The sequence below is a fragment of the Metopolophium dirhodum genome, chromosome 1 (assembly GCF_019925205.1).
Source record: "Metopolophium dirhodum isolate CAU chromosome 1, ASM1992520v1, whole genome shotgun sequence".
In the NCBI taxonomy this organism is placed as follows: Eukaryota; Metazoa; Arthropoda; class Insecta; order Hemiptera; family Aphididae; genus Metopolophium; species Metopolophium dirhodum.
Genome location: NC_083560.1, coordinates 112,415,096 through 112,531,819, shown reverse-complemented (window position 1 = coordinate 112,531,819; position 116,724 = coordinate 112,415,096). Strand labels below are relative to the sequence as shown.

The window sequence follows — 116,724 nt, the reverse complement described above, 5'->3', positions numbered from 1 at the left end:
AAGATTTTCTTGATAATTTGTTATAACTGATGTGTTATCAATTATGGTTTCTCTAAGTGTATGTTTGATGTTGTTCCAATTATATTCTATTACCCAATTATATTTAAATTTTAGAACAATACAGGCAGCTTCTTGACACATCTTTGAATCCATATGTTATGAATTAATTAAAAATATGTTCATGATATTATTTGAGTTTAATTAGATGTAAAACAAATTAAAATAATTATAATATTAACACACCCTGTACGTTTTATTTATTACATTTCATTCTGTATCATATTATTATCTTAACCTAGGTACTATCCTATTGGTACACTAAGTGTAGTCAAAATTACACTACTAAATCATTGCTCGTAATATTTACCTCTGTAAAGTCGTTTTTTCTAGTTCTAAACAACTCTTTTATTCCTATTGCAACAAATTCTCCCTACTCGGGTATGTTTTTTGGACAAACGACTTAACTGGGCCCACCATATTAAAGTAAAAAGACTACTATTCAATCAAAAAACACAGAAACCTCTACTTTTTATTAAATATAAAAATAAAATATCAAACTTAAAAACAAATTAATTTTTTACAAAACATTATTAATGGTCATTTGGTATTACAGTATTCAATTGTAATGAGCGAGCGAGCAGCTAAACCATCAAATTTACAAAATAACCAGGAATTTCAAACAACTTCACTCTGCTAATAATAGGTTCGCCCTAATACATCTCCAATCACTTTTCACTAAGAGACCAACAGAACAAAAATATTTTGTCACCATCGACCCTTAATGTCTAACAGTTTTTGTTGAAAATGTTATGATATAGTAGTATAATTTATATTGTAATAATATGTTATGTACCAATTAAATAGGTACCTAAGTGTTAATAAATGAAAACATATTAAAGTCCATGTAATCATTCATGTAATTCATGTTTTACAAATTAAATTTTCTTCTATCTAAATATTATCAATTAAATCAGAAATATTACCTTTTATTTAATCCTCTTTTGAGATCAATCAATAATGATTTGAAAAAAACTATATTCTTCATGTCCTTTAACGATAGTAGAGAGAAAATATTCCAAGGATACACATATTGTAGGTACCTATTATTGTAAGAATGAGACTTCCGAAGGCCCTGAAATGGTAGGCAGTTGTAAACCATTATACACATTTTCAATATTTTCAACAATGCAATTTATAGGATCATAATATGAATTCCATCTGAATATATAATATATAACATTTTTAATAATTAATTTTTCTTTTAATGAATAATATTATTTAAAATAATTAGGAAATACCTACCTTGTGACATTATACGTGATGAGATAACGACCAAGATGATTGTTTATGATATCTACACTTAAAGTAGAATGATTTTGTTTGTTAAAAATTGCTTGGCACTTTTTGAATACATTTTTATTGATGGTACTATACACAAAGTCTTTTTTACCATATTTAATATTAACTGAAGCAATTAAATTAACTGGGTGTGCAGCGCACACTGTAAGTAGGTGTGGAAGTAACAATATACTCAAGAACTTATCAACATTAAATGGTTCTCCTTCAAGAGTACCTACCGATATAAGGAGCCTTCTATTCAATTTTCAAGCATTTTTACCCAACAAATAAAATTTTATTGATATTTATAGAATAAAAAACTTAAAAAATTGGAAACTTAAAATGTCCCTAAACAGCTCAAAAGAAGTCAAAATATATTGAAAATAGCATGGTGTATAGAAAATGCCCATATAAACATTCAGTCCAGTTCAACCTCTTGGTCATTCGTTTTTAAGTTTCACCAAAAACCAAAATCGATTTTGCGTGAAAATTCCCGTTTTTCCCTGCAGCTTTAAATACTATTGGGAATTTTGGACCTGGCCAGTGGCTGAAATATCAATGAGAAAAGCTATGAGAAAAGTTATGTCAGTTTTACCATAATTGAGCGAGTTGGCAAACTTCCTAGATTTCCATGTTCAACATTCTATATGTTCTCAACAGCGCTTCTTTTAAAATAAGATATTGTAAACATTTTTTTTTTTTTAAATTTAATAATTTATTATTATCAAAACAACGAAATCACATACAGTGTAACAATGTAACAATAAATTATTAATTAATCGACCTCATTAAGCAATGCTTGTGGCGAGGTAGATGAGTTGATAGTGTATAATATAACACCAAAAAGGTATAATAGAACACACTTTTCTTTTAGATTCTGAGCGAACCGATGAATGTATTGATTTTACAATGATGTGTTTTTTTTTATTTTTTTATTTTTTTAAACAGTTACTTTTCTGATAGGAAAGTGAATCTAGTTGGTACTTTGGGGGGTCAAAAATTGCCAGTAGTTTTCAAACGCGACGTGAAAAACAAAAGAAAAGTTAAGGAAAAACGGGAATTTTTACGCAAAATCTGTTTTTGAGAAAATCAATTTTGGTTTTTGGTGCAACTCTAAAACAAATGACCGTAGGTACATGAAATTTTGACTAGGTTATTGTTTCAAAAGCAGATGAAAAATATTAAAAATCCTTAGTCACAGTTTTTATTTATAAGCATTTAAAGTTCAAATCTTGACATAATACGGAAAAATCACGAAAATTAGCAAATTATTTTGAGTTGAGAATTCATAAAAATTTTTCTTTTTAAATCCAAGATTTGAAAATGTAATATAAGATTATCCATAAGTTTATCTACCTTTATCAAAAAAAAAAAAATGTCTACAAGAAAGTCAAATTAAATTTTAACGAGCGTTTGAAATTCATATTTTTACAACATTTGATATTCACTCAATATTTCATGTAACGATTTTCTTATATTGTTGTAATTACAAAACGGTAACTGTAGATACTTTCAACACTAGAAAATTTCACTGAATGTTTATATTAACATTTTCTATACACCATACAATTTTGAAAATAATTTGACTCTTTTTGATCTGTTTACGGACATTGTCAGTTTTCAAATTTTTTAGTTTTTTTTTTCTATTAATATCCAATAAAATTTTATTTATTGGGTAAAAAAGCGTGAACATTTAATGCAAGGCTCCTGATATAATGTTACAATAGCAGTTGAAAAATATTAAATACACATACGCGCAATTTTTTTTATAAGCATTTCAAGTTCGAATTTTGACAAAATTTATCAAATTTAAAAATAACTATTTTCAAGTTTGTAGTTAAAAGTTTAGGTTATAAAATAGGTTATATATAAATTACATTATTCACAATAATATCATCAAATATACTTGGTAATATCATAGGCTGACTGACTGTTTTCGCTCAGAATCGTTATTCTTATACAATGATATTATATCATTGAATTCAAATTTAACACCATCCATTACAGTGACCCACTTACTGTACAGCAGAGCGACATCCACTTACCCACCTTTTTATCATTTGTTTTTACGATGCTCCCTAAATTGATGTATGCTTTTGAGCACTTGTCCCCTTTGCCCCCTCCCTTAGGAAAGCTATGATTATATTGTAAATAAAAAATTTAGTATTAAGCCAATTAAGGTGTACAACCTTTGTATCTAAATTAAATATTATGTTTACAATTTTCACATAATTGCACATCAATAGAACTCTATTTAGTATTTTGTGTCATAAAGTTACCAGCAATGTCCCAAAATGAATCACATCTAATAGTTGGAACACTGAATTTCCAAACTGATTATGTGTTCTTTGAAATTTAAATATGTTCCGTGCTAATAAAATTGGATACTGATTCTGAAATATATTACCTACAAATTAAAAGTTTGTTAAAAGTATGTCAGTGCGCTATTTGTTTTCTCTCTGACCTATGAGCAACATAGCAAATTTGTTTAGAACAGATCCAATTTTGTAATGTTAGCTTTAATAAACATAGAGTAAAAATATTTTCTAAAGAACCTTACAGGTATATTTATTTATATTTTATTTTTAAAGCAAGTTATGTGTATTTTAAGTTTGTACCTAATATAATTTGTTTAACATAGTTATTTATTAATTATTATGACTTAACTGGCTGAGCCGTTTGGACCAAATATAATTCTACACACACAGTTAGATATATTATAATATAACTTATAGCATACTGATATCAGACAATATAATGTACCTAGTCATAATGTCATACAGATAACTCACTTTTAAATTAATAAATCAATAAAATCTCATGAGGTTCCCACAATAACATTCTTACCTTTAAGTTTTAGTATTCACTTTAATATAAATGTTTTTATAACTTCAATTGCAATATTTATAATGTATACTTGGTCTGTAGAATTGCCTTAAAGAAAATCAACTTCTCAAACATTTTCAATACATTGGCTCGACTTCATAGTTCCTCGTATGTTCCTACATCATAGGTATTATTATATTTCAGTTTTGAAAACCATGATATAATACATTGTGTATTTGTATGAACTAAAAACAGTAACAGTAAATAGTAAATTATTAAGTAACTTTCAGCAAATGTTTAAAATTTTAGAGACCTCAGACAACTATTTACTTACGTGTGTCGTGTTTGAACCATTCAACTATGAGACGCGAGTTGGACAATAGAGTATAGACATTACTAAATAACTAGTCACTAATCAGTTATAATTATTATTGACCTAGCCAGACATCGATAAGAATATGTACGATGTGTTGCCTATACAAGTCCCAAACATAATACGGTAATCTGAAAAAAAGTCCCGAAAAAAAGTTTAGTGAAAAATATACCGACAATCTTATTTTTGTACAGTTCTACAGCTGTGCTTTGTATTTTAGTGTGTTCATGTAATGCAGCGGTTCTCAACCTGTGGTACGCGTACCACTAGTGGTACGCGGAGAGCTCATAGGTGGTACGCGAAGAAAATCTTCCTCTATAAAAAAAATTGGTACGAATTATTATTAACATTAAATATTATTTGGTTTTGTAAAACTATACATTGCATGATTCACCGGCAAGCATTAGCATCTAAAAACATGCCTAAGAGTTTAAAATTAGTTCTTGATAGTGCTGTAAAAATCGTAAATCTAATCAAAGCCAGACCTCTCAATTCAAGACTATTCACAGTATTATGTAATGAAATGGGCAGTACTCATAAATCCCTTCTTCTCCACACAGAGGTAAGGTGGCTTTCACGAGGAAAAGTCCTCAACAGGCTATTCGAGCTAAGGTCAGAAATTGTATTACTTCTGACTGATATTGATGAAGAAAAGTCCAAATTGTTTTGTGATGACGAATGGCTGTCAAGACTAGCTTACATGGCTGACATATTTGATCGTTTAAATATTTTAAATTTAAGTCTGCAAGGATCAAACACAAACGTGTTTTATGCTAGTTATAAAGTTAATGCATTTATGAGAAAGTTGGATTTATTTATTTCTCAAGTATCTAAGAACGATCTTTCAGCATTCGAGACACTAAACACATTTTGGGAAAATAACGAAATTCAGCCAAATTCAAATATAATTACAGACATTTCAGAACACCTGCAATTACTAAAATCCAATATTTTCCAGAGGATAACTCAGAAATGAAATGGATCATAAACCCTTTCGAAGATGATTATATTAAAAACATTCCAGAAGGTATTTTGGCAAAAGAATTATTTATTGACTTAACCAGTGACTCTACCCTAAAAACCGCTTTCAAAATCAAAAATATCACTAATTTTTGGATGGACGTGAAACAAGAATACTCGGTATTGTCCACGCAAGCTTTACAGTTTCTAATCCCTTTTGTATCAAAAAATGTATAAAAAAGCTTGATTTTAATAGAAGGCTCCTAGTATATTGTTTCAAAGGCAGATGAAAAATATGAAAATCCTTAGTCACAGTTTTTTTTTCTAAGCATTCAAAGTTCATAAATTGACAAAATATGGAAAAATCATGAAAATTAGCAAATTATTTTGAGTTAAAAATTCGTAAAAATTTTTCTTTTTAAATCTAAGGTTTTAAAATGTAATACAAGATTCCTCATAAGTTTGTCTACCTTTATCAAAAAAAAAAATGTCAATAAGAAAGTCAAATTAAATTTTTATGAGCGTTTGAAATTTAAATTTTTACAACATTGGATATTCACTCGATTTCTCGTGTAGCGATTTCCTTATTTTGTTGTAATTCAAAAACGAATGAATTTAGATACTTGAAAATTTCACTGAATGTTTATATTAGCATTTTCAATACACCATACAATTTTGAAAATATTTTGAATCTTTTTGAGCTGTTTACAGACATTTTCAGTTTTCAATTTTTTTTAGTTTTTTTTTCAATAAATATCAATAAAGTTTTATCTGTTGGGCCAAAAAGCGTAAAAATTTAATACAAGGATCCTGATATATTAATACAATATCAGTTGAAAAATATTAAAAATACATAGGCACAATTTTTTTTTATAAGTATTTAAAGATCGAATTTTGACAACATTTATCAAATTTATAATTTAATAATTATTTTGTAGTTAAAAATTTATAAAATGTTCAACTTTTATAGCTAAAGATTGTAAATTGAACACAAGGCACTTAAGCTCCACGTAAATAGGTTATATATAAATTACTTTATTCACAATAATATCATCAAATATACTTGGTAATATCATAGGCTGACTGACGGTCTTCGCTCAGAATCGTTTTTCTCATACAATGATATTATATCATTGAATTCAAATTTAACACCATCCATTACAGTAATCCACTTGTAACCTACTGTACAGCAGAGCGACATCCACTTACCCACCTTTTTTATTATATATTTATATATTTTATATTATCTCATTTTGTAATTCCTAATGAAATAAAATTCTATACATACATATAACATAAACGTTTACATTATTAATAAGCAAAAAAAAATGGTCAGGTGGTACGTAAAAATTTTCAAATTGTGTAAGTGGTACGCGACGGCTATCTTCCTGTATGCGCTCTACCCCAGATTGCGGTCTACCTGCGATTATCGGACGATTGTTGTATGCGCTCTACTATAAAATTTATATCTTTATTGTTGAATGGTAATAAAGATTAGAACTCTCTTTTTCTACATCATATCATATTTTTTGATCGTATAATATTAGTTGTTGGGTGACAATACTTGAGTTCATACACGGTTTTATACTTTCATCACGTTACGTTCAAAATGTTAGCAATAGAATTTTACAAAATTATACAAAATGAAGAAACAGTTACTAATTTTTTAATTGCGAAAAATCTATTAGTAAATCTAGAAAATATATTATGCAATAAATGTGATAGTGAAATGAAATATTACATAAAAAAAGAGCGCGGCAATGAAAGAAAATTGTTGAGGTGTAAAAGGAAAGGGTGTCAAACCACTCAAAGCATAAGGTAAGAAACATAGGTGTTATTTAATATTTCAGGTATAATATTGTTCATTAATTACCTATATATTACATAGAAAAAATAATAGTTTTTGGACGTACATTGACAAAAATGGCCGAAACAATAGTGGATTGAGCATCGGTGCACAACTTGAACTGGTCTATTATTGGTGTCAAAATATTAAACAGACTACAATTACAAGTTTAACCGGTAGATCACATAATACAGTGTGTGACTGGATGAACTTGTGCCGTAATGTACCTGTCAGAATGTTCGAAAATCGTTCTAAGTTGGGAGGACTCGGAATAGTGATCCAAGTTGACGAATGCTTATTAAGAGGATCGAGGAAAAATAATAAAGGTCGACTTCGACTTGCAGATTTACCAGCCGAAAATCTTAACGTCGACTCGGAAAATGTTAATCCTTTAGAACACGGAGCAAGAAACTACGGAAAACGGCTTGATCGACCATGGGTATTCGGCTTGTGGGACAATAAAGAAGGAAGGTATTTTGTTGTCCAAAAAAGGGACAAAACGACTTTACACGAAATCATACAAAGAGAGGTTATTGCTGGGTCTATAATACATTCCGATGGCTGGTCAGGGTATAATGGACTCTCGGACCACGGGTACAACCGCTATGTTGTAAATCATAGCGAAAATTTCGTAGATCCAATATCCAAGGCACATACCCAGAGAATCGAAAGTTTATGGCGGCCTCTAAGACTGAAAATCGTGAAAAATATGTGTGGTACAACTCCAGATTTGCTTCCAAGGTATAATATATTATAATATAATAATAAAAATACGAAGGTAAATATAAATATAATAATAATTACAGGTATCTCATTGAAACGTGGTGGAGAGGAATTAATAAAAGTGACACATTTAACGCTTTTCTGAGGGACATGGCACAAGTATTTTAATATTTATTTAAAATATTATTTAATTTTTTTTATTTCATTTTATATTTATTATTTATAATTATTATTGAAACAAATAACGAGACGGCGACAAAACAATGACGTGCGTTGATATTATAATATAATCATTTTCATTACTTTATTCATAACAATTTTTGTTCGTTATTAAAATTACTTTACATCATCCCACTTATACTTGAATATATTGTCTATAAATGAAACATAGTTGTAGGGTGGAAAAACACGGTAGCTAGAGCGCATACTGCAGTCGCAATGCTGCCGGTAGAGCGCATACAGGAAGATAGCCGTACGCGACTATGAAAAGGTTGAGAACCGCTGATGTAATGTATAAAATGTTCGTACATATTATTATATATTTGTCATCTTAAATAACTTAAATAAGTAATAAATAATAGCAAAAAAATATAAGTGGAAAATTTACCAAAATTCTTGTTCTTATACTGCAGTTGTACAGTTGTACTTTATACTTATTTTAGTGTGTAATGTATAGGTAGGTATAAAATAATTTATGGATCATATTATGGCGTATAGTATCTATAATATTCTCGACTCAATTCCACTTGATACTTGATGCATGACCTATGTGAATTATTAAACGGTTTTCGATCAAAATTTGGTCGAAAGCGGTTATATTTACAACCAATTCAAAAATCCGTATTCTCATACAGTTTTCGATCGGCGTTTCGACCGTAGTATTCGATTTCTCGTTTCGACTACTATTTACCAATCGTAAACTTGTTTTCGACTGATAGTTCACCAGTTTACGTCATGATACTATAATGTTAAGAATAATTTTATAATTTTGTTTGCAGTGTGGTATTTTTACAGTAGCTACCTAAAGTGTGTAAAAACGATTTACTTGTACTATTTACAACGGTATTCACCTATTTGTCATTTGTTGTCTGTTTTTTTCGAAGTACTTAGGTACCTACCGTACTTAGTGTGTAAAATTAAATATTATATACCTATTAGCTATTGATGCAGTGTTATTAATTTGTATAATATTACCTATATTTTCAATAATTGTGCTCACTAAAATTTTAAATAAAACTACTTAGGTAGGGACCTATTATATAACTAATTAGGTAGGGATCTATTATAAAATAATAGGTAGGTAACGAGTATTGTTTTACTTTTTTCTACTTTTATGGTTCTTTTGTCGCACTAGCTATAGAATTTAGCCTATTAATATTGCCTATTTGCAGGGCCACATTTAGAGGGAGGGGGGACATTGTCCACAACTACCCCGGGTGCCAGTATTTTTGTAGTCGGCATTTTGTTTCTTTGTGAATTATTAAAAATTTAAAAATTTAAATTATTTCAATAACAGAGATAATATAATATAATATTATATTATATAATACTAATGAATTATGTTGTTAGAAATTAAAACAACTAATGTATTTGTGCGAAAGGCGGCTGCACAATGAAGCCGGGCGACGCGTGTAGGTACGTGTGTGTGTGTGCACAGGCGGCAGCTACACGTAAAACCGACGCGCTTGTTGTCTTCGACGTTATATCTTCCTCAAGCGGGTTCACTAATCCCATTATAATTCATCCCAGATGGCTATCCATAGCAGATGGAAAACCGACAGTGGGTCTTACTATCGACTCAGAACGTATAAAGGTGGGTATCGACTACTCGCGGCTGCCGCGCGCGCCATGTTCGACCGCGGCAAACCAGACATTTGCCGCGAGAGCCATATTTAGGTATCAACTTTTATTAGAGCGCGGCAGCCTCGCGCGGCAGGTGATCCAGCTGTTCGCCCGAGCGATCCCGTTCAGTTGTGGTCCAATATCAACCATGGACGTTTCACGTGCCCGTGCTGCTGCTGCTTTCATCGTGATACATCAAATTATTAAAAAAAAGCCTAAACGAAAACCACGTTGGTGGATGAAGAAATTGTATTTAAGTCGAATGCAGTATGGGGTGAAATTTATGGAAGACATGAGACATGAAGCCATTGAAGATACAATAAAAAATTTTACAAGAATGACAACTATAGAGTTTGAGCACCTGAAATCATTAATTGAGGCACAGGTGAAGAAAATTGACACTCAATTCCGAGAGGCAATTCAGTAACGGAAAGATTGGCTATAACTCTAAGATTTTTAGCAACTGGAGACTCGTATACAAGCCTGCAATATCTTTTTCGAGTATCAAAACAATCAATTTCACGAATAGTTCCAGAAGTTTGTGACGCACTATGTGTAGCTCTGAAAGATTGGGTAAAGGTAAGTAAATCATTCACAGTTTTAATTAAAATTTTTATTGTATACATATAGCAATCGCTTGAACTTAAAAAAATTTTGAAATATTTAATCGTATAAAAATTGTATATTATAAAATATAATATAATACCTATGTATTAATCAAATAAAACGTAAAAAAAACGTAATCTTAAATATTTTTTATAAAACTTAAAAAAATTAAATCCTTTTTATAACATTTAAAAAAATATTAAATCTTTTTATAACTTTCGTCTTAGGAAAACATATTTTCTTCATCAGTGATAGACCATGTAAAAGAATGGTCAACCGGATTTTCAGAAGATGATTGTAGAAAAAATTCAACTGGAGGCTGAGGATATGAAACTGTCGAAGTTTGAGTAGACGGGACTGGAGACTTATAATATGGAACTGCAGAAGTTTGAGGAGACGGAACTGACAGCTGCGGAGAATTGACTGGAAGAGACTGAGGAGACGGAACTGGAGACTGAGAAGGAACTGACAGCTGCGGAGAATTGACTGGAAGAGACTGAGGAGATGGAACTAGAGTCTGAGGATATGAAACTGTCGAAGTTTGAGGAGACGGGACTGGAGACTTATAATATGGAACTGCAGAAGTTTTAGGAGACGGAACTGGAGGCTGAGGAGACGATGTCAAATTTTGAGCAGTGTTGTCTTGTGTATGTCCATAGGTGTAGTATCCCAAATCAGCTTCAAAAATCACATTGTTGATTGCATTTTTCACGTAAATTAAAGTTCGTTGATCATATTTACGGAGCTCGTTTGCAATGTGCTGACTGTAAGTAAAATATGAGTCAGTTGCCGATGACGTTTCATTTAGAATTTGAAATGCTTTTTTCAGCATATGTGACTCTTCATCAGTATTTTGTTTTCTTTTTGTTTTTTTGACTGTAGGAGTATTCGGAGCTTTGTAAATATCTGTCGGTTCTTCTATATGTTTATCTGTACTGTCCATGGCTGATAATTGTATAGGTTCTATATTATCATTGTTTTCAAGTGTTGTAACACTATTTTGAGTTGTTGATATCTATAAAACAACGAATAACGTTAAGAAAAAACTAGGAACTCACTCTACTGTATAGTAGATGTCGAATAGACCTCAGTGGGTAGTTCACTATATGTGTTAAATTTGAATGCAATGATATATATACTTGTGTACGAAAAATGATTCTGAACGAAGACGATTGTCAGCCTAGGATAATTTATATTATTACATATTTTATACAAATTGTGGAACCTCATTTTAAATTTTCAATTCTCAGCTATAAGAGTGTTTTTTATATTTTTTAACTACAAAATAATTTTAAATTTTAAATTTGATAAATGCAGTCAAAATTTGAACTTTAAATGCTTATAAAAAAAATTTGTGACTACGGACTTTAAATATTTTTTATCCACATTTGAAACAATATATAAGAAGCCTTGTATTAAATTGTCAAGCTTTTTTACCCAACAAATAAAATTTTATAGATATTTATAAAAAAAAACTAATAAAATTGGAAACTAAAAATGTCCGTAAACACCTCGAAATAATTTATTTGAAAATATTATAGTGTAAAGAAAATGCCAATATAAATATTCAGTCAAAATCTTAAAAGGTGGTGACAGACAAAAAAAAAAAATTAAATAATTGTAAAACCAATACATCCATATCTCCGTTCAGAATCTAAAAATTAATAATATTATGCTTATTAAATTGTTTCAGGCACCCGACTCAGAAGCAGAATGGTTAGAGTTAGCACACGGTTTTGAAACAAAATGGAATTTTCCTCATGCAATAGGTGCGTTAGATGGCAAGCATGTAATGTTACAAGCCCCTTTTAACAGTGGTACCGATTTTTATAACTATAAACATTTTTTTAGTATAGTACTCATGGCTTTAGTCGACGCAGACTATTGCTTTAGGTACGTAGATGTTGGTTGTCAGGGTAGAATTTCTGATGGGGGTGTTTTCAAGAATACTAAGTTGTACAAGAAACTCGAAGAAAAATCTATGAAAGTCCCCCCACCATCAATACTTCAGGTCCCCTATAGTTTCAAAGTACCTTATGTCATTCTGGCTGACAAAGCTTTTGCACTCAATGAATACACAATGAAACCATTCCACGGAGAACCGGCCAGAGGTTCTCAGGAAAGAATCTTTAATTATAGGCTGTCTCGAGCGCGTAGAGTCGTTGTAAACGCTTTCGGAATTCTCAGCTCAGTATTTAGAGTACTACGGAAGCCTATGTTACTAGAACCAAAAACAGCTACTAAAATTGTCCTAGCCACTATTCATTTGCATAATTATTTGAGGAAAAAACCAAATACACGATCACTGTATACACCACCTGGATCTCTAGACAGTGAGACAAATGGGGAACTTAGACCTGGAACTTGGAGAAATGAATCTGCCCCTACATCACTACTGCCTATTCCTTCAATTCCACGAAGAGCGGGAAACCACGCACAAGAAATACGTACACATCTAGCTAATCATTTTGTTACCAATGGTGAAATACCGTGGCAAAACAGATATTAAAACAGATATTACATTATATCATGTTATTAAATTATTATTTTTATTACATTATTATATTTAAACAGATATTAAAATTTTAACTTACATTTTCCAGCTCCGACATTGTGTCGGATGTTTCATTAGGTATGTCTTTATCTTTCATAAAATTAAATTCGTCAAAAGCAAACCACTTTGATACGTAAACTTGATGTGTACCTAAAATATAATTCATAATTCATAAGTGTAAAAAGTTATAATAAGTTGTTTAATTAATTGTGTTCGAATTAAAAATACTATTAATATACTGACTGTTACAAACATTTCTTAAAATAAATGACTTATTCATTTGGTATTAACTATTTAAATTAAATTGTATTTGGGCATGGGTACATTCATTTTATTATCGTAGTATTTTATTTACCATTTCTATTTTTAGATATCAATATCGGTGAAAACAATTTACATAAACACAGTAATATGGCCATATGGGTAACTTATCTTTATCTGACTCCCGAAAATAATGTATTTATTACGAGTAAACTATATAGGATTATATCACTTAAATAGTTGAATAGTTATATTTGCCGATTGTTATTTTTAAAGGATACTAGATTTTTTAAAATTGCCGACTAATACAGAATACTTACACATATCATATTATCACTTGGTATTTTGTAAACACTTGTAAATTGGGATATATGTATACATTAGTACCTATATTGTATAGAGTACCTATAGTAGCTACTATAACTATTTTTATATTATTAATAATGACATTAATTATTATATATTATAACATAATATGGCATATTTTAATCTAGGTTTTGCGGTCCTAGCCTGGACCAGTCTCACCAATTTAGGGCCCCACCTACGGTTCTGAATGTATGCTAGTAAAAATGTTTAAAGTTTATTGTTTTCTAAAATAAATGAAAGTATATTATGCAATACCTACTTACCAGAACCAGTAATGAGGCTTTTTGCTACTCTGGATTTTTCTCTTCTGTAAGATGCTTGAAGGGTGGTCATTTTTTTCTTTAGTTCAGCAACAGGTAAGTTCATTAGTGAACTTATTTCATTCCGCGCATCTTCCCTTACAGTCTTATTGTGGTAAAGTGGAGATTTACTGTTCCACAAAAAATCTTTAGCGCCATACAATCGAATTAAAACTAGACACTTTTCATTATCCATGATGAACTATAATCCGCGTACGAATTTTAACGACAAAACCGTCCCAACTGCTCGCGAGCAATTAACTGAAATTCCTTTGCCGCGTGCCTAAATACCGACGCAATTTGGCTCGTCACGCAGCGTGTTCGAGCGCGGCAACTTTTGAGTTGGCTCGCGCGGCAACGCGGTATCCATTTGTCGCGGCTGCCGCGCGAGCCAATGTTCGAGGGTTTGCCGCGCATAGTCGATACCCACCTTAAGAATCGGATATAAATCAGCTCCAAGTAGCATGTCGATCTGAGACGGAGTGTCGAACTGGGGATCGGCTAATACTAGATGTTGATATTGTGTGCGTACATCTGGCGGTAGCGGCGAAGACGGAAGAATAGACGTTAATTTGGGAAGTATTATTAAGTCGTGGCAATTGAATTTCGGACTCGACGTATGGTGTGGTATAAACGAACAAGACGTGTTACCTCTAACTTGGGTAACCGGACTTTTGAGATAAGCCAACTATCTCACTTCCACATTTACGTCGTGACAATCCAATGTGAGCTACGCACTCCGTAGTAATTGCCGATATTTGGGATCCACTATCCAATAATACGCGCACGAAATGATAGTTACCACGCGCATCTAGAATTCGAACAATGGCTTGTTGCGGTCCTGTGGGGAGCCGCGAGAATGGGATGGTGAGGGGTCAACTGACCAAGTGAACAAAAAAAGATTGGAAGCGACACAAACGAATTATTGTTCTAGGAACCGGTGCGTTTATTCAGGTGCGTAAACACAAAAAAAAACAATAGAAAAACAAAAAGTAAGCACACTATAGTATATTCGTCAGTGGATGGGTGATGCGACTCGAGGGGACGCAGCTAGACCGTGTCGTCCGGGTCGTCGAAAAACTAGTGACATTGCAATCCGGTTCACCCAACGGCCGGCCGACGGTTCACGGCGCGGGTGTCGCGCGCCGGCGTCGTCCGTCGTCGATTGGCGGTTTATTTGAGAAGCGTTGCGCGGCTTTCCGCGCAAAAGGCTATTTGAATTCAAACAGCTATTACGCGGGACCGCGTCATACTCCCCCCCCCCCCCCCAAACTGCCAATGGCGGTGGTTTTCCGGCCGTTGCCGGTGTTGTCAAGGGGTGTGTGTGGAGGGTGGTTGTGGTAGACACCTGTCCGTGGGTACGCTTTTCCAGCTGTGTTCAGCGGACGTGACCCTGATTTCCATATCCACGGTTTGGGGGTTCGCGGCTGTTAATTGTTCCATGGTTCCGGTTGCTCCGGAAGTGTTTGTCACTTCCGGCACCGTGGCCACGGTGAGGTCTGGTGTCGCAGGCTCTGGCTGTGACGGGGCGGGGGTTGTTGTTGACGCCGGTTTTTCCAGGCGGTGTTGCTGGGACGTCTGCTTGGCTTTGTAGTACCGCAACCGCTGCTTGTTTCGGCGCTGGCGGGCGTTAAGCGTGGCCGGTGGTGTTGTGTCGGTGGTGGTGTTTTGTGTTGGCAGCGGGTTGACGGGCGTTCCTGGAGGCGGGATGGTCGATGTCCTCGGCGCTGGTACCGGTCTCTTCATCAGTGGGTGGGGTGGCAGTCTCGCGGGTGCCCGACTTGTTGACGTTGGTGGGGCCGGTCGCGTTCTGGCCGCCGGTCGTCCTGTGGCTGCCGGTCGTGCCGTGGCCGTCGGTCCTGTCACCCGTCTGGGGCTGCGCGACCTATTGAGCCGCATTGCGGTTGCGGGTTCGCCGCTCGTCGCCCTTTGGAACACGACGGTCCGGTCTTCCCGCCCACGTGTGTAGGCGGCCCACAGTACCGGGTCCCGCTGCAGCTGCGCCGTGGTCATCTGGCGTACCCGTGCCGCTGTGGTGGCGTACCCTCCTCCAAGCTGGCTGACCTCAGCAGCTGTTGGCTGCGTTCCAGCAGTTCCGCCGCTTGTTGGAGGGTGCTGGGTGTCGTCGGGGGTTGACGCTCCATTTGGTGGTGTGGTGCTGTTCCGACTGAAATTATGTACACCAAATGCTATTGTGGATTTATGGTAGGGGTGGGGGTTGGGTGGGGGGTGTTTGGGGCGCTGCGGTGTTCGCGCGTTTTAGGCAGGACACGTGAATTTTGCGTGCTGGCTGTTGGTCTGTGGTGAACACACCTTTGCCTACGCGTTTGTGTAATAAAATCGACCTTACCGTTTACCGTCAGTGCAATAATATATATTTTCTTTTTCCGCCACTACTTTTATTCCGGCGGACTTTTTTTCACCGGACTTTAAGTACAATACAGATTATAGATACTTTCGATTAGTCTAATACCAAAGTTCGCAAGTAGAGAGAGGGCTTTAGGAGCTCTTATTTTTATTTAGTCCGTCACTCATTTTCAAAATATGAAACTTTTTTAGTCATACCTGCAGTATGCCACTATACCTACCAAGTACCAGGCCTTTTAAAAGCAACCGCTGAAACGGTATAGCCATAATATAGGTGTAGGAAATGTTTGGATTTTGTAGGAGGGTTATTGATATTTTTAAGGGAGCTTATAGCCCCTAAGCCACCGTTATTTGCCCTTATGCTACTCACGCTATCAATGTTGTATATAATGTAAAGTTAGTAGTTACTAATTATTTTAAGTTAAAATTTTAAAATGATTTCACTATATTAGTAACCATACTCCATACCAGAGATCTCCAACCTTTTTTTACACGTCTGTTTCGCCAGCCCCCCCTCCCCCAATATTGAAATCTCGGATTTTTTTTCACTAAAAATTAGCATGAATTGGCAAGACTATTATCATAATTTGCATGACACTATTTAATGAGAAATAATCAATAAACTTTGGAGGGGCTGTTGAAACGTTTCGCCAGCCCCCCCATCCATGAAAAAAAAAGATTTTCTCGATTTTTTTTTAACCAATAATTAGCACACGATTAGCATGAATTGGCACGCCTACGCACGGAATTCGCACGCCAATATTTACCGAGCAATCCCTCTTTCTTTATTTTGACTGTTTCGCCAGCCCTCCCCCCCCCCCCCCATCCTTGAAAAAAAAAGATTTTCCCGAATTTTTTTTAACCAATAAGTACCAAGTCTGCTTATTTTGGCTACTAATATGAATACAATTATTTTATATAATGATAAGATTAAGGTGTAAAAAATAAATTAAAATTATTAATACAAATCAATAATACCTACTTATTATATGGCTGAATCTATTAGGAATCACTTAGGTATACATTTACTACTTGCCTGTTATACTGGACCCTTTTCGTTTACAACAAAAAATAGGATACGACGGGATGAGCCAACTTGTATACAATCGGGAGGCAGTTGAATAAAAATTATTGAACTTTTTGACTTACAGTTGGGAGGCAACTAGTAGGTACCAGTAGTAGCACCGTACCTAGTCTAGCTTTCGATTACTTTCGTTTGCCTTAATCATAATAGGGTAAAGTGTACAGTTATTGGCACTGGTATAGTTATTGGCACTACGAAAGTATTTTATTTTTAATTAATGAGCATTTTGACTTTTAAATGATTTTTTTTTTTATATATCTGGCTAAACTGATTATGTCGTGTAATCAAGTGTTCCCGTCGATAATAATATATCGTTAATTTAGTTATTATCAAAGTTTTCAATCGTCTCAGAGATCTCAAATATTTGGTAAGAATTTACTGTTTTTATTAGTAGACTATACTTAGGAAATAAGCTCTAAATTTAGTTATAACTACTCTAAGTATTAGCATGATGTATATTTCAGTTCCTAAGAACATTTTTCATCAATCAATACAATATTCAATAATTTATTTTTATTATTTTTGAGAAAAATTGGTATGCCAATAACTGATATGTATATATTGGAATTTTTTGTTATTGGCATAGGGTGCCAATTATTGAAATGGACATAAAATGTATTAATTTATTTATTGGCACTTACTTTAAAAAGTATAGAACCTGAGTAAAATTTAACTTGACTGGTCATTAAATATTGCTTATTCTTAAACAATAATGTGTTATTGTTATTTATAGAAATGCCAAAAAAAAGAGAACATTTTTCTCAGTCAAATTTGACTGCTGCTGTTGAAGCAGTAGTTAATGAAGGTATGTCGAAAAAGTCTGCAGCAAAAAAGTTTTCTGTATCAAGATCTACATTACAACACAGACTTAAAAATCCTGATCAAAAAGTGTCATGTGGACCAGCTCTAGTATTATCCGAGGAAGAAGAAAAAACATTAGAAAAATGGATACTGGAAAGTAGTCGAAAAGGATTTCCTCAAAGAAAAGATGATCTTTTAGTTAGTGTAAAACAATATCTGGACAAAAATGAGCGAACTACTATTTTTAAAAATAATTATCCTGGTAATTTTGTGATTTTAAATAAATTTTTATATTATTATCACCATATTCTTTTTATAGGTATTGGATGGTACAAATCTTTCATGAAGCGTCATCCAAATATATCTGTCAGGACAAGCGAACATGTGACAGCTGCAAGTGCCTGTATTAGTGAACAGGATATAAAAAAATGGTTTGAAGGTATTAAACAGTATTTAAAAGAAGAAGGTTTATTTGATATATTGAGTGATCCAACAAGAATTTTTAATAGCGATGAAACAGGATTTTCCTTGTGTCCCAAAACAAAAGCAGTTTTAGCTCCCAAGGGCTGTAAAGATGTATATGAAGTCTCAGTAGGGAATTCAAAAGAAAATTTAACCGTTATGTTTGTATTTAGTGCAGCTGGAGTGATGTGTTACCCGATGGTTGTATATAATTACAAGAGAATTCCTCAAAATATTTTGAACTCAGTACCGTCTAACTGGGGAATTGGTCTGTCTGACAGTGGTTGGATGAAATCAGAAACATTTTATGAGTTTATTGCTAATATTTTTCATCCTTTTTTACTACAAAATAACATAAAACTACCTGTAATTTTATTTGTTGATGGCCATAAAAGTCATCTCACATATCAACTCAGTACACTTTGTTCTGACTTACAAATTATTTTAGTTGCACTATACCCTAATTCTACTAGGATATTACAGCCAGCCGACGTAGCTGCTTTTCGCCCACTCAAAGAAGGTTGGAAAAAAGGAGTATTTGAGTGGAGGAAACAAAATTGTTCAATGGCGGCTGTAACTAAAGTAGATTTTGCTCCAATTTTACAAAATGTTATTAAAGAAACCATTACACCAGACATTCTAAAAAATGGATTTAGAGCTTGTGGACTATACCCATGGAATCCAAAAAATATAAATTTTGATAAATGTCTTGGCAAAAATCTAGTAGCTGCAGTTGATGAGCCTTGTTTGACTGAAAATAATTTGAACTTTGATAAATTGTGTGATATTATTGGTCCAGAAATTTTAACAAAATGTAATACTATTAATGACTCTATAGAAATTACACCTATATCTAAAGAATTGCAAGCACTAATTAATGTGTACAATTTTTAAAAGAGAAGTCAAATAACGAAGGTGAAATTAGTATTCAACATCAAGATGATATTATAATTGATAATCTACATCAAGATCGTATTATAATTGAAAATCTACATCACGATGATATTATAATTGATAATCTACATCAAGATCGTATTATAATTGAAAATCTACATGACAATGATATTATAATTGATAGTCTATTTCTAGATGACAGCAATCACGATAGTAATATATTTTGTGTAGATCAAAATGATATTTATGTTGAACAGAGTACAAGTGCAGTTATTTTACCTGAAAATAATAATATTGATATTTCAATTACAACTGATAAAAATGTATTGCAAGAAGACAAAATTATCACACCACGTGCTAACATAAAAAAACTTCAGGTGTCTCCAATTGACACTTGTCTAATATGGCCAATAACTCCAGAACGTAAGGGTAAGAGAAATACTGAGCGGGTTCCATTTGTTATTTCTTCTGATAAGTGGCAAAGACTGTATGAAAAAAAAGAACAATCAAAAAGAAGCATTATTGAACAAAAAGAAAACAGGAAAAAACAAAGACTGGAGAATAAATTAACTAAAACTAAAATTGTGCCTGTAACTAAAACTAAAATTGTGCCTGTAACTAAAAACATTTCAAGAAAAAATGTTGTCAGAAATATTTTTAAACCATTGGCTTCAAATAAAAAACCAGCTGAAACTATCACTAGTGGACTTTTTGAAAATTCTAAGACAAAACAATTTTCTGATGTTTTGACGTTAAACACAGATGAATGTAGTAATAAGTCAAGTTCTTCTAGTGTTTATAAAAATACTGGACTGTGTTTTGCATGTGGGCATAGTTTAAATGATGTTGAAAATGGTTTGACTTGTGAGTTTTGTTCATACATTTATCATCTAAAATGTTTAGATAGAAACGAAATCTGTAATGAAGGATTAGAGGAATCAATTTTATTTATATGTAACTCCTGCCAAAAAAATTTAACCATCACACCAATGTGATTTATATATTTTTAGTTTAATATATTAAGATTTTTTATTCAGTTCTATACTGTCAATATTTTTAAATTTTGTTGAGTAGGTATGAAACTTAAATAATTTAATTGTGTTTTATTTAATTATTGACTATTAAATTTAAGAAAATGTTAAGACTTAAATGAGTGATAATAAAACATAAGACTGTTTTAATTATAACTAGGTAGGTAAATAAATATTTTAAACTTTGTACCTAATGTATTTTATTATTTTTTCTTATTATAATCAAAAACTTTGTTTTTTTTTACTTTATTAAGTTCTAAACTGTTAATATTTTTATATTTTGTTATACAAATTAAATCATGTAATTGTTTTTAGTTTATTAAGTCCTATATTGTTAATATTTTTAAATTTTGTTAAGTATGAAACTTAAATAATTTAATTGTGTTTTATTTAATTGTGAACTATAAAAGAAAATGATAATACTTAAATGAGTGATAATAAAACATAAGACTGTTTTAATTATAACTAGGTAAATAAATATTTTAAACTTTGTACCTAATGTATTTTATTATTTCTTCTTATTATAATCAAAAACTTTGTTTTTTTTACTTTATTAAGTTCTAAACTGTTAATATTTTTATATTTTGTTATACAAATTAAATCATGTAATTGTTTTTAGTTTATTAAGTTCTATATTGTTAATATTTTTAAATTTTGTTAAGTATGAAACTTAAATAATTTAATTGTGTTTTATTTAATTGTGAACTATAGAAGTCAAAAGAAAATGATAATACTTAAATGAGTGATAATAAAACATAAGACTGTTTTAATTATAACCAAATAAATATTTTAAACTTTAAAATGTATTTTTTTTTTCCTCTTATTATAATCAAATATTTCAACTAAATTATTAGGTACCTGCTTATTAAAGTTGTTTAGCATAATTATTATTGCTGCTAGATGTACTAATTTTAGTTTTTTATAATAGGCATCTGTTTGATTCCTAACCACAATAGAGTACTACATATTGTGATTAAATAAAATGTTATGAATTTTAGAATGAGTTACCTAATTGAAGCAAATAGGTAGTTAAATAATGAATTATAAAATATCTTTACAACACAATTAATTAGTTCATTAGTTGTTTTATTAAGAATTATAAACTAAATATGTATATTTTTCTACAGTTAGGTGTAGTTTAAACTTTGTTTGGTGCTTATACCTATATATGTTTTCTAATTATTATTTGTTATACCTAAGTAGTAGTAACTATCTATCTAAAATATAGTATAAGTAGGTAGTTTTATTTATTAATTTAACCAAATGAATCGGTAAAACTATTAAATTACATAGGTACATAATTTAAGAGGATGCCAATAACAGAAATTATAAAACCAATAACACAATTTTAGGTGCCAATAACTATAATTTTCAGTTTTTTTATACTTGATGGTAAATAAAAAAAAAAGTATTTATATATAATAATCATAAGGTAAAATTGATAACAATTTGCTAAATCATTGAAAATGATAATACAAGTTTTAACTATGTTTAAGTCTGAAATATCATGGAATCAAATATACACTTTTCTAAAGAGTGCCAATAACTGTATACTTTACCCTATTATAGTTTTAACGTATCTTAGATATACGTACAAGGTACAATTCTATATTATATTATTATTTTATACATCATTTACAATTCATAACTGATGTATATGACGTAGGTACATTGTCACGTATACCTAAAATATTGTTCATAAAATAAACTTGTTGGTACCTAACATATAGTCTGTCCCCATATTTCTGTAATATGACAGAGTGGCGGTTCTGGCATTAAATTTTTGAGGTGGCTAACATATTTTACCCCTTCAGACCTTTTAGCGTGAATCCCCTAGTTCTCAAAACTCAATAATTTTGTTAAAACAATTATTTTTCTTTAAGAATCTGTGAGAGGATTGTTTCATTTTCACTATTTCTCATAATTAAACTAGTAAGTTACGATTAAGCATTACTATTTATTGGTATATAATATATAATGATATACAATATAGTATAATGTTATATCTATAATTTAAGCACAACTGAGACTCGGGAACCTATGAAGTATCATTACTGTTTCTAGTTTTGAGTTACAAATAGTATGGTATCTTTTATTATTTAAAATAATAAACACAGTATATTAGTATCTGTTATTATACAATTGCAATTGATAATAACTGATTTAGTGTGACGTGCAATAAAATAGGGATTAACTATAAACCACGAACTAAGATATATCTTAGTCCGTGCTATAAACAATACCTACTATCTAAAGATTAATTATTTGTACATTCTGAATGCCTAAACTGGCACTGCCTCAGGCCTCTCTTGCCTCCCTAGGAAACACGCCACTGAATTGTATACCTATTCGGCCAAACTTAATATTATTTGGTATTATAATTGAATATTACAACTGTGTACACAATATTTTAAGTGGTATAACTACTATCGTATTACCTATTTTTGACACACACAACGTCATATGTAGTATTGAGTCCAAACTTCAAATAATAATTAAGAAAAATTTTATGTATACGAATTTAAAAATTGAACAAGCGGCGCTGCGTTGTGGGGAAAGAGACGGGACAGAAACCGAGAATCATCGCGAACAGACGCGCTCACATACACGATTCGCGCCGAGGAACACCGATCACACAGCGTGTGTATAGTACCGCGCATTACTCCACGCCACCGTGGAATCCCCCATTAAAACGCAAACGAATATTATTCCAGACAATTCTATTTTTATAATTATTCCTATTTTTGTATTGAATTATTTTGGTATATACTACAACTGTATGGTAGATACTAGATCTTCGTCATTTCTCATTTTAAATTTGATTTGATGGGACTGTTGTTGTAGTATTTGAATGTGTTTTATTAATTATTTCAATATTATAAAGCAAAACATTTATTAAGAGTATCTTAAATGGCTGGACGAAAATGTGTTATTGAACCGTCATTGGTTATCGATGCTGTAATTTTCTATAAAGAATCAGTAATTATTACCAACGAAAATAATGAAAAAAGTAAGTTAAGAAAGATTATTACATTTTTAATTAGAATTATCGCAATATTGTTATATCGTAACAAATATTTAAATATGTAGGTACTACAGTGGTTTTCCATTGTGGTTTCAAAAACATGAAATATTATCATATTCGCCCACTAAAACAATTGTATTGTTGTGTGAGGCATTAAGTGTTTTTAAGGATTTATATTTTTAATTTAGAAGTTGCTGTTGCTACTGACAGAGTATGGTCTGATATCAGCTCAAAGCTTGATAATCGAATGTCAGCTAGTGCTATCCATACATTTGTGTATAAAGGTAGAAATGGGATTAAGGAACGACTAGGATTTCTACCACTGAAAACATTTCCTGTTTCTACAAATATTATTGATGAAAATCAATTGTCAAACGGATCGGGTACGTAATTTTTATTTATGGTATTTAGAATTCGAAATATTGAGGCTGACTATATATTATTATGAGTGTGTACCAGTTGTATAATGTATGTGTGTATTATAATTTATACTATACAAATTATATGTTTTATAATTATTAGCATACTTAGGTATTAAGTAGGTACATTTATGAAATAATTGTTTTGTTATCATTTATGATATTATTAATTATAAAGCCATAGAGGTGACTTATGAAATCCAAACACCGTAATCGATATAAGACGCAAGGCTGGGCTTAACGAGTTAAAAATTAAAATTAAGTTAAAACGTTAAGTGAATTTTAATTAAGTTAATTAACTCGTTACTTTTTTTTTCAAATTAACTATTAACTTAATAAGTTACTTTTTTTCAAGATTAACGTGTTAACTTCAAGTTAATTTTATTTCAAAAGTATCTAAATTAAGTTAATTTTTGTCTGAAGAATAATGCAAATTTTTGAATGGGTTTTTGCTTTGATGTATCATTTTAGACTTCCCCAGTTATTTTCTTGAGCGTAAAGAAAAACTATCTAATAATCCATATTATGTGTCTGGAATTTTTTATTTTTGTAAATTAGCAACTTTTAACTTTAAACTAAGTTAAGTTAGTTTTTTTTTCAAAGTTAACTCTTAACTTAACGAGTTAACGAAAAAAAATACGAGTAACTTTTAACTTAACTTAACTATATTATTTTAAAATAACTTAACTTAACGAGTTAAAAAAAATCGTTAACTTGCCCAGCCTTGATAAGACGTAGGTACATTGACAAGGTATTGATTTTATTTTGGTTTTTCTACGGGACGTGCGTCTAATTAGGTAGGTATATAATTATAATATAAAAACAACAACTATGAAGTACGTCATAGACGAGTGTATATGAATACAGATCATACATACAAGACACTATAGACTATAGTCTACAATAGCCTAATAGGTATGGAAATTTTTATTTTTATAATACTATTTTATCATAATGGAAAATAATATCGTCTCAATTTTTTGTGAACCATCAACAACTGCATACGAAATACGATTCACTGCTTGTAAGCATATTAAGACGTAAGTATATTTAAAATTATTTAGAGGTCGTTCTTAGAGCGCATTACACACTAGGCGATTCGAACGCACGTGTCGACGTTTTTTAAACTTTGCGATTAATCGCTCAAAATAATATTGCCGGAATGTATTCATATTGACAAAATACACGACTGTTCTGTCGCGTTCGTTTAATTTTGAGCAATTGATCGTGCGAACGCTCTAAAATTAAACCATGTATTTCCAATATTATTATTATATTATTCAACACTTGGCGTTTAAAACGTCACATTTATTTTATAATAGTTTTAAGATCATGACGTCTTTAAAAACGTCGACTCGTGCGTTCGAATCACCTATTGAGTAGTGTGTATGCACTCCAATAAAAAATAATTTGGCTGTGTACCTACTAATTTATACTTCAGTGTCTTGTTCAATAAGAAAGTGAATCTAGTTGGTGAATTGGTGTAACTTGGAAACAACTGGCCGTAGATATATTATATTTTCACTGAATGTTTCCTTTTTAACTTAACTTTAACTTTTTAACTCGTTAATAACCAGCCTTGTACCTAAGTGACACTGAATTTATGGATGCCTTTTTTAAACACTGTTCTACATTTATTGGTATAAATAGTTAATTTTTAATTAACAAACAAAAATAAATATACCTATATAGGTTACATATATATTTTTTTAAATTAAATTTTTTCATTTTTAATTTATTTATTTATTTACCAAACCAAAAAAATAATTTTTGCAGGACATTGATAGTCGACTCCTCTTGGTGTCCTCTAGGTAATATGGTCATGAAGTTAGCCCCCCACTTGGTCGGATTCACTTCAAACCAGCGCCAATATTTAGCAAATTAATTGCAAATTGGTTATAAAATTTCTCAAACAAAAATTTGAAATTTGGCGAATTTTTTAAAAAATTGATAAATGTTCATTTTTTATAAAGTACGATTTTTTTATCAAAAATCGATTTTTTTATTTTTTTCCTTGATATACAGATTTTTATTCATTTTTATCGAACAGATACATTTTTTTAAACTAGATTTATTATTTCAATAGATACTTCGAGTGAATGTAGCAGTAGTCATGAATTTTTGCCCAAAAAAAAATTGTTTTCACATTTTCTCCGGATGAATGGAAACAAATCCAGCCTCATCAAGTATTTTACAAATTAAATGATAAATTGCGGAATTTACAAGACTCAAGATCATATAACGCTTTACCTAAAAACATTTGGACACCCATACTTGCAGAACATTTTTGGATCCATACACATTTGCCATGCGGTTTATCTTTTCGTAGGGCCAAAGTTTATCCTACTGGATCAACTTACATTGTCGTAATTGGACGATGCACAATTTGTAATTCGCAGTTTAAAGGAATAGTTGAAGATAAACCACCTGCAGGAAACACTAGGTATAGTTAATTTAAAATAGATTTAAAAGTCTAAAATATTTTTGATAAATTAGTATTTTATCTAGTAATTAGAAGGGTTAGGTTCTAGTATCTTTGGTACAGGAATGCCGGTCGGGACAGCTAATAGTTAATATTTTTTTTACATTTTAATTAATAAATCTCCTTTTTTCTTTTTGTTTACAGATTTGGTGGTGTTTTTTTATAATTTATAATTCCTTAAAATCTGAACCCTAGTAATTATTAATATTTTATTACTAGTAGAGTGCTTATGAATTGCACATATATTGGGAATTTCTATGAAGAACATACATCTATTAAAAAACGTCGCATAATAGGACCAGCGAAAACAGCAGCCTTGACATAAATTTTAAATGAAGGATTGTCGTGCGAAACATTTAGAGAAAGAGAAGCTGGACGGTTAATGAAAATAGGTATGTAGCAATTTTAATATAAATCAAAACCTATGCAGATACACGACGTGTGTGAAGTTGCCCCCCCCCCCCCCCTTGTCCAATTTTCTCTGAACCTCCACCATTATTTTGAAAACATTTGAAAACCAGTTTTCAGAATTTGTAAACTATTATTCACCGTAAAAAGCTTTTTTGAGTGAGCAGGGCTAAATTCACGCAGCCCCCCCCCCCCCCATGTTGAGCGACCAACCTTCAGCCATATTTTGAAAATAATTTGGAAACATTTCAAAACTAGTTTTCAGAATTTGAAAAATATTATTTTCACGGCAAGCTTTTTGGAGTATGGGAGGGGAAAATTCATGAAGCCTACCTCGCCTATATTTTCCGATCAACTCTAAACCCTTCAACAATATTTAAATAAAAAAATCTGTATTTAATAAAAATATTTATTTTCATTTAGATTTGTTATTTTAAATTTTTTTTTTTTTTTTTATTAAAATTAGAGATTTCTATAATAAATATAGATTTTTTATCAAATTTTGCTTTTTAATCAAAAATAGATTTTTCAACAAATATAGATTTTTATCAAATATTGATTTTTTTACAAATATATATTTTATTTTATTTAGATTATTAATCAAATAAAGATTATTTATAAAATATAGATTTTTGAATGAATACAATTTTTTTTATCAAATAAGGATTTTTTTTCATTCACTAGATTTTTTTTATGAAATATAGATTTTAAATTAGTTATACATTTTTTTATTTACAGAATTTTAGTAAAAAACCCAAATTGAATAAAAAATCTATATTTAATAAAAAAAACTGTTAGGTTTAGAGTTGATCGTACAAGATAGGGCTGGGCTCATGGATTTGCCCCCTCCCCTTACTCAAAAAAGTTTCTTGTGGTGAAAATAATAGTTTTAAAATTCTGAAAACTGGTTTTCAAATTTTTAAAATTATTTTCAAAATAATGGCGGAGGTTTGGATAAAATTGGACCATGTGGGAGGGCCAACTTCACAAACGTGGATATACGTATTAGAACTTTCGTACAGAAATGTGTGAATCATAGAATGGAACCACAGGCTGCTTAGAAATATATGTTATGTTATTTATTATATTATATAATTCATACAAATTCCTTTCAACCCTACAATGCATGATTTTTTTTTTTTTTATAATCATTCACTTTAAGGGAACATTTTTATAAAAATGATTTTGGTATTTTAAGTATCTAAAAAACGGGTTTTTGAATTTATAAATAAACAATTTGTAATGATCCACATAAAAATGTCTAAAATGCAATTCATTATATTAATTGAAATCAAAAATATTAGATAATGCAATAATCATAAGTCATAAATACACGTTATTAATTTAATTGTGTTTATTAAAAAAAAAAAAAAAATAAATTAGGAAACCCAGAACCTTCAATTATTCCAACTGGAGGAGCATTGAGAATTATCAAACATCGCCAGCGCCAAAAAAATAAAAGGCATCCAGAAACATTAACGGCATTAGCAATTATGAAAACCGAGGAAGATTTTAAAGATGTATTGAATGATATGGGTAATCCGTTTTTTTTTTAATTATCACTGTGGTGAACAAATACATTTATACCGAGGGTATTGTCGTCAGAATAAATATCCTAAACTAATTGTTGATGCAACTGGGAGTGTTGTGAAAAACTTTAAAAAATTTGGTACTGTCAAAACAAAAAATATCTTTTTATATGAAGGCTTGGTCTATGATCCCGAAAAAATGCATAGTTTTACTGTTACCAACATGCTGAGTGAGCGGCACAGTAACATTGCAATTTTCAATTGGCTGGCCAATTGGGTGAGTAGTGATGTTCCACGTCCGAAAGAAACCATCTGTGATCAGTCATTGGCATTATTATCGGCAATTGTACAATGCTTCACACAATATTTCTCTTTACAAGAATATATAAATATATGTTCTGATTTAGTGTTGGGAGATCTCTCTAGTAACTCACACTGGCTCCCTAAATGCTTCGTAAGGACAGATGTTGCGCATTTTATAAAGGTAGCCAGTAAGTGGATACCTCTTAAAACCGTTCCCAGAAGAGTCAGAGAAGTTATCTTGCGAACAATCGGGCTACTCGTCAAGTGTCAATCCATTAATAATATGTATGCATTACTGTTATCTTTATTTGTTGTTCTAATTAATGAGACTGATGGAAATGATGTACACGGTGGAGATACAACAGAATGTGAAAAACACAAGCAGCATCTTATAAGAACAACTTCCTCAGGGTTTTTCGATTTTGAAGAACAATTTAATGCAATTATAGCCACTGTAGAAACAGAAAATGAGGCTCGTCAATTAATTGAAGAAGAATTTGATCTCCAATTTTCTGGACTAGATGATTACAATAATCCTTTTCAATCATGGGCGCAAGATATATATGAAAAGAGTAAACTAACTATAAAAGAAGGAACTGGTATTAATCCAATGTATTTGCCAATGTATAATGTGTTTTCTAGTTCCATTAATTATTAAATGTGTTAAGCTGTTGCCCCTTTGGTCTGGATTAATGATACCAGTATTTGGTTACGGAAGTGAAACTGCCAGTTCTGCAGCGGTCAAATCCAGCTTTAACAAGATTAAAAAGATCAAGGGGTGAAATATGATGTAGGGGAGGTCGTTGTGATGATGCGACAACCACGGCCCGATCAAAACTCCAAGTTGCTAGCAAAATATCAAGAACGGCCCCTGCAGGTCATGGAAGTGTTGCCGGGCGACACGTACAGAGTGGGGAATTGGCCACCGATGGTCGTGAGGTGTATACGACGACGGCCCACGTATCACAGCTAAAGTCCTGGAAAATCCTTCGTGAGGTTGACCAGACAATGTCCGACAGGAGGTCGAGGAAACACGCTCCACCGTAGCCGTCGCGGGGATTGCCAGGCCCAGGAGGCGTTCATACTTAATTATTAGCAAAAAAACTTATGTCATGATTATTTAACCAACTCAAGAGGACGTGAAACCCGCATGTGTTGTCTCCGTCTTACAAGTGCTTAACATAGCAAATTTTACGTAAAGCAGAACACGTGTAGCTCCGTTAGTTTAAAACTTAAAGTTAATTGACCTCTTATAAAATCTAAAGGTAAGATTATTATCTAGACAACCTCATGGGCTTTTTATTATATTTTAATTTTTAAGCGAGTTATAAGTACTTTAAAATGTACAAACAATTTACAATTTTAAAATACTCATAGTTTGCTTTAAAATTAAAATATAATAAAAAGCTCATGAGGTTGTCTAGATAATAATCTTACCTTTAGATTTTATAAGAAAGTATTATAGCAAATGTTTTATAATAACTATTAATAAAAAATTTCTAATGAGTATACAAACTTGTAGGAATGGGATATTTTTTCAATAATGATTCCCCTATTATAACTGTTATGTTTAATATCCATTAACAATAATATATATTATATTATATTTTGTGAATAAGCAAGAAGCAATGTCAATACCTATTGTAAGTAATGAATGGTTGGTTATATAAGTTAGGTGTAACTTATAAATTACACATACAGTAAAATTGAATGTACCCATTACAGTATTACCTATCATAAAATTTGGTAGGTACCTAAGTAACTAGGTCATATCTTTAAAAATGGGGATTAACTATGTAGTTAAAATGATTAAATTAAAACAAAAGTTAATTGTTTTAAAATAAACTTAAATTCAGAATATAACCAGTTAAATTTATTATTTATTAACCATCAAGTTTTGACTTAGAACAATCTTGTGTTCGCTTAACTTGGCTTATCTTGAGTTTATTGATTAACATGCTCATTGCTCACATTTGCAAATCTTAGTGTTAACTCCCTCATTGACGGTCCTCAGTCAGTATGAAAAAGGAGGAAGGGCGCTTTAAAGACTTTTTCTTTTGTAATTGAAAATTAATGATCCTTCTCTTGGTTTTAAAGTAATGTATTATTCTTTTAATAGTTTTTCAATCTATATTGTGTTTTTTTTTTATTTTGTAGGCTATACCATACTACCATTGTCCAATTGTCCAATTGTGAAGAAGTAGGTAACCAATTTTAATATTGTAGATGTGAATTTGAAAGTGACAACATATACCTAGTTTAGACTCCAGACATTTAGTTATAGATGAGTTATGGAAATTGGATTTGTTAATTTTTGGACATTGAAAATAGCTTAATATAAATATTAGTAAAATCCTAATAAATGTATTTTCTATCTAATAATTTTACTAAATATAAATAAAAAAGATTTTATATTTAACTTATGATTAATATACTATGAATATATCAATGAGTTGTGTCTCTCCTATACATTAATCAGGTGACAAATCCGACCTTAAGAACTATAGACCAATCTCTATATTATCCCATATAGCTTAACTGTTCGACTCACTTGTCCTCCAGAGTATTCAACCACCTTTGACCGTGTAGACCAATCAGCCCTTGTCCAAATTATTTACAAGACAGGCTTTGGCGATCCTCTCTTGTCCTGGGTCAGGTCTTATTTATCCGACAGATTACAATGGATCAAGACCAATGGGCATAAATCATTGGTTACTTTCGTACTATCCGGTGTTCTTTAAGGCGGCCACTTATCACCACTACTATTTGCCTATTCTTAAATCGCCTAAAACAAATCATACCTAGTGTACCTAACTGCAAATTCCTTGTTTTTTCGGACGACCTTAAGCTATTCTGAAAATTAAATCTATAGATGATTGTCACTTACTTCAATCTAATTTAGACAATGTGGCTTCCTACTTGTGTTCACTAGGACTGAGTTTTAATGTGAAGAAGTATCTAACTATGTCGTTCACTAGATGTTGATCTGTTATCCACTTGCAATACATGATTTATGATTCTTCCCTTGTATCAGTCATGAGCGTGAAACACCTAAGTATACTTTACACTACTATTCTCAATTTTCACTCCCATGTCAAATCTTCATGTTGCAGGGCACTACAAGTACTAGGATTTGTGAAGCGAATAGCTTCTGAATTCAAGCTCGAATATTCAATAAAAGTACTTTTAAAAGTGACTAATATTTATGTAAACTGTTTTGTGCTATATGTGCATTGTTTAATATATTATAAAATTTAAAACCTTATATAAATACTGTTTTATTTTACGGCTGTGTTAATCAAAAATTTTATAAAATATTAATTGTTCAGACATTTAAAAAAGGTTAAGAACTGGACTATATTATACATAAAATGTTATATACATTATTATTTATTATGTACTAAAATATTGTTATTTTTTGAGATGTTGATCATGAATGTGTAAAAACATAAATTACACTTAAGTAAACGGGGTCTGTGAAGAAAATTGTTATTGAATTAACCAATAGTGTTACACAGTTTATTATTCAAATAACGAATCGTTATATGTAAGATTGTTTATTTAAGTTCAATAAGTTGACATGTAGACTGTAGAGTCTAAGAGAATAATAATGAATAATAAATTAACAATCTTATTATGCTGACCTGCAACTATTTAAACACATAAGCAATACATGAGTATATAGTTTAATGTTATTACTTTTTGTCTAACTAGTTACTATTTTAAGACTCATAATCTAAGGTAAGTCTTGCCAAAGAGACGGATATGGTTGTGGTTTGAGAAGGAGTTAGATAGTTAGTTAGGTAAATTTTTTTATTTTGGATTGGGATTTTATGGAGTTGTGTACGAATTTAAAATATACAGAAATGAGGAGTTTTTGACGATGGTGGGCCGATTAGATCTAAAATAATAGTATAATAATAATAGTATTAGAATAAATAAAATAGATGAACATTAAAATTTTTTTGGTAAAATATAATATCCAATAAAATAATTTAAAATTAAACTAATATTTTTAGATTTTGGTTAAGTTTGGTTACTTTTTAACGTATTATAGATTTAAATAGTTTGACTTTGAATATTTTACTATGACTATACTGTAGTTATACATATTGTTTACTTACTTAAGTTTAATTATATAAACATAAGATATTAATATAGTTTGTTGTATAATTTCATAATGACAAAATGATAAATAATAATATAATAATATTTATTGTCACCAAATTATAACAATTACAAACAATTTATGAGTAACAAAACAAAACAAAAAATTACATTAAAATACATTGGTTCTCTTTTCAAAAGCTGAGCTTGTGCTGAAAAGAGGGAGTTGTGATACAGATTTAGATATTATTGATTATGATCGTTATTGACAGTTAATAAAGCAAAAAATAGAACAAAATAAATAGGTAGAGTATGCACAAGAAAGACAATAAAAGAAAGGATGAAGAACAATTAGTAATTGCATTATAAACGCTATAGCCTATATGATATATATATATAATCGTAAGTAAATAAAATGTTAAGATAGCATATTCTGTGGATTATAATATACTGGTATAATTAGAAGATTAAATAGAATTATTTGATAATAGTAATTAATTTTAACACAAATTTAACTATTAACAGTGAAAAATAATATTAATTAATTTCTAAATTAAGTAGTTATTACAAAAAAATAGATTAATACATTTTAAAAACAACTTATTAGGTATTAAAAAACATATTTAACAAGTCTATCAAAATTGTAAAAAGTCTTAGTGTATAAAAGCTCTAATAATTAAAGTGGTATAAATTTACAAGTCTGAGTATAAAAATATTAATAAATAAATAATATTATATAAAAATAGTATAAGTTATATTATTTACAAATCATATATAGTATATATTGTATAAAAATAAAATAAAAAATAAAAGTAATGTAAATAAATTATTTACAAGTCAACTAACTAACTAACTAAGTAACTTGCAATTGTCAAACATTCATTACTGATCCTAATAAAAATATAAAGATTATTATAAAAATGATTACATATAAACACGGGCACTCAAATAAAATACAAATAATAGGTATACAAATGGTTGAGGTCGAACTTGTTTTCTATAATAACCATCCATCAGATGCACTGACGTCCTTAAAAAAGTTAATAAATCTCCATTCGCACTTAACGGATTTATGTAGCCTTGTATTTTGCTGGTGACTTCTTATCTATCTACTCGAGATAGATGACATCTGATCAGTAAATTATATTTAAAATATATCTTATAACTTATATATGTATATATGTATATATATTTGTATATATTTTGTTTAGAGAATCACCTGGAGATGCCTGCGAGCTTGGTCTATTTCCAAATAATATTGGTTTTCAATTATCAATAGTTTCTCTAGAATAACAGTAAGTCTTCAATTAATACAAAGAATCTAAATACATTGTTGCTATAGTTGATTAATAACTGTGCAACAAATAACACCATCACCCAACCAGACATAGTATAAATCTAAGAGTGCCCAATAACAAAGTCTGCCAAGCATATGTCTGAATTAGGCCTTCCAGCCTACTCCTGGACACTAAGCATCGTATGAAAAAAAAATTGTATTTTATTATGTTGTATAACATGTAAGACATTAATTTAAGAAAATTTATATCAAGCTATAAACATATCAGTGCACCACTTCATTCACAAGTCTTCATAGGTATCCCTTTCTACTTGTTGATTTGGTATGTATAATATACAATAGGTCCTACCTGATATACCTACCTTTACCTTATATTATATTCTATTGATACCCATTCACATATAGAATCACAAATACATAATATGTATTAATAAAACAATATTCACAAACATGAATATATAATGAAATTAGTATATGCATGAAATCCCAGATATTGGGGTGTTTTCCAATTTGTGTCAGCAGTGTAGCGTGAAATGATTCAACATAATTGTTGGTACGAATTTCTGACCTAAAACGAATTACAACAAATGACACTAATCTGTTATGTTATGTTTTAATAATTCTAACCCAAAGACACTTATGTTTATAGCGCCTATTTCTGTAAGCCAAAAGTTCTGCATGTAGCCAAATAAAAATGGTTGTAAGCGCTCTCGAGTTATTGGCTGTTGTCCGTTGACATATTCTACAATTAATTGAAACCCATCAAACATGGTAAAATGGCAATTTATTTGGGCTTCAGCAGGAAGGTGGGGTAGAGCTAACACCTAAAACCAAAGACAAAATGTTAAACTAATATTAGTCAAATTAAATAATAACAAGTTACAAGGAACTACAGGACAAAAAGCCAACGGGAAAAAGACTGACGGTGGCCCAAAAAAAGATAGTTGGATGTAGTGGAGAAGAAACAAAAACAAGAATAATTCATCATAATATTACCATGCGTAAAACTGTAGCAGCCTCGACAGTAATTTGGAATACTAGTACTGGATAACAGACTACATAATTTAATTTAAGTTCAATACATTAATAATAATAACAAAACAATTCATTAAAAATTACAGAGCATAAGTTTATTTTAACTCACTTGATAATAATGAAACCAACACCCCTGAAGCTTGGTATGCGGAAATATTATCCTCACAGCGTTCATTAAACCTCGTTCTTAATCAGTTATTATAGTAAGTCGGTTGTAGTTTAGTGGCAAAATTTGTTGTACAATTCTGAGGAAAGACTCATATGTGGACAGGGTCATCCTTGCGGCCAATGCGTACACCATTAGAAAATACTGAATAGAACAATCATATACAATTTTTAAATGTATACACATGAATGGCGGTGAACTCTTAGAGAATATTAAGAGTCAGGTGGAGAAGAAGTGCATACAAAATTAATGTCTATTTACAAAAAACCTAACTTACCACATTTCTGAACACTATATGGAAAGTAAGTAGGAAGCCCTTTCTCAAATCAGTTGGATTTTTTGGAACAGTCTTAAAAGTTCCATCTACTCCTGCCATGGTAATTGACTGAAGTAGTTCTCCACTATATTTTTCAATTGCATCAGTATTTGCAAATATAACTCCTAGTCGTTCGAAAATTATGTTGAAAAAATCTAAATAATAGAATAGTATAATATGATTATAATGAAAAGATAACATACATTTGAAGTTGTAACATAAAATATACAAACGGACCTTGAGGATGGGTGCTGCAGGGATGAAACATAAGGTTCATTGAGGATATGCGCAAATTGATCAACCGTTTTCGGATTTACCAAGCATCGACAACGTCTCATTTTATTGAGGCTCGACAGGGACTGTAAATGAGTATAATCATGTGCACCTTCAGGATTCCTATGACATTTATAGTATTAAATTAAAACTACAATATAGTATTAATAAATCAGTATTTGATAATAATAATACATTAATTGAAAATAAAAAAAATATTTGTGATGTATTTAATACATTTGTTGTAAATGTTGGTGCTGACATAGAAAATAATATAAAACCAAATGGATTTGTAGACAAACCTTGGGATATATTAAATAAAAACTGTAGAATTACAGACTCTATATTTATTACCCCAGTTAACGAAACCAAAATAGTGCAACATATAAAAAAAAATTAAAGATAAAACATCATTTTTTGAACACGATCTTTCAAATTATATATAAAAAAAAACAGCAAATACTATAGCTTATCCTTTATTCTATATTTATAATTTATCAATAACTTTAGGAATATTTCCCTCTAGTTTTAAAAAATGTATAATAATACCCTTGTAATGAACAGATGGTTATTAACTCAGATCATAAACTGTGTCTTCACTCAAGATACTGCAATGGTAATTGTAAGAATTGTATAATTTTAGAACAAGTGCGCAAATGTTTAATATTAATCCAAAAAGTACTTACAACACAACTTCTTGGTTATATATCTGCCTAATGGAGGTAGCTAAATTGCCAGTACTCGTTCCAGCCAAACCAATAGACCGCCCTAAATGAACCATTGGAATGTCCACATTATAATATGGTCATTATTATACCATTACCTTTTATAACATCTTCAGACCTAACCCAAGCTATTGATGGACAAAATTCAGCGACATTCTTCTGATTTTCACAGACTAAATATCTACATAGGTAATAGTTATATGATAACTAATATTATATCAAATAAGTAAATAATGAAACATTTTTATTAAGATCTGTGTAGATTAGTACATTGGTTTGTGCTAAATATCATAAGTATCAGTTGTACTTACGTTTTATTGTTCCTAGCACCATTTTTATAATATCTGTATTTTAGATTGTCCATAAATACTTTGGAGTTTAACCTTACACCAGGTAAAACTGTGAAGGTTTCTGCTCACTGGCGTTGTATATCTAAAGATTCACATTGTCATATTAATTTAATTACCAATTGTATTATAGCATTATTATAGATATTGTTGCATATAGAACTTATATAATTAGACTTGATGAAAAACATGATTTTTTTAAATGATTTTTTCAACTTTTTTAAAGATTTTTAAAACATGATTTAATTGAATTTAAAACAAAATATGTAATTTATTAAAAAAAAATTTATTTATTTAATATCTTAATTTTTTTAATATTATACAATTTATACATTTTAATATTTTAATATTTTATAATTATGTTGTATAAGTTTGTGTTGTAATTTGTAAATGAAATAGGCATTAAACACTTGTAACAAATAAATAAGACAATTGTGATATTTAAATATTATGTTACCTATCAAGTTTATATTAATTTATTAATTTTTATTTTTATTTATGTTGGAGTACAACTAATTACTAATTGTTATGTTATTTATTGGTATGTAATTTTAATAATTCTATTTTGACATTATGACTTGTTAAACAAATGTACTGTTAGTAATTTGAATAAGTAAAATTATTATTATAAATGTTATAAATTTCAAATTTGTTTATGAAACAAAAAATAATAATAAATAGGAGTTGTCAGTATGAACTTATATTATAAGGTTTATGCACATAAATTATGTTTTTTTGTTTTAAACAACTGTTTTTTTATGTTGTTTAAATCACTTGTTTTAAAAGTTTTAAACAAAACCACGTTTGATTAATTTAGATGTTTAAAACATGTTTTAAACGAGTGTTTTAATGTTTTAAACAACTCGACTCATTATAATATGTAAACTACCGTTGTTTTCATCTTCAATATCATCTAAATCATCTTTCCTCCTCTTCAACAATAACATCTAAATCTTCATCCTCCTCATCTATTACCATCTCCAAATCTATATATTCTTCATTATTTAAACCAATAAAAAACATGTGGATTTAATTTGAGTTATAAAATAATGTTGAGTCAATAAAAATGTAATATATAAATAAATAATACTTACTACTAAGTAAGTAATCGTGGTCAAGTAATGCATTAAAAGCCATTTTTTTGTAATTTCGTGGTTGAATTTGAATTTGAATACTAATTACTCATTAAACACTTAATCAATAGGTGATAGAGAAAATAAAAAAGTACATTTAACACAGGCTGGCACTAAAACTGATATTAAATTATTATTTTTGACATTGATATTTTTATTGGTTGGTCATGTTGGTATGAGATTATTTTATTTTTTTCTTATCATTTGTAAGAGAACGGCTTTTGGCACAATTGGATCATCGCAGGAAAAATTTTTGTCAAAAATGTCCACTGGAGTGAGTCACGTCTAATCTCTATCATCTTATCAGTTACCGTTGATAAAAAAAAACCAAAAATAACCATGAAAATAAAAACCAAATTTTTAAATTTTGCTATATTATGTATTTATGTCTTATTATAATATATTATTATCGTTGTTTTAAATTTTCAATCCTTAGCTATAAAAATTGAACATTTTATAATTTTTAACTACGTTTTAAAAATTTGTCACAGTACAATAATAAGAATAATAATTTAAAATAAATTTCAAGCTTTAAAAAATTGTCAATACAAACATACAGTCTAGTTATAGTAATAATCATTTCAAATAAGTTTTACGTTTTAAAAAATTGGTAAATGAAGAATTGTATGATAATACATACATGTCCACAGTAACAGTATGATTGCCATTTCGCCATCAATAAATGTAAATACTTAAATATGCTACAAATATTTTAACAAATTAAGGTTGCATCCTCCACTCATCTTCAATTTTCTCTTAATAACTGAGTCATAATATAGATGAAAAACCAATCACAGTAAATGTTAACCAAATATAAATCACCTATAACATAACCAACCAACAATAATAAAACTGAACAAACATTTTATGATGAACGATGCTTCCCAGTAGAGATGTTCCGGGTACCCGGCAATTACTCGATATCATATTTAAGACTCGGCTCTTACTCGATACCCGGCGTAATACCAACATTTTTACCCGGCATTACTCGCGGTACCCGTCGTAATACTACATTTTTACTCGACTCATATCGAATGGCAAACGACAATCTATTTATAAATATATACATACCTATAATTAATATAACGGGAGAAATCTAATATTCAAGGGTAATGAATTTACCAATTATAATTTATTTTGGTACTTATTATATTACTTAGAATAACTGAACCGATTTACGATAGCCAGTTGATTATAAACAAATCATGTTTTTCTTCTATGAATTACAAAAATAAATCTCGTGTTTACCGTCTGATGTTTATATATAAATTATATGATAACAATCTGCAATCAAAACCCGTAATAAAATATAAATTATTACTATACAAATATTCTCAAGTATAAGTAATCACTAATCATTAATCACTTAACATTCTAGTAGTCTACACTGCACAGCAAGTACAGTTGTAGTACCTAGTACCTACTACCTATTGCTTTGTTGTTTTAACTTTTTTAAATTCATTCAATTCATTCAATGAATCCAATGGACGAGGAAGTGCCATGTATCGGTATGTAATACGTTTTATGTAATTTCAAACTCTATTATTTTTTATTTGTTTTATTACCTGGGAATTGTAGCTTTAAAAATCACACATTCTCTATTTATCTATATGTAAATACTAAATAGTAAAAATATGAATATCAATTTTACATAATTTAATAAAGACTAAAGAGCTATTTTAAAATAAAACAATTATAAATACTTAAATAGGAACCATATAACATAATATTATATTATGTTATAGGCTAACCAAATACTTATTAAAGTATTAACTATTAAATATTAAGTATTAAGTATAACCACAGTTTAGCCATTTACAATAACTAGGTAATAAAATTAATTGTTTTTTTTACACATATTATATTAGATAAGTAGTCCATCATTTTATTAAACACACTTGATAAAAGTAAATTAACAATTAAAATAAAACCAAGATTTAAAATCTCAACTGTATTATGAATATTTGGTAGTATTTGGAACATTCTGGTATACCTTAATGAATAATTGGTACCAGAGCTACCTACTAGTCAATTTAAATTTAATCCTGATTATTATTATTTATTTATTTTATATTTTAATAGATCCATTATTAAAAACAAAAAAATTAAGTTTAATTTGGGAATATTTTGAAGAGTCTACATGTGACCTGAGTAGAGTTATTTGTAAACAATGCAAGCAAAAGGTATGCATACAAAGGATTGGGGAAAAAGATGACTACTTCCTCTATGAAGAAACACTTAGAATCAAAAATAAACCATTGTACAAAGAAATGTTAAAATCTGAAGTAAGTTAAGAAATTATAATAATTATAAAACTATAGTTGGTTAATGGTTAGGTATTATGAAGATTAAAAAGTAATATATTAATATTTTGTATCTATTATTCTAAGGAATCAAAAAAAGGCCAAAAGCATTTAAATCTTAAATCTGCTACATGCGATATTAAGACTAAAAGCCATCAACTATCTATTTACGAATCAATGACCAAAACAGAATGTTGGGATATAAATGATAAAAAATCCAAAGTAATTCATAAAGCAATTGGTGAAATGATTTGTGTTGACAATGAACCGTATAATTTAGTTGAACGGACAGGGTTTAAAAAACTCATGGAAATTGTTAAACCACAATATAAAGTAAGCTTGTTTCTATTTTTATTATATTAAATAATAAATAAATGTAAATTTCTTTTTTTAGGTACCTGGTCGCAAATATTTTACTGATAATATTATTCCAGAAATGTATGTTGAACTTAAATTAAAAATTATGGATATGCTGAAGCAGGTTCATACTGTATCGCTTACATCAGATATTTGGACATGCAGCCACAATAATGAAAGTTTTTTAAGTTTTACATGTCATTGGATTTCTAATGATATGATACAACATCATTGTGTCTTAAATGTTAGACATTTCTCTGAAAGACATATAGGCCTCGCCATTAAAGATACATTAGAAAGACTTTTGCAGGAATGGGATTTAGAAAAAAAGATTCATTTATTAGTACGGTGAGTGCCAAGTGGGAAACAATTACCTAATATTAAGCGATTATGTATAACTAGCTGTCCCGCCCGTCGTTGTCCAGGCCAAAGATTTGTATTTTTAATAAATATATTTGTACAAAATATACTACATTTCTTCTAATTATCTAAGTATAATAACACAGGCTGCAGGACAGTGGACAAATTAACTTATTTTTTAACTTATTAAATTAATATATTAACTGATTAATATAGAAAATTAGAAAAATGTAAGTTAAATATGACATATTTTGGTACCTATTCTAGGTGTTATCCTAGAAAGTAGGAATTCCATATATTTTTTAACTAAAGTACTTATAATGTATTTTTTTTAGAGATAACGGAGTAAGTATTAAAAAAGGTGTCGATGATGCTTCGTTATGCAGTTCTGGTTGCTTTCTACACACTATTCACCTACTTGTAACTGAATCGATAAAGAGTCAAAAATCTGTTCAAGACTTAATGATTCGTGCCAGAAAAGTGTCTACTCATTTTCACCATTCATCATCTGCCACTGATAAACTTAAGTCTATTCAAATTGAACTTGGCACTCACCCTAAGAAACTTATTCAGGACATTTGCACTAGGTTGGTATAAATATTAAATACAAGTTAAAATTGTATATTCTATTTTTTATAATTTGGTCTACCTAATTTGTATTTAAAGCGCACGGCTCGTTTATTTTTAACAAATATGTCTCCCCTATTAATATAGATAAGTGACACCAACTATCTTCATTAAGTAAAAATTTAAAAATACAAATAAAATTAATATTAGTTATTTTTTCAGGTGGAATTCCAGTTTTTATATGTTGAAACGATTGTTACAATTAAAAACTGCCATTTTAGTATATATAAGTGATGTTGAATCAACTCTACCGACTTTTAGCCCCAATGATTGGTTATTAATGGAATCATTAATACATTTACTAAAGTCTTTTGAGGAGCTCACCAAACGTATAAGTTCAAATAAATCTATTATTAGTGAAGTTATACCTGCAATTATGATATTAGATACTTTTTTGAATCGACCTAACACTTCTCATTTTGGAGTTGGGACTACTAAGGATATTATCCTCACTCGTTTTTCAAAGCGTTTTGAAAAAATAATCAAAGATGACAACCTTATTATAGCCACATTTTTGGATCCAAGGTTTAAATTGTTATTTTTTAAACCAGAAAATAAACAAATAATGAAAAAAATAATATTTAAAATAATATCCAAATTCAACAATCTTAATTCAAATATCGAACATGAACCTACTAGTAGTTATATATCTGCAGTAGAAAATTTGAATGCTGGAAATAGAGAGTCATTATGGGATTTTAATAAAGAAATTGCAACAACATCAAATATCGACCAAACTGAAGAACCTAAGTCTCTTAACTATACAGATTTGGATGACTACCATAATTTCAATAAGGATCTAGTTGTGGAATTTGAAAAATATTGTAATATGAAATGTGTTTCGATTGAAGAAGATCCATTAAGTTGGTGGAAAATAAATTTTGAAAGTTTTCCATTGATTGGAAATAAATTACTATTACAAAAATATTTATCAGCGCCAGCATCCAGCGTTTATTCTGAGAGGTCGTTCTCAGAGGCAGGATTAGTAAAGAAGTAGAAACTAAAAGAAATAGACTTCAGCCTCAAAATGCTGAACAACTTTTGTTTCTTCATCATAATATAAACAAATTTTAAATATTTTTATTGTATAATGATAATATATAATAATGTTAATTACTGACAGGATACCTATTATAATTTAATTTGTTTTATTAATAATTTGTTAATTTTTATTAAACTATTAAGTTTTATTTTATGTTTAAACAGTTTAAAGACTAAATTTAAACGTTCAGAGATTTTAAATTTTAAATAAAGAATTTTAAAAATGTATTGTCACAATACATTATATGTAATATACTATTGTGTGGTATTTAGTTTTTATTAATTTATTGTTTTAGTATTTACATTTGAATTTTTAGTTACAAATTACAATATTCATTCATTATTTAATATTATTGTCTATTGAACAAAACTGTACATAGCTATTGCCTAATATCTAAACAACTGGTATTAGTGTTACTTAATTTGTATTAGTGTTTGTCTAAGTTTTGTTATTAATTTATTATAATTGCAGAACACTCAGTGGCCAGTACCAGTACTGACTACTGAGTGCTTAAATTGTTTAAAGACTTAAATTATAATATTAATAATTTATAATCAGTAATTGTTAGTTGATACTTTAATACTAGTATAATTCCCATTTTGTATTTACATTTCTACTCAGCCTATACTCAATACCCGATTAGTGTTAAAATTTTTACTCGGCCAATACTCAATACCCGGTTAGTACTATAAATTTTACTCGGCCAATACTCGATACCCGGTTAGTATAAACAATTTTACTCGGCCAGTACTCGGTACCCGGCTTAGTACCAGATTTTCTACTCAGAACATCTCTACTTCCCAGTAGTGAATGAAAATGTGTTCAAAATGTTTGGAAACGGCCATTAAACTAATTGGTATTAATAAACCATAATCTGTTAACAGTGGCGTGGCAAACTGAAAATTTTCTAGAGGCAAATTACAAATATCCCAAATATTAATGCATAATAATGTATTAATGTAAAATAATTAATTATATTTCAGATCATTATTGACTACCTAATGAGTATATCATATTACATTTACTAGGGGACCTACTTGCTATCACCCACCCCTCTATTTAAGAAAAATCTCAGTTGCAATTCCCTCTGAAATTTACTGTTCACCACACTACTGTCTGTCTGGGCAAATTAAATGTTTTACTTATTTATTATCTATTTATTATTAATATCTTATATATATATATATAATTTAAAAACACTTTCACTATATTTAAATATTTATAGTATATATTTTTTCATTTTTATTTCTTGAAACTAAAATAAAAAATTAAAAAATTGATTAAAATTATTTTTAATTTCAAAATAGCCAATTTCTATCTCATTATAAGAACAATTTTGATGGTAAAATCATTTATCTAAATTAAGTAGTTTATTTGTTGGATTAAATTAACTCAAAACGTAATTAATTTTTTTTAAATATTATTTTTGAAAATTTCTTAACTTGCATATTTTATATTACATTTATAGTTTTACTTATAAGTTACAGTAAAAGAAGTGTGTACGCCACTAAATTTACTAATATGCTAATGAGATTATTAATAAATGTTTTTATGCATTAACATTTAATACCCATTATATCATACAGGGTAATTCACCAAGCATGCTCAACCCCCTTATTTCATTAACAATGCAATTATTCAGTAGTGGTCGGGATCGCCTAGCAATTACTGTCGGCTATGTAGTGCATGTTGTGTAATTATGTATATTTGTGTATGTGTGTAGGTGTGTACACAATTATGAATTAAACAAATAGGTAATAAAAAATGGTAACACGGTTTCTGATAGCTAAGTAGCTGTATAATACGCAAATTGAAATAATAGCAGTACAAATTATGTATTAAAACTCACCGTAACACAAATGTATAAAAAATATATAATAATAATAATAAATGACCTATCGAATAATGGCCAATCGAAATAATAATAATATATTGACGCAGCTATTTGAGCTGAAGCTCGTATAAAATAATATGCGGCCCTTCTGGCCAACAAATTAATAATAATAAAAAATATCTATAGCCCTTTTGGCCCAACAGTTAAATGTGTATAATAAATAAATAATAATAAAAATAATGATAAAACTCACAGTTTGTGGAGCGCAGACTAGCTAGCTGGTCCTGTGCTATAGTATGGGTACAATACACGCAAACAGTGGCGCATTTAGGGGGGGGGCAAAGGGGGCAATTTCCCCCGGCGGCAGATTCATAGGGGCGGCAGTTTTTGTACCTAAATAATTATTAAAAATTATAATAATATAAAATTTATAATTTTGTAATTTGTTCTAAAGTAATGTTAGCCGCTAGGTACCTAACAAAATATGAAGCAATTTTAAAATAATATGTAATTTACATAAATCGTTTACACATACGAAATTGATCGCTAAACAATCTCAGGTTTGTTAAATGTTATGTTATAAATACAGACTACCTATGGGCTATGAAAACATAAATCTATTATTATTTATTACGTTGGATGCCCGATGCGGGATGGCAAGAACATTGATAACGTAGACGGGTCCTCGTACCGGCTTATCTGTGTTTATTATGTATTCTAAAATACAAATTTCAAAGAACAAATTGCTTCTGCAGTCTTTTCAATTTTTGACAAGTATAATTTAAATCTTAAACATTTAAGAGGACAATCGTATGACAATGCCAGTAATATGGCAGGTATATATAGTGGATTACAAGCAAGAATTAAAAAGTCAAGTCCACACGCACAATTTGTTCCTTGTTCCGCACATTCACTCAATTTAGTTGGCACAAATGCTGCAAGTTGTTGCCAAAATGCGGTTCATTTTTTTGACTTACTTCAAAAATTATATGTATTCTTTTCATCTTCAACTCATCGCTGGAAAATTTTAAATTCCAATGTAAAAAGTTTATCAGAAACAAGATGGTCAGCTCGAGATGATGCTTGTAAAGCATTAAATACAAATAGAGGATTCATCATAAATGCTCTAGAAAAAATTGAACAAGATGTTACAGAAAGACCAGCTACCCGATGCGAAGCCAAAGGTATAATTAAAAAAATTAATACCTTGGAAATGTCATTCTTGTCATTATTTTGGGGTGATATTCTTAATCGATTTAATAAATGCAGTAAAAAACTACAATCAGTTGAAATTAATTTGGGTACAGTCATAGACATTTATCAGTCATTAATTACTTATGTAAATGACCTTCGTACAGATGAAGAATATATACGTTATTTAAATCTGGCAATTTCAATTTCATCTGGACATTTTAAGAACACAGTAAACAAGCGCATAAAAAAAGGAAAACATTCAGTGACGAAAATATAGATGATGAAGCCAGCAACAGTGACATAAATTATAAGATAAGTACATATTTTGTTATCTTAGATAGAATCAAAAATGAGCTAGAAAAAAGAAAAATAGCCTATGATCAGTTATTCGAAAAGTACTCGTTTTTCTTTCAATTGGAAAAATTGAACAGCGTAGAAATCAGAGAACAGGCAAAATGTCTTCAAGATATATATGTTGATGATTTAGGAAGTTCTTTTCCCAATGAATGTGTTCACTTTAAGTCACATATAAAGAACCTCAAAGTTGATGAAAGACCAAAAAATATTCAGCAAATGCTTATATTTATCAAAAATAATGATTTTTCTGAAATGTATCCTTACATTGTTATTACGTTAAGAATGTTATTATGTACACCATGTAGTAACTGTTCCACTGAACGGTCTTTTTCAGCTTTAAAGAGAGTTAAATCATACCTAAGATCAAATATAAAAGAGGAAAGATTAAATGCGTTGGCAATCCTAAATATTGAAAATGACATTACAACAAAACTAAATTATAACAATGTTATTAATAATTTTGCTACTAGACAAGCACGTAGAAGATTTTAAAAGCTGAAAAAGACCTTTTGGAGGAAAAGTTTTTAAATAACCTCAATGTTTGAATAATGTTCAATAAAATTGCATAAATTATTATTATTATTTTTTTTTTTTGGGGGGGGGGGGGGGGTAGGGGCGGCAAAAATACGTTGCCCTGGGGCGCATATTTTCCAAATGCACCCCTGCACGCAAATGACAAAAATAATAATGTAATGATTGCCCTAATGGCTCACAATAATAAAATAATATAATATACGAACAGACGTATAATAAACTCGTGTCTGGTCGACGTTACGATGAAAATCGGTGTTCGCTGAAAGACGTACGATACGAGACAAAATATCACAGTGGCCATGTTCATAACGTTCGCGGAGTCAGCTCGGCGACGTGCGATAACGCGGTGATAGTAAAAATAATTATGTATAATAATATTATAGGAACACTTGCATAATTCACTGGACACGTTTGAATAGTATATACAAAAATAAAACAATGATTACAAGTTACAACGGTGATTGTGTGTGTGACCAGCTGTTCCCCCGTGGCCGATATCTTATTTCTATGCTTAAAGGAGCACACAACACAAAAAATAAGTTTTTTTTATTTGAAAGAATGTTCAATTCTAAGGATAATGGTATAGGTTTTACGTTTCTAGTTTTCTACTCACATTATTCAATAAGTTATGAGCAATTGAAAAAAGACGTGTGACGTCATTGGGCCTTAGTCTTCGTAATTGCCTATCTTATACGTGTAAAAGTTCCTCACTTCACACAACGATTTATCAACCTAAACATTTTATTTTTGATGAATTAATTAGAAAAAAGACTGTTAAATTAAAGTTGCGGGAAGTAAAATCAAAACCATGTCCAACTGGAGGAGGACCAGCTGCCCCGCAGAAAACTATAGAAAAACTATCTATTATTGAAGAAAAAATAAGATCACTGAACCCTTTGGCATTCAATGGTACAACCTCACAATTTGATAATGACTGTATTGACCCCTGTATTGACAGTGAAAATATGAAGGTAAATATTATTTACTGTATGATTTTAAATTATTGATTACAGATTATAAATGTATAAATAAACAATTTCAAAATGTGCATTTTATACCATATTAATTATTAATTTATTCAGTTAATAGATGAATTAGACTTGGAAAACGATGAAGTTGAAATTATTATGTATGATGTTGATTGCCAAGAAAATAATAGTGAGGTAAACATACATATTTTTGTAATTTCCTTTAAAATTATAATAATATAAAATATACTAAAAACAATTAATTATATTTCATCATAAAACTTTAAGGATTTGTTTAACACTACTGAAATAGACTGGGCAAATTATACACCAGCTAAGTTGAAGACTCCTATTTCTAAACAGTTATCACATTCTCTTATTACAACTCAAAATCGTTTAGGCATTGTTTGTGCAACTAGTATTTACGACAATGAATCTTTGGACAGTGATTTAGAAGAAAATAAGTAGAGAGTAAGACAATAAAATAATAATATGTAGTAACTATGCTTATTTTTCATAGAATTATTATAATATTATGTTAAATTTAGTTGAAAACTCTAAAAAAAGTACTGCAACAAAAGAAAAAGTGTTTATAGAAGAAAACAAACAAGGTTGTTATTTATTATTTTATATTAGTTATTTAAATGTAATGTGTGCATTAATTTTTAAATTGTACATGGTTCTCTTCCTCAGTATTATTAATGTAAATAAAGATTGGTCAGAAGTTGCCAAAATCAAAATGGATGTTTTGGATTTAAAAAAGAAGTTGTTGGAAGAGGAACTTGATTTCAAGAGAAAAGAAAACTTTTCATAAATAGTCATAATAATTTATTGTTTTGTTATAATTTTGTTAATTTTTTTATGTTATATACTACTAAAAATGAAACAAAAGACTTCATATTGTTTTACTCAATATATTAAATATTAACATTGTTAACATACGCTGGTGTTTTTAATTGTGTGATGAATATAGGTACTTGACTTGACATTCCACCAGGAAGGTCTCAGAATTAAAGTTGATCACACTTAACACATTCCACCAAAGTGTCTTAGAATCATAGTTGATCTTGTTCTATCATTTGTATGATTGTTTACGTTTTCATTTATTACATTGATGTTTACAGAGTTCATTAAATTTATTTGTTTTTGTAGGCGTAATTAAGTAGTTCTTAACTGCATAACCTCCATCACCAACGATCAAACCATTTCCAAATTCTCCTGCTTCTAGACGTCTACAAATTGAAGAATTGAAAAATACAGTTGAATCATGTGACGATCCAGGCCAACGAGCTACTATATCTTGTATCATTAATTTATCATCTGAAACAGTCTGAACATTTATGGAAAAAAAGTTTTTTCTATTCCTGTAGTTTTCTGCATTTTCTCCACCTGGTGATGATATTTTGATGTGTGTGCAGTCAATAGCACCAATGCATCGTGGAAATTTTGCTTTCAAATAAAATCTGTTCTGGACATCAGAAATTTCATTAGCATTACTAGGCATTTTAATAAACTGTGGTCTGAGCCTTAGATCACACATATTGATATTTATACTTTGTAGTGTTATAAATCACCTAATTGTCTACTCAAATGTGTAATGTAAATTATAAGCAGTAACATATTATAATAATGTCACTTAAATTTAGCACTTAAAAGTTTTTTTAAAGCCAATGTTTATATAATTACATACTCTTTCTTCCTCATTGCTTTTCAAGAAATATCAAACTATCTATATGGTGTAAATGGGTTTTGGAGTCAACTATCTAGTATAATTTTGTAACTCCCTTAAAATTACCTGCCTACCCACATTCCAGTTATTATAATTTGTTTGTAGAATTCAATATACAATTGTTACTTAAAATGTATTTAGGTTTTAAAAATGGACTACCTATACATACCTACTTTATATAAGTATCAATATATAATTATAATTACTGATGAGTTTTATTTTTATTTTACCTTTGTGTAACAGTTGTAACTTCTTGTTGAACAATTTCTAATACAATTTTAAAAGTATTTTTAGTCAAACAGAATCTGGCAAAAAAATCCTGGTCGTCCCATTTATTTAAATGGTCTATTCTAGTTGACAATAAATATGGTCTTCGAACTTTTTTGTTGAAATTGAAGTTTTGGTTTATATAACCCAAAAACTCAAACACTTCATCAGTGCTGCTGTCACTGCTACTGCTACTACTTAAATCAGCCATCTAGGATGAATTTTAAGTACCTACCTACGATATATGTAATGCTGTGATGATGTCAAATTGATAGGCATTATAAATTAAATTGGCAATTACATTGAAATAATCACCTATTTAAAGAATATTTTTATGATATGTCAAAAAATTGTATTATAATAGCCCTACAAAATATAGCAACCTAATAACATTGAACTTAATCACAGATTAAATTCCTTAACTGACCATAAATTGTCAGTTAGTTAAAACTTTGATTAAGGTACAGTTAAAATTTAACCAAGAGATCATAAAATCAAAATTTTAGTTTAATTTAAGATTAATATTAACTCAAGTTTAAATTTATTTAACTGATGATTGATAAAATGGGCCTAAATATTCTATATGATTTTTCCATTTTAAACTCGAGTCAATATATAGTCCTAGCTAGTTTATACAACTGACGTTTTCAATACATATGCACGTACAACTTAGGTTATTATTCATTAAGCACTGTGTCGAGTGTTGACAGATTTTTAAATTAATTCTGCTTCTGTATTAATATTAAGTAAACCATTTATATATAGGATAAAAATAACGGACCCAAGGCTGTTTCCTGAACACCATGCTTGACTGGTAAAGATTGACTTAGTTTATCATTAATTTTGACTATTTGATATATATCACTTGAATATGAGCTAATTAGATTATTTTCAATACCTCGAATTCAAGCATAATTTAATTTCTTAAGTAATAATTTTTGATTCACACAATTAAATGCCTTCTCAATATAAAGAAATATTCCAATTAGGTACTTTATTATTCTGATCAAGAATTCAGTGGTGCAACTAGGGGGGTGCAAAAAGAACTCTAGCACCCCCAAGTTAAAATTCAGCATCACCCATATCTAACTTTTATTATTTTATTGAAGTACCATGAATGTTATGTTTTTAAATATTATGATAAATTTCCTGAAAAAATATTTAATTATTTGGTCGTAAGTCTTATAATATAATTCATTATAATTCATTCCATACACGGATATTCCCATAATATTGTTAGACAATTAACGATAAGGACGATACGGAGAAATATATTGCTTACGTGCTATTTTTAGCCAATAGGTCGTATCAAAAAGCACTATATCTCAATAATATTATACTATATATTATATATTATATATATATCATGTACACTGCGGTGGACTGCAATTATACTGGTAAACCCGCATGAGTTCTATAATAACGTTTTATTGGGTAAATCTTTATTATACAATCTTTAATCTTACATTAATGATTAATATTAAGTCTTGTTGACCGCCAACTTTGAATACATGAAGTACTTATTCGAGTATCTGTTGTGATATTGCGTTAAGAAATTTACGATTTACTTGTTGGTTGTTAATATTTATTAAGATACTTTAAAATGTTCAGTTTATTTAAAAAACATACAAATGTAAACTTGGATAACCCAAGTGTGTTTTGTTCGTCGGGTACGTCAAAAAATGACATAGGTGTTAATGATTTGGGAACTCTAAGCAGTGGCGGATCCAGGGGAGGGGCACAGGGGCACGTGCCCCCCCCCCTGTCAATTTTCTATCAACATTTTTTTTTATGTTACTACGAGTATCATATAAATAAAAATACAGTTGTAAATAAAAATAATACTACCTTTTACCTACTAGTAAAATCATTAATTAGGTACATTTAGACTGATAAAAGGAGTTACAGCTTAGTATCTTATCGATCTCTATTTATAACCATTAGGCCCGGAGCACACGTCTTGCGTTATCTTAACGCGCGACACCGCTGCGACGCCGCGACAACGACGTGGTATAGGTACTTACAATTTAATTTCGTACTGGCCGTACTGCACACAAGCACACAGCACTGTTATAAGTTATAACACTATAATTTTTATAAAATAATAGTGTAATTGTGAAATTGCTACAGACGAAGGGCTACGCTTCAACGCTAAATGTAAGTTTATATTTTTAATTTCATTATATGTTTATATTTATTGTCTATTGACGCTTATACATCTTATATGTATTCAAGTTTTGGACGACAGGCAGCGTCGTCCATACGGTAAAATATACTAATATATTGGGAAGTTTATTTCTATTTTTTAAAATTAACTGCGTGTACGCTCGTCATTGTCGGCTGCTAATCGTTAATCATACCTATAGAAAACTATCGAGTTATTAATTTAAAAATAGCTTAACCAAATTGTAATTTTCTTTCATACATTCTTTAATAGAACTTTATTTGTATTTTTTAGATTTATTTTTATTTGGGATTAAAACTTATAATACGTATAAATCCAAATCATGGAGAAGAAACGTCAGAATACAAATATATTAACGTTTTTTAAAAAACAAAATTAGATGATAATATTGTACACAAAAAGTCTGAAAATGAAATTATGCCCCAAAATGAAGACGATCAATCCAACTCAATTCATTCCACTGCTACTGAAATTTCAAATACAAGAGATATTGGCAACTATGTAGGTTTTGAATTTAATAAAATAAAAGACGACGAACTTTATGATATTCTACGTGATCCGTGGATTCCACATGAACATTTTATTTTTCCTCTAATTTCTCAAGGAGATAAAAATCGTTCCTTTAAACTTCACTGGATAAATGAGTATCCCTGGTTGTCTTATAGCCAAAAACTCGGAGGAGCTTTTTGTAGAATATGTGTTTTATTTGGAAGCGATGAGGGAGGTCGTAGTCGTGTAAAACTAGGAAAATTAGTTACAATACCATTATCTCTTTACAAAAAAGCAAAAGAAAATTTTAAGGCCCATCAAAATAATGACTACCATAAGAATTGTGTTTTTAAATCTGATAATTTCATAAGTGTTATGAATGGAAAAATACAAAATATAGAAACAACATTAGACACTGCTATGACACGTAAAGTTGAACAAAATAGGCAAAAATTTCCCTATTATTGAAACCATACTATTTTGTGGCCTACAAAATATATCCTTACGCGGTCATAGAGATGATGGTTCTATAAATTTTGTTGATGACGATATCAAAAATCAAAAAGGAAATTTTAAGGCTTTATTAGAATTTCGTATTAATGCTGGAGATCAAATTCTAAAAGAGCATTTCAAATCTGCAACAAAAAATACTACCTATATTAGTAAGACGACGCAAAATGATTTAATTGATTGCTGCGGAAATGTTATAAGTGATAAAATAATTCAAAAAGTTCATATTTCAAAATTGTATAGTATTTTAGCTGATGAGACGACTGACGTAAGTATTTCTGAACAATTTTCATTTTGTGTTCGGTATTTTGATTCGGACACATGCTCAATACGGGAACATTTTCTTGGATTCACAAAGGTTGAACATGTAACTGGTGAATATTTAGCTGACACCATTATACAAATATTAAAAGAAAAAAATTTAGATCTTGCTCTGCTTCGAGGACAAGGATATGATGGTGCCGCGAATATGAGTGGTGCGTTTAAAGGAGTACAATCTCGAATTGCAAGTTTACAGCCTCTTGCATTTTATACTCACTGTGCCAACCACAGATTAAATTTAGTGCTCAGTAAAGCAAGCACTGTACCTTCAATTCGCAACACAGTCGGAATAATAACAAATATTTATAACTTCTTAAGGGAATCTGCTTTAAGAACTCAACTTTTGAGTGAAAAAATTACAGAACTTTTTCCACATCAAAAAGCAGTAAAAGCTAAAAAGTTGTGTGAAACACGTTGGGTCGAAAGACATGATGGAATTTTACATTTTTTGGAAATATTACCAGCTATAATAGTTACATTAGACGAATTAAGCCTTAGCAACCATACAGGAAGCAATGCACAATCTCTACCTGCAGCTATTTGTAAATTTGAATTTTTGATTTCCTTAAAAATATTAACGAAATTTTTAGCCATAACACTTCCACTTTCAATGCTGTTACAGAGTATTAATATTGACTATACACAATCGATAGAAATGATCAACAATGTTAAAAATTTATTAACTACAATAAGAGAAAATTCAAAAACGGAATTTAAAAACATTTTTGAAGAAACAAGAATAATTGCAGTAAAAATGGACGTTGATATAAGGATTCCAAGAGTAACAAAAAAACAATGTCATCGTGCAAACGCTCAGCCCGAATCAACTGATTTATCTGAATTCTACCACGTTAACTATTTTCTACCTTATTTGGATTATCTTATGTCAGAACTAAATTCACGTTTTAATGAAAATAATGATTCAGTTATTACTAATTTAAAATTAATTATTCCTAAATATTATTTTACTTATGAAACTTCAGACGATAAAATATTGAATGCGGCCAAGACATATGAAGCAGATTTACCTCATAGTATTGAAGCACTACGCGGTGAGTTAAATTTATGGAAACAATTTTGGAAAAATAAACCAGAAAAGGCTGATTCTTCAATGGAAGCTTTTAAATATGCATCTATGTTTCCTAACATTAAATGTCTTTTAACAATTCTTAGTGTGATACCTATAACAACAGCAAGTGCTGAAAGGTCATTTAGTTCTTTAAAAAGAATTAAAACTTACCTACGATCGACAATGAGCCAGGAAAGACTTAACGGCTTAGCAATGTTGCATATAAATAAAGATATTCAAGTAAAACCAGGAGAAGTACTAGATGTGTTTGCTAAAAAACATAAACGAAAACTTCAATTCGACCTATGAGGCAATATGAGAACCTATAAAAATATTTTTACTTATTTACTTATTAATGACTACATATATGTATAAATTATTATTATATGGTATGTGATATTATGTAATCAACATTATTATTATCATTATTATTATTATTACCAATTTTGTTTAAAAATAAGAGTATGTATTATTAATTATATCATCAAAGAATCATTATATAATTTATATGTGCCCCCCCCCTATCAAAATATCCAAGATCCGCCCCTGACTCTAAGTACTGGTCCTCGTCGTCCAGTTCTAGCAGTAAGTATCGATTAAATTTTAACCTAACTAAGTCGAAACACTAAATTCTAAACATATATTTATGTGCTATTTAGTCATATAAAAAAAGTCAATTTGGAAAACAATTAAGATCATTTCGTGGCCAATGGTTTAATGACTTTGAGTGGTTAGAATATAGCATTGAGCGAAATGCTGCATTTTGTTATGTATGTCGGATTTTTAGTACAGGAAACTGCACCCAGGATTTATGGACTCATTCCGGATTTGATAATTGACAAAAAGTAATATTATAAATAATTTACCAATGCAACTATCATTATTAATATTAGCTTGGTCTATTTTAAATATTTAATATAATTTTTTTCAGTTTGGTACAAAAGTAAATGGTCATTTCTTTTCTAAAAACCATCTGACAAATGTAGAAAAAATGAATTCATATAAAAAAACAAAAGAAACAGGATCTGTAATAACCCAAATATCATCTTTCCATAAAGAAGAAGTGGCAAAAAATAGAAAATATATGTCTTACTTAATTGAAATTGTATTGTATTTAGCCAAGCAAGGTATTTCATACAGGGGGCATGATGAAAAATGTGATTCTTTAAATCAAGGTAAAATTGTATAAAAAATTAAAAAATAATGATTTGTTCTGTGTGATTGATATCAATTAACTATGTATATTGTCTTAGGTAATTTTAAAGAATTATGCAATATTGTGTTTTCAAAATTTATACCAGATTTTGAAAATTTTTATAATAAAAAAATTAGTCAAACAAGTTGGAAAGTACAGGAAGAAATTATAGGAATCTGTGCAGATCTTGTTAGACAGACAATTATTGACAATATTGTTAAGACTGGACATTTTGCTTTAATGGTGGATGAAGCCAGGTACAATAGTTTTTAATTTACTCATCTAAACAATCAGTATCATAATAAATATTTTAGTTGTGTTTCGTATGTTAGTAGTTATTTTTGTTGTAATTGGTACTATATTTTTAACTTTATAGAAGCCATAAACAAGAGCAGTTATCTGTGTATATTCGGTATGCAGTCGGTCTTGAATCTCATGAAAGGTTTTTACAGTTTGTTGATGTTTCCAGTGGACAAGACGCCAATAGTATTGTTGCTGCAATTTATCAATGTTTTGAAAATTTGAATATTAGTATGAAATCATTGCATATAGTAGCACAATCATATGATGGTGCTAGTGTGATGTCGGGTTGTCTTGGAGGTGAACAGACCAAAATAAAAGAAAAATATCCATATGCAATTTACACACATTGTATGGCACACAGGCTTAATTTAGTTGTAGTAGATATGTGTAAAGGAGTTAAGGTATAGAATGTTAAAATGTTCAATTTTTAATAAATACTAATTATAACAAATTTAAATTATTTTAGTGTGCCCGAAATGTATTTAACACACTGGAGATACTGTATGTTCATTTTTCACGACCATCGAACTGTTCTAAGCTAATTTCAATACAGTCTAAATTAGAGTTAAGAAAAGACAATGTACTTAGAATATGTGACACACGATGGGTATGCCGATTCAAAAATTGTGATGCAATGATTAAAAATTACCCTGCAATATTGAAGTTTTTAATAAATGAAGTTGAGGAACAAAATGATAAAGATGCAGTTGAGGCTATAGGTGAATTAATTACGATTAATTAAATAATTCTATAAATTCATGTGTTGATAAATATAATATTATTGTTAATTCATATTTAAAATTGCTTTTTGATTGGGGTAACATTATTGAAAGACGTTCTTTGTATAATTAACATGCTTAGTACTACACTGCAGTCAAAATCCGCTATTTTAGGAAAAGCAAAAGAAACCATTAATGGAGTTATAAAATCTTTTGAACAATTAAGATGTGAAGATGAGTTTTATAAATTTTGGAAAAAAATTGAATTGATGACTGAAGAGTTTAATATAACTTTACAAATTAATCAATTAGGTATAGTTATTAGTTATAGTTATAATTTGTAAATAATTAGTAATTTTTTTGTTTTCATATATTTAAATGCTTCTAATTTATGTAAAAATATAATTGATTTAGGATCAAAACATAAAAGAACTCAGCCTACATATTTGAATTATCACCTACAAACTGTAACTGCAGATGAAGAAGTTGAACAAAATTTCTCATCAGTAAGCGATTTTTGGAAAATAACTGTATATTTTCCAATAATTGATACTGTGATTGCAAATCTTAAGTACAGATTTTCAGAGAAAAACTTATCAATGGCTTGTTCAGTTGATAACTTTATGAGTTTAAACTATGATGGGAGCATTGGGAGCCTAGAGTTCATCAATCATTATAAGGTAAGGTTAATATAAATTCTAAAGTAAATTTTAATCATTACTAAACACTTATTTATAATTGTATAGGATATTTTATATGTAAAGATTGAAGTATTAAAAGCTGAGATGATGGTTGTTAATAATTGCCTACCACCAAACTTTACACTAGAAGATTTGAAAGATAAAGTAAAAAAGATTCCTTTTTAAATTGCAATCACAATTCTGGTAAGCTCTGCTACTTGTGAGCGAAGTTTTTTGACAATGCGGCGGATAAAAAACTGGCTAAGATCAAGTATGCTTCAGCCAAGGTTTACCAATTTATCTTTGCTGAATATTGAAAAAAATTTATTAAATTAGCTTAACACTGAAACTATTTTAAATAAATATTGTATGAAACCTAGAAAAATTATGCTAATTTAAAATATATTATATATAAATTAGTTATTTACTAACAAAATTATGAAATTAAAATGTAATTATGTTATTGAAATTTTAGCAAAAAAAAAAGTATTATAAATTTATTTTCTTTTATTTATGTGAAGTGCGTTAATATACGTTTTAAAATTTTGAGTTATCGAGCATTGCAGGGTCATGTGTAGGGGGTGTGGGGGGCGAAACCATGGCTCTGTGGTGCATTCACATATTTAGCACCCCCTGTTTTAGAGGTCTAGATGCGCCTATGATCAAGATGTTCATGGATCATTTATTAAGGAAACAGTGGGTATCGCTTGTAGATATTCCCTTTAGAAACCCAAATCGTTTATTAGAGAAGAATGAGTTTTTTGTCTAGAAATGATATAATTCTGTATATTATCTATAATTCTATATATATAAAGGAATTTATCCTCCTGAGGGATCAACATAGAGCCCAAACTACAGGGGGATCTGGTTTAATTTTTCAGGATGGATTAATATTATAATTTCACCGTGCTTTAAGAAAGGATTTTTGGAAATTTAACCCCTAAAGGGGAAATTATGTGGTTGTAAGTATACAACAGTAGCGCCATCTATAACGCAATATCTAATCTTAATTATTATTATTATTTTATATTTATTTATTTATATTATTAAATTATTATTATTATTGATTAGAGGTTGTCATTGGCCATATAATATAGGCATAGGATATTGTTTTTTGTTCAGTTATTTTCATATTTATTTATAAAAAATGTCATCTATTGAAGAAAATTCTGTGAATGGAATGTTGACATCTCAAATAGTTGTACCAATTATCGGTGATGGTGCCTGCCTTTTCCGTTCAGTTTCCTTTCATTTGTATAACACTCAAGAAAGATGCCAAGAGATCTGAAATACAATTGTTGCATATATCTCTGATAGTTGGAATACCTTTGTTAATATGTCTTACAATTTATATGGTGAAACTTTTCCACTGCTGAAGATTAAGTTCATGATATGAGCAATTCTACTGTCTAACGGTGGTTACCGCAAATTGTTTGCAGCTGGCCATATTTTCCCATATGTATTTGAAATTTATTATAATAATAATCTTTATGCTAAATTTGGTGTAGATACCAGTAAAAAGATGGAAATATTAATAGTGGGAATTTTGATGATGTTTATTTATCTATTTTTAATATTCTTAATGTTACAGAAAATGTAATTGTTACTTAAGAGGGCGACTTGTCTATTTCTAATAATGTTAGTGTCACAGACAATTTAATTAATAAAAGTGAGAAGGTTGCTGGGCTAGATGTACAGATAGACCTCGAAACAGCCAAGTCAAGGAAGCTTAAAAAAAAAGCCGAGAAAACCATTTTTTGGTTTGAAAATTAACTGCGAAAATGGAAAATTATTAAATTAACTGGTCTTGCATATGATTCCACAATTGTTATAAAAATTACATTGGCACTATTAAATGGAAAGGCGAGACACCTGGCATGTGCTGCAATACCTGCAATATAGGTAGAATAAAACTCAATACCTTGCTACAGCTACCAGAACCGTTACGCAGTTTACTTGACGTTGACCATCATGTTCACGATCACTTCATTAATCGTACAAGGAAGTATAATGGTTGTTTTCAAATGACATCGTTTGGTACTAAACATGTTGTTGAAGAAAGTTTTATGCCATTTTTTAAAATTCAAGGCCAAGTCTACCATTTGTATGGCATTTTGATTCAAAACACTCAAGAAAACCCAACATTTTTACAAATATATATTGTTGGCGAAAATGAAAAAGAAGTTCAACTTAGATTTTCTCTTTATCCAGAAGTAAAACGAGCATTAGTCAAACAGCTACAAAAATATGCTGCATATCGAAAATAAGTATATTCGAGAATTTAAAACCACAGTAGAGAATGCAAGTTAACATTTTACCAAATTTAAGGTGGTGATTAACGCAGATAGAAAACCTGCTAATGGATGTGAAGGCTGTTACAATGCAGCGACGGCTAATGAAGTACCTTTAGTAAAAGTTAGAAAGGAATTTGAAAATAGAGATATTATCATTCAAAGCCACGATAATCGACTACAACGGATAAGTGAATTAAACAGGTCCTATGACGCTCTTCAATAGCCTCTATTGTTTTGTTATGCAGAAGATGGATACTCGAAAGTTGTTTCACAGAATAATACTCAGAAGAATGCAAATAAAAAATTTCCTCTTAAGGATAAAACTGTGTCTGCTTCTGATTTTTATGCATACAGAATTATGATTAGAAAAGAACTACTCAGTTCTGAACTAGATAATCATTTGCTTCGTTATGGACCATTTTCAACCAATATTTGGTAGATATATACGCAAAAATAGACGGAAAAATTAAATTTCATCAGAAAACATAAAAAAAAGCTTAGAGCAGATTAATATATTAATTTAAAAGAAGCCGTTGGAAGACAAGATGTTGAAGTTGATCAACTTGGTACATTAGTTGGGTTGCCATCATCTTTTATAGGAGGAGGTCCACGATATATGCATGAACGATCCCAAGATAACAACTAGAATTATTAGATATTATTTTGTTCTTATAGATTTGTCCACCTACTTCCTTTTAATCATAGCTTATTTAGAGCGAAATAGTTTATAATTGAACATACATGGTTAATATTTAGCAAGGCTGGGCAAGTTAACGATTTTTTTTAACTCGTTAAGTTAAGTTATTTTAAAATAATATAGTTAAGTTAAGTTAAAAGTTACTCGTATTTTTTTTCGTTAACTCGTTAAGTTAAGAGTTAACTTTGAAAAAAAAACTAACTTAACTTAGTTTAAAGTTAAAAGTTGCTAATTTACAAAAATAAAAAATTCCAGACACATAATATGGATTATTAGATAGTTTTTCTTTACGCTCAAGAAAATAACTGGGGAAGTCTAAAATGATACATCAAAGCAAAAACCCATTCAAAAATTTGCATTATTCTTCAGACAAAAATTAACTTAATTTAGATACTTTTGAAATAAAATTAACTTGAAGTTAACACGTTAATCTTGAAAAAAGTAACTTATTAAGTTAAAAGTTAATTTGAAAAAAAAAGTAACGAGTTAATTAACTTAATTAAAATTCACTTAACGTTTTAACTTAATTTTAATTTTTAACTCGTTAAGCCCAGCCTTGATATTTAGCATATTCGCGTTTCGGTAAGTGTCAATTCCATGCTGTTCGTTGTCGCGTCTCTGTTTACCCACCAACTTACATCGTGAGGCTGTGTAATGAATTATCTATATATTGAAAGTAGGTGCCGTCATACGGTCGTTGTCGAAAGCGTTTATTTGGTTGCCTACCCTTGATGCCTTGTATAAATTATTAGACTAAGACCGGGGCCTCTCCACTGGGAGTGATAACCCAAACTTGTTTTTGTATATAATTCACCAAAATATTTATTCAATATTTAATATTTAGAAAGATATAATCGATCTTTGGGTGATAAATAAAAAAAATTATTTATCAAAGTAAATCATGGTTTGAAGAATTACCTAAAATAATTAAAACTTATGATAATACTAAACACAGAACAATTAAAATTAAACTATCTGAAATGAATAAAAATAATGAAAATTAATTGCTTACAAATATTTGAAATTACGATATTACAAATTCTAAACCTAAATTTGAAATTAATGATATAGTTAGATTATCTTCATTCGCAAATGTGTATAGAAAAAAACTAAAAACCGATTAGACTAAAGAAATATTTACAATAATTAAAGTTATTAAATCAAATAAAGACATTGATGGGAGTATTTATGAAGAGGAGTTACAACTTTCATTACTATAAATTAGATCATGATTTTAAAAATCATTTGAATGAGGTGGGCCATGTTTAGTGGTCCACCTTAAATAAAAAGGTGGGTGATGTTGTATAACCCACTTATTTTGAACTAAGTTAAAGATGTTGATATAGAAAATAATAAATCATTTGAAAATGTAAGAGGTTAGAGGTGCAAGAGTTACATAAATGAATCACTTATCTATCAATGTAAATCCATCTTCGTTATATTCTGGTAAATTTTTACATAATTCCATAGCTAACTCTTTTTGAATATTTCTACCCATTTTCAATTGTTTAATTTAATGTTCGTCTAATTCGTGTCCTAAAATATTATTTGTCTGAGTAGATAATGATAGCTATCGGACAACATAAATTATCATCGTTCTTAATCTGAATAATATTATTTTTTGTTTTTATATTTTCTGATAAATTTATTAGTTTAGTTCGTTTTAAACATTTTGGTATTTTTACTAATTGAATATGAAAAATTGTTTTGGTAGTAAAAATTGTTTCGTCTAAAGTTAATATGTAAGAAATCTTGTTAAAATATTGTCCGATATCATTCCAGTCAATATACAACTCTTTAATTTCGGACTTTCATATTTCCTAATATACTTAAAGAATTATTTTATTCGTTCCATTCTTTAGTATTATTATTATTATTTTTTTTTTTTAATCGGTATTCAATTTTATAAAGAATCATCAGAAAATAAATTATAAACACAATTGATTTATAATTTGTATCATTTTGTGATCTTTTTATGTTAAAATAAATTTACTGATGTTTTCTGATAAAAAAGGGGGGGGTCCAAAACATGTATATTGTAAGTTTATTGAATTTAGGTTATGATATTTGGTTAAAAATAAGGTATTGAAAAAATGTTGAGGGGGTCCAGACCCCCTGGACCCCCCCCCCCCTCAGATACGGCCTTGTGTATACCTATAACTTGTCATTAAGGGGTTGCAGCCGATGAAAAAAAAGTGACTTTTAGACCAATAAGCTAGACAAAACTGGAAGAATTTGGTTTGATTTTAATTTTTAAAACTGATTATGATCGATCAAAAAGTTTACTAGGGAATGATCGATGCGATTTTGAATATTTTTTTTTTCAGCTATTATATCCAAGAATAAAATTATGATATTTTTGTATTTATATTATTCATTATGACACTAACAATAATTGGAATATTCAAAATCGCCTCGATAATTCCCTAGTAAACTTGTTGATCAATCATCATCGGTTTTCAAAATTAAAATCAAACCAAATTCTTCCAGTTTTGTCTAGCTTATTGGTCTAAGTCACTTTTTTTTTCATTGATTGGAGCCCTCTCAAGGTTTATTTTATGATACAGAATTTAAATATGTTGAAAAACATTATAACAAACAAAATTAATGTTTAGATTGGTCAAATCTTCATTAGTGTTGATTTTTGACAAAACCGGCTGCAGTTCCCTCAAGTAGGGAGTCAGTGTAAGGTATAAGTTAAATTTAAATTCAATGATAAATCATTGCATAACATGAAAAATGATTCAAAGCGAAAACAGTGTCTATACTAAATTAATAAGCACATTTTATAATATAATTATATTAATATATTGGTATATTTGTTATATTTATATTATATGTTTTAATGTAATATAGAAAGAAAAAAAATTAGTTTACACTAAAAATTGTTTAAAGGAAATCATTTTATGCGTACACATAGGTTTACAAGAAAATTATTTTAGATCACATTATCATTATTCATTAGAATTAACTAAGTTATACTGACATTTATTTAGCAATTTCCCTTGGGTTATGCAGTCTAAAATCCATTTTTCATGAATATTATTGTTCATTTGTAGTGTATAACCAACCACTACATTTGCAATAGATTCAGTACTTGTACAATGGCCACCACAAGCATGCACCAATCGTCTTAAGAGTTTGGCTGGTGATTCACAGCTATCTGATATGTATATCCTACCAGCGTTATCAAATATATTAAATTTCAACGCTGAACCAAATATTGTATTACGACGTATTTGAAAATCCTTAAAAATAAAAAAAACATTTTTATAAATATTTATTTGAACATCTATAAATAAATAAAATACAAGAGAATTAAGAATTTTTACTTTGACAGGTTCAGACAAATCTGAAATCAAATACTGTTGATGAGATAGCCATTTTCCAATTGAGAATGATTTGTGTACCTTAACAATAAAATAATATTACATTTTTTCAATTATGTTTTACACAAAATATAAAAATATAATGTCACCGATATTTTGAACAAAATAAATAAAACAATAGTGTTATAAAATTGCAAGTTATTAAATTAGTCTTACCCAATCTTCAGAGACAATGATACAGCCATAAGCCATTGCAAATACAATATCTAATGATTGATTAAATTGTGATTTGGTAATTAAATAAGTGGTTGTAGGTTTCACTTTAGTATGAAAAATAAATTTTCCTAAGTTTTGTATAGATGCCTTTAAAATTTTTGCTTCACTGTTAAAACAAAAAATGTTATAATACATTATTATTATTTTTTAAATAAATGTATTTTATTTTTAATTTTACCTTTTTATCATCCCTGTATAGGCGATTGATTGTAACACTATGTCATTATCTGCTAAAGATAATGTTGGAGTCTGGATCATAGAATTCATAGAATTTAGGGACATTATTCTAGAATCACTGTCTTTGGTTTGAGTTGGAAAATCACCGACTTCAATGTTATTTAAATCCTTATCACAAGGAAATAATAGCTTACGAAATTTTTTTCTAGCTTCAAAATTTAAATTTAGTCGATCTTCAATTTTAGATATTTCACTGTGGACTTCTTTAGAAATTGTCTTCTCCTTTACATCAGGTGTGAGATGTTTTCTTATTATTCTAATTGACATTGGTACATCTGATCCATCAACTTGTTCATCTGGTTCAGGAATAACATCACTGTTTAACTCTTTACGTAATTGAGTTGATAATATTTGAACAACATCAATTGAATTGTAAAACTTATGCTGAAAATAAAAACAATAAAATATTAAAACAAGTATAACATAAAACAGTTTTTTTTAGAATAATACATACTATTGGGATAAATTTCACTATTCTAGTGTTAGGTAACAACAATGTAAGTTATAACAAATATACAAAACAATTTGTTAGTAAACCATATTACCATATGACATTTTTCATGGCATTGGGAAAAAATCACTTAACTAAGAAAATTAGTCCCCGAAATAATAATAAATCAATTTTTATTCTTTCTGAATGGTTTATAATAATTTAATGATTAAATAAAATATATTAGGCTTTATTGATGTCCACTTAAGTATGCATTATCTATAAAGTGTTATAATATAAATTTTAAACAGGTTCATATTTTAAAATAAAGATAAACTTGTTTCCTTTCAACGTATTTATTATTATTTTGGTAAAAACTAAGAAAATCAGTGGGTCTGTATTTAAATGCCCTTATAACCATACAAATATGCTCTAAAAAATAGCCATACATTTTTAAAGCTTATGCTATTTAGTTAATTTGCTAACTTAGTTATAGTTGCACACTTGAACTAGCAATCTGCAGGTGGCGTGTATGTAATCAATGTAATTCAACCCCTCTCCCCATCATAGAAATTCTGTGATGGAATCTAACGTGTACATATTGTGTGGACTTGATATGAATGAATTCAATTTTCCAGAAATGAACTTGAACGTGAATTAAGTTCTTATTTATTATGATCATGAACATTTTTGGTTCGTTCATTGAGAAATTAATTTTCATTGACCATAGTTATATTTATAACATTTAATAAGTTTAATTTATATAATAATAATAATACATTGGTAGACATAGTCAAGAAACTTTAAATTTCTTGAAGACTTTTTATTACTAAAGAAAAAAACTTTGAGTACAAATAAAATTATTTGATCTACAGTTGTCGGTTGCGTAATCAATAATTTGTTCATTCTATCTCGTATTTATAGTCGTTGGTCGAGTTAATTAACAACATATTAAAATATATTACTCTTTATTATGGCGAAAGTTTCCTATAGATAACACAAAAACATAGACAAACCATACATAAATACTATTATGCACAGCTAATATTATAAATACATATACATCTCAACGAAAAAAGACCAAGTAATTTAATTAAATCATCAGCTTATTGATTATTTCCATGGCTGAATAAGTTATTTACCCATAGTTATTTCTATTTTCACATTTAAATTTCATATTATTAACTATAGTTTGTGACACAAAAAATGACCGCCCCTGACCGCCACAAACCTAGCAGCCATTAAATTTTAATAGGTGCGGCACTAATTAACCTAACCTAACCAAATTCAAATTGGATGAACTTGAACTAGTTAGTTTTTAAAATGAACTTGAATTTTTTAAACTAGTTGATATTTAATGTCTTGAACTTTAACTGGCTCATTTTTAAAAATAACTTTTCTATCACTGTAAAAATGTATAGAAAAGTAAGGCACAGTGGTTCATGGCACTGTGTTGATGTCAATATATTTAATTACGCATGTTGCATTATTGCCTGTAGCGCTCATCAATAATGTATGTAATATTGCGTCATTTATTAATATTATGAACCCATTTGTTATAGTTTTGTGAATTTTTTATGTTTTAAAATGTGTTTGAATTATTGATATTATTATCATTATTATTCTTATTATTATTATACGTGATACCCACAAAAATGGGTTGTTTAACTAATATAATAATTTTTCTCTATGGAAATTTTAAAAATAATCTGATAGATATTTTTATTGAGCAACTTAAAAAAAAATTTACCTAACCAAAACACAAAGAAAGTAGTTTATTTTATTTGTTATTTATTAATTTATTGTTATAGAATAAGATATTTGTTTTATGTATTAACAGCTAATGCAAATAATTTTTTATTTGCTATTTCTACACAACTTATTAGTATTTTAAATAGAGAAAATTGGAGTAAATTAACAACTAGCCAAGTCAGAAATAATAAATAGTTAAAAACTTGTTTATGAATAAAAATAATAAGTGATAATAAATAGTAGTGAACAACATATGAACTATATAAATATAGGAGTGGGGGATTAAAGTGCTCTATCCCTTTAAGTCAAAACACAAAATACTTGTTTATCATCACTCATTTTGTATAAATACCATTTCTCTAGTTATAAGCAAGAACTTTATGGTGTAATTAATACATACAATTTAATTTTAATTTTAGATAATACATTTTCAAATTCAATAAAAATTGTGCTCATAATATTATACATATTATAATAATCGACGATAGTAATATACTGAATGAGCTGTGGCTTCATTTGAGACGTCTTTGGAATATAAAATAGTGCAACATTGTGGGTAAATCTAATAGGTTGTACAAATTAATATAACATACATTAGTAAGTTGTTGTAATGATGTTGATAGACTTACTTGTTCGAGCGCAGTATTTTTTTGAGGGGTTTCAATGATAGGACCTTTTTTTTTTTTCTTACTACAACTCTTCATCCTGCGGTTAAATTGTCTCATAAGTTTATCACAGTGTGATTTAAATAGAATTTCACGTTTGACATTATCTGGTACTTTTTTTTTATATTTTGAGCGTTTCTGAAAAACAATATATTTATTTATTTTCCAAAAGATAATAGGTCCCACTAACAAGTTTATGTGGGGCCCTTGACTTCACAATTAACAAAAGAAAATATTTCAAATATATATGGTAGGTATGAATTAAATACAAATTATTTGAAGTAGGGCTGTTTGATTATTTTGACTAATTAAAATATTCTCTGATTAACTGTCATTTCATATGGTCGATTGTGTCATAGAATCGATTAAACCAATTCATATTCCATGTGCCATCATATACACTCGATTTTATTTTCGTTGTTATCTGAGTTAGTCAGGATATCAAAAATGTTCAGGTCAGGATCAAAAATGTTGTTGACGTAATTTATAATTTAAATTGACACAATTGAGTATTGACCACAATAGCTGTATTTTTCTTTTTAAGACATTGAACTTTAAGTAAGAGTTTTGTTTAGAACATTATCACAACATTTGAGTGCGAGACCCCTGCCAATTATGACATGTCTAAAAAGATATTAGGCATTTGGAATAAGAAATATCCTTTAGGAATTAATCCAACAAAGGACAGGGTCTTTTAGAGGTAAATTAGAGGTACAATCCGGGGAGGAGCTCAAACAGGGATTTTGAGATTTACGTTGGAAATTTTTGTTTGAAAACGATTGAACAGTCAAAATTTTTCCGGGAAAAGCCGGATAATTCAGCTAGTATTTAATAAAATTTCAGTAACAGATGTTGATGATTCATTACCACATCTTACAAATATTTCAATAAATTTAATCAAAAATAGTAAAACTAAATATGAACAATAATTTAATGTAGACTGACTACAAAAAAACGGTCATATGGGTACAACTTTAATATTACATTTTAATGATAATTGGAAGCTTCACATTTGGTGAAAATTTAAAAAAGCTACGGTCATTAGTTTTTGAGTTACACTTAATTGCATTTGTCAAAACCTGGTTACAACACTTTTGAAAACTACTAACATTTTTGGTATTTTTGTAATGGATGTGTTTAATTTTAATTATATAAAACCATTGTAAAACGATTCTGAGCGAAGACTATCTGTCAGTCTATGTTACCAAGTATATTTTATGCTATTATTTATTTATTTACACAGAACGGGGCCTTATGAAAATTATATTTAAAAACATAACATGTATATACTTAAAGTAATCAAAACAATATAAGAAAATTATGAAGATAACAACACAAAAAAATTGATTTAAAAATAGTTTAATTCGTCATTCGCAAGACAGATTTTTTATATAAATAGTTAGTTGCACACATTGGGACATGGAATGGAGAAAACTGATAAAAGTTAGCACTCGGAACCTTAAAGTTAACCCTAGATAATAAAAGCTCCCCACAGTTTGAATATAAAAATTAAGTTATCATTGATTTTTCTGTAACTTGATGTCTCTAAGTATTTAAGTTCTAAATTTAGTGATCTTAATAAATGTTGTCAAATTTTTAACTTTAAATACTGTGTATATATTTTTAATATTTTTAAACTGCTATTATAACCATTTATTAAGTATGATGTATTTAACTTTTTAATTTTTTAACCCAGCCAATATTTTTGTATATATATTTAAAAAAAAAATATAAAAAATTTTAAATGTCTATAATATAGCCCGCAAAAAGAGTAAAAATATTTTTAAATTATAAGTGTCTAAAAAATGCTAATATATCTTAACATTTGATGACATTTTCAAGTATCTACGGTACTTTTATGGCCATTCATTTTTGAATTACAACAAAATAAGACATTTGTTCTATGGTAAACTTTTCTGGTTCCATTAAACTTTCTTTTCTTTTGTTGTTGAAGGTAGAAAAACATGAGTAATTTCATACTTATTTTTCAATTTAGAAATAAAAAGAAACATTTTTATGAATTTTCAACACAAAATCAATTTTGTTACAAACTTATTATAAAAAAGTATTGAATATTTCTGATTTTAACTTCTCAAAAGTACCAACTCGATACAATTTACTATTAGAAACAATCCTCAATGTTGAAAATCTAATGAATTTCTACTACTTTTCGTATATACAAAAAATATATATACTGTAAAATAAATGCATTCAATGCTCCGGTTGAGACCATTAAAAAAAACTGATTTTCAGGCTGGGTTACTCATAAAATATTTTAACCGGACATGTCCGGATTAAAAAAAAAATGTTCAGCTTGTACCTACATCTAGTATATAGTATACACCTTATCTAATTGGTATAATACTGCAGACAGAAGAATAATCACTAGGTAGCAATGGCTAACAAAAAATATGTCTGATTTTAAAACCTATTAAATTATAAAAATTATGTAATGCTTTTATAAGTGATATTTTACGACAAGATGTGACAAGAATATGACAAGATTTAACAAAATCATAAACAATGTAGAAACAAGTGAAAATTAATTTAAAGAAAACAGCATGGGAATTCATGCTACTCAGATAAACAAGTCAATAGTGAGATAAATAGAAGTCAAAAAAATTAATAATTCCATCAAGTAAAAAACCAATGGCACCTAACATTATATATTATGTAAAATGCATTAAACTGTGCACATGACATTTAAATGTACAATATAGTTTATTATTACCTTAATGTAAAATTAATTATATATACTTACAAAAACTATCCTGGATATTAAACTAGGATCAATGTAAGATCTGCTGAATATTATAATAGTACAATCTATAGTTTTGTAAACAGTCTATTAAGGTATAAACAATGAGTTTCAACGATACAACCATCAAACTGGATTTTGTGTAAATCCATTCTTTATAGGTTACTATACCTTGTGGGGTAGCTCACAAAAATCAAATAATTTTTAAAATATAAGGCGCAATTCATAAGGACTTGTATCAATTTAACCAATGTAACTAAAAACACGAGCGTCCATGTGAAACGACCATAAGCTAATTCATTAATTGAGTAATCAAGTTTTCAACCATTTTTTTTTTTAATTAATTGTAGGTAAGTACATAATCATAATCAATCAATCAAAAAAAAAAATTTATAATCAAACTGCCCTAATTTATATATACAATTATACCTAACATCTTTACAATATTTTTTCAGCATACAATGTTTATTTTGCATTACTAAAAATGTTGATAAAATTGTAGTGATATTGAAAATTAACTAGGTACATAAATTAAACATTGAAAATTACTTACTGGAATAATAATATTCCTTGGTGGCGGTGGTTTTGTGTATTTTTCCATACCTACAGGCGGATAGTCAGCTAGATCCAGCATCTTATTAGCTGAATAGCTATATTCCATCCACCTTGCTGAAAGCAGTGGGATGTTACGTTCAACTGCTTTATTATATGTACTACGATAGCCATCACAGAACATAACATGCGTAACCTAAAACAAAATTAAGACAAATTAAAAACAATTGTTTAAGAATGAATAATTTATCATAGGTAATATTTACTTTTCGATTGAATGTTTTTTCGACTTTAGCACCCATACTAATGAGACGTTCCTTAATGCTAGAAGCAGAGCGTTCATTGTCGATTTTATAATCAACAAAAACAAAAAATCCTAAATCATAAAAAAATTAAAAATTAAAATTGTTTTTAAGCATAAGAAATAAATATAAAAAGTACCTAATATGTTAAAAAACTTTAAAAACATTAAAAATAAAATAAAAATTCGTACTTTTAAAAAAAAAACCACTAGGTTACCTATTTAGTATAATTTATATGATATAGCAGCTAATCCCACACACTTTGTTGCCCGTTAAATGTACCATCTTTATACGACTCAAACTTTGTTCAATTTGTCTTTTAATATTCGGTGTATGATGTACAAAATGTATCTTAATTTTTCCGTCGCCCGGAATAAAAATTCTGATTCGCAGCAGTATATTAACAGGTAGGCAATCTACTTGTGGTAGATCGCAGACCTCATACTGTTTGTACGTAAGTGTAGGATTTAACTCTAAAGTATCAAAGTAATATCAAGTTTGTCGTATTCCACCTATGGTGGATTAATATAATCAATATTAATATACAAAATCCTAACTTAACCTAACCGTACTAATATCAGATTAATAAAAAAAACCAAATTTAAACATTTTTAAATTACCTTGTCTTCTTCCCAGAGGTCTAATCTACACACAAACATTCATTTATATATATTTATATATATTGACAAAAAATAATAATACAAATCAACAAACATACCCGATTAACCAATAAATAATACACTGTTGCACCACTGTTGTATTTTTTACATCCAGATTTCCTACTATTCTGTTGGATTTTCCTAAAATTTTCTTTTGTAAAAACATTCTCCTGGTAATTACGAACATCTTAAAAAAACTGAGCCAAATCTGACCTACTGTTCTCAATTGATAAGGTTTTATTAATTAAATTTGAGTCTCGATAACTCAAAAGTATTTTCATTCCCCTTAAAATTCTAGCTATCAAGACCCAACTGTATTATAACTAAAAAACCAAGGCTCAGAATTAACGAGTTAAAATGTTAAAATTAAGCTCGAAATTAAGTTAATTAACTCTTTACTTTTTTTCAAATTAACTTTTAACTTAATGTTATTTTTTTTAAGATTAACGTATTAACTTCAAGTTAATTTTATTCAAGATTATCTAAATTACGTTCATTTTTGTTCGAAGAATAATGCAAATTTTTGAATGAAGTTTTTACTTTGATGAATTATTTTAAATTTCACCAGTAATTTTCTTGAGCGTATAGAAAAACTATCTAATAAACCATATTAGGAGTCTAGAATTTTTTATTTTTGAAAATTAGAAAATGTTAACATTAAACTAAGTTAAGTAACTTTTTTTTCAAAGTAAACATTTAACTTAACGAGTTAACGAAAAAAATATAAGTTACTTTTAATTTAGCTTAACTTTATTATTTTAAAATAACTTAACTTCATGAGTTAAAAAAAAAAGCCTTGTAAATAACTGATAAGAGTTTAAAATTCTACCACTTTTTAAAAAAAAACCTGAATTAGTATTATAAAAACACAGGTATGTTATCGTGATGATTCTATTATTGATTCAAACCAAAACTACAAAGTTAAATTTTCAATGCAATTTTAGACAGCTATACTCTATTCAGAATAAGATAGATGGCCAAATTTTGCGCATGAGCGTGGCTTCGTTCCAAAGCTGTGCCTCGCATGCCAGTGTTGGTGGAAGATGCATCTGACTGCCACCGACGAAAACTGGTCACCATCCAGTACCTTTCTAATTCTGAATATAATATATACTATATACTATACTATGTACAACTTTCTGAACATGCAAACTTGTTTTCATTGCTTTAAAACATTTCTAAAATACAAAATACAGATGAACTTTGACTATGAAAAGATGTCCAACTTGCACTTGTATCAGACAATAGCTTAACTTCTAATATTAATTCAGTTGAATTGCATGATAAAATAACAGCTTTTCAACAATTCAATACTATAAATCATTTTTTTTTTTTAGTTATACCCTTAAACCATTATAGTTTAAAGAATCTTTAGAATAGATTAGGTAGTTGCGAGCCGTAAATGTGAGTGGTCAGTGTGTGGCATAATGAGTCATTCCAGTAAACACCTAAATACAGTACGAAAATAAATTTGAGACAATATCTCGGTATTCTGGGCGGTGTGCTTAGAGAATTTGAAAGTTCTTGCGTTATGAGACCCCTCTCACCATTCATATTTTTATTTTATTTTATTTATTCAACGTCTCCCCGACCTAAAGGCTCGAGCCTTGCCACTGGTCAAAACTCACCAATAATTTTGGTCAACATTCAGCAATTATGGACATTCACAATCCTACCATGCATCGAAATATAATTTAACTGTAAGAAATTAATTTGACGAGGATTTTTTTTCATAATAAATATGTACATACAGACTTTATAATGATATATGGAGCATGAAGGTAGTTCCCACGATGAACGTGGGTAACACTGATTATGTTGTTCCACACCTCTGTACATGTGAATAGACCCCACCAGATTATGCATAGTTAAAAACAAAAACAGTATAATTACATAATTATCATATTATACCTACCTATCATGTTTCATGAATATTTTAATAAATTCTGTGCTGGTACCTAACTTATCTAGTTTCTGATTTCAACGTTTTCATTATATTGACTTATTATAATAATACATCACTATAACACAATATGCCGTCACCGCACCACCTATACCCGTCAGCAAAATATGCTCCATCTATTTGTATAAGTTCTATGAATAAATAAAATACTTAATATAAATGAAACATTTTAATTTACCTTCAAGAAGATGTTGATTCTTCTTTTCATTATCATTATTCTTTGAATTTATTTTGGATTCATTACTTTTACTTATTTGAGGATTGTCTTGTAGGTGTTGTACTCCACTGACGTTAAGGCTGTCAGTTGATACAACTGATACCTTACTTGAACTCGTGCTAACACCCATCAAGGAATACAATTCTTTTTGTGCCTCCATCATACATTTCATGAACTTTGGGGTAACAATAAACACTCTTTTAGGTTTCGTTACGATATCATCTTCACGTGGTTGTTTCTTTTTTTTTTGCGTTTTCTTAATCGATTTGTTTTTAGCCTCTTCATTACTGACAACATCAGGCGGTATAAGCTCACCAAATAGATCTCTGTAACCTTCATTTGGTGTTTTGTTTTCCAAACAAGACTTCGCAAACAAATCTAGATGACGGGTCAATGATATTTCATCCGAATCGTCATGGTGTGGTTTCCTTTTTTTACGGCCACTGACTCGTTGCGACGTATTTTTCCGCGACATAGTAGTAGTTGTACACTGTTAGGTATTAGCTAAATAATACTATTTATTAAGTTATGTAACGTTAGGTAAATTAACTCATTATTTTTAATCCGAATTCCAGTCAAAGATTTATAATAATATACGAACTGTTTGTGAACACTGAAGTAGTATGTATTATACTATTATGTGAAGAATGACCAATCACGTTGGCTCCCGGCGCGTCAACGCTAAAGAAGTAAACAGTAAACACGGTTAAAGATAATATACTGGTTGTCCATCGGCATCTGATAAGGTGTGCATGAAATTATTAGCAAAAATAAACCAGTATCGCTCCAAGCGGCAGCGTCGCAATGAACTGATTATAGATAAAAACGTGTAAAATTAGTTCTAAATGTCGACACATATTGTTGAATGTTGACATTAAGCGCTAGTAGTTAGTTTTTTCAGCCGTTTTATGCGGTCACTTTGTAAATCTAAAAGCCGTTAATTATAGGGCGATATGTTACCTGTATAATATCTTTAATAGTGACGTCGATTTAACGAAACTGAAAGCAAACCGTTCTCTAACTACTTACCACGGTTGTAGATGTACAACAATCCGGTTCATTACCAAAACGAAAATATTATATTATCAAGGGTACCAGAAACCGTTGAAAAAGTCGGTCTGTGATAAGCACAAACATTTTAGTAAATGTAAATAAACTACGATGTAGATAATATTATATAAAATTATCTCCAAAACGATTTTTTGTAAGCCATTTGCCCTCAGTATCTCCGCAAAAACTGGCTCAATAATAAATTGGACTATAATATTATACATTTTCGCCGATCATGACCTATCACAGATATCTGTACTACAACTACTCTGTAGTATAGAATATATCTGAGTGGCATATATAAGAAGACTCATAACTCATAGTGACCTATAATTAGTGATAAATTAAATCAAAAAAGTTAAATTTTTTAATTGCACTGATAAAGTTTATTGGTGTATTATTTATTTATGTTGTCCAAATAATGAAAACCTGTTAAAAATTCGGTAAAAATCCGAAGTTAAAAAACTTAGACAACGAGATAATGAGAGTTGAATAGCCGAGTGACGTCGTAGACCCCACGAGTAAGCAGCCGCCCATGGTTTAGGTGTAAAAGTAGTTTGATTTTCACAACGATTTTACCATAGTATTTCAGAATTTTTGGATGTGAAAACATCTTATACGGCGTTCAGTTGTTTTCGCTTAGCCAGTGAACACGCCATCGAGCGTTATTGTTTTTGCGTAACGCTCGGTACCTATTATACAGTGTATCAAAAGTCTTCATCCGATTTCAAAAAAATATATTTATTTAAAATGAAGATATAAGGGTGAAATAAAGTAAAATATAATCTTAAAATTGGTTAATTTTATTAATCAGTCAAGCATTAATACTTGGGTCGCTAACTTGCGATTAACCGTTGCCGAATTATATCAGTTCGTAATCGGATGAAGACTTTTGAAACACTCTGTATTATTAAAAAGAGAGGCGATTTTCATAACTGAAATTCTACTGGTTTTTCAAATTTTTTGAAAAACACCGAAAATTCTTTTACCACTAACAGTCCATTAGGACTAGGCGTCAACCTTGGAGGTACGTCGAGATCGGAATTCGTATAAAGTCATGAAATTGTAATTGCTCTATAAATTTATAAATAATAAAATAATAAATATACACTTATATAATTTTTATTACTATTGTGCTCCTAGAATTACTAATTACTAATTCATATTTTTATTATAATTTAATTTCTGTGTTAAAAAAGGCTTCTGTCTCTATTATAACCCTAAAGGCCACAAAGTTTCTGGTTACGCCACTACTAAAAATGTCTGTTTTTTAATAAATGCATGGGAACTATCTATGGGAAAAAAATGGCCAACTATTTTTTTTGACTATGAATGCTTCTTATTGGAAATTCTTAACATTTGGGCTAGGTACCTACATTTATATATTTTTTTTTTTTAATAAAATACTTAACTGTACAATAGTCTGTTATAGCTTATATTATACAGGAATCATGGATTACATTAGGATTAGTCAGTGGCGTAAATTGGTCTAAATTGTTAGGTTGCAATAAGTTTCTAGGTTGGATAGACTTTTGGGAGGGCTTAGCCCATCACACCTCCCCAAAAATGTTTTCTTTTATTCTATATTTAATATTACAAGTACATAAGCTCAACAAAACTATTTTAACCCTAAAAGCTTAAACACATATTGTCATATTGTATCTATTGGTTTTTGGTATATATTATGAATATGCACTATAATTAGTAGGGTAATAATTACTTACTGACTACCGTCAATAAAATATGTATAATTTTCTTAAAGAATATATGAATACATAAAATACAACAATTATTTTATTTCATAAAATTAATATTTTAAATAACAGGTGCTATTTAGATTTTTATAATATGTACTGTTTATATTTGTATTTGAATTTGTATGTTTAAATACATAGTTATCACTTTTATACTACACAAATTAACCAAAACATTTACTATTATTTATTTTACGTTGGTAACTAGTTAAAGAATTTTCACTTTGAATTGGTAGAAGTAGGTATTTAACAAAATATCCTTAAATATTTAATGATATTAAATTATTACAAATATAATTTCAATAAATTGTATACGAATACTAAATATATGATAGGAAATTAATTATTCACTAGATTTAGGTACCATTTTTGATTTTTTTTCCTGGGGAATGGAGGTTTTCTTCAGATAAGCTAACATTTTTCTGAGCATTTGTATTAGTATTTTTTCTTAAGTAGGTACAACAATTAGTACCGAAATAATACAAAAAATATATACCAAAATAAATTTAATTTGCTCAATAATATAATATTATCTTAATAATTAATTTAAAAATTAACTTACAGATCAAATATATATTTTTTTATTTGTCAAAATTGTAGTTTTAATATAATATAAATCAGTAATATATTTTAAGGGCTACTTTAAACTTAATGCATACTAAATAGGTATATGTACTAAACAATTACACGAATTTAAAGAAAAAATAGACACTTACTTTCGACTTTTTCGATATTTTTACAGTAAATTTATCCATTTTAGCAAGTTGTCGAAACACTTTTAATTTTGAATCGTTCGCGGATAAGAAATAAAATAATACAAGTGTCAAAAATAAATGCATGTATAAAACAAATAAATAATAATTTTAAACTATGACACGTTTTTACTATCAGCTATTGAGACTCGAGTCGGCCGATCACAATAAAATATAAATATACATATTGGTATAATAATATTAGAAAATGGTTAATGACAAAACTATAAAGAAATGTGGAAAGGATACAATATTATAATAATTCCAGTGCTTCAAAACAAAGTTAAACATTGGTTCTCAAAATATAAATTTGTTAATTTATTATTATATTGATATTTCAATTTTTTGAAAACTGAAATCGTGATATTTTGGAGTCGCAAAAAGATACTCTTGCGACCCTATGATATTTTCAGGGGTCGCAAGTGCGACCCCGTGCGACCCCCAGTTTATGCCACTGGGATTAGTCATAACCTATGGTCTTAATTCTTAAATGTTGATTAAGCTAGATATTATATTATATTGTATTATAATTTATAATTATACCTCATTAAATGAGCTCAGTGTTCCTACCTACGTGTTCCTACCTATCCTATTAAATTGTAATTTGAAAGTATTAATTGTTTTCAATTTATAATTTAATGTTCACTCGTATGATATGGTGTTAAATAATGCCAATGCAGGAGTTCAATAGGTTTTTAAAAATACGAAAAATAATTGTATCTACATATTGCAACAGTACAGTAGATTAAAAATTAAAATATTGATGATTATTATTTGTTATTGCTGACATCTGCGCGCCAGTGCGACACTTGTACCACTGTATTATCTAGTAATATTTACGCTGTTGCTATCACTCCGTCTGGTCGTAACAGTTGCTTCGGAAAAACGTATGACCACTAACCAAGACGATGAGATAACGACCACCTACACGGAGGGCACGAATACAACGGCTATCATCAGAGGTCTCTGTGTTCCGAAATTCTCATCTAATCATTTTTTTTCATCTCCAATAAAACATACAAATTACGCATCGATCTGACAGGCGACAGCTCAGTCAGCCGTCCATATTGTCATCCCGTTACATTTATCGTCGTGCTCGTTATGGACATGGAAAACGTAAAACAGATATTCAGAGACGCTGGCACCGCGATCAGCCGAGCCGTACAAGTAAATAATAATAATAACAACTTTATTGATCTTTCGTACGACTGTACCTCGTATTTCTTAATATACGTAGACGTTTGAGGCTAGGCATGCTTATGAAAAATATTTGATGATCGTATGGTATGTTTTGTAGTAAACAACTGCTGCACCACTATTCGATGATTAAACTGTTAGTTTTAGGATCTAAAATCTAAATTAATATTTTAGGAACTAGTTTTGTAAACATATGGAACTATAATTTACTAACATTTAATATTTATAATTCTTTTCAAATTCTTATTCTGATTTCAAACTATTATTTTATTTACTTTTATCAAAATAATTATTTCTACAGATTAAAAGATTAATGAACTAATTTAAATATATAGGTACCTAGATATTTTCTAACATTCAACATTTAAGTAACTAATTCACAACAAGTATACTTTACTCATAAGTAATGCGTGGATTTTTAGGTTCTTAAAAGCTTAAAATATGATGCTAATATGCTCTAAAAAAATCTCTAAATATTCCTTAAACTTGCCGATAGTTCCTTAAAATATGCAGATAATATGTTTTTTTTTTCTTAAACAATTCAATAAAAACAATAAGGCCATTTCTTTGGTAAATGGTAAATTATTTAAATATAAAAAATTTATAACAGTTTAAACATAGGAATATAAATATAATAAAATTGTATATAAAAAAAAAAAATAGTTAAATAAAAACAATAAACAACTTGTTTGCACCAGTATCAGATCCAGAGTGGGGGAGGGGGAGGGGGTTGGCAAAGGAGGCATTTACCCATAATATATTCAATTATGAACAATAATTGAATATATTCTAAAATATGACAAATAGGCTAAATATTCTATAATGTCTAAAATATGCGAAATTAATTTTTTCCTACAAACTCTATGATGGATAAATCGTCCACATTTTTCATTCTCATAAAGCCAATAAAAATATGTAAAAATCTAAAGATCTACGCTCTAAACATAAATAAATATCTTGTTTTGTTTTTATTAAGTATATTCCTACTAAGAATATTTTTAGTTTGTAATCACAATAATTTTATTTACAATTAGGTAAATTAATAGCTGTATTTTTTAATTTTAATATAAGTATGTAACCAGGGGTTATAACTACATGCACTAAAAATTGCATAAATAAGCAAGCATTCATGCACTAAAAAGTTTGAAAATATGCATTATGTAAAAAAATTATGACCACATTTTAAAATAAAAGAATAAATCCATAAATTGTATAAGTATTTTATTCTTTTTAATTTTTATATATTTAACAGTCAAAATTAATAAAATATAAATAAAATTAATACTTGTGAAGTTCAAATAGCTTTGTCACCTTTATTAATCGTTATTAGGTAGTCATTTTTTGTTTAATTTGTGTACAACCTTATTCAGCACCTAGAATGAAAACATTTGGAATGAAATATTAGGTATTTCATTTTGAGATATTTTAGTAAAATATTTATAAAAATTATATTTACTTTAGAAATTACACTGTACCTACTATTAGTGTTTTTTTATGTTTTCCAACTTAAGAGGGCAACTTAAATTTTAGATGACACAATTTCATATTTAAGTAGGTATTTACTACCGCCACCGCCACAATATATTATGATACACATTATTACCTCGATTATTACTTATAAGTTATGATGTAAATAAAATGTGGTACCCATGGCCAGACCTTGACATAGAATTCGGTACCACTGTTATCACCCCTTTGAAAAATAGATGTAGCTACGTCAAAATTGAGGCTTTACGTCTGCAACTAATTATTAATATTTTTCCCTTTAACTAAAATGCACTTTTGAAGTGTAAATCCATATTCATTTAATGTGGCCTATGCTAGAGTCTTGAGTCTAGATTAGCATTTCTCAACCAGTGGCTTGCGGAAAACTCTTATGAGGTACACAAAGACAATTTCCCTTTATAAAAAAAATGGAAAGGGTCATTATCACAATAAATATTATTTGGTTTATTTGATATTAATAATAATATAAATAACAATTGTACATATTTCAATGCATATTAAATGCTTATATTATGGTAATTTTGTAGTTCCTAATAAAATAAATTTCCATACATTTAAAATTACGTATTCATTTTTGATAAGCAAAAAAAAACATTATTTGGTCAAGTGGTAGGTACATGAACATTTTCAAACTGTGTAAATGGTACGCGTTGCTGCTTTAGGTACAATTCCTATGTATATCTGGTTTAAACTTTATTATAGTATAATATAAACATTTTACACATTTGATATATCAATTATTACAATCTTTTTTCTATAAATATCGATTCTATCATTTTTTACTCGGTAAAAAAACTTAAAATGTAATACAATGTTACTAAGAAGTTTTTATTACTGGAATTAATTATAAAAAAAGTTGAGCGTTTTTCCACAAATATTTTTTATATTTAGTTCATGTCCAATTTTTAACAAAATTAAAAAAAATTGTAAATTATTTTGTATTCAAAAATGTCTAAAGGTTCAAATTAGATCTAAGTTAATAAAAAGTTCCTCGTGTTTGTCCTCTTATTTCCTAACCGTTATACAATTAGTAAAATAAATTACATTCAAAAATATATATAATAATAAAAAATGTTATGAAATATACTTAGATTATTTTTGGTTAGTTGCTACTAAAAGTAAAAAATTCATAGAAGTTTTCTAAAACGTAAGGAAAAACAAAAAAAAATTAAAGAAAATCTGGGAATTTTACTTAAAACCAGTTTTTGACAAAATTGTTTTAGGTTTTTTGATGTTATTTAAAAACCAACAACCGTAGATACTTTAAAATTTCACAAAATGTTTATATAACAATTTTCCATACATAGTGAAATTTTCAAAATATTTAGACTATTTATAGACATAAGAAAAATAACTCTCTTAGTCAAAATTTTATAAAATGTAATACAATATTCTAATTAATTAAAAAAAAAGTTGAGCGTAAATCCACAATACTTTTTTATGAAGTTAAGTTGTTGACAAATTCATCAAAATCACAAAAATTTGAAAATCATTTTGAATTAGAAATTCATAAAAAGATGTCAATGTATATCTAAGGTTTGAAATTTTCAGTAAGTTTTTCTACTAACAAAAAAAAGTTTACTGTAGTCAAAATATAATATTTTAGAAGTATTTGAAATTAAACATTGAATATTTATCCGTAAATTAACAAATTCTCATACAATGATTTTCGTATTTTGTCGTTCATCAAAAACTATTAACTGTAAGTACTTGAAATTTTCATAAAATGTTTATTTTATAGTTTTCTGTGCATGGTCCAATTTTCAAAATCATTTAACTTATTTTCAGTTATTTATGGACATTTGAAATTTGAATTTTTTAGTTTTGATTCTAAAAATTTTAATACAATTGTATTCGTTGGGTCTAAAAGCTTTAAAATTTAATACAAGGTTCCTTATAAGTTGTTATAAGAGCAGTTGATAAATATTAAAAATCCATAGGCATAATTTTTTTATAAGTATTAAAAGTTTAAACGCTGACAAAATTGATCAAAATCTCAAAAAAATTCAAATTATTTTGAAGTTAAAAATTATAATAGAACAATTTTTATAGCTAAGGATTGAAAATTTAAACTAGACACAGTTATATTTTATATACTTATTAAGTTCATATTTGGACAATATTACATTAAAACCAATAATAACCGTTTTAATTATTTTGTTATGATTAAAAATATTATTAGTGGGTATATGAAACTTTTAGAGTGTATTATTATATTTTCTATACACAATGAAATTTTCAAATGTAATTTTTTTGGCATAAATTAATTTTATCTAATGGTGTACTAATAGTAGTAAAATAAATTATTCCTCATACATTTTCTTCCCATAAAAAAAGAATACTAAAAAGTCATATATATTTGTACAAGTATTTTTTCAATATTAGATATTCACCCATAAATTATCGATTCTCATTGAACGATTTTCTTATTTTGTTATATCTACCTAATTCAAAAACAAATCACCGTAAAGGGTTTAAATTTTCACCAAATGTTTATTTTATAAATTTCTACACATGACACAATTTTTTTTAATATTTTGACTCATTTTGAGTTATTTTGACATGAAATTTTTTTTATATAAGCATTTAAAGCTCAAATGTTGACAAAATTCATCAAAATCTCAAAAATGTCAAGAATATCTCGCCGTTAAAATTGTATAAAATGTTCAATTTTTGTAGTTAAAGATTGAAAATTTAAAACATTGTTTTTCATAAGTATTTCATACTGTAATCAAAAAATCTAAAATATGTATAAACAGTCTTTTTTTATAGATATTTTAAGTTAAAATCTGGACTTAATTAGATATTTAAACAAAAATAATAATTTTAGTTATTTTGTTGTAATTTAATTAATAATATTATTCGGGAGTGTCCTTGTTATTATAATTCTATCACAATGACAAGAAAAAATGTATGGAAAAAATTAATTCTACCTACTTTCATTATTAATATCTAATAGTTAAATAAATTACTTTAATAGCAATAATATCGTAAAATATATTTAGTAGTTAGTAATATTGGCTGACAGACTGCTCAGCGAATCATTTTTTGTTTACAATGATTTTATATCATTGAATTCAAGTCTAACACATCCCACACGACACCTAATGTACAGCAGAATATTACCCACTTACCGGTCTTTTTTTGTTTTACATCTTTAATTTTGATAATGTTGATTCTTGATGGTTAAATAATTTTACTTCCAAAAATAATGTGTAAAATTTAAAAAAAACTTGATTGTAAAATTTTACATTGTTCGTTTTACATTTTCATATTCAAAGCATTTTCTACTAGTATACATAGAAAATGTGTGGTAAAAAGTTTTATTATTTTTATATATTGTACAGTATTATATTTCATCAAAATACGTTAAATGTAGTTTCTTATGTAATCATTGTGTTTTGGTGATAGTTTGATATATTTTGATTTAAAACAAATAATTTGAGGCTTAAAGATAATAATAATATTTATTAATATATATGGTCATATAGAAGTGGGAACTTAGTTTATATAATATTTCTTCTGATATCAATTTTTTTAACATGTTGTAAATATCTAGACTATTATTTAGAAGTATTAATACTGAACAAACTTCTTAAAATTTTGATATGATGTAGTTTACAGAAGAAAAATTGGGTAAAGCAGAGAAAACAGAACAAGATCCAAATTTTGAACAACTAGTCACTTTTTGTGATAACACTAAACAGAACACCGAAACTATATTGAAGAACATGGAATTTATTTTGAATTCTAATCCTGGTAGTTTGTTTTCAACCTTGAATTATAATCAATTATGTTTTTTGTACTTACAAATTTTATATATTTTAGGCATGAGAGTGGAAAATCTTTTTTTCTTGGACAAGAAAAAATCTGGACTCAGCAGCTCAGAACATTTAGGAATTGCCATGACGGAAGCTGGGAACGATTTTGGACCAGATACAGCTTATGGTAAAGTAATTTTTTTAATTAAAATAATATGTTCTCAATACTTGATGAACTTTAGGTAGTGCACTTATAAAAGTTGGAAATATACAGCAAACACTGGGACTGAATCAAAGGGAATTCATCAAATCAGCCAATGACTGTTTTGTGAACCCAATGAATAAATATTTAGAAACTGACATGAAGACTGTTGTCAAGGAACGTTCACTATTAGAAAAAAGAAGGCAAATTTACATAATTAATAATTGTTACGCTTGAATGCCTGTTAAGTTGACTAATTTTATATAATATGTAGACTTGACTTAGATGCTTGCAAAACTCGAGTGCGCAAGACCAGAATGCTTGCAACTACTAAAGTTAAGGTATATATTATTAATTAATAAATAAATTAAATATTGTTAAATGGATATTTAAATATTTTTATGCAGCAAGATGACTCTGGTCCTACTATGGAAGAGTTAATAGATAAGGTAAAACAAGGAATATATTTTTAGCAGAATGTGATTACTTTTTAATTTTTTATGTTTATGCTATGTAGTATGCTGATATTATTTACTCATATTACTTTATTTTTTCTAATTTCTAATGTTATTATTGTTGTCTTAGGCTGAACATGATCTCAAGGTAGCTCAAGAAGAGTATAATCGTCAGGCAGAAATTACCAAACTATTGATGGAAGGTGTTCCCAGTGCACACCCGCAACATTTGCAACATTTATTAGACTTTGTTGATACACAAGCAGCTTTTTATTTAAAATGTCATGAGTCTTTAATGAGCCTTCAATCAGATCTTTCCGGGTAGGTCTAAAAAAATCAAGTGATTCACAATTTATTTAGATTAAACACAACCTACTCTTAGCAAATTATAGAACAAATTTTAAAAGTAGTATTAAAGACTTAATTTATACTGATTATCTTTATAAAAATCTTTAAAAAAAATAAACAGATATTTTATTTAACGTTATGAATAGACAAGATATTAAAACATTTCAACTTGTTTTACTGTTTCGTGTTTTTTCTCATTGTTTTATTTGACATATTGGTACATATTAGCTGACATATTTAGAATATAGCCATGTAAGAAAACATTTGTTTTGTAAGTTTAAAATCAATTGAAACTCAATTAAAAATAAGATCTTTTTCATAAATATAATTAAAATTAGATTTGAATATATGGTCAAATTTAATTTTAAGTTTACTCATATATTATCAATAATTTTAGCCCTCAGCTTATTTTATGGATTCCTTATAAGTTACTTATTGTCAAAACTGTGGACTTGATGTATCTAGTTAAATAATTACTTTTTGGGACAAATTTGTTTTGTATTTGCTTAATTAACTATTATTATTTCATAAATATTAAATTACAACCAAGAGTGTTCCATTTGTAAACAAAACATTTATGAAATAAATTAAAAGGAACTAAACACTTTTTTTATAAGAATAAAAGTATACTTAAGTTTTTTATAACATAATGATCCATTTAAGATTTTTGGTTGATTTTTATTAGGTACAATATAATATACAATAAATAAATATATAGTATATATTTTATAATTATAATAGCCATTTTAATTTTTAGATTTCCATCAGACCAAGACAATATTGCGACATTATCTCCTGATACTCCTGCATTGGGACGTATACAACAAGCAAAAGTTATTACTAGTCAAGAACCACGAGATGCTCATGATTTAAGATTAAGTGCAGGAGAAGTAAGTTACTTAAGCCTATAAATACTAGTATTCATTATTTACCCGTGTTGTGTTAATAATAATAGTTTGAAAGTTAAGTTAATTTACAATAATACCAAAAATGTATTTAACTTCATTACTCGATTACATATTTACTTTTTTCAATTGGTAATATATAATATAATTGTTTTTTTTCTTTTAACAGATCATTAGTATTGATGTAAATTCCGACATCGGTTCAAACTATTTTATTGGTAAAAAAATTCAAAAAGGAAAAGTTTATAAAAGCAATGTTAGACTTTTAAATCAAGGTTAAATTACTTCTTTATCACTTCATTTACATTCCCTATTGAACAATTTTCTTATTACTTTTAATTTTCTTTCTATCTTTCCAAACTTTTTGCTTACATACTATTTCTCATTTATTAAACTTGAAATGATTTACTTAAAAATCACAATCTAGCATGTTAGGAACATTATTTTGTTATAAAATTAGTATGTATTACATACTAATATATGTTTTTGATTTGTTCAATTTTATTATTTCTATGTGTTAATGAACATTTGTGAACTCAATCAATTGATCTGATGTTTATTGTTGTAACAAATTGTATGTGTATTTGTTTATATTGTACCATTATAATTGAAAATAACATTGTAATTATTTATAATTTTGACAGTTAATATTTCATTACTAATGAACTGTAATAATTTTCACAAAATTGGCTCAACACTTCAATTTATAATGTACAAAAATATTGTTCTTATCATTACTATTTTTTTCAGAATACCAAGAGTAATAACAAAATATTACCTATAATATAAAGATAAATTACAGGGAGAAATAATTTATTATTAAAGGAAACTTAAATTTCTGAAAAATTGCTAAACTTTTAAGTTAAAAGGTGTATTTTTTATTATATCCGTTCAAAAAGTAAAATTTAATAACAATATTACAAACAAACTAAATAATTGTTCCATTTATCATGTTCATTGTATAGAATGAAAATAAAACTTGCCAAATTTTAGGTATGACGAACCCTCAATAAAATTAAATATATAAATTATTTACATTCATATTCAAACTAATTCATATTATAAGTGTGTGTATGTAATGAATATTTTAATGATAAACTTGAACAAAAACATTAGTATAATATATTATATTACATTACTAGTTAATGATAGATCTTAAAGTTTCAATATAGTCTTGTTGCCAAAGAACTAATTTTAAGTGTTTAAATAACCAAAAATTTATGAATTTAAACAGTTTTAATAGAAAAAAGTAGCTTTTACTTTTGTTTATAAATTAACATAACTTTTTAAACTATACAGCCTTGTTATTTTAATTATAGTTCTATAAGAAATTAATTGTTTTTTATTTATTACAATTTAGCTAAATTAAATGTATGGGAATTTTATTTCGAAAATTTGTATTACTAACTCTATTATTATGGATCCTTTCAAATTCTTTTCAATCCAAAATAGGCTAATCTCAAACTTAAAAAAGTTATCCAAAACTACTCATTAAATCATTAGTTATCTCATGAAAGTTCTAAGTTTGGAAATTACATAACCTCTTGATCAAAATTAAATATTAGTAATTTTTATCCATGTAGTATAAACTATATATGAGATAATGATTTCAGTATATCAATGTACAAAAGTATCTAATATTTCCTTCTCATAAGTCATAATATGATGTGAAATTAAAATCAACAAAATTACATTTGAAAATGTAAAGACAACATCACAAGTTTTTTGTACTACTAAATAGATAGTAATAAGTAATTTTTTGCACAGAAAATACATATACATATTTGTAAAGTATTTGTAAATATTGATTTGCGTTAATTTTTAACGGGATTGGATAGTTCAAAATTAACTAACTAAATACGTAGTCATAGTTTTGAGAAGCCTTGAATAAAGTTGTCAAACATTTTCCCTCAACAAATACAAATTGACATTTATAAAAAAAAATTATAAATTGAAAATGCACGTATACAACTCAAAATATTTTGGAAATGTTTGTAGAAAAGTGAAAGTATAGAAAATGAGAAAATAAACATATGGTGTAAATGTCAAGTACCTAAGGTTATTCGTTTTTGAATTACAACAAAATAAGAAAATCACTCCATGAAAAATCTAGTAAGTTTCTCATAAACATTGAATTTGACATTGAAGTATTTTTTTTTCCAGGTGCTCTTTAAAACTATTGAAAATTTTAAATTTTGACCTCTCCAATACACCAACTAGAGTCACTTTCCTGTCGCAAAATATATGGAAGTTGAAAATCAAAGCATTATTTCAACTTCTTATCGTGAATACAAAAAACAATTTACAATGATGTGAAATTAATACATTCATTGCTCCGCTCAGAGCATAAAATGTTATACATCTTATTACAATATTCTTTTTTTGAAGTATCCCTCAGTATATAAAAAATATACAAATCTTTAAAATCTAAGATTATTGTGAACATCTGAAATACCTTTGAAAACAATAATTCATCATAAGAAATATCTGGGTATTTTTTTTTTTAGTAAAGATTAAAAAAAAGTCGATTGATCGAAACATAGATAATATATACAAGATATATAGTATATACATTATAATATTGAATAACAACTTTAAATTTCACAATGAAAAATATCACTTTAGTTTTTACAATAACAACAAACAAATAAACTATATTTGAATACTTTGAATTCAAAATTTTGCGGATTGATTAAATTCTTTTATTAATCATAAACTGCACCCACAACCGCATAATATAACCATTTTAGATCATAATATAGCTTGTATATATTGAGGTATAAGGATGTATATATTATACATGAAATGGAGATAATATTTATCATCAAAAAAAAATTGAAAAGTTTATATTCATGAAGGTAGAATTAAAAAATACTGAATACCATTGTAAATTAAATAGTTTAATAATTTAAATAAAATTAATTTATCTATAATATTATTACATACTTCCTAAGTTCCACATGGATTTACTATAACTCATAAGAACTAAGTTAAGTACTATTTTAATTAGCCGTGTTAAATAAATTCTCTATGTTTCATTATCAATCATAGTAAGAAAAATCACAAATAAATTTGTTCCTTCAATTATTCTTCACAACACAATACATCATTTTATTTAACATTAAACATACATTGTCAAGCCAATTTATGATAGCAAGTTTTTCATCTTCATACAATAAATATATATTTTACTAAACCATTCTTAATGAAACGCATGTATATAGAAATGATAAAACATAAATGCATTTTTAATAATGTAAAAATTATTGATTTAAAACAAAAAAAAATAAAATAAACTTGAAACATTTTATACAATTACATTTTGGTCGAGAAACTCTTTTAATTTATACATTGCCTTCATCCTATGTGATATTGAGTTCTTTTCTTCTTTAGGCATTTCTGCATATGTTATCTCATATCCATCTGGCTTAAAACAAGAGTCCCATCCAAAAGTTTCAATTGCGGTTGGCTCAATAATCGTGCCATCAGTTTCACCACTAAAAATATTCACTTCACCCTGTTCATTAACATAAGCGACAGTACACACAGCCATAGCGGTTTTATCTTCAAATCCTTTGAGCATACGATATAAACCTATAGGACCGGTTGCTTTTAGAAACCATTTGATATATGGACCTAGAAAAAATAAGTAGTGTGATATCAACTATAAATAAAGATTGCAAACAAAGTTGTTCAAATCTAGATGATTGACAATTAACAAACCAAATTAAAATAATATAAATTATAATGCCATACCTCTAAATATATTTATTTATTTTTAGTTAACATAGAAATGACCAAACTTTTCCTACCAAAACAAAATTTATCAAAAATTGCAGTAATCTCAATAAAATTATCAAAACCTATCTTTTGTTGATTCTTTTATAAGTGTAGTTTTTAACAATGATTAGGATGGGAATATATCAAATATCCATCTCATACTTACTTTTTAAGTTAGGTATACTTACATAATCTAATAATTTTTAGTTTAAACTTGGAATTGACTCATAAATAGGAAAATAGGAGTCTACATGTTTATTATACAATAGTCAATAAGCAATTAAAAAAAAATTGAGCAAATATTTTTCAAACCGTTTTAGATTCTGTACCTATCTTAAATTATTTAGGAAAAAAAATAGTATATGTTCGTAAAATAATTACAAAATTGTCATTAGAAGAGTAAAAATTATGTATAGGGGAAAAACCTGTAAAATAATTTTAGTTTATCATCAAGACAAACTCATAAATACAAGTAACTAATCTACCTGGTAGGCCACCGATAGCGTTGAAGCACAGACTAGTATCTTCTACAATACAAGGACCCTTTATAATTTCAAAAGCCGCATGCGCTTTCATTTTGCATATTTCGTCCCGCTCCCCTTGATGTTCAGGTAAGTCAATATTCTTATTAGACAGCTGCAATTAAATAAATAAACAGTTCCCAAACAGTAACAAGCGAGATAACGAATGTTTTATAAGTTTATAACTCACGTCAAAAGGAACGGAATCTTTGTAAAAGTTTTTAAACATTTGCATCACTTCCTCCAACTTTTTCACGTTGCCGGTAACAAACACAATGTTTTTTTTCGTCATGTCAAACGATAACGGTGAAATCAAACAAGGATATTTATTGATCTCGTGAATTCGATGACTTCGAAACGAGGCGACGCCTCGGTTTGCAATATTAATTATTAACAACCGTTATCACTCAAATTTAGCGGCTCCGTGATAACAAACTGCCGCCGTGGGAGCGAAACGTTCCAGGGTTTAGTGTGCAAAACGTTTCGTGCTTTTGTTATTTAATAAAATACCTACCCGAGTTACAAAAAATAAAATAATACTACACATCCATATATTTCATGTTCCATCTCTCTAGTCTGAAAACTTACCCACTTGTCTAGTTGTCTACCTTTTTAACTATATGTTTTCAGACTAGAGAAACAAAAAATATGGATGTGTAGTATTATATTATTTTTTATAATTTGTAGTCCAACAAGGCTCCAAAAAGTAGATAATTGTTATTTATATAGAATATCAAAATGCGATATTTTTTAAAAATGAAACAGTTTTTTTTATGAATGTAAAATTGCGTATTTTACATAGGTTAAGAAGTCCGAATATTATACAGGATATTTTACTAATAACTAACTTACACAGTTTTATATACATAATACCTGTAGGCAGTGACGGCGGAAGGTTTTCCGAGGCCCCTGGGCAAATAGTTTTCGCAGTCTCTACTTAAGGCCTTTAATTTTAAATTCGTATGGTGATATCTACATTCTACGTATCGGGAAAAAATGTGTGAGCTTCACGCTTATAAACATCGCACAATTTATAAGGTATGTACAATGTTCGATAATTAACGAATAAATATAGTAGTTTGGTGTGGACGTAAAACCCGTTCGGACTCGACGTCGAAAATACGGCGATGCGTTTAATAATAATTATTAAAATAACATCAACTTCAATGTTCTTTTATTTCATATTTTTGTCGATGAGATGAGATTAGTTTTTAGAAAGTAGGTACTAACCTTATGTACAGGGGTGGACTTACCATTTTTCCGCCCCTAGGCACTACAACACTAGCGCCCCGTACATTGGCGTGCTCCCATGTTTAATCTTTAATATTGTAATTTATGTTTTCTTTATAGGTAGCCAGGAAGGTACTGATTAAAGTGGTGAGCACTCTAGTCTCAATAATCGTAATCGATTAGCAGATTTCTATGCACTATGCAGGAGACGGGCGACATTGCCGTCGTCGCAATGTTTATTATTATTAATTACTTTATCAAGACATCTGATTTCCAGAATTAATTCCAGTATTCTAAGAATAGACTAGTTTGGTGCCCGCGCATACTTATTGTGGTGCCGGATGCGGGGTGAGGCGGGTCATTCCAATTAATATCAAATAATTTACTTGCCAAGCACTGTGCAAGCTGTCCCCCACCTAGCTAGTAGACTAGTAGAGCGGCTATATACCATGTAAGCGGCGGGCCGAGGCAATATTTTTTACTGCCTTGGCTGGCGTTTTTCGCATGCGCCATTAATATTATTGTATGTGTTTACGCCGCACACCCGTATACCACCTCCCATGCATTAACATAGGCAACTGCCTTGTTGAGTGTCGAACCTTTAGCGGTGACAGGGCGCGCCGTTCGCAGGATTAAACTCAAACGGCAAGGTTGTTATATCTTATAAATTAAAACGTTATTGCGACGTGAGTACGTGACTACGTGAGCCATTCTCCATAGTTTCATGCAAGTTTTATATAAAAAAAAATTAATATAAAATATAAATTTAGGTAAATATAATTATGAAATTATGAAAAACTAAAAAGTAAAAATTAACTAAAATATTGCGCCCTAGGCACGTGCCTTAGTTGCCTATGAGTAAATCCGTCCCTGCTTATGTATATACATATTATATATTAATGTAGTAACAGACAATAAAATAATATTATATTCTTAATACTGCAGTGTAGGTATTCTACTGCCAGACGGCAGGCCGCAGGCGCATAATATGTTTATTATAATAACTACTAATAGGTTAGTTAATATTATAGGTACTAAATATTATTTTATGTGTAATTGAGCTCCCTTCATCACGATAAAAACGGCCGCGACGTTTTTATCTGCAATAATATATTTTATTATTGTTTTTAAAATTATTATTATGCTTATGGGTACAATAGATATAATAGTGCTATTTAGTATTTAATCTCATTCACACGTCACAGTGGCCAGTAAGTATACAATAATAATTCCAAGTCGTGATCGATAACCACTGAAAAGAGAAGAACATAATCAAACAATTTTAACATAATAAAAAAACTCGTGCGTTTATCGCATAAACAGCATACCTATATATAGAGTAAAAATGTACGCCCACGAGAGGATGACAAAGAAAATAATAGGTACGTAAGTATGTTCTTCACACACACACTCATACGACGCCGAATTCCGTCAAAATAAATATTATACTTAAACCCAGTGTTGTAGCCAAAAAAACTTTTTAGGGAGGGCACTTCATTTTTTTCTCTAGCCTTTGAAATGCTAGAATATCTAATTATGACCCCTTTGTTCATGAAGTATATCTACTCTTTTTATGACAATATATTTATGTTAACAACCATGGTACCTACACTTAATATAACAATGTATTAATATTATTGTAAACAATGTCAACCATAGGTCAATGTATTCATTAATATAAGCATATTAATATATATTATCATTATATCAAAATGTCTTGTGGACAAAACATTCCATTTTTTGTTCGAATATTATTAAAATTTCCTAACACAAATACAAGACTATATTATGGCTTTTGAAAGCTGGTCGTTTCTTGTGCATTTAGACCAATGAGAAAAAAAAATTTACTACCAAAAGTCCAATTTAATTTTGAAAAAATGTAAGAATTTCTCCGCTTTTTGTCTGTGTTTTGTAGGGAGCGAATATTTTTTAGGTAAAACTAAAGTAAAGGTGAATTTTGAAAAAAAAAATAATAATTTGGTACTATACGTCTATACTAATGACGCGGTCCCGCGTAATAGCTGTTTGAATTCAAATAGCCTTTTACGCGGAATGCCACTTTTTTTTTTGAGGGTGAAGGTTGATTTTTTTATTAACGCGGACCAAAACAAAAAAACAACCACAAAAAAACAACCACAAAAAAAAAAAGAAAACAAAAGACGATGGTTGCGGGGACGGGTCAAGAGAAAGACACACACGTCCCCGGCCAATCGTCTTTTTTTTTCTCTTCTTTTGTTTTCCGTTTGATTTGTTTTTGTTCAGTGACCGACAGGGCCACAAACGCATTTCTTTTTTGTTCATCCGTGAAATAAATTTAACCCTCACATCGCAAAAAAAAAAAAAAAACAAAAGACGATGGTTGCGGGGACGGGTCAAGAGAAAGTTCCGTCTCGTGCGGGTCGTCGGTAAAAACTCATAACATGACAATCCGGTTCACCCAACGGCCGGCTGACGGTTCACAGCGCGGGTGTCGCGCGCCGGCGTCGTCCGTCGTCGATTGGCGGTTTGTTTGAGAAGCGTAGCGTGGCATTCCGCGTAAAAGGCTATTTGAATTCAAACAGCTATTACGCGGGACCGCGTCACTAATTAAACAATACTAAAAATCAAAAATCATTTTCTACATAACTTATACATAACATATATAACAATACATAACAATAATTTGTTTTTTGTATTATTGTGGTTGTAACTCTAAACTCAGACACTCGGTTAACAAACTGAACAAAAACAACAATTGTAATAGGATACCTAGAGGATGTACATGATGAATAAATTTCGAATAAAATTATTTAAGAATTAAGAATAGATTTTTAAATCAACAAATAATTAAAAACATTTTGAAATAAGTTAAGTACTACTTACCTAACTACCTATCTTATAGATACCTACAGTTTTAAGTAGGTAATTATTAATTAAGTTTGTCAAATTGAATCATACATCTACGTAAGTACATTTAAATTTAAATTTTGTATTTTGATATACTGCCTCAGATATAATGATACCTAGGTACATAATACATTAATACATTACAATATGCAATTGCATATATACCTAGTCAAAATCAACATATAAATGGAAAATACAATAGGTAGATAGGTACAAATTATTACACATTACTAGGATACTACACAGGTACAAAATAATGGATAGTTCATAGGTAATATAATATTATTATTTTAATACGCTTAATATCAATATTTCTAACATCCTATGATAGAAAATGGGATATTACATATTAAGCAAATCCAGTAGGTACCTATCTAGTACCTTAGTACATATACTTATTAGTTAAGTATTAGTATATTTTAGTTTATAGGTTATATAAATAAAAATGTTTGGGTTTCTTTACATTAAATATGTTACCTATTTTATACTAAATAGTACCTACATAATTAATTTTATTTAAGAGGATATTGTCATCGCACTATTTGTTTTATCTCTCTAGCCCACGCGCAACATATACAAAATGCATTTGCGCAGAATCGTTTTTTCTATGTTTTTAAGTAATCTTAGAGTAAAATTACTCATAACAAAAAAGATAGAAAATAATATTTTTGAGGGAATGATATATCGATATCTCTAAATATTGTTTCAAAACAATTTAAACATAATTTAAATTTACAACATTTTTTTGTTTATTTCGAAAGTCAAATACAAAGTCAAATAACAATAAAATATAAAATCGATATGTTATTCCCTCTAAAATATTATTCTCTATCAAATGCGTTTTGTCTATGTTGCGCGTGGGTCGGACAGAGAAAACAAATAGTGCGCTGACATCCTCTTAACATAAGATTTTTTCAAAATCTTTTACAATATAATAAACAATAAATTAGTGTGGTAGGTGATATTATGTAGGTACTAGAGTTCTGCACGGTCTGGTCTAGACCAGTCCGGACCGAACCGGACCGGACCATGGTCCGGTCTTTTTTGGTCTTAGTGTATTATAATTTAATGTGGTTCTAGCTTTTCGCCTAAAAAAAAATGGTCCGGTCTGGTTCGATCCTTAAAAAAAATGGTCCAGTACAGTCAGCCTTCAAATTTATATTAAGTCTATAATGATCTGCATTTTGAACGTTGATTTAATAATATAATTTATATTAGGTACATTGAAAAATAAAAATCATTATCATAATACAATAATCGTTCGGTCTGGCTTTATTTTTATTTTATCAGCCTGGTCCGGTCTGATCCGGTCCTAGTCTCTGTTAAAAATTATCAGTCCGGTCCGGTCTATAAGAAAACGGACCGTGCAGAATTCTAGTAGGTATCTAGTAGATATCTATTTTGTTTTGCTTAAAATGATAAAATGAATGTTATTACCACTGATTTATATCCATAAATAAATAATAATTATATCCATAAATCATAAATCAGAGAAGATATAGAAGGTACAATTGGAAAAAAATGCATTCAAATCCATTAAATATGCAAAATAATATGCACAAAAAAATTATATTTTAGTGAAAAAAAAATATTAGGGTGCTAATTCGGTATGCGCTCTACCGACAAGTTTATCTATCTCACTACTAACGATTTTTAAAAATATTTTCTTCATCGAATGATCGCTGATTGTGGAAACGTAAAATCATTAAAAATAAAAAAAGATGTGCAAGTGGGCTCTGTGCCTCTGCTGTACAGTAGGTTACAACTTACAACTTTACAAGTAGGTCACTGTAATGGATAGTGCTAAATTTGAATTCAATGATATAATATCAAATCCTTATAAAAAAAAATTGTGATTAGATTTTTAATATTTTTCAAATGTCATTGTAACAATATATCAAGAGCATTGTATTCATTTTAAGATTTTTACCCAACAAATAAAATTGTATTGTCGTTTATAGAAAAATAAACTAGAAAAAAGGTGGGCAAGAAGGTTATTTTATTTAGAATCTATATTTTATACAATAAACAATTTAATATTTATTATTATTTTCATGATAATATATTATTATATTTTGTTCACATGGTAATTACTCATTAAAGTATATACATGTGTTCACATTAATATTTATAAATGGCTTTGTTTCCGTTATGTTTTTTTCTGTGCTTTTTTCCCACCTACCAAAAGAATTTTCGGTGTTTTTCAAAAAATTTGAAAAACCAATAAAAGTTCAGATATAAAAATCATTTCTCCTTTTAATTATATAATAGGTATCGATCGTTACGCAAAAACGATAGCACTCGAAAATGTTCACTACTTTTTATGAATTTTTAGTTCAAAATAATTTGAACATTTTTTCCATTTTTACGTATTTTGTCAATATTTGAACTTGAATGCTTATAAAATACATTTTTAATATTTAAAATAATATTTCTTTATTTTTGATCCATACAATACATTTTAGTGCATGGGAAGTTTTATATTTTTAGCACATACCTATATGCATTTTTCTGAACTTTTTTAAGGCACATTTCAATTCATATTTTGCCAGATTTTAGTGCATGCGCTTATGCTTATTTAGGCATTTTTTACCCCATGAACTTACAACCTCTGTCCATTTACTTAACGAACTTTTTACAGAAGCAGATGATGGAGTCAATGCTAATGGAATATGCAAATGGAATTAAGTCATACATTAATATATTACCAAACATTTTCATCTTCATCGTGTTACATATTGTACTTACACACAATATGTAAAACAAATTGTATTATTTATTATGCTGTAACAGTAAAAATATTTTTAAATATTCGTAGAATGTACTGTCAGAAAAACATATATTCGATGATAATATTCGTTTTATGCAATAGATTTTATTCCTTTTTAAGGAAAAATCTATTTATAATATTATACTTAGTACTTTATAGTTATTAGGCTAGGTTATAACTCATAATGAAAAAAAAATATTTTTACAATAATACAATATGTAGATTAGGTATTATAAAAAAATAATATTTTTTGACATGAACGTCATACATATAGAAAAAAAACTAACAATTTTTAATCAAGTGAACTATATATTTTCGTTTAACTAGAAAGTAAAATAATTGTGAATTTATTTTTTTTGTTTGGCGCAGAATATTGTGCTATTTTTATTTTAAGAGGTCTTGTAATAGGTAATTGTGCTGTGTTTTCCGGGTAAAAGTGTATAATATGTATGCACAAACTAAGCAGTAGTTTTATCTGATAAATAGAGTAGTTAATACAATTATTACATCACTTTTGATCAAAAATTCAAGTATATATTTGTGCTACATTAACATGTGCGTACACGTACAAGAGCGCCCTGATATTTCTTTAATACTACTCATACATTTACACGACCAACACTTTTGCACATACAAAATAGCCTATACTGAACTCCTTAAATACAGGAATCGGTATCGCTTCGTTTTTCAATTGTTGTAATAAAATTGTAATATTGTATATATATGGTAGGTACTCATTTTTTGCATACCTGGCTAAATTAATATAAGTACTTATGAAATTCATTTTTACTTCGTAATTTACTCATTTTTAAAGAAAAGAAAATTAAAGTTATAATTATTTACACAATTTAATGCCACAACTTTAAAGTTGAGGTATCACTCCTTTTAAATATTTAAAATTATAGTCACTGATTATGACATAGGTGATAGGTACACTCAGCATTTCTTTTCACGTTTCTTATTTAGTAGTTTATTTATTTAAATATTTATACAGCTGTTGAGTTGTTAGTACATACAATAAAACCATAAATGATATAATTATTATTATTGTACAATGAAAAAATTAAATATATATTATATTCTAAAAACCCAATGATTAGGTAACTAAAAAAAAAAATTGGTTTGGTAACTAAGAGACTCTGCCTAAGTCAAACTTCTATCCAAAATATTGTAAAATATTGTAAAATATTCATTATATTTCGTGAGGTGAAGGTGCCAACAACAAACGCTAGATTGTCTAGTTGGTCACATTGGTCCGGCAGAAGTCGTCGCTGGCGGTTCAGGAAAAGGGCCACCTGCCCGCCGTGTTCTTTGTTATCGTTACCGTGTGCGCGCGCTTGCAACTGCATTATTCGCGGTAGTGCGCGTGCGCGAGTGTATCGTATTTTCAATAGCTGCCACTGTTGTCATTACTACAAAAAAAATATACAATGTATAATATTGTATACATATAATAATAATATTATATACTTTATGCTTACCTGCGCGCGGCCCCTTCGACCTTCGTCAACCCGTTACAGTATGCTTCCCCTCCTCCTCCGACCAGTCATGCGACCGGCTCCCGAAGACGCTGGTGCCTCCCTCCACCACCACTCACCGCTACGGTATTACACAACATCACTGTTCCACGACAGCTGCCGACGAACCGCCGTGCTCCGCGAGCCGCGAGGCCTTTTCGTGAATTCGTGATTATAATATCATATCACACGCACGCACGCACCAGCACTTCATCTTGTATTCACGTTGTTATTATTATTATTATTATTATTATTATTATTATTATTATTATTATTATTATTTTTATTCGTCTCGCAGCGTCGTCATTGTCGCCCGGCGCCGCCGAGGTTTACTTTTCTCGTTCAGCATCCGTTTTCCAGACGCCGCAACAGCAGTTACAACCGCCGAAGTATCAGCAGAGTAGTACGCGTCTTCGTTCGTTGCGACGCTTCGCCAGCTGTAGGCTGCCACGGTCCTTCCCGACTTAGCCGAGTCCTGTCTGCGATTATGCTTCGATTCACCGTCGCAGGACCAATGTCGACTGACTGTCGCCACAAGTCATCTTGAAACTCCCAGGTAACAGTCACCTAAAACTGTCCACGGCTCATCCTATTTTAAAATAATTTGTTGGCTGAACACCGTCACTATGTGGTAGCGGACCATTATCATAGTCATCCGAGAGTTCATCTGCCCAAAGCAAAATATATACTAGGTACCCAATTTGATATACACAGGACTGTTAAGACTACGATGGGTTAGCATTTGCCACTTCCAATTCGGTTCTTTTATTCAACATTACTAATTAGGTAGTTTCTCAATGCGAACCAAACACTTGTAACTTATGACTTGGTATAATCATTTATTTTGTCATAGGGTAATGAATTCAATTTGTGTCCAGAACCTACGCATTTGTAATAAGAACTATTACCAATACCCACTTAAAATTGTTTGATAGACGAACATAATTATCAAGTAAACAAAATAAGTTACTCTCAATACTTGTTCTGTATTATTTTATACAATACACTATTTACATTCATAACTGGTTTTTGTTTTTGAGTTTCTGATTAAATATTAAACATGTTGTTGGCATAGCTTGGTTAAAAGTTCCCTATTGATGTACCTACATTTGCTTTGTATGGATATTTAAACTTATACCTTTTGAAAGCAAATCAACTTCCTTAGGGGTACCCTATTGGGTACTAATTGACAGTATTATACCCCTATGTGATTAACTTTTAATTTCACCATACCATAAATATGTCACAAGTTTAGTGAACAGAGATAAAATAGGTGTTGGTTATGCTTATAGTAACATAATGTAATTAAAATATACAAGCTTATTATGTAAATATTATTGCCTCAATTATTACTTATATTTCCATGGAATTAAATTTAACTAAATCTATTTTATTTCAATATATTGAGCGATATAACTTAATATATTATGTTATACTCTGTTCCATCTAAGAAACCGGTTTTGCTCACGTAGACCGAGCCACCGAACAGTGCCTGACCCCCTATGTGATGGCTATACGTTCCGTGATTGGCAGACAATCATCGCCGGCCGTCGTCAGGCGCCTGTGCTAACGCTCTCACCAATGTCTGGATTGTGGTTGGGATGAGTGGTTAAAATGTGGTTTAGTTAGCCGAGTGGTTAACTCTTAGATGGAACAGGGTATAGAACTAGATAAGTAGGGTTCTGGGTTTCACATCTAATGGTTAGGTGTTATAAGTATTAACAATAGGCTGGTATATATTTTATGCTTATTTTTTTTTTTGCTTTTTATATTTTATGCCCAAGTATAAAAAATAATTTCTGAAATATTGTCAAATGATCTCATTTTAAAATTTTAATATCAAGTTAAGTTTCATACTTATGTATTTAATTTAGTATTAATTCAACAACCTATTATTGTTTTACCTGTTTATAGTAATCAGCCATTAGGTATAAGATTTATCAAATGAATTCAGTAGGTATCTTTACAGGTAATTTGTTTTTAAATTTGCTAAATGACAAGTAAACACCTAAAAGTAAATGTTAAAATTAAATGCTGTTAGCTATTGAAGTATATTATGTAAATTGAAACATATTATAGGTATGTTATTGTAATTATTATTATTATTATAGTACGTTTATATAATTATATGATTATGTTAAAACGATTTTAAATCAATAGATAGGTACTCTCTTATTCTCAGGTACTGATATACTATTCAATTATTTTATTTACCTCAATATTATTTTCTCAATTAAAATTCAAAAAATATCAGCCTATACTTTACAGGTATTAACTGGGCCAATCTAGTGAACTGCATAGAGTTTTTTTTTATATTATAATTTGCTTTAAAATTATAATTAAAAAAAAAACACAATTGAGATTCACTAGATAATAATCTTACCTTTAATTTTATAAGAGGTCAATTCACTCTAATTTTTAAACTAACAGATTTAAACGTAATCTGTTGTGCGTACAATTTGTTATGTTAAGCGTTACTAAGACAGAGAACGGATGCAGGTAGTGGGTGTAGCACCCTCTTAATATTGCTATCCACGGGCCATAATAAAAACGAGCCAAGAGTCGCGTGTTTGGCGTATGTAATCTATGAAAATATGTAATACATAAACACTTAATTAAGACAGTAAAAATTCTCCTATAATAATAATACATACTATTTTTAATGTAAAATATTATATATTATAAATAGTATTTGTTCTACAAGGGGAGGGGGGTTATACCCTTCGTATTTTTAACTATATTTAATTACATAAAAACATATATTAAAATTAAAGAGCTTATTAATTTTTTTTCTTAATATATTTTTAAAAGTCAAAATTAAAGTTATACGAATTCCAGTGTTACCTTCACCATAAAGTTTTGATTAAAACAGTATGCGGAGAAGACCGTCACCACTGGAATAGACATCACTGATAACTGATTAAAAATTAGTGAAATTATTTGTCGACAAATGTTGAATATTTATATATTCATAATATATAGTACATCAATTATATATTTATATATTTGTATTTTGGGTGTAAAATATGTATAATACGCCCCAACCCTGCTGTCAATATGTACTTCAGTAGTTAGATATTTCATTAAATAGGATCATAGTATAAAATGTAAATACTGATGGCTTGTATTTATTTATATTTATTAATTTTAAGTAAAGTACCATGAATGACTACGTTATTAGGTACTATCTATATTATTATTATATAATATACTTGTGCACAATGTTTTCTTTCTATACAATTTTTTTTTGTTAAATACGTTATAGATCAGAATAATATTATTTTCTAGTAAATATTATTAATTAGTTAGCAAATCAGCAATTATCAATAACAATATTGTATCTGGTTTTGATGGAATAAATAAAAAAAAATCTTATAGCAACAAGGTTTATTAAAGACACTGAAATATGAAATGTAAGGCAAACATATTATACACCTGTTGAGTAGTTAGAAAGCTAACGAATTTTCCAAGAATCTTTTTATGGGAAAATAAAATAATAATTTTTTTAATAATAAATACAGTAGGTAATAAAAATTTTTTTTGAATTTTGAAAAAAATTATTTCCACATTTAAGATTTTTGTACATATTATGTTTTTATTTTTTTTAATAATATTCATGCATTTTAAAGTTAATATATATTTTTTAGTTTAGCAATACTACATAATACTACAAAATACACTTTAAAAAAATACAGGTAGTACCTACCACAAAAATAACTCTGGGTCAATGATTATCAATTATTTGGTAACATTTGGTGAGTTTCTATATTTATTAGTTGTCGGAGCTTGGTATAAATAATATTGATCAAAATTAAATAGAACAGCTAGGTGGGCCATCATCTTTGCTTGAGGTATTTGCTCTTATAGAGAATGCAAACCCGCATGTATACCTAAATTTTAAAACTTGCTCTAAGATTAAATTATCTATAAAAGTTTATGAGATATATTTCAAACTTTTAAATTTATAAATAGGCCAATCTCTCTTATATTAAAGCTAACCAAATTGGTTGTACTGAACATAATATAACACATGCATGTTCAGTGTCCTCTTAATCATAATTCATAATTATTCATCGACCTTCTAATAATTATTTCTTTGTAATACATCAACCTGGTTTATAATACATACCTAAAAGGATTATTGTAGAAGTTATTTTTACAAACTACTTTTCTAGTGTATTTTTAAAACATCACTCTTTTATAACCCCAATCGTATTATCACAAAAATTAAATAATAACGTTTTAGGTAATCCTATTCTGTCTTGGTTAACATCTTTCATTACTGACAGACTTCAAATTATTAAATACAACATTTTTTTTTATTTTATCCTTATCATGTTTCTTCTGCAGTTCAGTAAGGTTCTCACCTTTCCACACTTTTATGAATGATATAACCTTAAATCTGCAATTTACTGAATTTACAAATTACATAGATCTATGAATATAGTTGAAAAGTGATGCGGTGGAAATAATATGAGTTTAAACCTGTCTAAATTCTGAGTTATTTCTTTTTGTTGAAAAAATCACATATACATTCTTCTTATTTAAGATCAAACATTATGTGGCAAATCGTTATATATATTAGGTACTTGGAAATTACCTAGTTTACATCTGATTTAACTTTTAACCGCCATATCTCTATAATTATCAATAAGGCGGCAAGACAGTTAGGATTCATTAGACAACATTTTTTTTTTTTTAATTGGTCATTAAGCCCGGCAACTATGGCCATTAGCTGTTTTGTTTGTTTATTTGTAGGGGAGGATACTGTTGGTTGGTAAACACGTGTGTATAGTTTTTTGGCAGATTTTCAAGTGGGCACCCGTAGGTATCTGCCATGCCCGGGTGGGGGATGGCGGCACTTGTTCTCTGGACACCGTGACTTGTCTGAAGAAAAATGCCGTCCATGGCCGAGGAATCGAACTCGGGTCGACTGCGTCGCAGCCGACGCCTTAGTCCGCTCGGTCACTCCGTCCCCCATTAGACAACATTGTAATAATGTTAATAGCATTAAAATTTTAAATACGCTTTACTATCCTTCAAAACGTTTGTTCATGTCTGGAATATAATTAATCTCTTTGATCACCACATCAACTATTTTTATTAAAAGATGTAGATTCTATTCAAAATCGATTTCTACGTTTTGTTTCCTTTAATTGCAATATTTACTAAACTCCATATTCATCATATACAAATTATATAATGAGTAATATTTATTTGTATTTATTCTAAATAATTCATAGTTTATTGTACATTATAATATATAATTGTAATTATTGGACTTATGTACTATAAAAATAAAATTCCAATTATTTATACAACAAATTAGCAAAAAATTGTGCAAGTTAACAATAATTAAAAATAAGAGGCTATAAGTTTTATATGTATTATATATTATATTGGATTATGTTGCTTTCAATTATGTAATGTAAACTTTATATTTTAAATCAAATCATAGTGTTATAATAATGTTGAATTTTTGTTTTTTTTTTCAGTAAAATTACTATGGACAAACGTCAAAAAAATAATTATTCACCAAGTACAACAGAAAAAACAAGTCCAGAAAAAAAGAATGAAAAACTACTATCAAACATCGGTTATGGAAAAATTTTAGTTAAAACAGAATCAAACATAATGAACAATAGAGTTTCAGATTCAATTAATTCGATTAAACCAGCTGTGCTGACTGATCAAGATATTAATAATTACATACTAAATTGTGTTTCAAATTTAAAAGTTAGTGATCCAAAATCTCCTACACATTCCAAGTTATTTCCATTCAAATCAATGGATTTATCTAACTCAACAGATAGATTACAAAGTAATAATTCTTTAGATAGTATGAACGGTACTAACAATTTGTATTTACATTCCAACATTGATCAAGGTAAATATCCTAGAAGCAATATGACATTAAAACCTTCATTATCAAGTCCACCACCATACTGCACATCAATAGGAAATCGAGACTCGCCAAGTCCTCGTGCTAGTATTGGGTCTATTAGTCATGAATTAAAATCATCTCCTTTATATGAAAATGTTGATTTTTATAATGGTGGTCGCTCTTCTACTCAAACTCCTACATATTACCATCAAAGACCTAGACCAGGTTCACATTCCAGTGGTGGATCTCAAGACTCAAGACATTCCAGCCCTAGAACTAGCATAGTTTCTTGTGAAGGTTCTTCAGCGCTATATGAATCAACTTACCGTAAAGCTCAACCTCAAGTTCCAGTCAGCTACCCCAAATACATTCCACCTATGGGAAAGGAAGTTCCACCTTATGAAGCACCACCTGTTTATGAAACTTTATCGGATACTAATAAAAATTCAAATTGTTATGAACCTGCTAAACCTGGTCCACAAGTACCCACACAATCTATGGATCATATTAGCCGTTACCCAGCTCAACATGCTACACCATACATAAAACCCATACCTACTATTGTTCCACAAGCAATAAAAGCCTTATCAGAGTATGCGTCTCAAACAAATCCTCAAAACATGAGATCATATAATTCTGCAAATAATGTAAGCTATTCTCAAGATCCAGTAACACCAAAATCAACATCAGTAGCATCACAGATGTGTGTAGTAGGGCAACCAGCACTTGCCGAATCTAGATCTCAAAAACAACATAATACCATGCCTAAAATTTTTCAAACAGCATCAGCATATCAACAGGAGTCACCAATACATCAAAATAAATTAACACGGACTTCACCAACACCTCCTTTACCTATTAAAATTAAACAACCAGCTAAAAATCTTCTTCCATATAATGTTACTCCACCTAGACCAATGGTAATTTTATTTCAATTATTATATAAATAAATACAGTAATTCTGTGCATTCGTGGCTGTTAAAATTGTAGTTAATGACAGACAAAATATCTTAAATTTCTTATTTAGTTATCATAATTTGATAATAATTAATTTAAACAACCATTTGTGGAAGTACAATTTTTGAATTGTTGAATTTATAAAACTATATTGTTCCAATAAACTTTAACACTTTTACTTTCATTTTAGGGACCAACAGAAGCAGAAAAGAAAATTGAAGAACTAACTAGACAGTTAGAAGAACAGATGGAAACTCAAGAAGTTGCTGTTGGTGGAGAATATTTTGGTCGGTCCTATTATTTATAACCTTAATAAAATAAAATAATTTAAATGATTTTACATAATTGAATTAATCTTATTTAGGAATATGCCATACTTGTGGTAATAAAGTTACTGGTGCTGGCCAGGCTTGTCAAGCAATGGGAAATTTGTATCATACTAATTGTTTCATATGCTGTGCTTGTGGTCGTGCACTTCGTGGTAAAGCTTTCTATAATGTTTATGGAAGAGTGTACTGTGAAGAAGATTACATGGTATTAACTTTAAATAATTAAACATACTATTGTTTGTTTATAATAATAATACATAGAACTAATTTTGCAGTGGTTGGGCGCTACTGGTTTTTTTGTAACGCTCTAACGCTATAGCGACTCTCCCAAAAAAGTAGTTCAATATTGCTACTTTTTTTAATTTTCTTGACAGTAAATATTGTAATTTGGTGTTTTTGTTATTTATTTAGTACATAGGTTTTCAACAAACTGCTGAGAAATGTTCGATATGTGGACATTTAATAATGGAAATGATTTTACAAGCTATGGGAAAATCCTTTCATCCCGGTTGTTTTCGGTGCTGCGTTTGCAATGGTTGTTTGGATGGAATACCATTTACAGTGGATATTGACAATAAAATTTACTGTGTTGCTGATTATCATAGGTTAGCATAATATGTTAATCATTACTTACACTCTAACTGAACATATTAATTTTAAGTGGTATAATATATAATTATGAACTACTAACATTATATTACTATACTATATAAAGTATTATTATGTACATTGTACATTTAATTTTTGATATTGTAATAAATATATAGTATGGGGTGCCATAATCTTATATAAAAATCTTGGACAGGCTGCAATAATAGTGAATTAGATTGATATAAAAGTATTATTGTATCATATTATTATCTATCTGAAAAGTAAAAATAGACAAATAGTTCAATGCACTACAAATTATAAGTTACAACAATGCAACAACAATTTATTGTAACAACTTATTCTTTAATAGATTATAAAATGAATAGATATTATGTTTTTTAACTATCAAAAATATTATCACGTTATAAATTATTGATATTCATATTTAGTAGAAGATTTAATAGATGAATGAAGAGATGATATGGATGAAGGGTCACAACTTATTATTAAATAGGTAAATAAATATGTATGTTAGCAACTTTTTGATACGCTTGACCACTCCACACCCCGTCTATTAGCTGGTTCGCCGCTATATGTTGGACGGGTAATTTAACGGCCAATGAAATGAGGCGAACTATGACTATGGTTTGGAAGGGTGGGATGCACTAACCAGACTACACCTCGTATTGTTGCTGACATACCTATCTATTTTGTCATGGCTACTCGTAAAATTGTCGTTAAATTAAAATACTTTCTACGGTATCTCTATTAAAAAAAAACATGTTAGAAATTATGTACTAAAGGTATTGCAAAAATAGGCACTGTGTTGTTATGATTTACGTCCATTAAAAAATTCTCATTTTTCACTTTAACACGTTCACAGCAAAGTATTACAAAATGTGACATGGGGTCTTTAGGTGGACCGGTGTCGCGTATATGTGACATGGTGAATATTGTTTTATATGTGATTGATTTTCACTAATTTATTTTAACAAATATTAAGTTTCCGTGGTCGATTCTATTTTTTTTACAGCTTGTTCAAATTTTTGTGACCAGATTAAATTATTATTTGTATTTTTTGAATCAGATTTTTGTCAAAAGCCATTTTATACGAGGTTTTTTTTTAAGAGCACTTGGATTTACTTTCGGTCGTGAACCTGTTAAAGCAATTGATTATTGATTATAATTTGGTTTAATAAAATCTTAGAAATTAATCAATTTAAAATTTCTCAGAACTCTGGGACATATCTGCTTATATACTGCTGTTCATAGTCAAAACCGGCAACAGTCCAGGTTTACAGACCTATATCATCTCTAATATAGTCACTATTTTATTATTTTTTCATTATTCTATTATTAGTATGAAATGTTAATAATTTTTCATATTAAATAATATGTATAATATAATAACATCATTTAACAATGATTTGTAAATAATAAAAAAAATTCATTGTCAACCCGAAATGTCACAGATTTACAAATCTTCTTTATTTTCCAGAAATATTGTTCTTAATAGCTTGCAAATTAATATGGTTGTATTATTTTACAAATATAAATATATTCATATATTTTAATTACTTACAGGAAATATGCCCCTAAATGCGCGTCTTGTGGAAAAGGAATTACACCAGTTGAAGTAATTATTATTAGGTTTATTTTTGCTGACTGGTGTTCAATTTTACTTTAATTCTTTTTTTGTTTCAGGGTACTGAGGAAACTGTACGAGTTGTATCAATGGATAAAGATTTTCACGTTGATTGCTTTATTTGCGAGGTCCATATTTTTCAAATTAATATGTTTAAAATATTTAAATACTTATTGAAGTTGTAACTTTTAGGAATGTGGAATGCAATTAACGGATGAACCTGATAAGAGATGTTATCCATTAGATTCTCATTTATTATGCAGATCATGTCATATATCACATTTAAATGAAAATACACCTGAATTAGAGGTAAAATATTACTATTCAGAAATTGTTAAGTATAAATAAAGGTATTAATTAATAAATATAATTTTTTTTTAGAGTGTTTCTGCTACATACGAATATTTAGATTGAAGATTTGAATAGTTGGCTGTAATCATAATGTGTCAACTATTAGGACTGTTAGGACTATTAAGAATGGTTATAAACTTGGGACGAATTAAAATTAAATTTTTATAATTTTATTTCGTTACCTATGTTAACAATTGAAAGATACTTTAAGTAAATAAAACTTATTATAAACACTATTTAAAATAACATTATAATAGGGAGACCAACAGAGAACATGACATTTAACATCATACCATTTTATGTTTATAGTAAATTAAATTAAATTATCTTGGCGTATTTATTAGTATAAAAAAAAATGCCACGTCCTATAAAACCTAGTGTTTCTAAGCTTATCATAGGGTACATTTATTGAAAATAATATTTATTAGATTGAATATTTTAATAGTAATTTTAAAATGAACTAATGATTTTTTTTAAATTTAGTATTAGATTTTTCCATAGATTTTTGTATATTCATAAATATGTATAATGTGTATATAATAACATTTAACACATTAAATTAATTATTATTATAGTAATTTTTATTTTATTATCATTGTGATTCATCTATGTTTCTGTTATTTCCTATTAAATCAAATATTTTAAATATTATTTTTTTATTTCAAGTATTACTTATAATTGTATACATTTTTCGCTAAATACTAAATAATTATTTTTTATCAGTTCAGTCAATACACATTACACATAAATAATGCAATAGTCTTTATACAATTTTTTTATCATTATTCATATTATCTTACCATTGTTTAATTTTGTTTTATGCTAATTACAAATTTAGTTTTTGTATACTATTATTTTTCTTATTTGCTTTGATATAATATATCTAACCACTTATTGGTACTGGTCTAATTTAATATGTATTATAAATTATAATATTAATTAATTCAATTTATTTTAGTTAATTTTGTATATATTAATAAACAAAATATAAAATTAAAATGTGTAAACGTTTATCTAAATTAGTGTTTCTTAGTCTGTTATTATCTACTGAACTTGCATCAAAGTTTTATCCTTAATACAGACAAATATTTATTTTATATTCATTATACACAATTGTGTGTCTGTTAAACCTTTTATTGATAGAACAATACAAACACATTAATAATAATATTATTTATTTTACTTATTAGTTAAGTTACTTAAAATCAGTACTTGTATTATTTAATAAAGTATAATTTTATAGTTAAAAATTGGAACTAACTATCTTAATTTAGAGCCTATTTGGTATTTAAAATCTTCAGATTGAGAACCACTGATTTAGTTTATAAGTAAAAATTAACTCGTCTGTACAGCTAATATATTGGGTAGAATGGTAGATGGTATATTGAACCCATTCAATAGTTTAAAAATATACATTTTTAAGAATATTGTGTAATAACAATTATTAATTTGTTGATATTTAATATTTTTAACTTGTTTCTAATCTTAATTTATACTCAGTATTTAAAACACAAACTATACGCTTATTTTTTTCAATTTAAAAATTGTTTCATTTTCTGTTATATGTATCGCTATTGTCATAGTAATTTTTTTTATATATTATGAACTTTGTTGTTTGTTATTTATCATTGTTTTTTTCGAAACTGTAAATATCGTGCAAAATGCAAATCATAATATTATTGAAATATTTTCAGGTTGTGATATTTATAATTTAAGTATACCTTAATTATAGTACATAGTTATATTAATTTGTACTATTTTATAGTAGACATTAATATTGATTACCAAATTTTTTTTTTTAAGCTTCTATTTTAATTTTTGAAACAGTAGTAAAAATATTTAATATTATTATGCTTTACTGTTAAATTATAATAATACATAGTTGATTAAGTTAAACATCTAATACACTTATCGAATGATGGTATGGTATTTAAAGTATATGTATCTGGAAGGCGGAAGATTATTATAATATAGTTTTAATTAATAATGCAGATATATCATAATTATTTTCTTTATCCTTGCAGAAACTTGGCCAATCTAGTTTCTAACTGGTGTTCCATGATTTTGTCTGTGGCATTCTTAAATATTTTTGTTCTTTTCGTTGATTCTTAATATTTATACATAACACATCAATTAAATATATTCATACAAATTTAATCATGTGAAAATGATTTTACACTAATACTAAAAAAAACTATACAAGTGTTTAGACTTTTAGAGTTGATATTTCTTTCTTCTCTTTAAAAATATGAAAATAATGTTCAATTAAAAGTTTTTTACTTTATTTCCTCACGGTTTCTGCTAAATTGACTGCTTGACCAATGAAGGTTAAATCTAGGACCACGTACTGGAGAAGGAGTTATCAAGGTATCAATATTATAATTAATAAAATAAAATAGCAGGACTGTACAGCTGACTACTATTTCTAGGCGTAGACCAGGGATAACAAGAGGTAGGAAGCGTTTACTCTCAGGTAATTTATAATAATAGACATATATAATAATTATATTCTGCCTTAACAAATTTGATTATGTTGTAGGTAGACCAGCTTTAAGTGATCATGGTACATCTAAAAAAAACCCCCAGGAAACTATTACAAAACATAAAACGTTGTTTTCCTAACGGAAAATCTCATTGATTATATTAATTTATTATATAAAGTAGATAATAAAGTATAATAAATTTAAATAGAAATTTATATTTAAGTTGCCTACTTAAGTTAATTAAATGTATATATTTCATATTTTTGAATAGGTAAAAAAAAGGTAAAAAACATTATATTATATAGTAATAGAAATAATAATTCATAACCTATATGCATATTATTATCATCATTAATCATTATAATATATTATATAAAAAAATATTTGTTATAATAATTAATAATTTAAATTTTCTCTTTAAATGGGTAAACCAATCAGAAGGCAGGATTTAATCAAGGGTCTTATTTCGTGCGCAGAATAATGATTTGTGATGGGCGGACTGTGGAGACTGACGGTGTTTAATTTTTTCTCCCATGAATTCCTCCATGAATTTCTCATAGCTACCGCAACCTCGCCGATTTAACGACCAACTAAAGTTCATTTTATAGTATAGGACTAGCTCTAAGTAAAACTCGGGGCCTGTTGGACTTGCCAATTTTGGAGACAATGTCGTTGGAATTATAAAAGTCGCAAAGGTTGTAAGACGAAAGTTTAGGATTTGTTATAAGGATTAGTGATATGGATTGGAGATAAGGTTTGGCGCTTCGGTGAGAATGTTTAAAAGTTTAAGTGTCTAGCAATCCGTCACGAACATTGTAAATTATTAAATTTTTTACAGATAAAAAAAAAGAGTTTTTTTCGCTGGATTTTTATTTAGCGAGGTAGATTTCCGAAACTGGAGAACGAATTTTGTTGTTTGGGATCTTGTTAGATTCAAATTGAGCAGGAAAAGAGCAGAGAACATTTTCAGAATTTAATCTCTAGTTAATTCACTACAAAACTGTAAAGCTGAAAAACATAAAAAAAACGCCCAATAAAATTTGTTTTAACATTTTTTTAATATTCTGCAATAAATTAACTACCTATTAAAGATAAAGTTCTGAAAATCTTCACTGCAGTTCTCCTAACCAATGTGAATCTAACAAGACCCCAAACAACGAAATCCGCTCTCCTGTTTCGAATATCTATCTCACTAAATGGAAATAAAAATGATTTTTTGTGGGGCTATTCACACCGACATTTTTCTGGATTCAAATTGTTATACCGCTTGGGTGTCATATCAGTTAATAAATTAACAAAAATTAAAAATTAAAAAAGTTTACATGACGATCCCTGACATGGCATGCGTTTTTTTTTTTAATAAACAATTTAATAGTTAAATTACAAATTATTTGTTATATAAGCAATTCAAATGTTAAATTACTATTATGTACATGACATTATATTTTTTTTTAAATAAACAATTAATTAGGTAAAAATACAATAGTTAAATTACAATATGTACATTATATTATATTTTTATATACAGACATGAAATAAGTCAAAAACACAATAATTAAATTACAATTAAATACATGATATTATATTTTTTTTTACATAAACAATTAAATCGTTAAAATACAATAGTTAAATTACAATGATGTAGGTACATGACATAATATTATGGTACAAAAATTTAGTAGTAAAAATATTCATACAGTTATATTATTAAAATTTAAAAATACCCATTCGACATTAGTTACGAACCCGCTTTGCAGCAGATTTGCATCCAGAGAGAACCACGAGGAGGTTGTCGAACTTTCTCTCCACATTATATCTCAGTCAATTACTCAACTGTCCATGAAGTACCCAGATGTACAGATCCCTAAAGATTAGGGTACTTCAATGGCCAACAACGCCCGGTGGATCACATGGATCCATGACGGTACAACATAAGTTGTATGTAAGTATGTCCGTAGTCTTAGGTTAGTAAGTCTCAAAAAATATATATCATTATTGAAGAAAAAACTAATGTGAATAAAAAAAATATTTAATTTGAAAATTGATATATTTTCTGTGTTGACAATTCACCGAGACTATACCCCGAGAGGTAATATTTCCCTGTACACAATGTTCTTTGTGACAAACCGACCGTTGCCGTCAGCGTAAATTGTCCATGAGTGAACACGGGCAACGGCAGATGCAAACCAACCCTGTCAGACGTTGGACACACTTTTGTCTTCCTCCAAACTAATCATCTGCATAGCATTGGCATGAGCTATATCAAATAAATCTTCTAATTTTGATCTGTAAACTGTTTTTCCTTATTTATTTGGTTTTCATTCTTTCTTGTTGCATGTTTCTGTAAATTTCTCCATTCATTATACATTTTTTCTAATTTCTCAACACAACGTGGAAAATCTCTTATTGGTATTCGCGCTTTTTCCCAAAATACAATTGTTTCTTTTAAAACTAAAGAGCAACTCTTTCTCACATTAAGCTTAACTTTTCTGAGATTATAAAACAAAACCTTTAACACTTGCATGTTTGATGGTAACTTACTGCCTATAATTTGATTTGCATCGTCTCCGATCAAATATATTTTTGTTTGATCACGAAGTTCGTATGCTAGCGACATTATAACAACTATTTTATAAATGTACTTTGTAGTAACGACACCAGTGACTTTACAATGACTAATGACAAATACGAACATTCACAGTCACCGAGATTATAATTCACATTAGATATCAAACGTAATTAAGATAAAAACGGACTATGTACGATTAAAATGTAAACCGTATCGGTGGGGTATTTTTCTATTTACATCCATGACTACGGTATATTATAGTAGCAACTTTAAGGGCTTTGGGGCACGGGTTAAATTTATCCGATTATATTAAAATGTTGTATACATAATTTTTATACACATTGGAACCTTTTTGGAGGCATCGGTCATAAATAATCAAAAAAAAAAAAATCCCTGTAAATAAGAACCACCCTAATGGACATACTATTATTTGTTTTTGACATCCATATAACCATTGTACGAACATACTCCCATACGTCACCGTCATTAGGGCATTATGGATCAATATAATAATAAAAAAACTGTAAGTATCGATCAATATTTCATATTAACATTTTAACAAAATAGATACCTAGGTATTAATTAAATTAGTAAAAGAAATCATTGACACAATGATTCAATAATCAATAATTACTGTAGTAGGTAATGTACATAATACTATTATTATTATTAACCTCGTATTACTACAGCATAATGACCACTGTCACAGTGCATTTTTTTTCAACGTTTAATTTTCTTTTGATTTGTGCTGTATAGTAACAATATATTTTTTAAAATAGGAATTTAATGATGATGAATCCATTGGTACTGACAGTATACTTAGTTTGTATGAGTGCCACGAGTAGTGATGATTTTGAATGCAATTATGATAAACAATAGTTACAAAACATCAAACACTATCCACTGATTGGTGATCACTAGTCACTACTCAGTACTCAATACCGTAATATTTCTAACAAATCGAACAAACTATCGCAGTATGATATCAGATTAGATAATATTATCTATATCTATAAAATAATATTTTGAGGCGCACACAGTATCTAACTCACAGTATCTCGGTTGCCTGTCTACGTTTGGGGCGACTTCATTGTTAGTCCTGCAGTGATACACTTGTCCTTAAGCATAGAATACCCTAGGTCCACGACTTGGAAAACGTCTGGGGTTGAAGTCACTGGAGAACGCAGTGAATTCCAAACAGTTGTTGTACCTTCGATTCTCAGCTCTAAAGCTCCTGGCTTCCCTTGAATCAGAAGTCAACAAATTCATTAGTAACACAGGCGCGGGTTGCAACACCCGCTCTCCTGTTACGGTCACGAGACCGCTATTACAACATGTATAGAAACCACCCTGTCTGGTACTTTCGATGGGAAAGTGACGGGCACCACAGTCTCTACAGACCGCATTCAACGCCCCAATGTAATGTTTTTCCGGGAACGCCAGGCGGACGATTTATCATTGGTGCACGCCTTCTAGCCTAGAGGGCGTACACCAATGATAAATAGCCTGTTCGACCGGAACACCCGGGGGAATTGGTTCGAAGTGCAATTGAAATTACAAAATTGTAACAGACATAGATATAGGTAATATTCACTAACCTCTTCATCGACGCCTTGAAGTAAAATGTCGATTTTAAGTTGCATCTCCTCGTTGTTGTCCACCATCTCTACTTGGCCTGGTACTACCTCGACGTCGTCCATTAGGACTTCGTCCATCCGAACTTCGGTAATTTCTACGTTTTTTGAAAAATAAACAAGTATCAACATATGTGTCCATGTGGAAAACCATATTGAACTTGTCAATGCAATTAATAGGAAAAAACTTAAATGTAAAAATATTTCATGCAGATTTCGAAAAAGCTGCACATATTGCAGTTCTTCAGAGTTATCCACAGTGTAAAATAATATGTTGTACATTCCATTTAGGACAAAGTTGGTTCAGGCGTTTGAAAAAAAATAAAATATTACTAAAAGAATACTCAAAAAATGATTCGGAAATCGGAAGGTGGCTTAAATATTTTTTTGGTTTACCTTATCTAAACTCTGATGAAGTTCCGGACGCATTTACGGAGCTAATCTCAATAGCTCCTAGTAATATAAGTATGGATTTTCCGGACTATATTTAAAAAAATTATATTGATTTTGATGCTGATTTTGGGCCAGAATTATGGGCAAGTGCACCAGACGATAGCCCTAGAACAACAAACGGAGCTGAAAACTTTCATATGCACTTTAATAGCCAGTTTTATACCCCCCACCCTCACATTCACCAAATCATACAAATACTCATGGAAATTCAAGTCGACACCGATTTAAAAATGAACTCATTAAAAAAAAATAAGGAAAACACACGTAGGACAGAAATATTAAAAAAACAAAATTTTTTGAAAAAAATATATTCAGATTACAAATCTAAAAAAATTGATCTTATAACCTATTTGATGCAAACGCGTACCAATAAATATTAAATATTATGTATTAACTGTAATTTATGTAGATTGTAAATTTTAATGACTTTCGTAAAAATGAATAATGATTGTACCTAATTTATTGTAATTTGACAAAATTTTGAATAATGTGTAATAGCTAAAACAACATTTTTAAACCCGCCAGTCTATAACATCAGAATATGATGAGACAGAAAGTCCTAAGCCTTTTAAAGGGTGAAGGAAAATGTTGTTTGAGTATAATAATTGTCCACTATCAGTATTGACCAAATCGAAAATATGGTGGTACGGAGATTATGTACACCCTATACGTCGATAAAATTCTTGGAAAAAAGGTTTCTATTCTTCGTAAATTGTGCGCAAATGAGTTATGTTTTTGTGCGCAAATGAGTTGTAAAAAAGGTAAATGTGCGCAAATAAGTTGTAACCATTAAAACTGACAGCACACTATTGTAACTAGTGAACGAATATTTGCTATGTCCCTCGTATGTAAAACAGATAACAAAAGGATGGGTAACGCCTAGATATAATTAAGAAAAATAAAAATAAAATCGTTTAAAATGTAATTTAATGAATAAATTTATTTTTTCAATATGCTAAAATATTTTGTAGAAAATAAAATTTCTCAGACTCATTCAATTTATGTTTAATCATTAAACCGAATCACGGCTATAGATACTATCTTTAATCGTGAACCAAATTATAATTTATAGATATTTTTTTATCAATACCACTATCAAGCAAGTTGTCCAAATTACTCTAGTGATAAATATCTAACCTTAGGTTATGAAAAATAGTCCGTAGGATTAAAATAAATAAAATAAAAGATATATTTGGTGTGAACTGTGAAAATAATTTTTGAGACAATTAGACTAATATTATTTATTATTTCTTTTTCTGAACTCCAAATAAGATTTAGAGGATTTTAAATTAATTAATTGAATAAATGTATTTTTTTTTTTTAATACATGAACGGTGAACAAACTATATCATTATTTATTATTTAAATTCAAATGTGATCGATAAAAACAAACCAATTTTAATAGCGACTTCTTGTATACTAATTACAAGATATTTTGTAATTACATTCTTATAAATAATTATTTTGTATAAACCTAGGTTACAAATTAATACTTATATTAATATATTATGAACTACAATTAAGTAAATTAATTTAATTTTGTATAATTATAATTAATAATAATTATGAACTCACCGTAGAACTTTTGTAGAAGTTACTCAAGTTCTTTCTTCCACGGACTAATATAAAATGACTAAATATTGAAATAGGAGTAACCCTATAAATATGACGATTGACGGGAGTCTTTAAAATATAATAAATTTAGAATCCTAATTTTAACTTTAACATGAAGCTAATATTTAATAATAATAATCGATTTTCAAAACTTCTATGTTGATAATCGACGTGCGTGCTGAGATGGTGGTATAAGCAGCAGTATAAA

The 116,724-nt window shown here is 28.9% G+C and overlaps 9 protein-coding genes and 2 pseudogenes across 15 annotated transcripts; 7 read left to right on the top strand and 4 right to left on the bottom strand.

The window, feature by feature from the left end:
* Nucleotides 1-7,226: 7,226 nt before the first annotated feature.
* On the top strand, nucleotides 7,227-8,322 carry LOC132951008 (uncharacterized). The gene is made up of 3 exons (XM_061022673.1): nucleotides 7,227-7,315; nucleotides 7,386-8,084; nucleotides 8,150-8,322. Exons 1-3 carry the CDS (start codon nucleotides 7,227-7,229, stop codon nucleotides 8,232-8,234), a joined length of 873 nt encoding a protein of 290 aa, XP_060878656.1. The 3' UTR covers nucleotides 8,235-8,322.
* Nucleotides 8,323-13,099: 4,777 nt separating this feature from the next.
* Nucleotides 13,100-14,190, bottom strand: LOC132934118 (uncharacterized). Its single transcript, XM_061000393.1, has 2 exons — nucleotides 13,959-14,190; nucleotides 13,100-13,218 (listed from the first exon to the last, which is right to left on the bottom strand). The coding sequence occupies exons 1-2, from the start codon at nucleotides 14,188-14,190 to the stop codon at nucleotides 13,100-13,102; spliced, it is 351 nt and encodes a 116-aa protein (XP_060856376.1).
* Nucleotides 14,191-23,543: 9,353 nt separating this feature from the next.
* Nucleotides 23,544-24,049, top strand: LOC132933339 (uncharacterized). Its single transcript, XM_060999639.1, has 2 exons — nucleotides 23,544-23,643; nucleotides 23,847-24,049. The coding sequence occupies exons 1-2, from the start codon at nucleotides 23,544-23,546 to the stop codon at nucleotides 24,047-24,049; spliced, it is 303 nt and encodes a 100-aa protein (XP_060855622.1).
* Nucleotides 24,050-33,027: 8,978 nt separating this feature from the next.
* LOC132933850 (uncharacterized) lies at nucleotides 33,028-40,178 on the bottom strand (annotated as a pseudogene).
* LOC132950991 (zinc finger BED domain-containing protein 4-like) lies at nucleotides 39,673-42,842 on the top strand. The gene is made up of 7 exons (XM_061022648.1): nucleotides 39,673-39,706; nucleotides 40,332-40,483; nucleotides 40,589-40,834; nucleotides 40,896-41,206; nucleotides 41,554-41,805; nucleotides 42,008-42,370; nucleotides 42,488-42,842. Exons 1-7 carry the CDS (start codon nucleotides 39,673-39,675, stop codon nucleotides 42,840-42,842), a joined length of 1,713 nt encoding a protein of 570 aa, XP_060878631.1.
* Nucleotides 42,843-44,995: 2,153 nt separating this feature from the next.
* On the bottom strand, nucleotides 44,996-74,099 carry LOC132933848 (uncharacterized). Of its 4 annotated transcripts, none has more exons than XM_061000118.1 (9): nucleotides 73,334-74,099; nucleotides 70,498-70,607; nucleotides 70,233-70,427; nucleotides 66,886-67,059; nucleotides 64,016-64,458; nucleotides 63,778-63,943; nucleotides 63,565-63,642; nucleotides 63,219-63,480; nucleotides 44,996-45,114 (listed from the first exon to the last, which is right to left on the bottom strand). In XM_061000118.1, the coding sequence occupies exons 1-9, from the start codon at nucleotides 73,845-73,847 to the stop codon at nucleotides 45,011-45,013; spliced, it is 2,046 nt and encodes a 681-aa protein (XP_060856101.1). In that variant the 5' UTR covers nucleotides 73,848-74,099; the 3' UTR covers nucleotides 44,996-45,010. The 4 variants fall into 4 exon arrangements, with proteins under 4 accessions (XP_060856101.1, XP_060856103.1, XP_060856104.1 ...); XM_061000120.1 differs by lacking the exon at nucleotides 44,996-45,114 and adding an exon at nucleotides 49,212-49,237 and having other exon boundaries at nucleotides 73,334-74,095; XM_061000121.1 differs by lacking the exon at nucleotides 44,996-45,114 and adding an exon at nucleotides 49,226-49,242 and having other exon boundaries at nucleotides 73,334-74,095.
* On the top strand, nucleotides 45,122-46,854 carry LOC132933849 (uncharacterized). The gene is made up of 2 exons (XM_061000123.1): nucleotides 45,122-45,905; nucleotides 46,080-46,854. Exons 1-2 carry the CDS (start codon nucleotides 45,551-45,553, stop codon nucleotides 46,190-46,192), a joined length of 468 nt encoding a protein of 155 aa, XP_060856106.1. The 5' UTR covers nucleotides 45,122-45,550; the 3' UTR covers nucleotides 46,193-46,854.
* Nucleotides 74,100-77,852: 3,753 nt separating the features above from the next.
* Nucleotides 77,853-86,325, top strand: LOC132935912 (endophilin-B1). 2 transcript variants are annotated; one of them, XM_061002551.1, is made up of 9 exons: nucleotides 77,853-78,095; nucleotides 83,249-83,390; nucleotides 83,460-83,579; nucleotides 83,635-83,797; nucleotides 83,869-83,935; nucleotides 84,002-84,043; nucleotides 84,180-84,370; nucleotides 85,155-85,287; nucleotides 85,472-86,325. In XM_061002551.1, exons 1-9 carry the CDS (start codon nucleotides 78,030-78,032, stop codon nucleotides 85,580-85,582), a joined length of 1,035 nt encoding a protein of 344 aa, XP_060858534.1. In that variant the 5' UTR covers nucleotides 77,853-78,029; the 3' UTR covers nucleotides 85,583-86,325. The 2 variants fall into 2 exon arrangements, with proteins under 2 accessions (XP_060858534.1, XP_060858535.1); XM_061002552.1 differs by lacking the exon at nucleotides 84,002-84,043 and having other exon boundaries at nucleotides 77,855-78,095; nucleotides 85,472-86,324.
* A 1,856-nt stretch (nucleotides 86,326-88,181) lies between these two features.
* On the bottom strand, nucleotides 88,182-90,002 carry LOC132935913 (inosine triphosphate pyrophosphatase). The gene is made up of 3 exons (XM_061002553.1): nucleotides 89,794-90,002; nucleotides 89,568-89,718; nucleotides 88,182-88,938 (listed from the first exon to the last, which is right to left on the bottom strand). Exons 1-3 carry the CDS (start codon nucleotides 89,893-89,895, stop codon nucleotides 88,610-88,612), a joined length of 582 nt encoding a protein of 193 aa, XP_060858536.1. The 5' UTR covers nucleotides 89,896-90,002; the 3' UTR covers nucleotides 88,182-88,609.
* An 8,091-nt stretch (nucleotides 90,003-98,093) lies between these two features.
* Nucleotides 98,094-110,041, top strand: LOC132935018 (Wilms tumor protein 1-interacting protein). 3 transcript variants are annotated; one of them, XM_061001450.1, is made up of 10 exons: nucleotides 98,094-98,231; nucleotides 98,305-98,562; nucleotides 103,502-104,810; nucleotides 105,038-105,134; nucleotides 105,212-105,381; nucleotides 105,588-105,781; nucleotides 107,352-107,403; nucleotides 107,472-107,540; nucleotides 107,605-107,721; nucleotides 107,794-110,041. In XM_061001450.1, the coding sequence occupies exons 3-10, from the start codon at nucleotides 103,512-103,514 to the stop codon at nucleotides 107,824-107,826; spliced, it is 2,031 nt and encodes a 676-aa protein (XP_060857433.1). In that variant the 5' UTR covers nucleotides 98,094-98,231; nucleotides 98,305-98,562; nucleotides 103,502-103,511; the 3' UTR covers nucleotides 107,827-110,041. The 3 variants fall into 3 exon arrangements, with proteins under 3 accessions (XP_060857433.1, XP_060857434.1, XP_060857435.1); XM_061001451.1 differs by having other exon boundaries at nucleotides 98,095-98,223; XM_061001452.1 differs by having other exon boundaries at nucleotides 98,128-98,234.
* Nucleotides 110,042-114,589: 4,548 nt separating this feature from the next.
* On the top strand, nucleotides 114,590-115,399 carry LOC132934421 (uncharacterized; annotated as a pseudogene).
* Nucleotides 115,400-116,724: the final 1,325 nt, after the last annotated feature.

Excerpts from the sequence above, each read along its gene's own strand:
- LOC132935018 (XM_061001450.1), top strand. The coding sequence starts at position 103,512 with ATGGACAAACGTCAAAAAAATAATTATTCACCAAGTACAACAGAAAAA. Across the intron at positions 105,382-105,587 it reads ACTGTGAAGAAGATTACATG|TACATAGGTTTTCAACAAAC; the intron begins GTATTAACTTTA and ends TTATTTATTTAG. Across the intron at positions 107,404-107,471 it reads AAGGAATTACACCAGTTGAA|GGTACTGAGGAAACTGTACG; the intron begins GTAATTATTATT and ends TTTTTGTTTCAG.
- LOC132935913 (XM_061002553.1), bottom strand. The coding sequence starts at position 89,895 with ATGACGAAAAAAAACATTGTGTTTGTTACCGGCAACGTGAAAAAGTTG. Across the intron at positions 89,719-89,793 it reads AAGATTCCGTTCCTTTTGAC|CTGTCTAATAAGAATATTGA; the intron begins GTGAGTTATAAA and ends ATTTAATTGCAG. Across the intron at positions 88,939-89,567 it reads CGCTATCGGTGGCCTACCAG|GTCCATATATCAAATGGTTT; the intron begins GTAGATTAGTTA and ends TATTTTTTCTAG.
- LOC132951008 (XM_061022673.1), top strand. The coding sequence starts at position 7,227 with ATGAAATATTACATAAAAAAAGAGCGCGGCAATGAAAGAAAATTGTTG. Across the intron at positions 7,316-7,385 it reads CAAACCACTCAAAGCATAAG|AAAAAATAATAGTTTTTGGA; the intron begins GTAAGAAACATA and ends TATATTACATAG. Across the intron at positions 8,085-8,149 it reads ACTCCAGATTTGCTTCCAAG|GTATCTCATTGAAACGTGGT; the intron begins GTATAATATATT and ends TAATAATTACAG.
- LOC132933848 (XM_061000118.1), bottom strand. The coding sequence starts at position 73,847 with ATGTCGCGGAAAAATACGTCGCAACGAGTCAGTGGCCGTAAAAAAAGG. Across the intron at positions 70,608-73,333 it reads GAATCAACATCTTCTTGAAG|GATTTTTTGTTTTTGTTGAT; the intron begins GTAAATTAAAAT and ends TTTATGATTTAG. Across the intron at positions 67,060-70,232 it reads CAAGGAATATTATTATTCCA|AAACGCTCAAAATATAAAAA; the intron begins GTAAGTAATTTT and ends ATTGTTTTTCAG.
- LOC132933339 (XM_060999639.1), top strand. The coding sequence starts at position 23,544 with ATGGCTGGACGAAAATGTGTTATTGAACCGTCATTGGTTATCGATGCT. Across the intron at positions 23,644-23,846 it reads CAACGAAAATAATGAAAAAA|AAGTTGCTGTTGCTACTGAC; the intron begins GTAAGTTAAGAA and ends TTTTTAATTTAG.
- LOC132934118 (XM_061000393.1), bottom strand. The coding sequence starts at position 14,190 with ATGGATAATGAAAAGTGTCTAGTTTTAATTCGATTGTATGGCGCTAAA. Across the intron at positions 13,219-13,958 it reads AAGCCTCATTACTGGTTCTG|GTACACATCAAGTTTACGTA; the intron begins GTAAGTAGGTAT and ends ATTATATTTTAG.
- LOC132933849 (XM_061000123.1), top strand. The coding sequence starts at position 45,551 with ATGGCAGGTATATATAGTGGATTACAAGCAAGAATTAAAAAGTCAAGT. Across the intron at positions 45,906-46,079 it reads TACCCGATGCGAAGCCAAAG|ATGAAGAATATATACGTTAT; the intron begins GTATAATTAAAA and ends ACCTTCGTACAG.
- LOC132935912 (XM_061002551.1), top strand. The coding sequence starts at position 78,030 with ATGGACATGGAAAACGTAAAACAGATATTCAGAGACGCTGGCACCGCG. Across the intron at positions 83,580-83,634 it reads TGGACCAGATACAGCTTATG|GTAGTGCACTTATAAAAGTT; the intron begins GTAAAGTAATTT and ends GATGAACTTTAG. Across the intron at positions 83,936-84,001 it reads TTGCAACTACTAAAGTTAAG|CAAGATGACTCTGGTCCTAC; the intron begins GTATATATTATT and ends ATTTTTATGCAG.
- LOC132950991 (XM_061022648.1), top strand. The coding sequence starts at position 39,673 with ATGAATCCAATGGACGAGGAAGTGCCATGTATCG. Across the intron at positions 39,707-40,331 it reads CGAGGAAGTGCCATGTATCG|AGTCTACATGTGACCTGAGT; the intron begins GTATGTAATACG and ends AATATTTTGAAG. Across the intron at positions 42,371-42,487 it reads GCCACATTTTTGGATCCAAG|TTATATATCTGCAGTAGAAA; the intron begins GTTTAAATTGTT and ends ACCTACTAGTAG.